General features: G+C 41.8%; 1 protein-coding gene and 1 long non-coding RNA gene across 2 annotated transcripts; one reads left to right on the forward strand and one right to left on the reverse strand.

The window, feature by feature from the left end:
* The first annotated feature begins 4,412 nt into the window (after window positions 1–4,412).
* On the forward strand, window positions 4,413–77,048 carry LOC125710245 (NALCN channel auxiliary factor 1-like). Its single transcript, XM_048979789.1, has 3 exons — window positions 4,413–6,362; window positions 71,755–71,926; window positions 72,649–77,048. Exons 1-3 carry the CDS (start codon window positions 5,643–5,645, stop codon window positions 72,939–72,941), a joined length of 1,185 nt encoding a protein of 394 aa, XP_048835746.1. The 5' UTR covers window positions 4,413–5,642; the 3' UTR covers window positions 72,942–77,048.
* LOC125710255 (uncharacterized) lies at window positions 7,690–13,272 on the reverse strand. Its single transcript, XR_007382946.1, has 3 exons — window positions 13,086–13,272; window positions 9,173–9,247; window positions 7,690–9,080 (listed from the first exon to the last, which is right to left on the reverse strand). It is a non-coding gene; the product is annotated as an uncharacterized LOC125710255 (long non-coding RNA).
* Window positions 77,049–123,686: the final 46,638 nt, after the last annotated feature.

A 123,686-nucleotide genomic window follows, 5' to 3' on the forward strand; every position in this document is an offset into this window, starting at 1 on the left:
AATTACGATTATACAAAATTTCTCAGGCTTTCTTAGTGACATGGCTGCCAGCAGACAGCATATCCAACAGGTCAATAGCCAAAAAGTCTGGCGATTATAAAACGGCAGTCTGGCAAACCGGGGCACATATGTTGTTGATTAACCACCTTTTTAAGTGTCATCGCTGAGGTTGCCCCGTGCTGTGCCCGTATGCCATCAATCGTGGCGGGGGGGGCGGGGTTAAACGGTGTACGGCCAGCCGCCCTCCACCCCGTCTCCTCCATATGGCTGCCCCAGCAAAGCACTGACTGGTAACGGTCAGGCCAAGGGGCAAGGAGAAAGGTGAGTTCAAGAGGTAGAGCTGATCTGCGGAAGGCAGAGGCAGCTGATGTAACCTCCATGGACAATGATCTGCCTTCACTCCTTAGTGTCCTTGACGGTTAAGAACAGGTGATAGACCGGGGGTGTGAAAGTGCCCTATTCAATGTGCACAGATCACCACATTCACACCTTCCCTGTTCCTCCTGTTGATGGCAGATACGAGCCGCATCTGATAGATGCCATAAAACACAAGGGCCTTGCAGGAGCTCAGACAGCTACAACCAGCTTGTGAACCGTCTGACTGCATGCATTGTTAATTACACCTGGGCTAAATCAAATTACACTATTTTTATATATTCATCTTAACAGCTTTTTATGTATGATACCGTTTCATGGTTCTTTGTGCTTTAAAATGTTTAGATTGAATATCAGCAGTTGGCTAAAGTACAAATCTTTTGTTAAAAAGGCGAAATGAGTTTAATGTGGCTTTTTAGTTATATGCCCATATCAGTTATAGTTACTATATTTATTTTTTCCATGCTGCACATTCAATGCTGTAAACAATTATTATACATTTCCTCCAATACAACTCATGCCCATTTGTACGACTGTATATATTTTAAACTTTGGTCCATGTCTTCACCGAGGTCTCAGTGTGTCGTGGTTAAATTGTCAGATTGGCACTATGTAAATGATGAAATTTACGTTTTATTTGTTGTGTTTTTCTCGCACAAGGACCAACAAGATTCCATTCGGATCTTCGCATGTGAATTGTACTTACATCCTAGTACATTGTCCATGGATCGTACGGCTGACGATGACATTAAAGATACTTTGACTTTGACTCTGATATGCCACCACAGTAGATCTTCTGATAGCACAGATGCCTAACAAACAACGTTGTGGGCTTGAATCCATCGGTCAGATCTGTCATTCTTTTCTATTCTCGTGCCTCCATAAGGATCAGCTTTGGATACACTTCTTCGGTTCTGTTTCCCTGCTAACGTTAATTCTGCAATTAATGGGTGGATAGATGGTTATTTTTAGGTGTATTTAAAAAAAAAAAAAACAATCTCCTATGAGTCATTAAATCCACTAATCTGAGGACATATAATAGGATAAAGAAAGAAATATGTGTGTAATGTGTTATTTTTGTTATTGTCACAGAGGTCAGGTTTGAAAAAAGCACTGAATAAAACTTAGAGAATTACTGAATGACTAATACGGTAATTACCCTGCCCAGCTTCTGGGAAGGACAAAAGCTACTTCACGCAGGCTACGCTGACTCGGAATCACCTGTCTACATACAGTAAGCTTTTCTTAAACCAGGAGGTCTCAAATGAAAACAGACCAGTGCTAGAGACCCCCCTACCACCGATGTGTGATCACGTAACTAAAAAGCACCAAGGTGAAATTGTTTAATATTTCTTCGTGTGTGTGTGTGTGTGTGGGGGGAGGGGGGGTGAGCTTCAGAAATTTTCAAATTCTGTAAGTGGTAATATTGACAACAAATTCCATTGCCCATCAGATTGTACAACTAATGAATTACTCAGAACACATGTGCAATACTACCTATTTTTATCGATAGCAGTCTATCCGTTTATATTTTTATGTGCAATATATTACTGTAAAATTTGAACGTTTCACTACAGTACTGTACTCATGTTTATATTTGCCTACTTATTTAATATCACCTCCATATGCTACCTATTTTTATTTAGACATTGTTGTCTGTTTTTGTCTTTTTGTGTGGTTGTCTACTGCGCAGCGTGTAACTACAATGTATTATTTCATAATAAGTATATTCTATTTCTGCAGGAATTTCTGCAGTGTGCCACAAGTGTCCCTGTAGAAGTCACGGTCCCTTGAAAATGCTGCTCTAGGGACACTTGGTATCACAGACACCCATCTGAAAACCACTAGACTGGACAACAAATCACGTGTTTCATATGAATACTCATAAATGCTGAAAGACATTATGGAATTACTCTTGGTTTAATTGCAAACTATGGCGGCCAGTGTTTTCCAGACTCATTCACACTTGGCTTTGGCCTTTGCGCTGCCAAATACAAACTCTGTTTTGTTTAAAAGACCCATATGAAACACAGCAAATCATCAAGCCTTTCGTTAACAAGGGTGATATTCAGCGTTGAAGGAAGCTGACTGTAACACTGTTCTCCATTGGAGGAGACGTTTTGACTGATAATTGTCTCGTCATGAAATTGAAGATACCTCCCAGATATCCATACATCTTCCAGAATCCCTTGTCTGGTACTGGGTCAAGTTTAGCCTGAAGTCTATCTCCAGGGCATGAGACAGGGGACCTGTAAACAGGTACCCACATTCACACAATTTAGACACACCAATCCACACATCTTGGCCTACAGGTGGAACATCAGAGGAAACCTGCATGAATACAGTAGGACTGTGTAAACTCCGCACACACACAGAAAGGATTTGAAACCCCCACCTTAGACAAGCCTAGGGGTGGCCAATCTTATCCAGAAAGGACCATCGTGTGGGTTTTCTCTGCAACTCCCTATTACCTGTAAATTACTAATTAGAGGACTGATTGGCTGAAGAGTCCTCACATCTGGGTGTGATCAGCTGACCTTAAGGTTCATTAAAAACATTGCAATCAGACACTCTGCTATGCTATCACATGTGCTGCGTAGAAATTTCTAATCATAATGCTTTGCAAGCACAATATAATGAAGTGTGCAACACTACTATAAAATGCTCCACTATCATCACAGCTTCTATCACTACCGCCACTATTACCATCATTGCTTGTATTGCCCTCATACTAAATTATAATAGTTTTTCACTTGCATTGGTCCTGTTTTCAATACTAATCCTGAAAATATTGTACATTTTAAACCTTTGGTTTATGTTTTCCCTGTGATCCTGAATAGGACACGCAGGTACAGGAAATGGATGGATGGATGGATCTGTTTATGTCGTTACAGGTGTGTGCATGGTATATTTTGCAGTATCAATGAGATGAGATTTTATGAGCAATCAACCCCCCCCCCCCCCCCACAAAGACACTATAATTCTCAACATTACATATGAGCTTTTACTGTTTAAAAATAGAATGAAATAAAACAGTGCACACAAATGGCTTATGGCTTGGGTAGTATTTTTTTTAACACATACCCACTATATTTGAACCTACTATGATTGAACACCTGTCAGTTTTAAGCATGTTGTTTTACTGTAACCCGTGGTAGGTTAATCTGCCCTATCGTATTGTGGTAAGAAGAGTATCTACGCATGGAAGAGCTGTTTACCATCGACAGGTTTGCCATTTGACTGAAATTTAATCACATGCAAAATGATTAAGTTTAAGCAAAGTCAGGAATGTATAATGACGAAACGGTAGGTGTATGCTTTAGCTTTATTGATAATGCTTATTGTGGAACGACGTTTAATGTTCTGGTGTAATTGCTTCAAATCCATCTAACTGGCGACACCATGTGTTGTATTTCAAACAAGTAAAAAAAAACGACATTATTGTCAGTTTAAAGACCATCGTTGTCATGCAGATGCAATAACACCAGATACATAATAAGTTATAGGAGTTTATTTGCCAATGTTGACTGCCACTGCAGCATGCAGTACTGTTTCAAAAAAAAATCCCACATTGAGATAACAGAGATTTATTTTGTTTGTAATCATGTTGCAAAACATTTGTAATACATCGCATGAGAACACTTGACATTAAATCATATTTAGACTAAAAACGTTTTATTATTCATTTCAACAAAAATAAACAGACATTCATTTTGTACCCAAACCTTTCATATTCGCAAGTATTATGACAGCTGAATATACTATAAATGTGGTAATTCTTTAAATAAAATTACCTGTAACACCAATACACTGAATCGAACTGTATTATATTAAAACGTTGAGTCATTCCTAGCAACACATCCTCCGAAAACGGCCGAATTATGGTGAATCAGTGGGAATTGAACGCTGCATAATTTCACATAAATCCAGGACAAAGGGTCGCTCGTAAGAGAGACACACAATAAATAAATAAATAAATGATACGCATATCTCCAGAAAACAAACCTAAACCTCACGTTTCCTTGCCTGCCAGCAGAGGTAAGACGGTGCTGCTCTGGAAGTCTTGCCTGTATAATTTAGGCGCTTCAATTCTAATCTCGTCACCTCTACAGTGTCCTTCTGCATACAAACACACTACCGGCTCAAATATAAAAAGGCAGCGGAGACGTGCTACTGCACTCGATCCCACCGAGCAATTCATCGCTTTTGTTTTTTGATTTTTTCCCCCTCGGTGCAGTGTTAGTTAATCTATCCAATCGCTATCCTTTAATTATAAGAGTTGCATAAAGTAATTGCACTGCGGAACCGTGGCGCCATTGACTGTATTCAGTTACTTAAGAACATTAATCAAGTGGAAAACCATTTTTAATGGACATCGCACAATTTTCTTTTGAAACGAGACAAGGAATTGACACGTTGTTGCAACATGTCGCATTTACCTGAATGTTATTTCAGAGGATAGAAAACGGAATTGTTTCTTTGACATCTGGATTGGAGCCAGGGCCATATGTTTAGGTATAATGCCTTCCTTATCTGATCTGAAAACCTTTAAATTCGTGCCCGATGGCAAAAGTCCGTGGGTACTTTGTCACCAGAGCAATTAACAGGTATGTTGTTGCGCCGATCTAACAGGTATCTTCCGGATTAGGATGGCCAGCGTAAGCTAATGTATCCATTGGTGTGTATCAATATGTATCAACCATCCGTAAGCAGATCTGCAACTGCGCCAGGATGGAGCGTCCTCAACGCTGGAGATGACGCAAATGACCCAGCTCCACCAAAAAAGTGTTTCAAGACGAACATGGCGGCAACTTAACACAGGAACCAAGATGACTGTTGCTGTCGAAGAACAGATCCAAGGCGCTCTGCCCGAAAACGTAAAGGAGAACATTTTTTCTGAAGCTGTAGGACCTTATTTTCTTACAACATAAAGCCGGAATCGGCGGGTGGAGGCAGACCACAGCTGGTCCACGGGAAAGGGAGAGAGATCAGCCTAGGAGAGACGCAGGGAGAAAGGCATGCTGTCACTGGGAACTGTGTTTTTCTCCGGAGAGCCATGCAGAAAGGGGATGTGACAATGCATGGCTTAATCCTTTTCAATGCACTAACTTGTCGGGAATAGCAGAGCATCGCCGAGCGAAGCCGGGACCTCTTCTATTGAATCGTTTAAGAGGAAGATAAGACGAGGCAAACCCCCCAAAGTCAATGAATATTGTGGCAAAGAAGCCCTCACGGTGGAGTCGGCCAGTGCTGCGCTTTTCCAAAATATGACCAGAGGTGCTTGGATGTGTCGACAGCAAGATGACGGTTTAAAAATCTGGCTTGCTCCCCGAGTGAACGAAAAGCCATTTACAGATCCAGAAAGGGCCCAGAAATGGCGACTGTCCTTAGCATCTCTCCTTTTTTTAACGGTTCTGCTCTCTGACCACTTGTGGTTCTGCGCCGAGGCGAAATTAACACGGACTCGGGACAAGCTGGACAAGTTAGCATTCGCGGACATGGGCGATTACCCAGCAGAAAAGCATATGTATTCACCCAGCCTCCATTTCCCACACGGCAGCCTCAGAAAAAGCGAAAATGTTATTTTTATAGGAAATTCTACTGGACGTTTCTGGCGGCCAGAAACTTGCCACCCCGACAGCTTATCAAAAAACTGCTTTACTTTTGATGACGCTGAACCTTTGTGCAGGAGTCTGTCTGACACCAAGGGGACGCAGTCGGTAGATTTAAATTTAAGCGATTTATACCTTTCTTTTTGTAACTCCTATTCCCTTCTGGATTTGTTTTACGGGTTATCTAGTCTGGACAATTTGAACTGCAGCCTTGACACGGTTACGGATGGCGATGTAGCAGGATGCAGCCAGTGCGTCCAGGCGTACCAGCGCTACGACCAGCATGCTCAGGAGAAATACGAAGAATTCGAGGTCCTGATTCAGAAATATGAGACGGATGCATATTCAGTGAGGACATGCATGGAGGAATGCAAGGTATGGGAAAGTGTCCCCTTCCTCGCACCCCCTGGTCTAGATCCTCCCTTGCGAGATCCAAGACACAGGATCCCCTAATCGTCATGGTTACTAGAAATCTGTAATAAGCACAATGCGGCAAACGCCTAAGTATTTGTGAAATAACTCGTGATGCTTTTAAGGACTTTTTTGGTAGTGCGCCCCGTGGAGTTTATTTAGGTAGGATTTGCTGATTCCTCACCATGGTACGCGTTGTCGGTGCTCATCAGTAAAAAGTAACCTTAACAGTGTATTATATACACCACTTATATAATTAACTTATTCTATTGTATAGCATCTTAAATAAGGTGGATATCAACGTGTGCCTCATGGATGTAACAAGGACTTCTTTATTTTGCCATGTACATATACGATCCCGAATTAATGTGGCAGGTTTTCGCTTTGTCAGGCAGAGACCTGGGGAACAGTTCGAAAGAGATCTAAGTGCCACAAGCATAAGGAAATCAGTTGGAATTTTTTACGCATCCAACCGCATAGTAATAACGAGTTAATGTATCAGATTATAGCATACGCAGCTGGCTGCGATCTATCCCGGTCCATGCGGCGTGGAAACTCCTTCAGGTGTTTCAGGACGGCTGCAGAGTGATAGGTGTAGTCCGCCGCTTTATAGTCACATGATCGGTCAAGGCAATGATTTTAGTGATTCTTCTTTTCTACTTATCATCACTATTAATATCGTCATCATTATTAACATTCTCAATGGCACTGATGTTTTAATGTTTATTGTATATTATTCTGCCATATAGAAAAATAATAATAAAAAGCGGTGAAGGCCGGGGTCGTATTGAAAGCTGCGACAGGTAGGTTGAATTTTGGGAGATTGTGAATAGCTACTTTTCCCCACATTCGTTCAATACAGCTTTTGGGATGTAAAGTCGATCGTCGTTAAGTGTTCGCGCCCCGATATTGTCTCGCATTAAGCATACAGTTGCCAAAAGCTCTTATCCTTTCATCTTTGTGGACTCATTCACATAAAAATACGTGGGCTGCTCTACCAAGCACGCACTGTTTGGGATACATTAACCGTGTGCGTCTGTTATTTGTTTGTGTGCGGTGGGTGGTAAAGCCGCAGAGACGAGCCTCCGCAATGGAGAATCCTGCGCTGTCCGTGGTGCTGGGGCCAGAGCACACACAGGGATGGGAGAGCAGCACATTCACCGTCCCTGTGCATTGTCTTTATTCAAAAACACCGTAGCCCGTTCAGAGACCGAGTATTCACTTCCATTTTTATCAGCATCCCAAGGTATAAACCTTAAACAGAAACACTGCACTTATCCAAATAGAAACAATTGGTTATGCTTTTAAAAGTTGCATCGGAAAGTGCTACATTCCACCTCTGTTTTCCACCTCAGTCTCCAAAATACGAAGTACATCTTGTGGTTCTTGCCTGTGGGCTATAAAATACATAACACAGACTCTGCCTTCTCAGACACATTAGTGACGGCGCATAGTCAAATATAGGGGCACCTGTTTCATACAGACTGAGGATTTGCATGTGATGTTACAGACAGCTCTTTAATTTGGCAGCAAACTAGCGTGGCCAGTTAAATAAGCCAGTTCAATAATTATAAAAAAATGCAGGGCACATTGTGAAAGATTTCTTGTGAAGAAATTTTAGAAAGAAATTATATATACTGCAGCATGAACTGAAGGGTTTAGTGTTCAAATCCCAGAAGTGAATAGTAACCTCTTGAATAATACATACTGTGTATTATGTGGACATCTACACCGGATGAAGAATGTTCTCGTGATGTGGTGTTTCTTCCAGGTGTGAACACTGCGTTCTTAGCACTGCTGTGTGAGGATAAGGTGCATTGTATGCGTTTTCGTTGTTATGAAGGCGCATCAGTCCTGCTGGTAACGCAAGGTCCCATTGGTCTTAGAGGCTGAGCAGGCCAACACCTCATGGACATTGTTGTCGCATTGGTGTCAAACAAATCTTTCAGTGTTGTCTTTGTCAAAGATGTTGGTGGCTACTTTAGGAGTCAAGTAGTTTCATTGTTAAGGACCTGGGTTCATAAGCTAAGCATGGCAAGTTCAGACAGTGAAGGGACACTTTGTCAACAAAGTACTTAACCTAAAGTACCCAGCTCTATAAAAGTGTTCTGATGTATCCCGTATATTTGCCTACAGAGCCCATCATCATGTTGTGTAAATAAAAGTCTTTATTTGTTCCCATTGACTGTGCTACTGTTGAAACAAGTGTCATTTTGAGGCAATTAAATCTATTTGCATTCAGTGACCCACACGGGAGTTTTGTGGAGAGTTTCAGGGTGAGGGCACAGTAACTTTGTGGTTGAGGCCAAAGTCTTAGGGATGATTTCCTCATTTTCACATAACAGTGCTTTTGAAATCCCATTAAATTATAGGTGGTCAGGAAATTCGAGTAGGGGTTATTTAGCACTCTCTCAACCTAAGAGAAGTCCACCTCACTACCCCCCACCCCCAAAAAATATAAATAACAGCAGTTGCTACTGAAATCCAGTGGATTTTTTTTTTCTTTGCTAGCAAAACAGTTCTTGGTAACGTGTAGTGGAGTGGGTGGCTTCAACTGGGACAACATGCAGCTGCCTCAATTACTTTGTAGGAGGGTCTCTGTCCATAGTTCAATTGCCAGTTGTGCTCTTCTCACCGTCCATCTCTTCAGTCAGACATCTACTTTCTGGAATGGGCCTAGACCTGCCGCAGATCACGAAAGTCATCCATTTTTAACCAGTCTATTCACGGGCTCCGCTGCAGGAAGAACAGGAAGCGGTGCCAAAAATACTCACTTGCTAGATGGATTTCCAATTCATCTCAGTGATTTCACCCTGCTAGGCTCCTTCTTAAGGATCATGAAAGAGACCCTGGAAAGACATGAAGTGACAATGCTCTGCGGGGTTTGGGGAACAATTCTATTTGAGGTCACCATAGTCCTTCTGAGAACCTGGACTGACAGCTGGCTCAGTGAAGAATTCTGAAATAGAAGCCTCAGGCAATAACAGCGGCCAGATCCACTGGTCATCGTTGGCAGTTGTTTGCCCTGGTTCAAGAAAATTAATCAAAGAATATCCCCACAGAAGAGGTGATCACAGTTGCTGCTACACAGCCAGATCCTAGTTTAGGTAAACTGATTGGGGCAGAAAGGGTTAGCAAATCAAGTGCCTTTAATGGTATAGGCACGACAATGTAGATGTAGTTCTGTAGCCTGAACACCTTTTTAAAATGTGTCACCTTAATTATAAGGGTTATTATGGTTGTTTCATACAACTCAGTAGCTATGGCTCTTGTAGAATGATCTTTGGTATTTCAATGGGGTCATTTGGACTGATGCCTGGCTACCATCACCTTCCAATTTCTGGAAAAAAAATATTAACTACGTAGATTCCTTTTCTGTCCCCTCCCTTCTTCACCCGACAGTCTTGCAAATTATGTACACTAGCGGTGACAATAAGATGCTGTTTGGAAAGGCAGTAAACTTTGTCCACAATTCACACTTGGGACAATGGAAACCATGCGAAAGGTTCTTAAATGCACTCTGAAGGCCTCTGTGACCTGGGGACAAGGTTCCGTCCCTCAGATGTGCCATAGAAGTGTTCAGCATGGTTAGTTCATTATGTTTGTTTGGTGTTTGTCTCTAACAAAAAGAAGAACGAAATTGGCAGAATGGTAGTCGTCTCTTTATAAATTTATAATGCAGCTTATTCCAGGATTAAACATGCTAAGTATTTTGACTAGACTTCACTTTCATTTTGGATTCCTTACCATTTAACTGCACAAAATAGCACAACGTCTACTAAAAAAACATTTTCATAGTATTGTATTTGCAGTGGGGTGGCATGGTGGTGCAGTGGTTAGCACTGTTGCCTCACACCTCTGGGACCCGGGTTCAAGTCTCCGCCTGGGTCACATGTGTGTGGAGTTTGCATGTTCTCCCCATGTCATCGTGGGGTTTCCTCCGGGTACTCCGGTTTTCCCCCACAGTCCAAAAATATGCTGAGGCTAATTGGAGTTACTAAATTGCCCGTAGGTGTGCATGTGTGAGTGAATGGTGTGTGAGTGTGCCCTGTGATGGGCTGGCCCCCCATCCTGGGTTGTTCCCTGCCTTGTGCTCATTGCTTAGGCCCCAGACCCCCCGCGACCCAGTAGGATAAGTGGTTTGGAAAATGAATGGATGGATGGATGGATGGATTCTAAACAGTGCTAACCACTGCATCACCATGCCGCCCCTGGTTTTTCCACACATATTTCAAAATTGATTATAGGATCCAATGTTGTTTTAGTGATGGTAACTATTATGTAATATTTTGTCTGAAAGCTTGTTGAGAAGTACTGGCTTAATTTGACATTTGGCAAGGCTGAGATATTTATCTATACCAATTTGTATGGTGAAATACATAACAACAAATATGTTTTAGGATTAGACATTGTAAATATACATTGTTTTACGATTTTTTTTATTTACACTCCATTATCTATGCTTGACATAGTTTTAACAAACATTACTAACAAGCAGTGTTTGTAAACATAAAAGCTGCTGATATTGTTCATCTTAATTTTACCATTTACCACAGCAAAGTGTCAACAGTATCCTGGAGTGTAATATCAACAGTGGATTAGAAAGTAATTAGAGAAATTGGTCAGGTAGATTTGCCATCCCTCTAGGGTGCCTTTCCTAACTTGCCTGTGTGCGGGTAACATCTGGTCTTAGAAGTGCTGTTTTTATTTGGTTGTCTTTCAGTTGTACTCTGGAGGAAGTTGCCAATCTTTTTTTTCTTTTTCCACTTGCGATGCCACGTGCTGCAGCTACACCTGCGCGGAGGGCCCTGCTCGCGCGTGTGTGTCACCCCCCATGTGCCCTGTCTGAGTTCCCTGTGACACACAGGCAAATTCAATTAGCGGGCTGTTGATTTTGCCTGCGCAAATCTCGGGGAGAAGGCGGGGGGTGGGGGTGGCTGGGTTTGCCGCGTGGTGGGCAGGTTTGTGTGGAGGGGTGACGTGCTGTCGTATTAAATGACAGTGTTTGTTTCTCGCACAGCCGCGAGATAAGGGAGCGCCCTTCCTGCCGACGATGGCCGTCCCACCTGGCAAATGGATTACAATATGAGACGGGATTAAGAAAGCGGCGTGCAATTCTGCGGCCGGGACGACGGGGTGGCAGGGAGAAAGCAGGCAGCTAAATCCTGCCAACCACCACAGACGGATTAAAATAATAATAATAATAATAATAAAGCGCAGCGATGAAACACTTCACAGCCTCGGTGAAGTACCATTTAAATTATAGCTTGTTGGTCGGCTCCGTGACACATCAAACGTTATGAACGGGAATTATTTTCTTTGTTGACAAAGATCTGCGGTTTTTTGAGGACTCACAGCAACGTGTAACTGACCTGTCCAGTTACACGTTGCTCGACCTCTCGGTCCGGTCCCATCATACTTGTATCTAAACCTATAACTGTTCAGGCCGTGAGAATCCCACCTTTAGCATTGGGGGCGGGGGGGGGGGGGGTGTACCGTACAGATACAGACGTTTCACCATTAGCTGGAACGTTTGCGAGTCATGCGGCCGACCTGAAGAGCAGATGCTCTGGGTTTAAATCCCGGGTGGTGTATTACATTTGTGTCCTTTATTTCATGTCATTCCAAGCTAAGGTCAGGAGCCAAGCAGATAAACGGTGTTATATAAAGCGAGCCAGGCAATGTGACCTACCCATGCCAACCGGCGCCTACGTCAGCGTTTTGGCGGGGAGTCTGCTGGAAATCCGCGTGGCTGTTTCAGAGACTGCGTGTCCCCCCCCCCCCCCGCACTTTCCTAAATGGCAGCTGTTAGTTGCACTCTGATGCATTGTTATGCACAAAGCGAGCGCCGCCGCACCGCTAGCAGAACAGAGGCTGCCTTTTCATATGCGATGCTCAAGTTTCCTCCTGCCTCCACTGCACAAGCCTTCGCAGGGGAGAGCACTTTTCCAGAGCGCCAGCATTTGCATATTAATTTACATTTTCCTTTAGCAGCTGGCGTTCCCCTTGTCCCCCTATTTTAAAAGCTGCTTGGGTTGATACATAATTGCTTTTATTGCGGTCGCATACCCCCTTCTCTCTCTCTCTCTCTTTTTACTTTTGCCAATAAAAATGAAGCCCTCATTCTATAGCTTTGTAAGGGACACTGTCACAGTTTGGCATCTTAAATACGATTACAGTATTATGTTCTATAATTATGTATAAAATGGCATGATGGGGGAGCTCCTCTCTCACCTATGGGACACATCATCACCACGGCGACTAAGAGCTTTGAAAAAGGAGTGCTCTGGGGCTCACCTGTTTCACGAGGGGTCGCATTATCAGATGTGCAGTAATGGCAGATAGTGAGTAATTATGCGATTCTGTGAATGGAACGGTGAAATTAGAGGGAGGGCTGGGGTGAGGTTCTGTGCGCTGTGTTGGGAAGCAAAGCTGAAGGAGGAAAGCATCGATCTGCCCTTCTATATTCCCCACCACTCCTCCGCCGATCGGCCAGTCTCGCGAGCGGTAACCCCGTCATCCTTCCTCGATGTGCAAGCTTGGCGTAATCACGTGCACGCGTTAACACACGCGCGTGCGCGCACACACACACACACACACACACACACACCAGGGCGCGCGCACAGCTGCTTGCTGAAATTTGTGCGCGTTGAGTCAGATTTGACAGCCGGTGCCTTTATTTCTCACCTCCGAATAGGAGCGCCGTGAAACGAGCGGCGTGCTCCCGATTCCCAATCCGTGTGAGAGCTTGGGGAGCCCAAGTCTGTGGTTCTTCTGCGGCTTTGCACCGACTTTTGCACCGGAGAATCTAAGGTTCTGGTTGTTTTCCGAAACAAATCCGTTTGGTCTTCTCTCCTGCGCTCAAATGATTTCCTCTAGGACTCCCCAACTAAGAAACGTTCCAAGATGATAATTAGTTCCGGGTCCCAGCTGGTTTATGTGCCCGAACAATACAAATATTAGGATTTATAAGCATGTCTAGACTAGACGACGTGGCAGAAGAATCCTTGTTGGCTGATCATCAGCTGTCAGACTTTGCTAAGGAACACCAGTCAGAGAGCAGGGAATAGACAGGAGCACCCAGCTTGTGCCCAGTCCCTAACATACATGTGATTTAAAAAATGAGAGAGGAGATTAATAAACTTAATTATAGGTTATATTATGCCTCTTGATCTGCACTTACAGTGTCATCTCTCAAGCGAGTAGGGTTTTGACCACCATGTCCAAGGTGCACCATGATGGATGCCCTTACTCTTCAAACTGTGTAAATGAAGTTATTAACAATCAAAATTAAGGCAATTATTTTAGTTTTATATGTTTTGGGTTATCCATAGGCATTTATAATACTCAGCTATCTCCCAACCTGTAACAATAAAAGATGGTTGAGAACCACTCATGCATGGGAATAAAATGTTGTGACATTCTGATAACATTTTGGCCATTATCAAGGGAGTTTAGTAAAAGACGTGTGTGTGTGTGCATGTGTGTGTGTGTGTGCATATGTAAGTATAGATTCTTAGTTTTTCTTAAATTGCATGAAGTATTTCACAATTTCATTATGCTTTTAAACTTTGGTGGAATACTCTAAAATTACCATTGCCCAGAAAACGGTTTAATGGTGAACTTGAACTCCAGCACTAGCTACCGTGAAACAGAGGGAGAGAGAGAGAGAGAACCTCCTCACAGGCTCAAGATGGCCGCCCTAATGCTCTGCACTATTTATTTATTTTTTTGCAAAACAGAATTCTGTTGTCCGCTCTCAGCCATGATCACTTCCTGTCTGAATACAGTAAGAGTGAAAATGTCAGGACGTGTCACAGGGCTTATTTTATGACAGGCAGCTTGTTAAATCTGTGAAGTGCAAGTATAAAGATCTTTAAAACATTGTTTTTTGGATCCTGTCTCGTAACTAAGTTACACAATTGTGTTTATGTAAGCTCTCGGTGTCAGGGGAGCAGTATTTGAGGTAAGTAAACAAGATATTCATTAGACAGATCTACTGTTACTAAGGCTACGTATTATTGCAATACATATTACACAGCATTCTTGCTGGTTTTTTTATTTTTTTCAGACATAGGCCATCTTCTGAAAGGACAAAAGGGTTTATAGCAACAGTCTTTAAAGCGACCTCTTGAGTACTGGTCAATACGGCGAAACAAGGAATTGATTACATAGGACTGAAAAAATGACCGGGGTTCCTCTCCTTACGCCCTGACTCGCCTGATTCCAATAAAGACACGAATGTTGACTTTCGCGAGACTGACGTCTCAATCACGGGATTCACATCGTCACCGAAGGACACGGGGGCGCAGTGACCAAAAACGGGGTGAGTCGGCTGCGAGCGTAATTTCAACAAGGCCCGGGGAATAATTGTGCTGTTAGAGAGCAAATGCTATTTTCAAACACCGTAAACGGCTGACCTTTAAATTACCCCATTCGCTTTTTCCAGGCAAGCATACCAGCAGTACTGCTACATCTATATTACACTGAATGTCTCTTCTGCTGGCATCTATAGGAACATTTGTACAAGGCACATTAGCATCAGGGAGCACTGTATTTTACTATAAAGTGAAGGAAAAATCATTACTGGGTAAATCTTCTCTCCCTGGCCCCTGACAACAGCTTTATTTATTACCATAGGCACTACTCCATTGACTACAGTCTCTCCGTCTTTCTCTCTTCCATTCTTTGTCTTTATTGGCATTACCAAAACGAACAGAGGAGTGTAAAACATATACAACTGCTGATTATGAAATGGTGCTTACAAAGAAAAAGAGCAAAAATATAGAGGATTATGCATAAACGTGTGAAGATAATACATTGCGACGTTCTAAGGTGTGCCAGATATTCCTGGAAGGTGTACAGTGTCTCAGACAGACTTGGGGCTGTATTTTGCCGTCCTCTTCTTTTTTGCTTCTCTGCTATGTCACAACACTGTCGTGTTGTCTGTCTGCTGGCTTATATAACAGGTTTTACAGCTACAGTGATCCTCACCAGAGATGTGGGCACCCATTGATTCTGAGCATGGCACTTAAATGAAAAAAAAAAAAGAGAAAAAAAATCGTCTCCTTGCATCAGTGCACAGAACACAGTGCGTTCCCATTGCTGGTAGCAAAGCAGGCTTAATTATTATTCATAGTATGGTTCCTCTGCTGGTCTTGTTGAAGTCACATGGTCTGCTGTGAGGTTTATCCATACAGCAGGATTCCAGGCTCTGCATCCAGCGTGCTTCACCCTCAGCAGCTGTGAATGTGCTCTGTCTTCGCACGGAGTGCTTGATACATCACCTGTGTGATCAGATCGTTGAGGTGCTTTTTCATTCAATATGTTTTGTTATCCAGACAAGTACCTGTAGATTACTTTGGTTCCCCCTGCCCAGCCCCCACCCCATCTTTGTTTTCGCCTTCCCTTCTAGGGGGTTGAGGATATGTAGGATATGCCAGACCTTTGTCCCCGTGAACCCTAACCTCATCTAGATGTCCCTCTTCCATGTTCCTTTGACCTCACTGGCTGGGAAGATACTGGCGTGTTATAACGCCCAACGGCACAGGAAAGAGCTTGACGTTGGGGGGGCGGGGGGAGGCACAACTTAATAATTTATAAGGCAAAGGTTTATTTAGAGGGAGGACGAATGAAGCGAAATTAAATTCTGGGGGGTACATGTCCCCCTGATCCCCCTCGTTTCCCTCTTACTCCTTGTCCAAAGACTGTCTCTCCTCAGTTCTTCTGAGATTTTAGGAAGCCCTGCTTTTCTATAGCAGCCCCCACTGACCACTTTAGGAACATCTGCAGTTGTTTGGTAGCTGCATATTAGTAATAGATCTAAGAGGTGTTTTGAATATTAGTTATAATATAGTTAAAAATATAAAATACTATATAAAATAGTATTTTATTTGTTTATTTTTTTAAATGCGATGTTCCCAAAAGCCAGAGTTTAGCACAGGGGGAGGATAGTTGATTTGGGTGATATTCACACACAGAGCAGGGGCGGTGTACCCAGGACTAGCTTTCAGAGAGCACCTCATGATTTTCATGGAACCCCATCAGGTGGATGTGTGAGGCTGGGCCTGCATGCTCTGCGAGCGCATGCATAATGCGCAGGACCACGGCGGGCTAATACAACCCGCCGTAAGGATGCGGTTTGCGGGACGCACGCGGGTCCGTTTGGCGCGGACGACGGCTCCTCTGCTAAGCTCCACAGAAATCCTCGCTGAGGGATTTTTACCTAATTAACACCATGAAAACACAGTGTCTGCCCTTGCGTGATTTCTCTCGGCGGCAGGCTGCCAGGCACAGTGATGTAACGGGATGATTCAGAGTGATCTAGCCCCCCCCCCCCCTCCAGGTCTTTTGGCTTGTTCATTAGCAAGTGCATTTGTTGCTCACTCTGAAATGTGTCGTGTCAGAACTGTCAAGAGACAGCAGCGATCAAGCACACACACCCAAACCGAAAAAAATAAATAAATCACACACACTCACCTGTCTATATTAAACACCAGAAACCATTGAATTGATTACATACAGTATTTGACAGCAATTTTAACTCACTCCTTACTTGGCTTGGTATTAGGTGTTTAACAGATTGTTAATCGTACAGTTGTAATGTGACCATTGCCTCTTACAGAGTTCAGGTCTTGCTGTGGTTTTTAAAGTCATCTAACTGTATTACTAGAGCTGTGTAGTAGGAGGACATTACCATTAAAGAGCAACTGTTAGCCTTTGGCTTCTCAACAGCCCCCATTACACGCTGATTGCATTTGTGCCGGCGAGTTAGCAAACAAAAGAGAAAAGGTGGGGGTTTGGTGGTTGGGGGAGGGAGGGGGCAGCACATGTACTTAAACTAGTCCCACAGAATTAAATCATCTGGGAGGCAGGAAATGCAGCCAGTTCTGCACTGTGGGGTGTGGAGAGGCGAATCAATAGCATTCCTCATGAAGGATCGCTCTCAATAAGGGCTGGCTTGTGAACGGGGATGGCGGGATTGAGCGCCTTTGATTCCTGATAAAAGGCAGCCGCAGCGGTCCATACCATTCATCGATCTCAAGAGAGGGGGTTTGGTTTGTCCCGTGCCACATCAATGGGCCACATCCTTAAAATGGTTGGTGAAGATTTGACGCCACGTGACTAATGCTGACCCTTAAATAATGCACCTTTAAGAAGAGATTCAGGGGATGCACCGGAGGAAACCAAATGAGACGGCGGGGCAAATGAGCTGACTAAGCATAGCAAAGCTAGGGCTAGCGTCATTGTAATTCTCACAGGTGTCCCCCTGAACTTTTGGCCAAAATAGCCTCTTCTGACTCAAATGCAGAATCTGCTGATCAGCACTCAAAATTGTATAATAAAACATAATAAATATGTTTATGTAGTTGCATTCCACATTAGTGACTTAGCTGGCTAACACTAGCTGGCTAACATTAGCTAGCTCTCCTATTCCAGCTAAGTAGCCTAATGAATATAGCAGATAAACCGTTATACCTATATACAATGGCAAAGGGAGCAGTTTGATATTCGGGGAAGGGCTCATATAAAGGCAAAAATCTGTTTATAAGGGGGATCGAATGAAGCCAGATTAAATATTGGGGGGTACACATCCCCCAGTTTCTAAGCCCCTGCTTATAATATACTAATGTGATGAGGTCTTATGTGTAGAAAATATGTATAATATGCTCGGTTTACCATGAATAGTTCGCAAACTGTGTAGTGAACAGTGATGAACATGGCTGTAAATGCACCGGAATATCTTGACAGTCGCTCTAGAGAGCCTAATTGCATGGAAAATGATGCATTAAATGAAAGCGTGTAAGGCGTGGTGTTGGTCATTAGATATTTAGCAGTTTGTGGTAAGATATTACAGGCTAATTCAAATTATGTTAACTTGTTACGGTGTCGGCTACTTGGGGCAAGAAAATAATGTTACTAACCAGTAACAGATTTCAAATTAAAATTCCGTTCCAGGTCAATTAAAGCAATTATGTTTTCAATTTTATTTTGTTTCATCGTTAGGTATCGTTAGTTTACAGTTTGTATTAATGCTGCTAATTTCACTGCTACTGGAATCACGTGGACCGTTGCCAGAGCTGCTGTGGAGCCTCTGATATTTTGCCAGGCTGTTGCTGGTCGGGGCGACCTGGTCATATGGGGGGGGGGGGGGGGGGGGGCTGGGAACGAGTGACACCTCAGGTCGCGTGCATTACGATAATATATTCGGAGCACCACTCACTGCAAGGGTAGCTTGCCGCACCCCCACTCACAACAATATTCATTAGCCATCATCCACAGCCTTAGAAATGACTCACTGCACCCCCCCCCCCCCCCCCCCCCCCCCAAATCCAGCATCCTGTGGAGATTCTGCTCTTCCTCTCTAGTACACGCAGGGGGGGTTTAAGTAAACTGACATGCGCGGCCACCAACCCCTCGCAGTCACACCCACACACTCACGAGCCAGGGTTTGCAGAAGAAAGCCACACCTATCCATACCACTCAGATGAAGACTGAAAAATACGATGAAATAGCAAGCCAGTAGTTTATTTCAGCCCCAAGCGCCACATCAGAGGTGATGGTGGAGGTAATCAATCTTCTTGAATTGTGGCAGAGTTGCCCTTTAAGTGGGTCCATGCCACAAATTTTAAGATAGTCCGTAACACCATTGACATGTAAAATTAAGGCATACATGTAACAACTGACATTTATAGTGTATGTAATAAATACAGAAAAATTTTGTCTTTAATACATATTAAACAACAGATGCACAAAACTGAAGAAATATACAAATAACATGTTGAAAATGATGGTTCCTGTTAAGTGCTACATAAATGCACGAGATGTTAAGCCAGTTAATATGAATACATTTTCAGGATATATTTCTTAAATTGTAATTGTCTTTGTCATATTTTCTGCTTGGTCAGGGTGGCAGGGAAAATGACTACACTCCTCTTGAGTTAAGTGGAAGTAGCCACGAGACTAACGTTTTACAGAGCAAATCGTTTTAATATGCTAAACATCAGGCAGCTGTCCTCCCAGTCAACAGATCACATCCATCACTGTGTTTAGCTGCTGTGGACTCTCAGACTCTCAGCACACCAGTCCACCGTGCTAACTGGTTTTACCACAGCTGAGCTCCAATATTCAGCATAAGCACAGGAGAGTTGAAAATACTGCATTTATTGCCTTGTGCCTAGTCCTTCTTAAAAATCTCTTCTTTTCCAGTGCGGTTTACAGTATTCATTACATGCAACACAGTTCAGAACAGGTCACTCGTCTTTGGGGGGAGGGTAGAAGAGAGAAACATCGGGGAAACAAAATCAGAAATATGGTAAGAGATCAGAGCCGTTTAAATATAATGACTATTGTTAAGTTCGACTAAAGCACTGCTACAGATCAAGGGTGCCCATTGTCGGCAGCTGGCATAATCAACCTGATTATGTTTGAGCTCCCCCCTCCCTGGGATAAAAATGGTACAGTCCTTCACTGTACTAACCCTCAATACACAGGTGGAACAAATCTTTATTTAAGCAATTATTATTGTCTTCTCAGGGACCAGTCTGGCACAGTTTTATCATTGTTCTTTACTCGCTAATAATACTCACCAACACAAAATTAACAACAGATGCACAAAACTGAAGAAATATACAAATAACATGTTGAAAATGATGGTTGTTGTTTTTGAACATTTGTGGGGTTTCGGATTACCGCAGTGGCATTTTCGCCTCCATACTGTAATGGGTGTGAAAAGAGGTGAAAGAGAGGGGGAGGAGGGTGGTGGATGAGGAAGGCACGCCGGGCGGGCGGAGTGACTGGGTCAGGCTCCCTTTTCACGGGGACTTGTGAAAGCCGTCGGCAGGGCCTCCATCATGGTCCGCTTATTCGAGGCGGGCGTCACAGGACATGACAATGAAATGGGTGAGGCGCAGAAAGGTGCTATGAAGCAAATTCATCTAGCATGTCGCTCGCGTCCTCGCTAATCATTTAATAACCGCCGCATGTGAGGACAACCCTGTAGAGAGATGCTCCATCCAGGAAGGGTTTGCTGGGATGGTACAGAGGGAATCGTAGCACGGTGACATTTTCGTGCCCAGAGGAGCTAAAAGACACTAATGAATTAGCTGAATTATTGCCATCGCATCTTCTGTAAGATGTGCGCGGGGAGTGTTATGGCACCGAGGCAGGGTGAGCCTGGAATCGTAACAAGGAAGCTCTCAAACGCGCCTATTCATATATTCGGTATCCAGAGCTGTCCTGAAAATATGAAGAGATCCAAGACCACATAAGCCGAACAGTGTTTGGGAACATTGTTAAAAATGGTCACTAAATCAGTAAGACTAAGATATATTTATAATGTCTTAATTTATTTCAAAAGTTGCTGGGGAAGTTAGGGGGTGAATAGCAACATGTCACATGATGCTGACATGTAGCATTGTTAGCGTTTGAGGAATTTATACTTGCTTATAAGTCGACTAAACAAATACACGTGGGTGAATGAGCAGGGAATTATTAGGGCTTTGAGGTTTAACAAACTAGGGCAGAAGAAGAAGCATAAAACCAGCAATTTTGAGTTTAGCTGGAGAAGAAAACAAGTGGGGAGACCGAGACAGTGGCTGGGTCTGGAAAGGGAGTCAGAAGGTTCGGTGGGTACTTCAGTTACCAAACACCTCCATGGTGGGAGGTCTCAGTGCAATGTCGACTCTGTGCGGTGAGTTGGCATGTTCTCCCCATGTCATGTGAGCTTCCTCGGGATGCTCCGGTTTCCTCCTGCCACCAAAAGACATGTGGCCTGGCATTTCTGAATTTCCAGAAGCCTGTGTGTATTTGCCCTGCAATGTACTGGCATCCCTAACAGGGTGTGCCCCAGCCTCGTGCCATGTGCAGCCTGGGATTGATTCCAAGCCTGCTTGTATTCCTGACCAGGATGAGCGGTTGGATGATGGACGGGCTTTGCAGAACTTCACGGTTCCCGAAAATCGAAGTAGCCGAGCAATTGATTCATTCTAATTAAGCTGCATAAAAACGAGCTCACCAAATGAACTTAATTGAGAAAAATAACACACACTTCGTATTTGCAGAGATGTACACAAAATACTCTTATGAAGGTCCTGTGCTTTGTAACTGTTGGTAATTGCAACATGTCAGTTGGTAGTTATTATTTAAAAAAAAAAAAACATAGCTACATTAATTAAGAGTTCAGTTAGAATGAAAGATCAATACATGGTCTGGTTGCCTAGGACCCAGTACACTCATGGAATCAGAGTGGAAAGATTCAAGTCTCACTCCTATCTCTTGCTTTGATGTCATCTCACCGGACTGTCAGCGATATCCACTGAAATGCTTTGGTCTCCGGTGACTAATATTCTAATTTGTACATTATTAAAATTTCAACACCTTGTGTTTGACAAAAGTCCAGCAAAGGAGAACTGGCTGTGCAGATTGGTTGGAGCGCCGGTGGTCACGCATGCTCAGGACATTTGGTCTCTAAGCCAGCAGTGCCGTCTTCTCTTCCAGCGATGTAGCTATGTGAGGAAATCCAGCATCCTCTGTAGGTACCCTTCTTTTGGGTGAAGCTCAAACAGCTTCTCTGCCAGCTAGGAAACGTGAGGGTGGGAAACTGGATCGTCTCCTGTTCTATTCCTGTAATGTAATGAACTGGACAAATGTACAGCAGTATTTCACAGTGGTTTTAAGGAGTGAGGAAATGTACTTATCCCCAGTGCTTTAATAATTTATTCACTTATTACAAGGGTGTAGTGAATATGACTGTAATTTTTTTACCTGACATAGCGGCTTCTGAGTGCAAAGAGTTCCATGTATGCGTGTGGGTTTGTATCTTATATTCTGGTTGAAGTCAGTGGAACAGCTAAGCCGGTATCCCACTTTAGAGATATTGAATTTAGGGATGCAGATGAGGGGCATCCCAGAGGGCAGGGGTGCAAAATTTGATGGTAAAATTTGGGGTGAGGTTACAGCAGTAAAACTTCTTGCTGGCTAATTTTACCACCGCTGAAAGCGGAATGACAGACTTCCGGGACGTTGCGCATCATTTGCGGGTGTGAGGGAACTGCTGTCAGCTTGCGGGAGACTCTTGGAACTTCTGGGAGAGGTGTGATGCCTGACCCATGCATTTTGTACCTGAAATGCCTAACGCTTTTTTCACTCCTCAAGGTGGCCTATCATTTTGTGAGTTCCTGAATATACTTTCTTTTTTTCTTTACATTTTTTCAGGCAAAGTAGGTTTTCTGTTTCACTGAATTACTTTCTGAAGCATAGCTGTGGGCCAGGACAATTCTAGGATGTTTTTAGGTGGGGGCATAAGTGAGGCCATAATTCATACAGAGGGGGCAAGTTTATCATTAGCTACTGATATGTTTTGATTTGGTGAGTGACAGAGGAGAGGGCACTGTGGGGGCCAATCAACTTTCAGCTGGGCCCAATGCTCCTGTGGCCCCGCCCCATGTATGCTCCTTGGTGGAAGAGTCTAGACAATCATTTTGGATGGAGTAGAGAGGGCCCGTATATCAACTTTGAATGGTAGGTGTAGCTGATGGTGAATGGAGCACACTGGTAATAAAAATCCAAGCCATAGTTTTGACTGGGAAGCACCGGCTGGAGAGAATGGTCGATAGAGTTGAAAATTATTCAGCCTTGTTTATACTCATAAAAGAACATAAGTCGAGAGCAGAAAGCCAGGCAAAGTTCCCTGAAGGAGATGTGAGTCCTCCTTTGGAGTGCAAAATGGAGTTACAAGGGACCCAGGTGTAGGATATCAGTTCAAAGCATTTCATATGAAAGTGGTTAGAGTGTCACATGACAGCTGAGGTTTTGAAGTGTGTTGTCAGGTCATCGGGATAGAGCACTGTTTGCCCTGACAGGAGCAGGGCCTTTCTGCCCTGTGGTCTGGGGAACCATCGCTTCTTTTTCTCAGCTGAACAGTTCAACTGAAGGTAAGAAATCCGTGCAGAACCAACGTGTGTGGATTTGAGTGTGGATACGGTAAGGACATGTCCCTGCCAGTATTGTGGGAATTCCATATGTGTTTAGGGGGCTGGGGGGTTCGAGACTGATTTGGACCCTCCAATGTTACAACCAAGCCCAAGTCCTTGTGCAGAACATGCAGAAAGTGCCTTCAAAATACACACATGTTCATTCTGCATAATGCTTCCAAGCTTTGGTGGTCTTGTGGCGAGTTCAACACCTACGGCTGGATCCTAAATCTGGCCAACTTGACTCCAGTAGATGTCTGGTATCGCCAAGTTCAACTCAACGGGGTCACCTGTTGCCTGATAGCAGGGGTGCCCCCCCCCTCCCCCCGCCATATCTGTCAGAATAAAGTCTTCATGTAGAGCACAGCGCTCTCCTTGAGCCATATCCCCCTCATCCTCTCCCTCTGTCCATCCACTGTACTGCGCTCCATGGCTCATGTTTACCGACAGGTTCTGTGCTGGCTGTCAATATGCCACAGCACCTGGAGACGTAGAAGCTGCCATTTACTTAGCTATGAAAGGGACTGAAGCAGGCACAGGCATTTTGCAGCTACTCCCACTGTAAAGAGCACCTCTATATTTTTAAAAATGGCCAGATGCATTCATCAGATCTGGACCGATTGAAATGCATTTAGTCCATAAAATGTAGTCCATAAAGCTTAACCCCCCAGTGTTAAAACTCTTTTAACATTGTATGGTTTATTATTAAACCTGCATTTTAACTCCTGTGTTTTTTTGCCTCTTTATTGATTTTCCTTTTGCTATTGAAATCTAAGGGATGGTAGAGAGCGAAGTTCTACAACCCCAGGTTACAGGAGTGAGTGGGCGTGTTGATTGCGTGTAACTGACGCCAACTTTACAGCCGGCTCGAGTGCGTCTCTCAGGAAGGCCAATACAGAGGCCTCTGAGTCTCCAGGAACCCTGTTAGCAGTTAATTCACAATTCAAAAGCCATCTTAATACTGTTGAAGTGAGTAATAATTACCCAGCAGAGGGGTCTCTCTCACGTCTCTCTCGGAAAAAACCTTTCCCAGGGCTTTTGGGCCACTCTCTCTCCATCCCGACAGTCCAGAATGTCAGAAGACCTTATCGGCTACGCTACCGCGCCACGCGGAATATCAATTCAAGCAATTTAAATGCTCCTTTGTGCACATTTTGTGGCCCATTAAGCTGCTGTGAAAGTGGTGGTGGTGGGGGGGGGGGGGTTCCGACCATCAAGGTGCACGTGGAATAGTCACGATTGTGCACTTACAGCATGAGGACTGTAACATCATGCTGTCACAGAGAATAACTCAAAGACTTATTTATTGATTTGCCATTATTTCATGTTTGTTAAGCTTAGGATGCCGTCTCGCATTTGAAGCAGCAGTGCATTCTGGGTGGAGAGAACAATTCCCTGTGTTCTGGTGCCCTGCCATTGGTCGGTTTCCTTCTGATAAACAAAATTTGAAAGACCTGTAGCAGGTATTTGATGTTCTTGACTGTTTGGTTCCAGCATGCAAGGAGCTGAGAGGACTGTCTGGGGGGGCGTGGGGGGTCCCCGAGGCCTGGGTTGAAACACTGATTTAGGAGATTGGCCTGATTCCCAGAACTGTACTTCTCACTGATATTTTTTTTTTTATTTTTAAATATATTGTCGTATCAGTGATAACAACGACAAAGGCCAGAGCTTAAGATCAGCGACAGCTTCAAGAATTTTGGACGGAACTCAATACTGGTATAAACATCTTAATTGCCAGGAAAATGGAATTTAATGAACTTCTGTCAGTGTGAAAAATGATGGGTTTTCAGCCGTTCTTAGCACAATTCAAAGAGCCTGCAACTTCTGTAAGGATGAATAGTGAACATCAAAGTAGAGATTTCAATATTTAATGAACTAATTAACTTATGTATGGTTTTTCAGTGATTTCAGACCACAGCTAGCGGCTGCAGCCATTACTGGAGTTCACTGAATGATGCCTTTTCCTGACTGGAGCGTTACAGAGTAGCGCTCAGAGAGCTAGTTTGGCGGTGAGGTTTTCAGCATGGTTTCCATTACGTTTGCACCTCGGGGCGAGTTGGAGGGATTGATTGTGTTTTGAGCAGACGTGTGAAGTGGTGGCGAAGAGGGGAGCCTTTCAGAATGAGGGCTGCAGGCCAAAACGCTGCTTAGGAGTTTATGTATCCTTTTGGGAATCTATGGGTAATCTGAATTTCACCTGGCCTATCCACACATTAAAAGAATTTTGAGATTGAAAAATAATATGAAATAAAATAAACCTCCAACACCCAGATCCTTCCCTCAGCCATGAGTTGTAGAACTTTGGATTTTTTTTTTGGTAGAATTGACTTCTGGGGTTTCGACACGTTTCATAAATTTCTGGACGTTTCGGATTCTAAGGTAGTGTACCTGCTGCTTGAGGAATGGACGGTGTGGAAGAAAAGGAAGTGAGCTGTGAAGGATCTGCACAGGGTTCATTCATGTGAGTCATCGACACCTGAAGTGAGTAGCAGTGTAGATGTTGTGTTCAATTCTGCCTTTTCCATAAGACTGGCCCACACGAAATGGAACTTTCTGATCTGTGGATGACTGCCCTGCTTGACTGCATCTGCATCCTCACTTCTCTGGGGAAACAACCAAATACGACTTTCTGAGTTGTGTGGTGCTGTGCGCAGGACGTTCTGCTGAAAGATGCATGGCTCGTGTTTCTCTGAGGGACCAAGGAGTGAAAGAGTGGTGGGACCTGCAGCAGCAGTGGCGTGCTGGAAGCTTAAGGATGTAGTGTGCAGCAGCGTGTCTTGTGTTTCGGATAAGCAGTTTTACAGTAATAGATAAATCACCACAAGGAAGCATTATTAATAATGCAGTATAAAAGACAAGTCCTTGGAAAGTATAACATTATCCCAAGCCATGGAAATTACGATTCATATGCATTACAGTACAAAAGAACAGAGCCTACCAAGAACCGTTTATAAATTTACATCAGTGTTATGCTTTAAAATATCTCATATAATGCGAATCTATGTCGGGATGGATATCAGGTGCGTTGATGCACGGTTGGTTGAAGTTTATCACCCTGCAGATGCGGTTCAGAGCCTCAGAATCAGGTAACAGCTTCCGGCCATGAATAATTTAATTTAGTGTCTGCAGCTGTTCCCTTTGTCGCTCATTTGTGTTGACTTTTTAAACGTACAGTATTGTAATGTGTCTCGTGAACCGTTGAATCGTTTTCCAGTGTTCTTGTTGTTTTGATGTTTTTCTTTATTTTATTTTTTTTAGTCAAGCTTTCTGGCAGAATTTTGTATTTGATGTGATTCCATTCAGTATTCCAAGAAGTAGCTTTTTTCTATTTTCCAGTGTGAAATTAAACCAATGAATGCTTGCACTGGTAATGTTACTGGGTCATGCTTTGTACTGTAAACATCTCTTCGACTCAACGGCAGCAAATCCTTTTAAAATAGTTTATTTTCTCCAAACCATGCTCCTGATAAACCGACTGTCATATTATTTTAAGTTTTTGACACTTTGATGAAGGTCACATGATCTGTGAAGAGGATGGAGATATCCTAATTATTCAGGGATTTTGACGCTCGGAGCCAAGTGTTGCTGGACTTTTTCAAAACCTTCTCCATGTCCTCCACCACCACAAACCTGCCGCATGATTTTAGCTGATACTAAAAGGTGGCATACTTTTTACTTAACGTTACTTAATTTGCACAGGGGGCTCCTGGATTGGCTCATCCCTGCTTTCAGTCATGGCATTCATCTGAAATATTAGCCCTTGAACTGTGAGTCAAGGGGTTTCACAGTTCTTGCGTCATACTGCTTTTTTTTACCCCGTTTTTTCTGTTTAAGAAAAGCCTTTTATGATTCAGAGTGGGCTCAGCAGTGGTTGATATTCCTATTGTCTGTAGCAACTGCTTTCACTTACCTTAAATAAAGTATTTTACACTTACCTGACACTGAAAAAAGAAGCACCAGTGATAAGCTTTGCATTTTCATCACCCACTGAAATCACTCCAAAAAAAATTTGCATGAGCAAACAAGCAATATTTATCTTTGGCAACAGAGGAGTACTTGAAACCTGTGGTACTTTGCATTAATACCCGCTCGTCGACTTAGTACTTGAGAATTTTGCCATGTAACGGGTGGCATCCCACCTGCCTTAGAAACGTGTCCGTCCGCCTCCTGTACGCTGGCAGACGAGTAAAACAAGCCCCGCCTGCCTGTCAGAGACACAAAAGAAATCGAGGCTTACGTTACGGCTGACCCAGCTCCTGTTATCATGTCGCGTAACTGCCAGCGCCGACCTGCGTGCCCAGTCGCACACCTGCATCCCATGGCCAAAGCGAGAGACTCTCATGCCTCTCATGTCATCTGTTAGCTTGGCCGGCATCTGTCTAGCCTACAAATAATAAAAGCTAATGAAATTAAAGATAATCACAGAAAAATTATAACACTTTCGTTGTTGGTCTTATAGAAATCATTAAATAGTTGAAGCGTGCAGATAATTACTGAACTGTTGATTGTTCATTTTACCATTAAGCAAGTCAACAGTTTAATGGTTTGCCTTCACATGAACGTGAGAGTTATGTTCACTTGCAAATGATGCTCTGTAAGTTAATACAGCATCAGTCATCTCATTTTTTTTTAATTTTAGCTACAGATTGTAAGTTAATGATTTATCACTAATATAAGTAATTACACTAATTACAGAAGTTAACTGTTAGTAACTATTGGTGGCTTACCATTTAATATTCAAGTATTCTTAACAAAAATACACTTGGTGTTATTTTATTGAATTCACCATCTATCCATCCATCCATCCATCCATCCATTTTCCAAACCGCTTATCCTACTGGGTCGCGGGGGGTCCGGAGCCTATCCCGGAAGCAATGGGCACGAGGCAGGGAACAACCCAGGATGGGGGGCCAGCCCATCGCAGGGCACACTCACACACCATTCACTCACACATACACACCTACGGGCAATTTAGTAACTCCAATTAGCCTCTGCATGTTTTTGGACTGTGGGGGGAAACCGGAGTACCGAGAGGAAACCCCACGATGACATGGGGAGAACATGCAAACTCCGCACACATGTGACCCAGGCAGAGACTCGAACCCGGGTCCCAGAGGTGTGAGGCAATAGGGCTAACCAATGCACCACCATGGCGCCCCCTCACCAATAACATGTCATAGACTATTTTTTTATACAAAATAGTCAGCAGGGTTTACAGGCAGTTTGCAGGTATGCTGCTGTAGGTCCACTGACACCGACCTTAAACTTCGTTAAAGCGTTGGATAAGGAAGATGAAGCTTTTCAGTACCTAGTCAGTGAATTTCCAGAAATCAGTGATGCCAAATTAAAGGCTGGATTTTTTGATGGACCACAGATAAGAAGGTTGCTGAAGGACAGTGTTTTTGCAGCCAAAATGATGACAGTGGAGAGGCAAACCTGGGAAGAATTTCCTAAAGTCGTTGATGGATTTCTCGGAAACAAGAAGTCATCTGACTATGAGGTTCACGTCAAGGATGTGATATGTCGCTTTCAAGATCTTGGATGTAGAATGAGTGTCAAGATGCATTTGCTAGACTCGCACCTTGATTAATTTCCTGAAAATTTGGGTGAGTATAGTGAGGAGCAAGGTGAGAGATTTCACCAAGATATTAATGAAAAGGAGCGAAGATACCAAGGACGTTGGAATGTAAATATGATAGCTGATTATGGTTGGAGTATGTGCAGTACGGGCAAAATCCTGATGCTTCATACAAAAGAAAATCATACCGGAAACAGTTTCGCAGTGCTAAGTGACCAGCAAAGATGATGAAATGTTTCTTTAATGTAACATTTGCTATAACTTATCTTGAAATTTTATTGTAAATTGAGACAAAACCAGACGTGTGGCGGCAATTCGGGAACCATATTCTGAAACTACATGAAAAACTGTAGAGCATGCACTTGTTTTTGTTAAATCAAAAAAAAATTAGTTAATTACAAGTTAATTACAAACAAGTCATACATGAGCAGCACAAGCAATTAGTTACCCTCTCACCATCAAACTCTTGAAAAGAATATATATAAAATATATATTTTATATATATATATATATATATATATATATATATATATATATATATATATATATATATATGTGTGTACAGCATTAATAGCACAACCACAGATGTCGGTCGTACAAGTGTTCATTAGTTAGAGATTGTGTAACCCTCTATTAAAACTGCACTGATTGTAAAACTGCACTCATAAGGACTTGAATATTCAAGCCAGGCTTGAAGCCAGGAATAAATTTTGAAGAGGGGTTCAGCACATTTTGAGGAGGGTTCAGACTTGTTATCTTACTGTTGGTGACTTGCCAGGTCGGTAACAAACAATTTTTTAATTTTTTTTTTTTTGGGGGGGGGGGGGGGGGGATCATCATTGCCTACCGCTTTTCCTGATAAAAATTTTGCTTTGTGGCGACACAGCGGGTGATTACATCATGTAGGGCACTTGCAGCGGCCTGTGAGCGTGTGCAGGACAGAGCCGCGATTGCCTTCCCTTCTGGCCCCATGTCCTCCGAAGGCTCCCAGGTTGATAAGGGGATGGGGAGCACCAGGGCAGCCAGCTCAGTTTGCCTCAGGAACTGCGACCCCAGTGAGGCCGGCTGCCGTCCTGGATCCTCGCTACCAGAATCTCTCCTCTCCTTTCTCTGTCCTTCCCATGCCGCCGATGCCACTGCGAGCGGGTATGTACGGCTACGGCTAATCTCATTGTTTTATAACAGCACTTCAGTGTATTCTATTGCCTTGTGCAAGAGGATGGCAAGTGAATGAACGCTGTGATGATTTTTTTAATTGGTGTATAAATATACTTTATGTTAGTATACAAAAGATGGACAACACATGTAAACTTATTGCTGAAGTAAATTCCTTACTTCTTACATATAATCCCCGTTAAAATATGTGAAAGTAGTCAGATATAAATATGGCTTCGTTACTGTGTTCCTAAAATACTACAGCCATTTTTGATCTTTCAAAATAAGAGTTGAGCCTACGCTCATATGGCACATTTCCTGTGTTGCTGCGGGTAACCCAGGCCAGTGAATGCTTTGAAAACGAGGCTTGTAGTGCCTCTCCATGTTCTCCTGAAAGCACGTGAGATTGGGGGTTTGTGAGACGGGCTTGCACAGTCACCCAAAGGGTTTCACATATTTCTTGGGTCATTTCCTGTTTCCCCGGCACACTCGGTCTCAGACTGAACTCTCCTGGTAATGGTTGATGCAAAGCAGAAAAAGTAGCACTTGGCTAACAGGCATTGGGGGCCTTTTCGTGTCATTTGTTGGCAACGTGACTAAAATGCTAAGGTAATGCCCAGCAAACGAGGCATGCACAGACTGAATACACTAAAAATGCAGCCGTTTTTGTGTTCTCTGTTGTATCTCTGAGGAAAACCCCTAGTTTAATGTTATTAGTGCCATTGTGTCTGATTCAGTGAGAGCTAGCTTCTCCATGACAGCTGAAAATAAAATTTACAGAAAAGACCAGGCCTACATTTGGAAAAAACAAACGAAAAATAAGTGTGGGGATTTTGAATGGGGAATATATTTTTGCAGTGTAAGTGATTTGTAAGAACACTGATTTCCTGTAAATGTGCTGGCATGGACAACAAACAGCTATTGAAGTTTGCAAACTCTTTTAGAAGCTGCTTCAGTTTTTACCAAAACTCCATGGGTCTGTTATTTTTAACGTCCACCACAATGGAAGATTATGCAATGACATGCACACGGAATGGCTAAGCAGGATGATGGAACTAGTTTTGGTCCACGCAAAGGGCATATTTATCATTTAGACAAATATCAGCTATATTTAGACCAGACAGACCAAAACCTTAAAACCTTGTGGTACATATATGCATATACCTGCAAATGATCATCTTATCCAATTTTATGAAAATGTTTTGTTACATTAACTGACAATATTTTCTATTTGTGCAGCGTTTCCTAGAAACATTATTTCAACTAATTAGAACAGCGGTTGTTTAGGAAATGCCTCCAGTGGTAGTGAAAGCTATTTGCATGTTTCAGTAATCTTATTTTTTTTTTTAATTATTTGTTTTGATTTTGCCGTCACCTTCCAAAAGCATAATTAGAACAGGATTTAAAAATCAATGGTCTAGAAAATGATTCGAATGCTTTGAGGTAATCACGTGGGTGTAAGGCTCACCTGTTGGGATACACTTTCAGGATTCCCACATGCTGGTGGTTATTGTGTGAACCGTCTCCTCGGGCGTTTGTTAGTACTAATGTTTTGGACATCTACGGTATATTTGTGGGTAAACAGGTTCTGTGCTATAGACAAACCAGTCGCAGTATCACAGATGTGAGATAAACTGAAACAGAGTGATCCTGTTTTCACAGGCGAACAGTTGCTCTGGTGGTGCTTGTTTGTTATTTGAAACTAATATAACTCATATTTTGGCTGAGTTGCTGCACACCTGCGCATCTCAAGCTGTGGGATTCATGATGGGGACTTGCGGGGTGCATCATGTGATGCCGTGACTCAAGCGAGCAATTTGGATGGGTATGAACTGCCCCGATCGGGTGGCACATGTTCTGTCGGTAAGACATCTTAGGGAGCAGCAGTTGCAGGTGGTACATGACAAGGTAGCTTGGTGGGATGATCTGTATCATGGGGTTGGATTGTGGCGCGTTTTAATAGACTCCGGACAGACTACACCTGTTGCTGTGCTACAGCAGGTGGGCTGGGTGCTGGAGAGATAATAGCACGTCCCTAACAGCTTGAAGAGCTGGCGCCAAGCCTCCTTTAAAGTCGTCCATTGTGCTGGTTCATCTAAGCCGCTATGGATCTGTCGAATTTACAGGTTTCCCTCTCTACTAATGAACCGCCATTACCAAGGAGAAATGAAAGAATTGCGCTTGCGATATGACCTGAAAGGACATTTAAAGTGCTGCTAGGTGCCGTGAGACTGAGCTTCTCCTTGCAGTCAGAATGAATTTGCTACGACTGTTTAGAGGTGAATATGATTTAAATTTGTAGGATCACACTGCTCTTCTGGAAAAAATGTGCCAGTAAGACCCTGAGCGGAAAGGAAGGATACAATCATCTGTCCATCTGAAATCTTGATGGAGTCTTGTGGATTTGGGCCTAGACCTTGATGGTCGTCTATTTGCTATAGTTGTAATGAACCATGAATCACTACATTGAAGAAAAAAAAATAAATAAATAAAGAAAAAAAAAAATATATATATATATATATATATATATATATATATAAAGCGCCAAAAGTCTCATATGTTACTTATGTTATTACTTATGGTTGAGGTTAGGGCTGGGTAGGGGTTAAGGTCATCATGTTGGGGTTAGAGTTTTCCCCATAGCAATGAATGGAGAATCCCCACAAAGATATACAGTAAAACCTCGGATTGCGAGCATAATTCATTTTGGAAACATGCTCGTAATCCAAAGCACTCGTATATCAAAGCGAATTTTCCCATTAGAAATAATGGAAACTCAGATGATTTGTTCCACAACCCAGAACTATTCATATAAAAATGATTAATACAAAATATGAAGTAAAAATACATAAGACAAATTAACCCGCACTTTACCTTTGAAAAGAATCGTGGATGGTTTGAGGGAGACGAGAGAGAGGAGAAGAGGAGGGTTATTTTGTAGGACGACTTTCACTATAACTAACGGAATCACTGCTATCTGTTGGCTCACTCGCGGAAATGTGGACATTGCATTGTTTTTAAACAGATTCATCGTTTCCACTGCTATGGCCTTTTTCGGGAGATGCTTTTCTGCTAAATTTTGACTATACGAGTGAGGCACACCGACTGAGACTGAGCATGGGAGACACTTACCCACAATCCCGCAGCGAGAGAGAGAAGAACCATCGGCTGAGTTGTGATTACATGATGCTAGGCAGACAAAGATTATACATAATACTCCTATTGCAAGATCTCGCTCGTTTATCAAGTTAAAATTTATTTAAAAAATTCGCAAACCAAGTTACTCTCAATCCGAGGTTTTACTGTAATTACAAATCTGTGTGTGTGTGTGTATTATTTTTTTTTATTTGGGTCCCTAACCCCCACCAATCCAATTATCCCGCCCACCAATCCAGAGTCCCCCTGTCACGCAGGACCCCTTAGAATCAGAGATGGTGGTCTCTTCCTTGTTGTGTATATGTGCTCTGACTTTCCTGACAAATAACTAAAGTATGTTTCCCTATTTTTTTTTGGGACTGGGGGCTACACTCATAAAGTCAGTGTAGAACAGAAATATGGACAGTAACATTACCTGCCATATTTCCTCATAAAACATGGAAACATCAGACTAACAATCTGTAATCTATTTCTTTCTTTTTCAAAACAAACTTCTTGTTTTCTGATACCCAGCAACACACAAAATTACCAGAAAACACCTCAGTCGGATATTTGCCACTGTGGTCTTTTACAAAGTTCGGCAGAGGTATAATTGTTTTGTTTCAACCAGCCAGTTGAGTGTCTATACTGAAATGGTTGGTTGAAACAAAATCGTCTGAATTGGTCTGAATTTTTACTTTCTGGACTTCGACTATCTACCTCTAAAGGTCAGAGAATCAAGTGATCAAGCCAAAGTGAAATGAAAACAGTACAGAAAAATAATTTTTAGAACACGTTTTTTTGTCATACCGTGGGCTTAAAAAAGTGACCATGCCAGGCTATAATAAATTAGCATAAATCTTCCTGGAAAAGCAGGCGTCCCTGATGGAACTTCATGTACATCACACCAGGTGAAATTAGCATTCATAAACAAGTCATTTTATTTGGATGCTGAGTGGATTCATATCAGCATTAATGTCATGTAACCGCTAGTGGTGTTGCACTCCCTCTGTAGTTTATCCATTACTTGTGTACTGTGTTCTGCATTCACCATAGAGCTACCACCATTCCAAGGAAATGATCTGGCGAGTCACTTAGCCTATAAGGTTGCAGCGACATAGGTATTGATTTTTGCTCAGTGTAACAACGATGTAGATCCTCTGGATGTGACCCTGAAGTGTCCGCAGCATTGCTCTGTAATCTGTGGGGAGAAGGACAAAAGTTTCAGGTCTCTCAGTCGGGCAAAAGCCAAAGGATATTTCGGAAATCATTTTCCACTGGGACTGAAGCACTGATAGTTCAATCTATTTTCGGACAGAGAAATTCTGCTTTTCTTAATTTCACAGTCCGTACCGCAGCGTTGCTTCCGTAAGGGACTCTACCATCTCGTTATTTTAAATCCTGCTAAACAGCAATGGCGTCAGTGCAGTTTACTAAGATGCCGTTTAAAAAAGTCAATATCTCACATTTCTTGATTCTTCTCAACCCCCCTGTACATTCCCTCTGATCCCTTTAACCTCCCACCTTTGATAGCTACTACATTAAAGAGCTTTTTTTTTTGGTAACCATGGTAATGCAGCCTCCTCATCCCAAGCCGGCCATCCCTGTTCTTTAGCAGGTACATCTATGACTGCCTCTTCTGGATTCATTACGTTTCCCATTTACTGTTGACTGATGATACACAAACGGGGAGGGGGGGGGGGGGGGTCAAAGCAATCTTAGGGCGAAAAAAAAGGGAATTGGCACCAGCAAAGAACATTTATGATTATGCTTTAATAGGTTGTTGGCTTACTTGGCATCACTGGAGCTGCAAAAAGAAAAGCCATCAAGTCCACCACAGAGGCTGCAGAGAGAGCCTCCAGGTGGATTTGGATGAAGAGGTCTGAAACGTGGGCCAATGCTGCTGGGACACAAGTTGGGGCCTGATCAGCCCTGGCTGGGTCGCCTGAAGGAGGGTGTCTGATGTTGCGAGACCCGAAACACCCAAAGATCTCAGGAAACATCACTGATGATGTGTCCCAGGGCATCTACGGATGTATCTATTCACCTTTTTAACTGGCGTGACCAGTGACTCCCAGGAAGAGACTGGGTGACAACCAAGTAAGATTGGTGACAACTGGAGAGACAGTGACAGCACGGAAAGACGGCAGTTGGGGCAGGAAGGGTTAGCAGCCCAACCTGCATCTCCTGTGAGGGAGAACCCAAAATAAGCTACAGATCAACCCACAGATAAACACCCCCAGGGGAGCCCGAGAGGGGGGGAGGATGAGCACCCCATTAGGACGGACCTAATGACGACAACTTCTGAAAACGGAATATCGACGACGAGCAGATGCTTTTGCGGCAAGGTCTGCAAGAACGCCCGAGGCCTAAAGATCCATCAGAGCCGGATGAAATGCTTGGAGCAGGAGAGCGCAGCACAACGCACAGGAATAACGCCTGGTGAGACGCAGGAGGAGCCCGGCCCGGAGACAACCCACAGTGCCCAGAACCTCCAAGTGCCCAGCACTCCAACTCCCAGCAGAGTAGTCCAGAATCATCGTATTAAGTGGCCTCAAGCGAAGCAGCATGGGCTGTGGCAGCAGTTTGATGATGATACATCTAGAATTGTCAACTCAACAGCAAAGGGAGGCGTAGAAAGCCGACTGAAGTACCTGACCACCATTATAACAAGTTTTGGGGCCGAAAGGTTTGGCATCGAGCAGGCCAAGTCCAGTAAGCCCACTTACATCAACAACCGGAGGGCAGACAAAGTCCACCATTTACGAAAAGAACTGCGTACACTGGCAAAGCAGTTCAAGGTAGCAGATGAAGAGGAAAAGCCACCTCTCGCGGAGCTTCGACACACTATCCGGAAGCAGCTTAAGACCCTGCGCAGAGCTGAATGGCATAGGAGACGGAGGGTGGAGAGAGCCAGGAAGCGAAGTTCCTTCATAGCCAACCCCTTTCGTTTTGCTAAGCAGTTGTTGGGACAGAAACGAAGCGGACGTCTCGAGTGTTCCCAGGAAGAGGTGGACAACTTTCTGCACAACACCCTCAGCGACCCAGTCAGAGAGCAAGGACTTGGACCACAGACAGCCCTTAGGGTCATGCCAACCCCTACAGTGGAGTTTAACACCTCAGAACCCACTTGGAAGGAAGTCCAGGAGGTGGTAACAGCAGCCAGAGCCAGCTCCACTCCAGGCCCCAGTCAAGTACCCTACAAGGTGTACAAGCGCTGTCCAAACCTCCTCAGAATTCTATGGAAGTTGCTGCGAGTGATTTGGCGGAGGGGAACCATTGCAGACCAATGGAGACAGGCGGAGGGTGTCTGGATACCAAAGGAGGAGAACTCAACCAGGCTGGAGCAGTTCCGATCCATTTCACTTCTCAGTGTGGAGGGGAAGGTCTTCTTCAGTATCCTTTCCAGAAGGATGACAGACTTCCTCTTGAAGAACAAGTACATCGACACCTCAGTACAGAAAGGTGGCATTCCTGGAGTTCCTGGCTGCCTAGAACACACCGGAGTAATTACCCAGCTGATCAGGGAGGCACGAGAAGGGAAGGGGGACCTGGCAGTGCTGTGGCTGGACCTAGCTAACGCATATGGGTCAATTCCCCACAAGCTGGTGGAAACCACTCTGGACCGTCATTATATACCCGATAAGATCAAGGACCTCATCCTGAACTACTATGGGAACTTCAGGTTGAGAGTGACATCAGGGAGCATAACATCCAATTGGTATCGGCTCGAGAAAGGGATTATAACTGGTTGTACAATCTCAGTTATCCTGTTTGCCCTTGCCATGAATATGTTGGTGAAGGCAGCTGAGATGGAGTGTAGAGGCCCCCTGTCCAAGTCTGGAATTCGTCAGCCCCCCATTCGAGCCTTCATGGATGACCTGACAGTTACCACTACGTCAGTGCCTGGATGCCGGTGGATCCTTCAAGGCCTGGAAAAGCTCATTTGTTGGGCTAGGATGAGCTTTAAACCAATCAAATCTAGGTCCATGGTCCTGAAGAGAGGGAAAGTGGTGGATAAGTTTCGCTTCTGTGTGGACGGTGTAACGATACCAACGATCACTGAGAAACCAGTCGTAAGCCTAGGCAAGGTTTTCGACTGCAGCCTCAGAGACACAGCATCGGTCCGAATTACCATTAAGAAGCTTGAAGCCTGGTTGTCCACAGTAGATAAATCTGGCCTTCCTGGCAGGTTCAAGGCATGGTTATACCAACATGGCATTCTGCCCCGCATCCTCTGGCCGCTGTTAGTGTACGAGGTGACTATGTCCACTGTTGAGACCCTGGAGAGAAAGATCAGTTCTTTCCTCCGAAGATGGCTGGGCCTGCCACGCAGTCTAACTAGTGCAGCATTATACAGCAGAAGCAACAAACTCCAGCTTCCTTTCAGCAGCCTGGAGGAGGAATTTAGAGTTTCTCGTACAAGAGAGGCACTTGTTTATCGAGAATCCAGCGACTCCAGAGTTGCTTCAGCAGGCATTGTGGTGAAGACTGGCAGGAAGTTCAGAGCTCAAGAGGGGCTAGAACTGGCAGAATCTCGTCTAAGGCACAGGGCTTTGGTGGGCACGGTGGCCGTTGGACGAGCAGGGCTGGGGTCATTCCCACAGCCACGGTTCCACCGGGCCCAGGGAAAGGACAGACGCCACCTTGTCCTGGAGGAGGTACGGGCAGGTGTTGAGGAGGTGAGGACCAGCAGGATGGTGAGCATGCAGCAGCAAGGAGCATCAGCAAGATGGGAAGGAGCGCTGGGGAGGAAGCTGACCTGGAATGACATCTGGAAGGCAGAGCCACAGCGTATCAAGTTCATGGTCCAAGCTGTGTACGATGTGCTACCAAGCCCTGCTAACTTATACGTCTGGGGGAAGTGCGACCTTTCAACGTGTCCCCAATGCCCAGGAAGGGGCACATTGGAGCACATCCTTAGCAGCTGCCCAGCAGCCCTTGGAGGTGGACGCTACCGCTGGCGCCATGACCAGGTGCTGAAGACAGTAGCTGAGACCATAGCTACTGCAGTGGCTAACAATATACACACCCGAAGCCGGAGGGTAGTACCCTTTGTGAAAGCTGGAGAGAAGCCACGACCACAGCCAATTCCAACATCCAGCCTACTTTCATCGGCATCAGACTGGGAACTGCGAGTTGACTTGGGCAAGCAGCTCAAGTTTCCAGAGTATGTTACATCAACCTCATTGAGACCAGATGTAGTGCTGACTTCTGTCTCTTCTAAGCAAGTCCTCTTATTAGAATTAACAGTCCCTTGGGAGGACCGCATGGAAGAAGCCAACGAACGGAAGCGGCTTAAATACCAAGAGCTCATAGAGGAATGTCGGAGAAGAGGCTGGAAAGCCCGCTGCGAGCCAATAGAGGTGGGATGTCGAGGCTTTGCGGCTCGCTCCCTATGTAAAGTCTACACCTTACTTGGCATCACTGGAGCTGCAAAAAGAAAAGCCATCAAGTCCACCACAGAGGCTGCAGAGAGAGCCTCCAGGTGGATTTGGATGAAGAGGTCTGAAACGTGGGCCAATGCTGCTGGGACACAAGTTGGGGCCTGATCAGCCCTGGCTGGGTCGCCTGAAGGAGGGTGTCTGATGTTGCGAGACCCGAAACACCCAAAGATCTCAGGAAACATCACTGATGATGTGTCCCAGGGCATCTACGGATGTATCTATTCACCTTGGGATGCCGAAGTTAGGGCTCATTGATGAACCTGCGAAACTATCAACTCCACTAGAGCCTTGCCCACAAGACAGGCAGCCTGTTAGCGCTGCATGCTAACGTGTCGGCTCGTCACATTTACGTCACTCTCCCCATTCTCTGTTCCCATATTTTGTCAGTAACGCAAGCAGAGGCAGCAAGACAGTAGGCTGTTGTTTTTCACATTAGGATAATCACAGCTGAGCGCACGCTACGTGCCAAGGACACAGGAATTGCCCCCCATGCAACATGTGGTGGTCTACGATATCTATTGTATTAATCTAATGAACGATTCAAGGCTCCATTCACACGAAGCCTCTCATTATCAGCATGATGAAGGCCTGGGGAGACCAGGAGCCAGCAAGGCACCAGAACTTCCGGACATGACCAATAGAATATATGCGTAGCATATGCTCATCTGTATACGAAAGGTTATCATTTTAGTTCCTCTCTTGAATGCTGCAAACAAATGCCCTGTTTCCAACAGGGCTGGTGGACTGTAACATATTTACAGTGTCGAAATACAAGTCAACATCCGGCCGTTTTCCCTGGGGGGCATGTTGGAAACAATAAAGTGGAAATGAGCTGCTTTCAGTGAATGAGTTACTGGTAGAGCTCCAAATGAGTGAGGGGTGAACTTGGTCCTCAGATTGTTTGCAGGGAAATATATGTAATGTTACGCTAATTTTTTTTTTTTCTGCTGCTGTTTTCACTTATGTTCCTGTCATTCACTGACACATGCGATGTTTAAATAATGAGATTAATTGATCTTATTGATTTTATATACAAGCATAATGACACAATGTCTTTAAAATGCTGCATTTTATTGATTACTTAGGAGTGCCATATTTCACTACAACCATAGTGTTGAGGTACCATGCATATGCATCATAAACAATATATATATATATATATATATATATATATATATATATATATATATATATATATATATCAATTATGTATCCAAACCAGCTATCTGAATTGCATCCAGGTTTGTGATGATGCATATCTCTCAGACTTTAAAGAGCTCCTGCTCTTCATGCCCTTAAAGACGCTACAGTGGTATGTTGTTAAAAACGATTAGCCTGCGGCATTTGTTTATATTGAGTGCGCACAGAATGCAATGCTAATTCCCTGTTCATGGACAGCAGGACACACAGGTATCAGCTGCCGAGGCGAGTTCTGATTGTGTTTGGTCAGCTCTAAACGCATGCGATAAACGATGCTTGCAGCGTGCGCGCGGCTGTAAATGCATGAGGTAAACGCGATGCTTTCAGCGTGCGCGCGGCTCTAATGCATGAGGTAAACGCGATGCTTCCAGCGTGCGCGCGGCTCTAATGCATGCGGTAAACGCGATGCTTTCAGCGTACGCGCGGCTCTAATGCATGCGGTAAACGAGATGCTTTCAGCGCGCGCGGTTACCGCCAACAATGTATTTAAAAATACAGCTCCGCTGTCCCTTTCCATTCCCAGGGTGCCAATTATTTCTCTATTCCCCGTAGACACCCCCGCTTATCCCTCAGACGCCCCCCGGAGCAGGAGGGGCAACACGCATGTGCACTAAAAAGGCAGATGTGTGCAGGGCTCTCAAATCTCACGCATTGACCGTGAGACACACGCATTTCAACCAGCTCGCACGCCACAGCTTGTGTTTCTCTCCCTGAGAAGTAAGGGATAACGTTATATAGATTTAAGGGACGAAGCGCAGGCATACGGAGTGGAGTTTTCCGTCGAGTTCATTTCGGTTCCGAGTTATACAGAGTTAATAGCCCACCTACCAGCCAATCATAAAATAACATTTGTTGTTTCCGGGTAAAATTCCAAAATAAATTACATGTGATCCCGCTGCAAGCACGCTATTACATGGATGTGCGCACAGATGGAGTGCAGAACAGATGTAAGTTAGCAAGATGGGATGAATGCGGTAGGCAGGGATCTCAAGTCATTGACCGCGAGACACGCTGCGCCCCTAATGTAATCTCACTCCAAACTTTTGATGACAAGCCTTGTGTGTTATAGCCAGCTGCTAAGTGCTGTTTCAATAATATAACGGCTGCTTTTAAAACGATGAGGCCACATTCTGCAATTTCATACGATGTTCCTTGTGTCTACTGAGGTACAAATATGCATCATAGAATGCTTAATAAATTATTTTAAGAAGTAAGGAAATTAGTATTTTCATGTGTAATTTCCTGCAGCATGTTGCTTGTGGCAATTTCGTCCAATTTCCGGTGACCGTTTCGCTGTCATCTACATGAATCTTTACCTTACCATACCGCATATTCATTGCCAGCTGAGAGAGACCTTTGATATAAGCACTGGAATATATAAATTACTTTTTAAAATTCAGCAATATCTCTTTAAAAGTACAGTGCAGTATGGAATAAACTAAGAATGCATGCAGATACTATTATCTACACTTCAGTACTACTATATTCAACAGAAACGCATATAATAAATGCTTTGCAGGAACTGGAAAATGCCATTTAAAATAATTTTCATTTTAATTATTAACAATGATGCTTTAATAGGAATTGATTAAACTTTTTTATTTCTTCTTTTACAAAATAATAATGGTATTAATCCTTTTCATATCTAAAGGTAAAGAATGACTGACATACGTAAGTTCACCTGCACGCCATACATGGACAGAGAAGTCTGTCATAGATGTATAGACAGGGCTGTCACTGTGTCACTTATATAGGTGTGGGTTTTCAAAACACTGTCCGTCTGATATTTGTCAGCATGATCTTTAGCTGCGGTTGTTCTGGAGCTGACGCTGGCAGCATCGTAGCCCCTCCATCCCCCCTTTTTCGTAAGGTCGCTGTTGACAGGGCCCTTTGAAAAATCACCACCCGCTGCCGGTTTCAAGGTTGAAACCGGGTCGCCTCCCCGCTCGCTCACCCCGGCTGTTTATGCATTCTCCACGGCGCGGGGGGGGAGGGCATTCACTTTTCTGCCTTGCCGCCTGCTCAATTGTATATTCTGTTTGAGAAAGGACCCCCCCCCCACACACACACATACACACACACACACATAGCCCTGGCAGGAAGAGTGGCAGCTTTTCTCATTATCTTCCTCCGGCCATTTGTACGGGAGAAACGGCGAACCACGCGAGTCCCCTTTAAAAACACCGGGTCTCCATCATGGCCACGGCACAAAGAAAGCTATGCTGTCTGAGGCGGTATAGAGTCACTTCCACATTTATATACCTTTACAGTAAAAGGGCTGCCAAGACAAACCAGGGCCTGACTGCTGATATTAATAGCACCTCATCCGAAACTTATAAAACTGCTTTCTCTTTTACTCAATTCATTTGTTCAACCACTGAATAAATTAACAAGTACGATGGTTATTAAAGTAATTTTAGTGACTGATTGTTCATTCTTCTGTTTTGCTTTCGATGAGAAAACTGAGCGGCATCGGCACATCCTCCGTTATTTTCCTGGGTTCGGCCTTTAAGGTGTTTTTTTTTAATACCAAAACACGGCACTCATAATTAGCAGGTTCCATCTGTGTGGGGCTATCTTTATTAGAGAGCTTACTGCTGCGTTTTCAAAAGTCTGCGGGTCGGTCATCGCAAATGTTTGCACGCGAGGTAGCAGGCAGAATGTGTGTGGAAGTACACAGGCCATCTGTCTCACTGTTATAAGACAATTACAGCCATTTGGAAAGAATACAGGTTAGAGGTCTGAGGCGGTTCTTGTAGCTGCCAAAACAAACTTGGAATCTATTCAATGGTGTTTATCTATGTGCTGGTTCAGATGGCTGACAAAGGATTTAATATAATGGTTTGATATGTATTTTTTTTAACAAAAAGCACATTCTTATGTGTCATATTTATTAATAAAACATTTATTAGGAATCACAGTAAAACAAACCTTTTAGTTAAATGGAGCTTTTTCTTTTTGTTACTGAGCAACATGTACACACACGTAGATGCATCTTATCACTGATGACTTTTCAGCTGTAATTATTGCATCAGGCTCTGTTTCGTAGCTCGGATAAGGCGGCCAGTTGTCACAGAGACTAGGAGGCAGCTTCAAAGACACACATCATTCTGCCGTAATTATCGCCTGATGAATTATAAACACCAATATCCGTAAGCTGCTTTCCTGACGTCCGGTGTCCGTGGGTGTTTAGTACCGGTTCCGTACAAGGCGATCTGCTTTATTAGGATTGCACAGTAAAGCAAAAAGGCATGAAACGCTGTTTTATTCTAGGTAGTCAATATGTTATGATACATTAAATATCTACATTTGCTCGCAGAAAAAAAGTCGTTGTGTACAATATTGGATATAATGTCCACTGAATTAAAAAAAAAAGTTATTTATTATGGTTTTTTTAAATGTTTATATAATATTTTAATCATGTTAATAATGAAATAACTTACTGTATTATACATTATATATAAATATTGAAAAGAATGGCCATTTCTGTGGATGTTTATCATGTACTATAAAATTTCTTCTCAAAAATATCTGACCAAAAGATTTAGATATATGTAAGTAGCAGATAATCCTGGATGTATGCATGGACTCCTGTAAGAATGGCTTCCACTGGGTAACAACAAACCTTCCCAAGAGGCAAAACTTAACGACTTAGTGTGCGGAGGTGGGTGCTTGATATTTTGGGAGGTAGGCAGGGGCTTGTGCCCTCTGGTCATTATCCTCAGTCCTTTTCCAGATTGTCTTATGTTCTTACCTCAGCTCGCTTTCTGCTTGGGTTGTCTAGAATAAATCCATGCAAAGCCGCTATCATGAATTACAGTTATGACATTGATTGTTCGGGTATTAATAAAAATGTGCCCAGTATTGGTACCATAAGTTTGTATGATACATTGGATTATAGCAACATTATTGCAACATAAATTTGTAATATTACAATTCTGTACTACTACTACTGCCACTGCTAATAGTATACATGCATGCATGCATCCATGCAGTTTCTCTTCCTGCCTGTCCTATGCTGAGTCAGCTGGGTGTGGAGGTTTGGGCACAAGGGAATAGCCCCAGATGGGGCAGCAATCTGCTACTTCTACTATGAATAATAATAATATTAATAATGATAATAATAATAGTGAAAGTATTAAGTGCATTTTGAATTTAAGCTAGAGCTTTTGACCTGCATCACAAGTGCATCACATATGTAAGTATATGAAGCACATTTATCTGCAGCCAGTCAGATCTTTATAATGAACACAATTCTGTTACATGGCTGGACAAAGCAGTCAGCACCCAAAGCTCTACGTCACACCTTATCCTAGCTTTGCCCAGCCACATCAAAATGAAATCCCTGCTGCACTGGGGCTTCTGGCCGTCTGTACTCAGGCTGAAAGATGCTTCCCGGGGAGAAGCTGTCCGAGACCCACCGAATGTCACCGAGTGCTTTTATATGTCTCTCTGAAATATTGACCAATTGGAGTGGAGGACAGAAAAAAACAAGTGGCTTGGCAGTGTGATCGCTGTTTGGCATCTAGCGGAGGGGGGACGGCTATTTTCAAATCTGACAATTTGATATAAGATGTGGTGAGAGAACCTTATTCCCGCGTAAGAATCGCTGCTGCAGTATATTTAGGGGATCGGTCAGGCTATTCCTCTTCGGGATTAAATATTAAATAGGAACGTAACCATCTTTCATTGCTCACAGATAATATTTTTAGGCTTTTTTAGTTAGTCGGAAGACTTTCCTGCATTGGAATGAAGGGTAATCGCTTTCCCTGCCTCCTGTCTGCTCATTATTTCATGTATTTTCACACTACAGCTTGTCTGAACTGGGCGGGCAGTTGACGGAGCAGTCGAACATTCGAGAGTGTGTGAATGGTGTTTGTGGGAATTACAATTAAAGGACTCTCACTGTGCAAAGCATAGCACCGAAGGCAAATTAAGGTCTCATTTTACAAGGGCTCCCTTCAAAAATGTAGAATTGCTAAGATTTACAGAGGACATGGAGAAAGATGTGTTATCTATTATAATTACTTTAATTTAACTTTGACCTTTGATTTTATCTATTCTGCTTGCATTTTTACATGACAGGAATCCTGTATCCCTCGTCATATAATAGGCTCAAACTATGTTGTTTCTTCCTGGTTCGATTGTGCGGTTTTCCCTCCATCTCTCTCTTGCTTTCCATCACTCTGAAAAGGGGAAAGACCTGAAATAGAATTCCGGTCCTCTTTCCTAAATTCCCCGGTTTATATGGCTTCTGTCCTAATAATGCAAAATAATTTACTCTTCCTTTCTGACTATGTCACATTTATCCGTAAAGAAAAAATAAGGGGGGGGGGAGGGGGGGGAGGATTCACCCAAAAATGAATTAGCTTGTAAATAAATTTAGCACATAACATAAATTGCATGAACATTAAATAGAGAACTGTCCCTGGACTTCTGATAAATCTGACTTCATCGAAAGACATTGAAGCACATTTAAATGCATTTATATGTGTCATTCTTTGGGGAACTGCGCTGCCCGATAGGTCTCAGTATCCAGACCCGGTGTTGGGATACTGTGCTGCCCAGTAGGTCTCAGGATCCAGACCCAGTGTTGGGATACTGTGCTGCCCAATAGGTCTCAGGATCCCGACCCGGTGCTGGGATACTGTGCTGCCCAGTAGGTCTCAGGATCCAGACCCGGTGTTGGGATACTGTGCTGCCCAGTAGGTCTCAGGATCCAGACCCAGTGTTGGGATATTGTGCTGCCCAGTAGGTCTCAGGATCCAGACCCGGTGTTGGAATACTGTGCATTCCAGTACTTTCTTAGTTAATATGTGCTGCATCTTTGCTTCAGTGTGATAAACATTAAAGCCTCTGAGTCTCTGCCACCTTCTGTGGTCAAGATTAAACAATTGAAATTATAAAACTTAAAATCTTAAAGATAAAAACCCCATAGGTACTGTAGCTGTACAGGATTTTCAATATTGCAATGCAAAGCCATTATATGAGCTCCAGGTCCTTTACTTTTAATGAGACTGCATAATTTAGATGACATACTAAATTATTCTGAGCCTGGCAGCTCTAATGTCACACTGGTCCCTACTACCCCCACCCTGTTCACCAGGTAACTGCCCCAGGGGAGCATGAGTGCCGACCCGTATCCCCCCCGCCGGACCCTCACGTGAAGCTGAGGGTATGTGGGGAAGCGCCGGTCTTACTGGTTACCGGCCCGCCCCCCTCGCTGAGCAGCGTGCAGGCCGTGGACTAGGCCATGGACCGACTGATAAACGCAGAGCGTTTGTGAGACATTTAACCTGTTCATGGTGGGAAAAAAATAGCATCGTGAGCATAGTGTGCAGGGAATGTAAGTCACCCAGACAGGCGCATCTGCTTCACAAATGGATCCGGCGCTCGGTCCTGGTGTTGTGCTGTAGCGGTAATTGAGTTAGCATATGGAGCACATTATTTGAAAATATTAGCCTCAGTGCTAGCGCAGAGCAGCAGGCAGCGTAGCGGTTAGATAAATGTGATTGAGAATGGAAAGCTGGCAGCGCCAGATATAAGGACTCGCCTCGCCGTGGTTCCCCTTTTGTAGTGTGCTTTGCCTGGGACTACTTCTGTAAACATGCACGACTTAGTGAGAAGCAGGGAGACTTCAGATATGAGAGGCAGCCAGTCAAATCGTGTACTTAATGGCACAATGTATGAATCTCAGCCCAAAAAAAACAAATGTAATAATTATGTGGAAATGGTCAAATAATTTATTACTTTTTTATTGTAGTGTTATTGAGCTTTGGTGGTACAAGGAACTTTGAAGCCTAAAAAAAGCTAATTTCGATAAAAGAATTTATAGAAGTGAACTAACGCAGTATGGGACACAACATCCAAGATGAGATGTATTTTTTAATTCGTACCCGAGATTACAATGTGATGCGCACTTTTTGCAAGTTATCGATCACATAAGCACTACAGACACTTTTTTACGATATTATATTGTGGGAGGTTTTAAATGAATTTAGCTTGATGGCAAACTTCAGCCTTTTCCTTAACTGTTAGCACAATATAACACACACATCTGCAGATGCACAAAATGTCCTCCATGCACCACAAGAATATAGAGTCACGATTTGTTAACCCACTTTGGTGGGGAGAGCAGGTGTTTTCAGTTAGCCGATATCCTGGCCTGACCCGTTCAGTCTGACGGATGTGATGGGAGACGCAGTTTCCTGGAAAACATGGGAGCTGGAATTCAAACCGTAGCCTTTGGTTAACACCGAGAACACAGGAATCAGACAAGGCAGCTGTGCTGATATAACCTTTTTGTGGTGCATCTGGGTAGCACACAAAGTTAAAGCATTTCAACAAAATCTAATCACTGAGATAGTGTTCTGCACTAGTGCTATAATGGTTTTGTTGGTTTTCGGTACAATCCAGAATTAGCACTCTGGAACATAGTTCAATCATATTAGTACAAAGGGTATGACCACATTTTGTAATAAACTAAAATTATCAGTAAATTATCAACGTACAGAAATAATTACCTTTTTTTTGTCATATTCAGAGAATTATACCGTAACGCTTATGGAATTGTGAAATATTTTACCGAACACCTGAGAAGAGTGTAAGTACAGCACAGTCTTGGTTTTCCAAAGACACTCCGACATAGTCTTGATATCTGGTTAGGAATTAAAAAAGTAAGATGATATGAATGAAAAATGTTACATAACAGCCGTAGGGAAACAGCCAAAACGCCGGAAGAGAAGACGCTGAAAAAATGTTAGCTTCTGTTCTCTATAAAAGGGGGAACGGTTTTAAAAACACTCTGAAATAACACCAAGACAAACACATGGGCGAGAAGCTTCGCCTCACGTCTAATTCTACGTCTCCCGTCCACATGCGTCAGTGCGCCCTGTTCACAGCAAGGCAGGGAAAGTCAAAATTAGAAGGATCGTATTTATCTTTCAGCCACTTATCTGGGGCAGGAATGCCAGTCCATTGCAGGGCGCACACACCATGGCCGATATTTAGAAATAGCTGCTAGTGTTTGGCTTGCAGGGAGACTGCAGGACATCGAGAAAATCTGCAAAACACGGGGAGAACATGCCAACGCCACTATTTGAACTCCCAAAGCTAGAGGTGTGAAGCAGCAGAGCTAGTCGGTGTAAAAAGAAAAAAAAAATTAATTAAAAGTGGATGGTGGTGCAGTGGTTAGCACTGTTACCTCACACCTCTGGGACCTGGGTTTGAGTCTCCGCCTGGGTTACATGTGTGTGGAGTTTGCATGTTCTCCCCAAGTTGTTATGGGATTTCTCTGGGTACTCTGGTCCCCCCCCCACAGTCCAAAATGATGCTGATTTTAATTCGAGTTCCTAAATTGCCCATAGGTATGAGTGAATAGTGTATGAGTGTGCCCTGTGATGAGCTGCCCCCCTGTCCTCGGTTGTTCCATGCCTGTAGCTTCTGGGATAGACTCCAGGAAGGAAGGAAATTCTTTTGTGGTTTCCTTCTCTGAGATGAATGATGGAAACCCAGTGAAATAGGGTCAATGTGTCTTGCTGCTTGGATCTGCAGAGAAACAGTCGTCTTTATCAGGGTGAATCTCCTCCGGGAACAGTGGTCTGCCCCCTGTCTTTTTAATTGCAAAACCCAAACTTAGAGCAAGGCACATGAGGTGGCTTAGACATTTAACGAAGTTCTAAAGAAGAAATGAACAGCTGAAATAAAGTCTCCTAAAATGTCAAAGTTGTTTCAGTTGACAGTGGCTTGACATTCGATAAGCTATAAACAAGACATTTTTAAGGGTTTAGCTAAAAGTGGGAATTAAATCGTAATATTGCAACTACCACAGAGTTGTGAGTTACTTGGCTTTAGTTCCAGGAATTCTGAACACAGCTTGCCTGGAAGAGGTCTGGAATAATCATGTTACGCTTCAGGGCTATTTGTGTTAATTGAGGTGAAATTGTTTAGTTTACACTAATCTTCTAAAGCAGTGTTGTGTTTCTAATTACTGGGTCCGTGTACATGGCGGACGTCTAACCTGTCCATTGATTAATTAGGTTTCAAAACCCGGATATTGGTTTGGGGTTGATGTTGTTTGTAAATCTCTCTTTAAATTTCTAAAGCCGAAGCAGCAGAAGAAATATTTATGCTTTTACTCATTCGAGCGTTCCAGAAAACGTTAGACTGCCAAACACAAGCACCAGCATTCACAGGAATCCAAGCACACCAAATGGTGTAGCCGTACTAATCCAGCTCCACTTCAGATCACGGGTGAAACTATCACCTCTGCAGACGGGGGATCCTCAACATCCCAAACATGGGAAACATCGGAGGGGTTTTCGGTCAGGAAATTATTAACCATTATTGAACAATTTCAAGAAACATTCAAATAAATGAGATGTGCTGTGTAGGTTTATTTGTGAAACATGCTTTACATTTCACATAATCAACTTTAATATACAAAATGGGAAATGTATTTTGCAATAGTCTGTCAATTTGACAATTATAACGATCTCACAAAAACTTCAAGATCTTTCTTGCTGGGAGATCCTGTGTATATATTGGGGTTTGTATCTCTGGTCTCCATGCGAGGCAAGAGAAATAGCCAGTCTGTCATAAATCCTTTAGAGATTTTGCCATGAAAGCTAGTATCACGATAATGGCTACTATGTGCTGACTCGATAGTTTTCTTAATTTTTCTGAAGGTTCTTTAGTTAATTGTGCTTCACATATGACTTTCCCAGAGTCCTGTCTAAGAATAGCTGTTGGATGATGGATAGATGGATGCATTATAGGGTATAGAGGTGATGGGCAGGTGCACTCGCCCCTTACTTTGACTGCAACAGGTAGAACAAAAGACCTCTCTGAATTTATGGGGCAGGGGCGAATATTGGGGCACGTTTGGGTATCAGTTTAAGGAAAATGGCAGTCTAAGATGCGGACAGTTTCATCGTGTGTAGAGTTGAGCAAAGAGGGACATTAAGGTCAGATGGAGGGTTTGAACTACTTATACCTAAAAATACTGTGAAGGAATGAGGTATATGATAGAATCTCCACCGTGTTTTGACCAAGTGGATGAGAACATGTGTGGTGCCTGTCAAACACACCATCCTACAGGGAAGGGTTAGGGTGGCTTTTTCTCTGGGGGGGTTCACCCTCCGAGCATAAGGTATGTGAGTCTAACCCCACAAAAACAATTGCTGATACAGATAAAGCCATTCTAAGCCATATTGTTAATCTTATAGTGAAGACTTTCAATCCTGGCATGACAACCGGCACTGGTGGTCAACGAACAGTTTGGTGAGCATGAGAACAATCTAAATAATTTGCTATGGCTATTTTCAGTCATTTTTTCACCTCTCATATGTCCCTCCGATTGGACACTTACTGTACGGAGCCGTCAGGAACTGCACCTGAGAGACCATTTTCAACCATCGGCAAAGCAGCAAATGATGGAATTTCCTGTGGAAGATTGATTTTGTTATTTACACCAAGACCACCAAGGAGCTGTTTGTGTCTCTCTTATTTTGATCATTACCTGTAGTTCCTAGTTCAGCGGTACTACCAGGATTGTCCAGAAGGTTTGAGGAATCTAAATAAAAAGACAGTGGCTGATGGGTAAGAAGAGACATAAAATTGAATTATGAGCCCACTGGGTTTGTTATTGTGGCATCACTGCCTCCTTTCACTGCAGTTTGTTGGCTGTGAATCTTTTAGGATCCCATCCCCAGTGCTTCACGTTCCCCATGTTGCATGGGTTTGCTACAGGTCCTCGGGTTTCCTCACACATTCCAAAGTCGTGCGGTTAGCTGGTGTCTCTATGGCTGTTTCTCAATACTAAGAACGCAGATAGAATGTAGAAGATCATATTGTTTTTATTAGCAAGGATGCATCCTCGATATTTGGGGGGGGGGGTGGGGTGGGAAGAACAACATTTTGGGATTTTTACCGTCCGCCCTCTTCGTTTCTTGAGTATTGAAACTGGTCTTCAGCAATGGAAGATGACGTCAAACGGGAATTCGAGAACACAAGTACGGTCAAGTAAGCATATTGATAAAAACCCTGATTTGCCCATTGCTTGTGTATGTGTCTGCAATGGGCTGGCTCTCCAACCCACAGCGCATCCCGGCCTCGAGTCCCCACCATATGGGATAGGCTCTAGGCCCCCTTTTGAGTCTGACCAAGATAAATGGTTGTAATGTGGCGTTATTCAAAAGTCTTTATGATAACATAGACAGTGAAGGATATTCATGATTGCATGTGCACGATCTGTGTCAAAAATTAAACGTTTTATCCATAATAATCACTTACAGTAGTAACAAGCAGCATATTTTCTGTAAACAGAGAATGCCTAGAAATATGTTAATGGGATGCAAATTGACAGTCACGTTGCATTAGAGGATGATTTATTCAATATTTAGGACAGCAGAAATTTATTACACACATTTATATTAATTAAATGCATTTCTGCTGTATTAGTAGTTTATGATACTTGTAAGAGATAATGTACTTTATCAGATAATAACTTAACCCTAAACAGAGATGTTACAATGCTATACTTGAATTCCAATCCAATATTCCATTAATTTGTTAGACAATATAATACTAATGGAATTAGGAAATGATTTTGGTTATAAAGCAGCCATGGACATATATTATTTTTCGTGATCCAGCACTAACAATTTAGAAGTTTAACCAGAATATGCATAATGTTGCATAGGACATTCCCAAAATAGGGCAAATTTTAGAATGCAAATACGCACAAATATAACAATTTTCAACCCAAGGCAACATAAAGGTGAGAAAGCAGGTCGAGTCCCTTGAACAACTGAGTTAAAAGGCCTTGTTTAAGAACCCAACAGTCAAGCCAGCTATGGGATTTGAACCAACAACCTTCTGATTGTAGGCACAGTGTACTAATCTGTTGAGCCAAGCACCCTTAACACCCATGCAGCAGTTTCTCTTAGGGTTAGGTCTTGTGTATGCCTGAACAGTAAAAGATTTAAAGGAAGACACTGCATCAGGGTGAGCCTTGCCTGTACGCCATTAAAGGCACCATGGGCGGAATTGGGGAGTGGAGACCTGAAAGGCCATGATAACAAGAAACCAAGATGGAGGGGTCAAAGCCTTCTGAGAACAAGGGCAAACAAGCAGCAGCAAGGGGGACTAAAGGAAAAACAGACACTTCCAGTTAAGACAACGAGCCCCCTCATGACTGCTGGAGATCCCTTTCGCTAGACTCCTGTTAGCTCTGCCTGTTACCCTAACCAGCTCCTGTTAGCTCTGCCTGTTAACCTAACCAGCTCCCGTTAGCTCTGCCTGTTACCCTAACCAGCTCCTGTTAGCTCTGCCTGTTACCCTAACCGGCTCCTGTTAGCTCTGCCTGTTAACCTAACCAGCTCCTGTTAGCTCTGCCTGTTAACCTAACCAGCTCCCGTTAGCTCTGCCTGTTAACCTAACCAGCTCCCGTTAGCTCTGCCTGTTACCCTAACCAGCTACCGTTAGCTCTGCCTGTTTCCCTAACCGGCTACCGTTAGCTCTGCCTGTTACCCTAACCAGCTACCGTTAGCTCTGCCTGTTACCCTAACCAGCTACCGTTAGCTCTGCCTGTTACCCTAACCGGCTCCCGTTAGCTCTGCCTGTTACCCTAACCGGCTCCCGTTAGCTCTGCCTGTTACCCTAACCGGCTCCCGTTAGCTCTGCCTGTTACCCTAACCGGCTCCCGTTAGCTCTGCCTGTTACCCTAACCGGCTCCCGTTAGCTCTGCCTGTTACCCTAACCAGCTCCCGTTGCCTGTAACAGACCTGATAGCAAGCTATTCACCACATCTCACCACATAATACATATTTTTTAGTACTTACTCAATTTTTTTTTTTTTTGTTGTAAAACCTAAAAATGTGTTGTAGGGGTTGCTTTAGGAACAACAATGATGTGTGCTGTCTGTTACTGCTGTGAAACAGCCAGGCTTTCACTGAATGCCTCTCTTTCCCTCATCTCAAAAGAAGGGACATGCTGTGTCTTACAGACTTAGAGGAACGTTTGCAGACAGAAATGCAACGAGAAGTGATGCAAAAAGGACATTAGGTATCAGCTATTACCCAAAACAAATACACGTAGGGGACACAATCTAGTGGGTACTCCTAAAGTTTACTGCTACTACTACTACTACTACTACTAATAATAATAATCCATCCATCCATCCATCCATTTTCTTAACCGCTTATCCTACTGGGTCGCGGGGGGTCCGGAGCCTATCCTGGAAGCAATGGGCACGAGGCAGGGAACAACCCAGGATGGGGGGCCAGCCCATCGCAGGGCACACTCACACACCATTCATTCACACATGCACTCCTACGGGCAATTTTGTAACTCCAATTAGCTTCAGCATGTTTTTGGACTGGGGGGAAAACGGAGTACCCGGAGGAAACCCCACGACGGCATGGGGAGAACATGCAAACTCCACACACATGTGACCCAGGCGGAGATTTGAACCCGGGTCCCAGAGGTGTGAGGCAACAGTGCTAACTACTGCACCACCATGCCGCCCACTACTAATAATGATAATAGTAATAATAATAATGATAGTTGTAGTACCAGTGGAGTGCATTAACTGTGCAGCTAATGGTCTGTTCCATCCTATGCAACATCAGTCTGTAGCAATTGGTAGATGTCAGATTTACGTTAATTGCTTATTCCTGGAAGTTTTAACAAAGTAGCTTTTGGATGAAATATGGGAGGAATTTAAATGCCACATTTAAACGTGCCTTTATGTGCTGTGTGACATGACTGCGAAAACATGGTGTAGTATTTAAGCTCGTCATGAGCTCCATGCCCACTGAGGTTGGCTGTTCAACGCACAGACTGTTAAACAGGGTGCAAATACAGATCTGTGAAAATGGGTACAGTCAGACATATTAGAAAAGACGTTCAGTGTGGGACTGGAGGAACTGGCAAATGGGAAAACACAGATCTTCACTTGTAAGTGAATGGCGGAAATCAGGAACACGGAGGATTGTGACTTTGCAGTATAACTCTTGCAAAGCCCCTATTCATAAAAGAAGAAAAGCAGACTTACTGTTTCTTTGCACAATATTCAGGAAAGGGTGAAACATCATGTACAATGTATCCCTGCGTGTTTTTTTGTAGTTGCACTGGGACAAACAGAATAAGGACAACACCACTAACCTCAATTTTTACATCTGAGTTCTATCTGCATTTTTTTTCCTGAAAAGGCATTTCAGAACATTAACCTGTTTTATACTGAAGACGAAAAGCAGTACAATCGCAGTGCAGGACAATCATCACCTCTGTGTGGTTAATGGCTTGTAAAGCGCCTTTATTCTTGAAGCTCAGGTAGGAGAAAGCGAATATTTTACTGAAACTCAAGCGGGGAGAAGACAGATGCAATGCACATCGACATAGCAGAAGCAAGTGGAATCATTGCTCCCTTTCCTTCTTTTTTTGTGGAGGGTAAACAAAAGTCACTTCCTCGAGATTAAGAAAAAACCTTTGACCCGCCACTACCAGAATTCAATCCAACCGAAAAATTGATAATCGTAGCCATTTTTTTTAATAGTTTGGTAAACAAACAGATCTGATTTGGGTCATCGCTGCCCCATGTAAATCTATCTTTGGAATTTAAGTAACTATAAATGCACAGCTTATAGCAAGACTAGGATATGGTGGAGTAGGATAGGGTGTAAAATAAGTAAGGTAAAATAGATTAACTTCACCATGATCATGAGACTGATCAGTTACTGCTTTTGCTTGTTATTGTGGCTAAAGGTGGTGATGTAAAGACACCTTATCAAAATAAATGACATCCATCCATCCATGCATCCATCCATCCATTCATCTCCAAAAGTACTGCATTACGGACCAAGGAGATTCCAGCTGAGTACTCTGTGAATGTGAGCCTTTTATGCTGAACTGGTTGGTTGAAATAAACCCTTGGCCTGGTTTTGTACTTTCTGGATCTGAACTTTCCATCTCTGTCTGTAATGGATCACTTTTGTGAGTAATTTCACAAACACTGTCCATCTATCCACCCATTTTCTATACCCACTTGTCCTAAGCTGGGTCGTGGGGGATCCGGAGCCTATCCCGCAAGCTACAGGCACAGGGAACAACCTAGGATGGGGCACCATCCCATCACAGGGCATTCAAAATAATAGTATCAAATTTCCAGGTCCTTATACATCTCTAATCTTTCTCTGCTGTGGTTGGTTCCCATTACCATTGGAAGCATTGAATGTTAGCTGAAAGGTTCCTAGTATTGTTCCTGTATGTGAACATGGAAATGATTGGTTGGGGAGAGGGGCCTGCCTTTGATGCACTTACGCAGAAGTGTGCGGACAGAGCCGCTACATGTGTAGCTGCCACCTCGATGGACGCGCCGTCCAATAAAGCTGATTAAAGCTGATCTAAATGCAGAGTTTATCATTGCGACTCTGAGCTCAGGATGCATGCTAATGTGTCCATTAAGGTGTAAATGAGGACATTGTAATCCGGAGCTGGTCCTCGTCTCACGCCGCCACTTCAGAGCATAGCGTGCGCGCCCCTAGGGTTTTGCACAAGGGCCTGCTCCGCGTTCCCATAAGCTCTTCAGCGTCTTTCTTTCGGTGCGACAATGCGATTAGGGAAGCAGGTGGTTGCGGGCAATGATAACCTGACAAGCCTCTTGCAGCTGTCTAGCTCTTTGACGGCGCCATAAGCGAAAGAGGAAATATTAAGAGGGCCGGGTGCTTCTCGAAAAGAAGTAGGCGCATGGTCGTCAGTGGAGAAGAGGGAAGTCTGTCTCACGCTAGCATCCCCTGTCATTGTAACGTGACAGGAAATCGCATCTCTTGGAAGGCATGATGTGGCCGGTGGCTTGTACTGGGACTAGATGTATATGCAGCCTTGATCAGTAAAAAAAAAAAAAAAAAAAGGCAATGTTTTTGGTCTTTTCTGTCAAATTCTTCCAAAGTGGGCTGAATTTGTACAGAGGCAAGAGACTTGAGGAGAACGTCTGAGAGCCGCTGGTCATTTATGATTGTAAACAGAGCAGCCGAGGGCACCGCTGAACTGAGCACTGAGGCTGCATAATTTAGGACAGCTCGTCTGCATGCTGATCAGCGGTGCCATGTGATCAGCGGTGCCATGTGATCAGCGGTGCCATGTGCAGCCGGGAAGACAAACTGTCTTAGCCGTTGTGTCCTCAGCCTTTGTGCATCCCCCACAAAGAAGCCGCTGCTTCTCCTGCCTCTGCAAGGTCATTTTCCTGCCTTTATTTTCATGTAGCTGCCTCACCGGCCACAAAAAATCTGAAATGCCAATAAGTCACCCTAGACAAGGGAGCCTACGAAGTGTATAAATAATGTGTTGCATCACCTTGTTTTGCTTTTTTTTTTTTGGCATCATAGTCAACTCTGACAAAGACGAGAAACTAAAGGTGGGCTCCCATCGCAATCTACAGTACAATGTTGTGAAGGATTTCAGGTCTATTATAGTGTTTTCTGGCAGATTTAGAGCTGGGAGTCATCTTCTGTAGCTCTGCAGGGAAATTCTGGTGACTTCAAATATGCCTCAACTTTTCCAATGACACGTTTTCCCACAGTAAACAAAAGAATCTACTTCATTTCTCATAACAACTTTGTTGGCCTGAGTTTAATCAAATCTGAAATATGACTTTAAAGAAGCAAGAATATGTTTGTCACAATAAGGAACGTGTCCTCAATAAGCTCTTAAATGGATGCATGCACTGAAGTAGGCGTAAATGGATGTGCAGTTGATGTGAATTGAAATACTGTCGTGAAAGGGATTTCATTATCAGTATCCTTCTCTTCTACAGAATTATTCATCTGATAATTAAACTGAAAGTCCCAAAGATGTTTAATCCAAAAACTGCTCCACACATTCTGTGCCATGTTAATTTTTTTTTCTTTTTAAGCATTAAGTATGAAGTATTCAGCCAGGACATTTTACTTAAATGGCAAGATACGACGCTGAAAACGCAGGCTGACTTGAAGGCACTTTTTGGAAGCTCTTCAGTGTTCTGGATCTTTCCTGTGAGAGTTCATCAGCCATGACATATGATTCGCGTATCCACAGTGGTTCTGCAATGCTTCTCGAGCCATTTATCAGTCCTGATAGCACAGAATAATATCAAAATGTGGAGGAGTCATTATATATCATTCATCATATATCTCCCAGTTCTTTTTTCTCCTCATTAATTTAATCTTTTTTGTCAGGTATAGACTGTACATATGCAAAACTTCCATCCATCCATCCATTTTCCAAACCGCTTATCCTACTGGGTCGCGGGGGGTCCGGAGCTTATCCCGGAAGCAATGGGCACGAGGCAGGGAACAACCCTAGATAGGGGGCCAGCCCATCGCAGGGCACACTCATGCACCATTCACTCACACATGCACACCTATGGGCAATTTAGTAACTCCAACTAGCCTTAGCATATTTTTGGACTGTGGGGGGAAACCGGAGTACCCGGAGGAAACCCCACGACGACATGGGGAGAACATGCAAACTCCGCACACATGTGACCCAGGCGGAGACTCGAACCCAGGTCCCAGAGGTGTGAGGCGACAGTGCTAACCACTGTTGGTTATTCTGTGATTTCATTTGTATGTGAAATATGCATAGCTATTTGTCTGAGATATTTAATTCTATTATTAAATATTTTATTTATACCTGGATTAATACGTTAGTATATTTTTCCAGAATGTTTTATGACACTTTTTGTGCATGGCCAATAAATATATTTGCAGTAGGGACATATTTTTTTTATTAATTATGCCTTAATTCTGTATCCCTGTACACTTATCTTTGTAGCTTCAAAGGAGCCACTTTGATTCCTCAGAACAGAACAGCATAGAATTTCAGCTTCCAGGATAATCTCCTAATGATTTATTCCTGATTCTTTTTTCACATTAAAGTCAAAAATCCCAAGTGTGATGAGCAGGTTGCACAAACTGATAAGCAACTGACAGATTTTGCTACAGATACAAAAGATCAGTAAGAGTATCATGGATGACTTATGCAACTGTGCTTGAATCATCCAGCAGTGACTGAACAAAAGCTACAGTGAAATGTTATTAAAATCGAGAAAATAAATCAGCACCTCTGTTTCAAAGGCCTTAATGGTCTTTTGAATTTCCCTCAGCTGTAGGTGGTGGAACTGGGAGGGTGTGACCTGTAGGCTGTTTATCACAAACCATTACATTTTTTTATTGACATACATTTCTGTGCTTTTTGTTCTTCAATGTGACTCCTCGTTGGGTGAAAACGACCAGGGTGGACACAGGAAGTACACTGATCTGTTTATTTACGCAATGACAAAAAGAAGCCTTTGGAATGTGTTAGGTTTGAAGATCTTGCCATGGAGGTGTAGCAGTGATTGTTTATTTGTTGTTATTTTGAGCATATTTTGTTGCTTTACATTAAAATGTTTACTCGTTGGTTAGCAGAGGTGGACATTTCAGGTCCAGAAAGTAAAAATCCAAATCATGATTCTGTTTCAACCAACAAGTTGAGTACTCTGTGATTATGACTCTTTATACTCAACTGGTTGGTTGAAACGTCCAACTCTGTTGGTTAGACAGCTTGCTGGTCTTGCCCTGTCCTGTCCCCTCCCCACACCAACCCCCTCTAATTCTCTGTGCTTCTTCAAATACTGTTAAGTCTCGAGCAGCCCGAGGTGCCACATGGTAGAGGTTAACCACCCAATAATGCCCCCCGCCACTTTCAGTTTCTGCTTCCTTTACTTGTGGTGTTGGACAGAGTGATGGTGTGTCAGAGTATGATCCAGTCAGTTTGAAGAAATGCGTTATTTTAAACATAGTGATGTCATCCATTCATCTTCGGTAGCCATTTGTCCTACTCAGGGTCACAGGGGTTCAGAATATATCCCAGAGGCTATGGGTGCAAGGCAGGACCCCAGCCCCTCGCAGCAGGCGCACACACACCACACACACATTTTTTTTAACCTCATCATGCTTTTGTACTGTGGGGGTAAACCAGAGTACCCAGTGGAAACTGCATGAGGAGACAGAGAGAACAGGCAAAGTGCACCCACAAGGAGCCGAGGTTGGAGACGTAAACCCTTTGGTCCCTGCTGTGCCATAGCTGTGCCATTTAACACAGCACATAATGGAATAATAAGTTGTGCTCTCTGGGAATAGAAGGATTAATTCATCTATCTGGTCATCTTCTACACCACTTATCTAGTCCAGGGTCGAGGTGATCCTGCAGTTCGTACCAAACGTCAAGACAGAAGACGCCTTGGAGATGATGCCGATTCATTGTAGGGGAGTGTAATTATTGTATGGGATTTCACTATATCTCTTGTGCTTTTCTATGCATTAACCTGAAAACATTTTCAAATAATGAATTCACAATCAATGAAAAACTATTTCACTATCAACCGGCACTTTATAAATCAAAGGTTTTATGTTTTCATTTTTTAGCATAGATATGGATGTATATTGTCTAGGTACATTAAAATACAAATACTGTAATCTGAAGCCCTGGAAGTATCATGTTGTTCCCTGTATTGCAGTGAATATAACATAAACATGCTCAGTGTGTTACGTGCCATTTCAGGGCATAGTTTTTTAAGGTCAGCGTAAGAAAACCAAGTGTTTGTAAATGTCACTGAGCTGTTTGAAGTGCTGACACTCACTGCGTAAGCAAGAGGAGTCGGAATAGACAGTATAGCTGTAATATTACACCAGAGTAAGTATTTAACCAGCAGAAAGCTAAGCATGAAACAGCCTCCTTTACAAATGCTAAATTGTAATACTGTTGTGAATTGTATGTAAAATCACATGTACTTTGTTCTTGGCAGAAGAGCTGCAAAATCACTTTTTAACAAAACACGAGTAAGATATGTCCGTTGAAGTTAATGTTTTCCAGGAAATATTTTCAATATCTTTGTCACCCACATAGCTTCCTGACAGTCTCAGAACACACACACACACACACACACACACACACACACACACACACATATATAACCAAGCCAGTTTTAATATGAAAAAATAAAATGACGAATTCTTTACGTGCTTTTACATTTATATGTTTAAGCATTTATACAGTTTTGAATTATAATTTAATACAAACCAGATTAATTAGTAAGCCAAAGATTCTACTCTGTAAAGTAAAAATACAGAATAAAAATCCAATTAAATATATGTATGTTCTAGACTGTATTTTTAATTTCTCAGGAGAAATACAGAATATTTCAATCTTAACTCAGAAAACACATGGCACAGGCTGGGGAGAGAAGAGGAGCTTATCGGGGAGGGGATCTATCAGGGTAACAGGGACAGGGCAGGGACACGTGGGGGCAGCGGACAAAACCCAAGTCAGACATGCGGGGCAGGAAAAACATCAAAAACATGGGGGGGTGATAGACTCATTTTATTCCTACAATGGGAAGGAGTGTCTAGATTATGTCTATGATCACAGTCACATGATACACGTTACTTTAACAATAACCATCACAAAATGAAAAAAGAAACATCTGCTACATTAGGAATAACTGAGATTTTTTTAACTGATATACATGATGAATGGAAAAGGCAGAGACGCAGTACAGTGACCTCAGCCATGTAGTACCTATGGTGTAGATAAAATGGGGCTTATCCAGGATCCCGCAGAGGTATATTTATTACACTCTAATGAGTCTCCCGCGTGATTCTTCAGATTATTTTCCTTTGAGAGAATGTGAGAGATGTGAGTTAAAATAGTAGGTTTCATGTTTGTTTTTGCTGACCTAATTTTTATGTAGGAGACATCCTGAGGTCTTCCAGACACTCTGCAGGTGCCACTGCCGATGTTACCACTATGACAATTATTATTATTACTATTATTATTATTATTATTATTATTATTATTGTTGTTGTTATCAGTTGTTGTTGTTGTAGTAGTAATATACATCCACGTCTACATCCAATTATGAAATTTCCTTGAGAAAGTTATTTAAAATTAAATGAGAAACATACTGTTATGAAAGCTTGCCTCCTCTACTGGGAAACTGGCAACGGGGTAAACATTCAGAATGGGAAGTTAAAAAGGTGCTGGGCGGATTTACTCTGGTTCCCAAACCAGATGAAATACTGTCCTGCTCAAAAACTCTCAGTCCTAATGACCTAATGGGCCATAAGGGATGTTGGGCAATTTGGAACTATTTCCAAACGGGCAACCAGGCTGATACATAATGCAAATACAGTACTGTGTAAATGTCTTAGGCTGTCAAAGAAAATTAAGTATAAATGATCTTCATGCTGGTGTAAAATGATGATGTTATGTCTGTCAAAGAGTATCAGCTTAGCCATTTCAGAACATCTCCTAATGTCGCCCCAATATTTGTAGCAACTGTCCAATATACCAATGTATTTTTTTGACTCAACCATAAGCTCACCTCGTTTGGCTAATAAATACCTCATTGAATTTTTAAATTAATTAATTAAGAGAGCCGGCGGAAAAAATTTGTGAGTACATGGAATATCTGAAGTGAACCTGAGGAGAGGTTTGGGAACTGAAGCGGTGTTTATCCAGCCATCCAGCACGATATCAGTAACTTTCTGGAGAACTGAAGAAATCCCTGTTAGTTTTTATTATTAATCTTAATTTGCAAGTGTTCTAATGTTAAAATTTATTTTACATATGCAGTTCCAGTCTAGAAAGAGGGAGTTTGTACTCTTCTCTACATTTTAGAATAATTATAAAGACACCAAAACTATAACATATAATGCACTAACAAAAAAGTATTAAACAAAATAATTGGTTGAGAGGTGGGGGGCAGCTCTGTGGGTTGGAACTCAGAAGGTTTCCAATTAAAATCCCCTAGTTGTTGAAGTGATCCCAGCATTGGGCTCTTGAGCAAGGCCCTTAACCCTATTTGCTCCAGGGACCGACTGATCCGACTTCCTTGTCTAGGTCAGTTCCATGAGGTGGCCTCCTGGGACCCTTTTCCAGCTGTCTGGAAGGAGGTCTATAAGCTGAGCATAACTGGCCGTTCTTCCTTCACTCTCTGGTCAAACACCGGCCAAAGTCATCTCTGTTGTCGTTTGGTCATGTGATGCGACACTATCTCTCCCCTTTGTAAGTGGCTTGGCGTGTCCAGTCTTTTGAGTGGTACTGTACTTAATACCAGATAAATAGCTTTAAACATTTCCTTTGACTACCTAAGGGTTTTGCACTGTATGTTTAATACATTCGGGTATAAGTTCCTCACAGGGCCCATGCATGCTCAATAGGCAACTTAGAGACAGTCATGAGCCAAAGTGCATGTCTCTGGAGGACAGGGGAAACCCAACATGGCACAGGGAGAGCATGCAAGCTCCATAGGTAGAATATAAATGGGATTTTAACCTCCAGTCTGCAGGTGTGTGGTATCAGTCCTACCAACTGAGACACCATGTTGCCCTGTACTATGATGTAATATAATAAATAATATAATTTTAATTATTAATTTAAAATAATGTAAAACATTGTATTATAAATGTGAGGAGATTAAAATAATGGCCACAAATCATTCCCAAAATTCCCTAAAATCTTAATTGCAAATATAGCTGGAATTTATGACTGTGCAGTCATTGATGATAGTCAGAAGGTGTCTGATTAGTTTTGAGACATTAATTAAATATGCTTAATTAAGCTTGAGAATTATGGCGAGTGGTATGACTTCTTGAAGCAGAAGCTGAAAGCTTGGGAAAGGTTATGTACCTGGTTACTTTGGGAGAAAATTCCTCAAGATTTTTTTTATTTGGATTTGAAGATTACAAATGTAATTAACTTGCAAAATTGGGAATAATCACAAGTCATTAGCATATGATTATTATAAGATATTTACTCTTTCTGAGGAAATACTTGTAGTTTATACTTTTCCTTATCAGCGATTTATTTCCTTGTTTATGAGTCTTCACCATCATTTCCCTGCAGATCATTTACACCCAACAAGTGCAGTAACTGTGTTTAGATGAATGTACCCCATATTACGGTGAACGTTATTATTTTGTGGTATGTGGCACCCCTGAATGATTTATACCACCCAGATGTTTACCTGACAGTCTCTGATTAAAGACTTCTTAAAAATCTTTTATGTTCTCCATTGAAGCAACTTTCAAACCTTCTAGGTGATTCAGAACTCTATAAATATGTTTCTTAAGATGGGAAAACACACAGACACACACACACACACACACACACACACACACACACACACACACATATCCAAGCCTGTTTTAATGGCTTTTATATATGTATACACACACACACAGGTAACTAAAAAATTAAGAAACCACAGCACAATCTTTTGATTCACTCATTTCTCAATTTGTGGGTGTGTGTCTGTAAATAATATATATTTTCTGGAAACTGCAGCCTGGTTCTTCCCTGTTTCTCATTATTGAAGGGCTTCTTCCTTGCTTTAAGGGACCTCAGTCCTGCTTCTAGGAGCCTGATACAAACTATCCCAGCAGTGCACCTCACACCTGCACATAATGCTTCCTGTTCCTTTTGAAGGTCACTTGATGTCATCCTATGATACGAGTACATGAGAAAATGTTGGGAAAGTTTAACGGTCATCTCTGGCATCTCTTTATCTGGCTGGTTTCTCATCTTTCCCAGTGCCCACTGCTGGCTTAGAAATTTTGAACCAGGAAGAATCCTGCTGCTCAGTGTAGCCTTCTAACAGACCTAGGATTAAACCAAGATTTAAAAATGTAGGTTTGTTTAAAAATATAGAGTGGTGTCTTAATTTTCTCCATGGCTATGTGTGTGTGTGTGTGTGTGTGTGTGTGTATATATATATATATATATATATCCATCGATCCATCCATCCGTCCATTTTCCAAACCACTTATCCTACTGGGTTGCGGGGGGTCCAGAGCCTACCCCGGAAGCAATGAGCACGAGGCAGGGAACAACCCTGGATAGGGGGCCAGCCCATCGCAGGGTGACACTCACACACCATTCACTCTCACACACGCACACCTACAGGCAATTTAGCAACTCCAATTAGCCTCAGAATGTTTTTTTTGGACTGTGGGGGGAAACCCCACGACGACATGGGGAGAACATGCAAACTCCACACACATGTGACCCAGGCGGAGACTCAAACCCGGGTCCCAGAGGTGTGAGGCGACAGTGCTAACCACTGCACCAACCATGCCACCCCCTATATGTATATATAGTGCAACTGACATTTCGTATTAAAAGTGCTATAATAAAGTCATTCTTCAAAGAGTCAGTTTTGTTATTACCTTGAAATAATTATGTAATTAAGCTGTTATTCAAACTCACTTTAAATAGATATTCCTTCTTTGTGTTATTTTCATATTAGTTTAACATTCTGTTTTTGGAACATGCATTGTCATGCTAAGACATTGTCTGATGAATAGGTTTGATTGGGCCGCTCATGAACATGGGAGACCTTCTGCATTGGAAGCCAGTTTCATTCAAATGCATCCTTCTGTTGTGAACCTCTGCTCATCGAAACGTGTGTAGCAATAAAATTAGATCAGTTTGCGGTTGGTTACATTGGACCTGCGCATTTTCGCTTGCTGGGATTTCTGACGTTGTTTTCCTGATTTACTTTCTAGATGTAGATGTTTCCCAAATTTCGGAAGCACAGAACATTAGGAGGAGAAAAAAGAGACAGTGGTTTCATGCCACTGCTGTTGCTCTTTCTGTCGCCCCTCGAAACTCGGTGCCATACTGGGGATGGTGCAGCGGTGAGGAGGATGTCAGGACAGTCCTCTGGGGAACCAGCATAGCGGCAGCGGTGTTCATTCAGAGGACACCAGACTCTCAGTCGTCTGCTGTCCAGCCTGCGATCCCCAGGAAAGAGTTTAATGATGTCTGTGGAATGTAAAACAGTTCTGATTCTGCCAATATGTGAATGAATTGTTGGGTAGATGTAACACTGTGAGGCTGATATTAGGAAACTGGACATCGTGAAGCAGACTGTATGCTGTATGTATATAAAGTATCACTATTATCTGGGGGAACACCTCGCTGGCTCAGAAGGTAGTTCCTTTGCCTCGTCCCTCCTAGGTTAGGGGTTTCACTCTTTCTTCGTCTTTGCACATTCTCTCTATTTTACTGCGACTTTCCTACCGCAATCTGAAGCCATGTGGCTATGCTAATTAGCATCGCTAACATACCTATGATGGTTGTATGTGCCCTATGATGGACCGGCATCCCCTTTCAAGGTGTACCCCAGCCTTGTGCCCTGTGTCTGGGATAGGCTCCAGGTTCCCCCGCGACCCTGACCAAGATGGATGGTTGGAAGATGGATGGATCTAGGAATTCTGGCAGTAACCACATTGACTCGTGAGGCATGTCAGGTCAGGGATGGAGCTTTCTGTGGATTCCTGGCTGTGTCCTGATGTCCTTTGTGCTGCTGTGATCTCGCACCATCTCCTTGCCCCATTGTTCTGTGAACATGGCCAGTCATATGTTTTACTTCATGTCTTGTGTTTACCATTTTAGCCATATAAATTATTTGTGAGCTAAACTTAATAGCTATGAATTGTTTATGAAATAACAATATGATGTTTGACGTTATTAATATGTTCTTGTCGAATGTCAGGATATTTTATTCAGCATTATGTTCAGGGTAGATTGGAGGACATTTTTAAAGAGAAACCAGCCTTTTCCCTTTGACTTTTGTTCCTGTGCAGGGTTTATAGTGATAAATCGTCTGTTGTTCTGCCGGAATTCTCTTGTATTTCAAGTGAAACTGATCTGGGGTTTATTATGTTAACTTACGTGTCAGATACTACAGTAGGACTGGGGTTTGAATCTTTTACCTATTCTGTGTGTGTCAGGTTTGTATGTTTTCTCTATCCTCTGGACACTCTGCTCTCCTCCTTCAGATCAAATTCATTTGTTTAGCCAAATTGGCATCATTAGATTACAGATAGTATGTGTGTGTGTGTGTGTGTGTGTCTTTGTTTATATACATGGACTGGTGTGATCTCCAGGGTGTATCCCTGCTGTGTGCCCAGTGCTGCAGGGTGCTGAAAACAGGCTGAAAGTTAGAACAATTCCAAGGAACCCCGAGTGACAAGGGCCCTAAAAATACGGCACATGCAACACAATACGCTGGACTGGATAAGGGGTTGGGAGATGGACAGAAGGTACTGCAGTGCAGGTATAGCAGGTACTGCAGCACTGGCAAAACTCCTGTTGGTGAACATGATAAAGGAAAGCACTGTGGCACATGTGGAGGTGGCTGAGGCAGCACCTGGAGGGGGGGTAGGGGGGGGAGTGGAGCTGCTGCAAGTCCGTCAGTGACATCGTGTGGAGTCAGCAGGGCTGCGAGTGAAACACTAGTGAACATCAATGACAAAATCTCCAACCAAGCAGCAGAGACATTAATACTAATGCAGGGAACCCTTAAGAGGCCTTCTTTAAATTAAGTTGTGAGCTTAATTATAGTAAAATCGTGCAGTCCACAAGGGGAGACGGTGTACTGGCGGATCATTTAGCACCAAAAGTGAAAAACTAGTGCAACACAGGTTCTAACAAGGTTCTATAATTTTCAGTACTTTTGATCATTTTCTGCATACCTATGAATCCTTCAGGAAAACAGTTTCATCCAACAGTGTTAACATATCGGTCAGTCGTTTGCAGATAGTCCCTTTAATCAGCCTAGCAGGTAAAGGTGGGTGTACGGTTTGGCATCTGACCATCCATTGTCTACAACAGCACACGGGTTGTGCTTTCGGTGACATTAGCCCCACATCCATTTGTAAATTGCAGAATTAAAATACAACGAACACTCACCCAGTCATTGTGACCGGGCTTTCAAGTACAGTATAATCAAGGGTTTCACATTATAATTAATATCAAGGGTTTCATTTGGAAATACCCCTGATTCAGATCCACTCAATATGCCGGTGCGCTGAACGGCTGGACGGGGCGTGTTGCAGTTTGAGCCGGAACACAGATGGAGGATTCTCCGATTCCCCCATTTCCGGGGCCACTAGGAAGGTCAGGCTCTCGTACAAATGAGGCTCTCGTGATGTAACCACAGACGTCCACCATTCACAGACCCTATTCGGTTATTGGTGCCCATTCATCCATCTAACTTCCAACCGATCGCCCAGTCGAGGTAAGCGTGAGCCTGGAGTCTGTCCCAGGAAAGGCATGGCAGCAAGGCAGGGGAACACCTTGGATGCCCGTCCATCGCAGGGCACACACACGTCACCGGTTTTGGGAGGAAACTCTGCACGCATAGAATGGGATGGGATTTGAATCCTCAAGCCAGGATGAGACAGTGATACTCACCATGAGGCTGTGACGTCATTATAAAATAGAAATTCTGCCTCTTAGGTCCATACCACACACCTGTAAGTTTCTCTCCAAGACCCGTTGTCCATTTTATCTCAAGTATTGAAATCCATTTTGCCTCTTAATGTGTGATGTATGATGTACCAAGATAAAATTCCCATTCAAGCCCGACCTCTCTGTGTCACAGGATTCCCTTCCTGACCAGTGCACGTCATTCACAAACTTACAGTATGACCGTCAAAGCATGGACCATTCTTAATCAACCAGCCATTTAGAGCCCCTCTAATGAGGTTCCCCACCAAACACCGGGCCAGCATGTGGCTCCCCGGGTATGACACTGTACCTATGGTCTTAACGTCACTGGTTCAGATCCCATTGTCAGCTGAGTGATTTCACTATGGTGCCCTGAAGCAAGGCCCCCATTTCCTTCTGGGACTGCCTGACCCTGCTTTCTCTAAAAACACATGTTGCTAAAACATCCGTTAAATATAAAGTAATTGTTTCTAGCCTCCTGAACGACATGTTTGCATGGATGTAAGTTGCTGCTGAACACTGGCTTATTTGCTCCAGTGAATCGTGTGACTAAAGGTGACTAAAATCAACACATTCACGGAGCCGACACGCCACACTCTTTCAAAGCATGACATTCTTTCCAGCTGTGAAACTGGGATGGTCACATGACACCCAGGGCAACGGAGCACGGAAGCATCGCGTACAAAAAACCTCACATAAAAAATATGTTTTTGAGTAATTCATTGAACGTCAAGAAACACATCTATAACGGTTTTCTTGTACATTCTGGTACATAATTATATGTTTTTAAAGCTCTTTTCTGTGCTGTGTATTTTCTTTTATTGGATTCTTTTTTTATATAAATGCCAAACCCAGTGCTGACAACTGCAGTGTAGTCGCATTATAGGATCAAAAAATTGAAACTCTGGTACCATCTACTGGTCAATCTGCCAGCACTGCCATTCAGTTAATGTACATCCACAGACGACGGTCTCGCAGTGTAACACTGCCACTGAGGCTTCTTGTTTGTCTTATAAAGACTTTTGTTCTCTTTTCTTTGACTCCTATTTAAACTCTCATTTAAATTCCTTTCCAGAAGTCACCTTGCTAAGCTGTTCTATACTCGGCAAGCACTACCTCATCCGCTGGCGGTCCTGGGCAGAGTCCGTCTCAGCTGGTTGTGTTTGAAAGTGCAAAGCTTTGCCTTGTATTCACCAGTGTACCTCCGCGGAGGTTAACGTGTTTGCGAGAGGCTGTGCTCGTCTTTGTTTGGGGACAACGAAGCGCGCACTTGTGTCGCCTGCCAAATTTCTGTCCGGCCTCTTCCTGTAGAGGTCATTGTCTGAGTGCTGACAGAGATAGGAACATGGGCTCCTAGCACTTTAGAAATACTGTAATATTCCACCATCCTGGCTATGAAATTGCATTGTTATGGCAACAAATCAATTAAAAAGCCCATTATTATGAATGTTTTGGCTGATCTTAAGAAGACATGCCGCTTATGTAAGCTCTCCAGAAAGCCTCACATACGGATTACTGTAAAATACAGTCTTTATTGGTTGTAGAAGGCAGTCTAATGAATGTGATAGATGGCTTATGGAGGTGTCCTGATGATCACGTGTGGAGCTCTTGCAGTTCGTGTTTGCGTGTAGGGTTACCACACGTTGCGGTTTCCCCAGACACGTCCTCCGTTTGGGCCCCTGTGTGGGCGATTTTTCAGAAATCGGCGGTTTGTCCGGGTTTAGTGCTGCAACCCACATGACCCAATAGTGCAAGTTACAGTGGAGTAGCAACTGAAGGAAAAGGCAACGATTTTCAATATACAGTGACCACTCAGCGTCGTGGCACAATGTTTCCCAGGCTTGTGAGCACGAGCTCTTTACAAATGAAACAATATGCATCCCTACATGAAGTCACCTTCCAGAAAGTTCTTAAACATCTTACATAGTGACATTCAGTGAGCGACAGGGCATCCTCATTTCGGCTCACCGAATATGGTGACCCTATTTGTGTGCGCAGGCCTGGAGGAAATGCGTCTCTCTCTAGCTTAGGGCGCCTGTGTTCGGGATTAAAATCTTGTGGGTAGCAGAGTAATCACATCAGTATTTGTTTCAAAATTATAAGCAAATTTTCGATTAGTCGACAAAGTCAAATTGCGAATTACGTTTCCATTAACGGATGCAAAGTGAATAATACTTGCCGTTTACAGACACATTCTGCAAGATTAAGGTCCATGTATTATACTTCAACATGAAGCAGGTTTTCTACAAGTCAGTAGCTCTTGAAGAACTAATTATCATTTTATCTGCTAATTCGCAATTTTTTTTCCATTGTTTGTGTTTTGAAAATTACTTATTTTTTGAATCTATCACAAAAGCCGCCTCAATCAAACATAAAAAAAATCAAGATATTTAATGTTTCTCCAAAATTTTACTGTTTCCATTAAGGATTTTCCAGTTTACATCTTCGAATTGCCCAGAATTCGATGTAAAAGCCACTTCCCCTGGGCCACTGAGTCATGGCTGATCCTCACTTGCACTTTGTTTTAGACAATAAATAATTTCATCTGCACTTATGGCATCATGCTTTAATGCATGCCAGTGATTGTGTGTCCTGTCTCTCATTGCCTTGCACCAAGGCGTTCGGTAGATTGAGTTTGACGATGTATCTACTTGGCCAGTTTGATCCTTTCTGGTGTGGCAGCAATTTGTCAACAAAATATAAAACTCTCTATTCATGCAAGAAAACAGCTCACCTTAGAAATGGAACTGAAGGATATCGCACTGTGTTGGAACAACTGACTCTTGGATTACTGCCAGCCCCACTGCAAATGCAACCTATGTCGCTGTGAAATAAGCTTAGACAATGTTGTAATAGCTTGCTGCACACAACAAGATCTATGCTTTAGTCGTTAGCAAATGAGTCAAGTTTGACAGGTGAACAAAGGAGCATCACAAGTTTTTGTTTTGTGGTCTAATTGGGAAATCATTTCATCCATCTGTCAGTCCGTCTGTCCGTCCGTCCGTCCGTCCATCCATCCATCCATCCATCCATCCATCCATCATTTTATCCAGTACAGGGTTGCAGCTCAAAGTTATCAGTGGTTGAGTTTACAGAATCAAGCAACTTTTTACAATGACATACAGAGTTAATTTAAATGTACAGTCATAGAGGGCAGCTTTTAGGGTGGGGGTGAATCCTGCCTGGGGCATTTGGAGTTTGTGTGTTCCCCAGAATCCCCAGCTTTCTCCTGCAGTTAAGTGATTACATGCATTTATGTCTCTGTACTGAGTTTTGTATGTGAGCGAATGCTCCCTGTGATGGACTGCCATTCCATACTGTCCCCTGCCTCTTGCTCAAATCTCAAACCATTCCATGTTCACAGTGACAGTGATTATAGAGGATGAATGGATACTGTACATCGGACATGAAATATATAAGTTTAATCCCTTTTTAAAAAATAGTTTATATACAGACACTCCTCTACTTATGAACTTTCAACTTACGAACTTTCAGACATACAAGCGTCTGTAATTGTATACCGATTACCATTATGTCTTTCAAATAAAAGAGAATCCATTAAGAAGACTCTGAACTGTACCAAAGACTCCCAACAGAAACAGTTATGTAGTAAGTTTAAAAATGTGTTAACTGGAAGTTAATTTACAGAGATTACATATACATTTTGCTGTTAAAAAAGACAGGAATTTTGATATTAATGCATAACTTACACTGAGATACATGGCACATTTTTGTTGTCGTGTTTGTATTAGGCTTTTAGGATTTTAAGATTAGGCTGTGTCATAAAAGGTTCCATCTGTAACTGTGTGTAGTTTCAATGTACAATAATGTTGTTTTGGTGCTTTTTTTAAGAAGCAGATCTGGATGCATTTAGATAAAATGCAAGAGTATAAAAAGATCTGTTTATCATGGAGGAATCGCTTGTGTTGAATTTCAAATACGATATCGATGTTTTTCCATTTATAGCAATTTTCCAAAACATTTCTGCATGGTGCACAAAGTGTCTGGGGGTTGCACTGTCACCTCACGGTCCTGGGGAAGCTCATGTAGCGTCTGCTCTGCAAGGGGGATGTTTTCACAGCCCCCCATTATTCCCCTGGACACCCAGGTATACTCAGCACTCAAGCATGTCTAGGGGACCGCTGTCTCTAAATTGTCGTTATCGTCTGAATGCAAGGGCGGCCTGCAAAGAACTGCGTGCACTCTGTTTCGCACTCTGAAGACCCTGCTTCACTATTGTAAACAGATAGACAGTTACTGAAAATGAAAGGATATTTTTTCCTCTGGCCTAAAAATGATCCTTTTTTTTTTTTTTTGTTGAACTTGAAACACATCAAATACTCACAATAGAAACCCTGCAGAGTAAATGACAAGGCTCGGACAGTGCTGAGTCTTAGCTGACAGTCAGGTGTTCCTTTTCCCTTGCATCACGAGATATTAAATGTTGTGATTAGCGACACGGGGATTGTAGATATCAGAGGTACAGTGAATATCGCTATTTAACTTCATGACAACCTGAATTGTCACACATTACATCTTGTCTCTTACAGATGGTCTACAAATCCTGGCTTTGCTCCCAGTACTTCCAGACGACACAGATGCATTGCATTAACAAGATCCCATGCAAGCAATATTGCCTGGAGGTTCAAAAGAGGTGTCCATTTATATTGCCAGACAATGACGATCTCATTCACGGAGGAAGCCCAAGTTTTATATGTACAGGTTTGTTTGGTTGCCTTATGCTCACAGACACATGACGATCCTGCAGTTCATGCTACTGAACAACGCACTGTCCATATGTTGGCTAATGGAAAGTAAGCTGATTTCATGACATTGCTTAGCCATAATTGTAGCAGTTTGAAACAAGTGACACCCTATGGTCAAAAATGGTATGACAGTTCGATTCCTGTTAGACCAACAATGTAGTTTGTGTAGAAAGTGGGCAGTTAAGTGACATGGCCTCACAGTATAAATCATTTTATTGGTGTTGTTTGCTCGAGTTAATTCCATTAATTCACTTGAATTATGTCCTAGGAAAATAATAGTGCAACTCAGTAAAGTTATATTATAGGGTGTACAATGTGCAATTACAACACTAATTTTAGTTATCTGTAATTCCTCTGCGCTTGTACATGGGTATTTAACGCCATGAGTCACCCTCAGTAAAGGCCTTTTGCTTCAGAACTACAAGCAGATCTTTATGTTATCAGTCTGGTTCACTTTCTCTCTCAAGGTCTATTCTGCATGATAAGCAGATTTATATGTTTCATAAAAACGTTCCGAGTTCTAACAGCTATGCAGCCATGTTCTGTTTCTAATGACAGCAGCTTCTGTAGTGAATCCTTTCATTCAGCATGGATTCCAGCTACGATCTCTTAAATCATGACTACATGTATATATGTTTTATATATATATATATATATAGTATTATTTTTACTTTGCAGGGCTTTTAGAAAATCATCTGTCCAACTCCAAGGCAGAGTGCTGCGACGTCCGATGGGATTTTAAACCCAATAACCGTTCCGAAGGGACGGTAAAAAGGACTCATCCCTCGTGCTACCACAAGACTTCAGTCACCACCTCGGCGGCATCCAGACTCTGTAACACTAGGCTGAAACTCTGCATGCTGGTCCTGGTGCTTTTACACACCATCTCCACGTTGACTGCAGCACAGAACTCCATGGGCCTTGACTTCTGGGCCGTCACCACGGTGGAAGAAGGTTCCGGCGAGGAGTGACGGAAAAGTGCTCCAGCTCGGGTAAACTTGCCAGGCCTCACGCGCGTATTCTCTTCTTTTTTCTTTTTTTTTTTGCAATTCTGGCGGCCGCAGAAAGAACCACAGATGGAGAATGGCATCTGCCGAAGTCTCCCTGACTATGGAGCGGGATTTGCGACTGGGAGTGGAGATGGTGGAGCGGAAATAAAAGAAAAAAAATGACAAGAACAAGACAACAGCACAGCCATCGCTGTGACTAATCCTTCTCTGAGACTGAGTTCTCTCACACGATTTTATACATTATGCTTAACTTTTTGGATTTTTTTTTTTTTGCCTAGATTACAACAGGATTTTCTTTGTCTTCAGATATATTTTTTTGTTAATGAGTAACTTAGAAGAAAGGGGATGATTATGGGGAACATGGGTTGTTAGCCAAACATGAAGCGAAAGCGATCTTGTCCAGCTGGTAACTCTCTGTGCATTTTCTCTTATCTCATTTGTAAAACTACACATGGATGCTGCTGCTTCATTTTAATGTTGTGGTAAAATTGGGGGTTTATTGTTAGTATGTCCAATGCAGAGACAAACAGTCACACAGAGACACCCATTGAACCCAGCGTTCAACCAACCATAGCCTGACTTGAGTCAGTATAAGCCCTAAGCATACATAATCCTGGTGTTGCCCGTTGACACGGAGATCATGCAGATCCCCCTTTATGTTACGGTACTTTTCATAACACTGGCTGAGTTTTGCAGCCTTGTCTTACCTGGAAACGAAACAGATCAGACATAATGTGCTTTGTGAGTGTCTTGTGCTCCTCTGGAAGTCTTAGAGGTGTTGGTCAGGCTAAATAATTGGGTGTTGATAAAAATATAAACATAGGCTCTTAGTCAACATGTCTCCTGTCCTCGTGTGCTTGGTTAGAAGATGTTCTGAGTGCCTCACAGACAACATCCTTAGTCTGGGTTTCACCGACCGATACAGGGTGACACAGAAAATGCTACCAAAAAAACAGAATAACAATTACTAAGCATTATACTGAACATTGGGGATTTTATAACAACAGACACCTCAGATTGGACAACTGAAAGGGTCTCATTATATATTAATGTGCCACAGAAAGGCCTTGTGGAGAAGCCCTTGATGTTAGCTGTGATCTTCAAGGTTTGCGGGTCGCAGTCCTGTTGCCATATGGCATCTGCTGTGTTTATTCCATGCAGCGTTCTTGGCCAAGTCAGCTTACGTGATTGAAATTTTGACTTCCTGGTTTGTTCTGGTGGTTCCACCTCAGAGGTTCTTAACATAGGGTTCTGGTTTTTGCTGCTAATGTTTTACCATGTATGAAAATGAAGACAGATGAGTGAGGTGGAGAGAGGCAGCTTTTTGCAAAACGTTTTTGGTTGCTGGTAAGTTGTTGCTGTGATGATAATAATGGATTGCAGCATTAAGGTGGATTGAACCCTGCCTGACTTTTCCTTCTGTGTGAGTCACGCACTTTCCCACATGGACTACATGAACAGTCCTACTTCAGTGGCGTTGACGATGCAAGGAAATGGAGACATTTTGATGGAGAGGCCAATGCGTCAAAATGTAATTCGGGTTGCACAATGTGACCAAGAATTACCACTACTTATTCAAAAAAAAAAAACATAACTACCCCTTCTGTATTTCATCTTCTTATTTTGAGCATCTTGCATTGAGCAAAGGGCTTTTATGATGTTTACATACCAGAAGAGAACATGAGAAAACACCTACAGGTTACCATAAACTCACAAATAAAGACACGCTCTTACACTTGTGCCCATACGCATGTACAAAGGCCTTGGTCCCTCAGCTAGAATGACATATTAAGAATGAGCCTCAGAAGATCTGACACTTCTCTCATGTTTTGCTTTACAAGAAGTAAGAAGAATGCAGTTTGAAAGGCATTCAGCTATGCCTGGAGGTTAGATATAAGGGCTGTATTTTTTCCTGTTTGTTTCAAACAGTCTTTGGTGGTGTGAGGTTACAGGTGCTTGCAGGGCACATAACAGAGAGGAACAATCAACAAAGTTAGCGCATTAGCACGCACGAAACCTTAGTATGATGTGGTCACTGCGCATGGAATCGCATTTAAACCAGCATCATGGATCTCAGAACATGGAATTTCTACTTTTTAATAGTTAAGCATTACTGCTACAAGTGTAAAATTGCTAAACTGATATATAATAAAGTCTAAAAATAAAAGGAAATCTGAAACGCTAAATGAACATTCCTGCCCTTATAAATATTATTTAGCCAGCATTTATGAATGCAATGTCAAAAGTCATTTTTTTAAACTGTACATCGGAGTAAAGAAAGTTTAACATATACTCTGGCGCTTTTAACTGACTATGTGTTTTGTAAATAAAATGAGAGGTGATTTTTGCCAAGGAAGCAATACCATGTGGTCATTCCTCTGTAGCAAAAAGCCCCCATTTAGGTTCCTGTTTGTCTGATAAACCTGCCTACTCAGTTCACTCCTCTCCGTTTTCATCTATATATTTGTTTTTAATCTACCTCTCTCCAACAAAGGACGGCGACTCAGCACGTGTCCCGGCTACTCACATCGACCAGACGGAAAACAATAGCACAGATCGCGATTACCCCAATGCTCGTTAAAACTATTGTGTCACACACTGCACCTCAGCCCCGCAGATCGCACGGTTTTTGATATGATAGAGATGTGGTGGGGCGGAATAGTTTTTTCTTTATTTTTACCAGTCAGCTGGTGGAAGCGCCAGAGCTCGAGGTGATTCATTTGTCTCAGTGCGTCGCTCTCAAAGCAGAGTGACGGAAGCTGGCTACAGCAGTATTTTACACAGGACTGAGATTCTTAAGCTATGCAAATGAAAGCTTGGTCATCATCATTGCCCGTTTAACAGTAATGAAACTGCTATAGAACACATAATAGTCGGTAACTTGTTTTCCGTAAGTGTGGGAGGGTGACTTAATAAAAATTGAGAAATTAAGGATACTGAATACAGCATGATGGACGATGTAGACTATGGGTATTTCCTGTTAAATTCACGTTCAGGGTATGAATAAGTAAAAAAAAAATCACCAAAGGCCCTACGGGATTTTTATTAAGCTGGGGGCATAAGATGGGCCATAATTCATAAAGAGGAACCAACCTAATCATTAGCCAATGATATGTTTAGAATTGGTGAATGACAGGAGAGGGGGCACCCCAGGAGCGAATCATCTTTCAGTTTGGCCCACTGATCCGTGACCCTGCCCCTGTATGAGCCCTTGTACAGGAGAAATACTGGTTCTGAGATCAAGGGACATGGGACCTATTGATGATTTAAGAGAGATCAACAAAAAGTATATTCCCATGCACATTCCTTGGGATTAAGGGAGAGCTGCACGATATTACGATTCTGCTGAAATTAACCCTGTTGTTTACACTGCAAGCATGAAAGAAACGACATAGTTTATGGTTCTGATTTCATTTGTATGTATGTTTCGATCTCCTTGTTTTGTGTGTGCTTTAAATATTTGCCTTGATTTATTGAACCTTGTGAAAGCCATTGCAGAAGCCCAGCTGAAAGACGTCCCCCCCCACCTCGCACAACTTCTTTACATTAAGCAGGCATTTAGCAGAATCCGAGACACTGCACTAACTATGCAAATGTCTCTGTAAAGTTCACTGTAGCCAAGCCAACGCAAAACAGTCCGGAATGCAATTTGCCGACAACCTTTTCTCGGCCTGAAGTGGAAGTTTTCATTTAAGTTTATACATAGTGTATATTGGGTGGGTCACACTCGTTTTATCCAGTACACAGCTTTCATGAATGAATGTAAAAATGAATGCCTACTTAATGCAAAGTGCTACCAAAAAGTAAAACAAAAATACAATCAAAAAATATCATGTTCGCGGAAATGTGTATTTTTTTAATATTCATTGACAGTAGGGACAGTCGTTTCGTGTTGTCATTTGGGTAAGCGATTTTTGGATTTTATTTTATTTTTTAACTGTTATTTTATAAATCCTGTTGATCTATGCACTGCAGTCTTTTCTGTTTTAGATATGCTACAAGATCGCTACCTAACTTTTTTTTTTCTTTTCTCTTTGGTCACTTTCATTTCGTTTATTTTTATGACGCTGGAAAAATCATCGTTTGGATTTCAGTTTAATTGTGTTGGATGATGTGTTATATCAGCAGTAGGAATTTCCTTAGAGTTTTAGCCTTTCAAAAAAGTGTGGGGGTGGGGTGGGGGGGGGAGGTGGTTAAAAACGTAAGGCATATAAAGATATTATTATTACTATATTACTGGTGATATGTAACATGATAGACTCTTTAGTTCAGTAACTATGTTTAATTTTTTACAAACGACTTTGATGAGATAATTTATAAACAATTCCAGTCATGATCTTTTAAAAAGTATGAAATACAGCTACACTTATCAAAATAATGTTCTAATAAAAAATAAACATATATGAATTTACACTTTCTGTGGTTCTTTCTTTTAATGGTGGTCGTTGTATTGCCGTGTCTCTGGAGCAGTTGATCCTTCATGTGTTTTAAGATCATTTGAAAAAACAAAACAAACATGTATGAACACAAGACATGAAAATGGCACGAAGCACAAAACCAGGTCCATACGTGCTGAGTTTGCATGTTCACCCTGCAGCCCAGACGCAGGATGTTAAGGTAATTTGATTGCGTTTATTGGCCCCTCGGTGTGGTTTAATAGCTGAGTCTCCCAATCCTTGCGTCACAATCATGTCATTGCCACTAGAGGGCGCTAGAAGGCTGTCGACGGTCCCTTATGAATTTCATCGTCACTGATCAGGCTTGGTTGGGGGTTACAAGGCCAGGCAGTCCATCGCAGGGTTCATACATACATACATACATAGACAAAGCCCATATCATACAGTCAATTTATGAGACATTAATCAGCCGAATTGCATGTCTTTGGAAGAAATGATAGAGGGAAAACATGTCAACTCCATGTACTTAATCTTATTATCTGAGGCACCCATTGGTTTAATTCCACATACATAATTATTTTGATCCTGAAGTCTCTTCCTAGGACATAAAATTAGAACCTTTTATCAGCTTGTAATTACTCATATCAGTCTTTAAAATGTAATCACTCACATCAGGTTCTAAGATTGTGTTCCAAGGGAATGCTAGACCATGCAGTCTCCGCTGCCCCCTGCAGTTATGCTGGTAATGGATCAGCACTACAGGTACCTCATATCACAGATGTTCAGCTGATGATGAATTCAGTGCCATATTTGTGGAACCATTCCCAGAAATGTTAGCCTGGGGCATAAGGCAGTATTTACATTAATTTATTTAGCAGATGCTTTTATCAAAATTGACATGGAATTCAAAAGAGGGGTCAGCCAAACCCTGGAACAATCAGGGTTAAGGGCCTTGTTCAAGGGCTTAACGCTGAAATGACTCATTTTCAACAACTGACTGTTTTTCAAGTGTGTTTCCTTTTGCATAATAAATCATGAAAGAAAGAAAGAAAGAAAGAAAGAAGTTATATACATATATATAAAACTTGACATTGGGTTTCATTCACCAGTGTCGTTTTTCTCAGATTATGTTCTTCAGACCGTTCCAGGAAGTTCCTAAGAAAAATCTACGTCAGATTGATAACGTGGCCTTAAACCAAAGAACTGTTCGCGAATGTGTTCTTATAATTAAAACGCATGTCAGTCCCAGTCGTCCCTAATTAGCGTAGGTAAACACCCCGACTAATATGCATAAAAGGGCACGAGACTGTAGGGCCGGGGCAACACGTAGGGCCCCCCCCCGCCCCAAATCTGGAAATATTTGGAAAAAAAAGGAAAGCGATACTTTTGAGTTTCGCCAATCCCCTTCATAATGGCGCCTGGTGATTTGACGCATTTCCAAGAGCACGTGCCTAAGCTTTCATTATGTATGAACGAGGCAAAATAGCTACGCTAGGGCGAAACATAAACCCAACTACCTAGCAGTCCTATGTCTGACAAAATCATCATCATGTAATAATGTAGATGAGTAAATTTAATTAGTTAGTAGAGTTTAGCTATGAAATGGGTTTTTTAATCTATATTATTTAGTATAAATATAAATATTTAAAATTCTTTCTCATTTCGAATCTTTTCACAATCTGAATGTTTTCATGTGTGCCCATTGCGATGTCCAGGGGCCTGTACTACGAAGCGGGGTTACTGGCTTATTGGGGTAATTTGTCGGATTTAAGGTACCACAGTTTAAATGGATATCATTTTCGTTCACTTACGTTTTGCTCAGACTACGTAGATTATATTCTGAAAGAATGTAAAAATGAATATAACGTAGATTATATTCTTACCAAAGAACAAATCCCAAATACGAAACCATTAATGCATGTCAGAATCTCCATGAAAACTGCGGTAAGTACACTTTAAGAAGAAATCTCTTCTTAAGGACGGCTGGTGAATGAGGCTCATTGTTTTAAAATATTTGGAAAGAGTTATGCTTTATTTCTCTTAAACAGATTACTGAAACGGCAAATTAAAATCCCTAATACGTTGGGCTTAAATCAACATCTTCTGCTACTAGTTTATCACCTTCTTTTCATTTCACTTGGGTCCCAAAAGCAGCGTTTATTTGCATTTACATTTATTATTTGTTGCCTAAAGTCATGTCTTAAGGGTTAAAACAAAATCATTCAATGTCCCTCCCACCTGCATCCCCTCGGGCGACACATTTACGCATTACACTTTTGTTTCCTACGTAAATAACCATGCGTCGAAGTGAAAATGTAACATTTATTTAACAGCGAAGTAAAATATATTTAACAGCGTAGCCTTCAGTGTTGTCATTGTCAGGTCTTTGTAATGCGGTATAGCACCTTTCTGACTCACACACCTGTTGGTACATCTATTTTCACTGTTGTGTTTCCCTAACAATTACCACTGATATCGCTCTACATGGGCTAACCATCCCTGACATTTCCATGGCTTAGCAAACGTATGGTTACCTATGTAACATAATTTACTGTGAATAACTAATGCTGGAAGCATTCTTCATGGCTTTATTAACCCTGACATAATTCACACGGATAATATAATGCTGACACCGTTCTCTGTGACTGTACATTGCCACCTTGTGGTGTTTTCTGGTAAACACGCCCTCGTTTACGTGTCAAAGTTGGAAATAAGATTGGACAGTACCATTACTGCCAAGTATAGCGATAAAATTGGCCTCAATTTTCTGTCTCAAGTAAGATATGTAATGCATGTATAAATAGCTAAAGTGAGTACCGGACCTGCTGAATTGAGTACCAGGAATTACTGCAGGTGAACGATCAGATATAATGATCATCACTCGGATTTCTCATTATATGACTTGGCAACAAATAGCAGATGATGGACAGTAATCAGTAATGAATACGGAAAGACATACTGTGAGTTTATTTTTGGAGAAATTCATTCAGCAGTCACAAATCCAATATCACAGGCTTTCTGAAGACTGCCAGTTATCCTTCATGCAAATGACTGAAGTTCACAGTGATACAGAGCTAATGTAATCACTGAGCAAATTTATGCATTATGGGTGCAGTGCATGGGTCCAAACTGGATGTGAGTGAACAGCAGAAAAGGCTAGGAAGTCCGTTTTTAGATAAGAATTCAGAAGCCATCTGATCACTTAAAATATCTTATGGTCAGCAGACCCATACAGTAATCATATCATGGATGAAAAATCAAAGACCCATTAAATCAAAGCCATCTTCTAAATAAGCTGCTACTGTTTTTCAGCTGCCCTGGCTGATGAATTATTTTGGAGTCAGTTCATTTGAGAAAAATGTTGATTTTTTTTTCTTCTTTCTGCAAGGCTGAGCTCTGTAAGCTCTGATGCAGGAGTCGCAGCTTATGATGTCACCTCAGGAAGACTGAGGCTCTCCAACCTAATCATGCACACAGGAAGAAGGACAACTATTCCTGGTGGCAGATATTTTTGTTTAAATGCTGCTTTTCCCAAGCGCAGAAATTACTATTAATCTGCCGTCCACTTGCTATGTGACTCTTTCACTGTCAGATGCGTTTCTACTCTAAAACTAAAGGAAGCAACACGATTTGCGATACATGGGCCATAACACCATAATGCATTGATTTTATTGCACTTATTAGCGTCTGCATCCCAGGTCTTTTAGCTGATAATAGAAAATTTAGGGAAAGAATTTATCGGGATGCAAAGTAGAGCTGGAGGCCGAGTGCTGACCCTGAATATTGGATGAGAGGATAAACTCAGCAGGCTTGGTTAATAAAGCTGTATACCTGACCCTCACATGCCCCCTACAGGATGATGCCAAGGAGACCATGGGTGTCAGCAGAAAGGGCATGACATGCAATGGGGTATAACAGAGGATACAAACACATCTCGGGCTGATGCAATAAATCCCCAAGTTCGACTCAAGAAATCAAAAATTAGTTTTCAACTTTGTCATAGATGACATCAAAGTTGTAGTTCTGTTATTCATTATCATTGTGTTTTTCATTAAAGACTTGTTCATTTTTGTCCAAAATATGCTCCATACACTACTATCCATCCATCCATCCATCCATCCATCCATCCATCCATTTTCTGTCACTCATCTGTGTTCCGCTTGCAGGGGCAGCAGTCTGAGCAGGGATGCCCACACCTCTCTCTCCCCAGCGACCTCCACCAACTGCTCCAGAGGGTTACTCAGGTGTTCCCTGACCAGCCAAGAAATGTAATCTCTCCAGCGTGTCCTGGTTCTGCCTCAGGGTCTCCTCCTGGTTAGTACCTGAAGGACGGATGCGTCCGAGAAGCATCAAACCACCCATGCTGACACCCTATCTCTAAGGTTGAGCTGAGACAACCTGCAAAGGAAACTCATTTCCATCACTAGCATCCACGACCTCACTCTTTCAGTACCTACCCTAGAGCTCATGACCAGAGGTGATGGTAGGAATGTAGATTGACCTGTAAATCGAAAGTTTCACATTCCGACTGAGCTCTTTCTTTTCCAGGAAATACCAGCACAAAGTCCACATCACAACTGATACTACACTGATCCACCTGTCATTTAAACCTGTCACTTAAACCTGTCACTTAAACTCCTCCACTTGAGGCTGTGACTCATCTCCAACCTTGGCAGAGCAATCCACCCTTTTCCGTTTGAGAACCATGCCCTTAGACTTAGAGCTGCTGATCCTCATCCCGGCCATTTCACACTCGGCTGCAAACCACACCAGCATATGCTGGAGGTCACAGCTCGATGCAGCCAACAAGATCATCTTTGGATCTTCAGATCACCTGTGAAATTAAAAATGCCACCCTGAGGTCACCAAAGTAGACATATTCCACCCTCCCACTGCACCTACAAATTCTGTCCATAAAAGCTGTGAACATAATCAGCGATAAAGGGGTAAGCGGAGTCCAACACCCACCAGGAACAAGTTAACGTTCATCTGTTAACATTGCTCTTATGAATTTATGTAGCATTATTAAAACTATTTGGTGGCAGGACTGGCACTCCAGTCACTGGAAAAACCTTCGCGCTGTTCCATTCCATTCGAACTGCAGTGGTGCCGCAGTATCACCCACTGCACGGTTGTGTGGTGGGTGTGGTCACACACTGTATCAGCGCCTGCTCCTCACTTTTCTATTAAAATGAAATGGTCCCCTGTTAGACCAATCACAGGGCTGCATAACCAGCCCAGCTAAGCTCAGAGCGAAGTCATGAAGGGGACCAAGAACATCAGCGATGGAAGGCTCTCTGCCCTGAGGAGCCTGCGCACTGGGGACAGTGGATAAACTCATCAACAGCACTAGATTCACTGTATTGCAAATGCACTGTGGGCAACAAATACAATACTCTGATTATATTTATCCAGACGTTGGCCTCATGCAGCTTCTCAGATCAACCTTGATGGGAAAATGAAGATAGCAAATGCAGCATAACCTCCGAAACACCGAGAACACAAACAGAGGTGGCTTTGTGTACAGGATGGAGTTTGCTTGCGACCTGACAGACAGGCACTGATCACAGAGCACAAGGCAAATTCCCACTCCAGGACCATTTGCCTGCGCCAGGATAAGTACTGGCCATTTGTGGCCAGATCAAAACACGGAATACGTAATCTGATACAATCTGGTATTTGCATGCGTTTATATTTATGCTTGTCATTACCAAATCTCACCAGCAGAGGGCACTGCGATTGTTTAATTAAAAAGAAGCCGCTATGCAGAAATGTCACGCAAAGCCTGCATTATTACATACACTCCAAATGGAATTTGTCCAGAAATGTTGCTCCAGCACATACATGAAGCTGGACCTGTCAGACAGAGACACTGTTCTTTGATGATAAAAGGATATAGTGAGTCTGAGGGCTTGTTTTGCTCTTGTTTTGCTCCCCCACCCTTCATAAAAGCTGGAGTCACCCAGCATCTTAACGACTATCATTCGTATCATTGTTCTTTATGGTTCATTTCAGTCCATTTGTAGTCTAAATCGGACACTGGGTATTACCACTGACACCATCACTACTGACAGCATGAACAAAGCCACAGATGATGATGACACAAGCAAAATTATAAGAAGAACAATAATTCCACCTATTTTCTACGGTGGAATATCCAGTGTAGAGTCTCAGAAATCCTGGACCTATCCTGGATAGTACAGACTGCCGGTCCATCAGAGGGCACGCACACGCACACACACACACACACACACACACACACACACACACACATGCACATGCACACTGCATGCTTTTTTAATGCTATTACTATTAGAAGAAAAGAATCAGACACTGATGATCTAAGATCTAAGGACTGAAAAATTCAAAATGTGTTCTTTGCTTTTTATGAAATGAATTGCAACATTTTATTCATGGTACTGATTTTAAAAAAAATATTTACACATGTACAAGATTGTTTTAGGCAAAGTGATATACTGTAGACCCCAGTTGCACAGTATGGAGCCAGAGTTCAGGGCAGAAAGGCCATACTAGCTCAATTTTGCAGAATTACTTAATTCCGCTGCATGATGTGCTGTCTGTGTGTTACTCATTTGTTGGTTGTTTATTAGTACTGGCTACGGCTGAACAGGTAAGGATACAAATGTAGCTTTTGCAAACAGCCAATAAAATATAAATCTTCAATGATGAAGTTCCAACTCGAAGAAATTAAAATAATCAAGAACCCGGGGCTTGTCCCCACAACGACATGGGGAGAACATGCAAACTCCGCACACATGTGACCCAGGCAGAGACTCGAACCCGGGTCCCAGAGGTGTGAGGCAACAGTGCTAACCACTGCACCACCATGCTGCCCACTTAAAATATACATATACATAGCAAAAGATCTTCACTGACTTCTGTTGAATAGCATTTTTGTGTCAGGAAGAATATGTTAGATTGTGCTAACCTTAAACAAGGCTCTCCAACTGAGGAAGACCATAATCAGGTTACCCACGGCAGCTGTGCTTTGATGACGGCAATTATGAGAGCAGCACTGTACAGCATTTACAGCTCCCCTCTTGGGAAGTATTTACTATTCAGTTCTATTTTCTTCACCTTTCCTCTAAGGAAAACAGTTGCAAATGGAAGCATTATTTTGTTTTCAGGTAATGTTTAGATTTTTTTTTAAGTATCGGTTTGCAATTTTGCAACTTTAGCTTGCAGCTTACATTTTTTAGACAAATTAAATTGCAATGCGGTTTATCATCTCTCAGACTCCTTGGAGAGGTTCTCTGCTTTGCTAAGGCACTGACAATGTCCACTGAGTTTTCTTTCCTTTCTCATCAGTGTTCAGTGGACCAATAAAGACCTTTGACAAAGACAAAGCTTAGTTCAGTCCAAGATGGAATGTGTAACCCTCAGCGGTCCTGGACAAAGCAATGTCAGGACAATTATTAATAAGAATGTTATAACAGGAGTCACACAGAATGACTGAATTTGTGTGTGTGTGTGTGTGCGTGTGTATACGCCCCATTTAGTTGCCTGTACTCTATTCACTTTTTTTAGAGGATACTACTGTCATCTCCTGCTCCTTCCCGGAGAATGATCACTACAGCATCACATCGTTGACAGTCGATCAGAATCTGAATCTCTGTAATATTTCACACCAACAAGCAGACACATCTAGGCAGACATGTTACAGGTGACAATTCCTCTATTGAAAAAGCATAGCTTTATGGGTACGTGTGTATGTGCGAAGGAAAGATGGGTAGAAATTAGGAATCCATCCTTTTCATGTGCAGCAAACACTGACTGCTGTCTGTAAGCAGAGACTATTTCGAAGCTTAGTGACTTGCTCAGACCAGTCTTTCCAATCTGTCACACTGTTACTGGGACTGTTACTGTCACACTGTTACTGGGACTTCAGCGTAAGTAATGCCTCAGTGTGGCACCATGCAACAAAAGCAGCTTAAGTCTCCCTGTCTTTATATTTGATATTTTACCAGTAAAGTGGTCCTTGGTACATTCTCAGACACACTATATGCTATTGATTCTGCTCCTGTTACAACACTCACTGAAGCATCAGATCATTTATTTGAAGCTATTCCTCTTGAACAGGATAGCCCTGTGCACTTAATTCTATTTCAGCACTGCTTAAAACACGGCCTGTTATGTAAGGGCGGATTTTGAGAAAGTTAACCCCTAACCCAAACTTTATTATGAAACATTTCATCATACCGGTATGAATTTTTAAAATATCTGAGTATTTTACATGCAGTGCAGTAATATGTGTGTTTATTATGCAGTATGATGATTTGTTCATCTCCCTCTAAATGAATAAATATGTATATATTAATAACCCATGAACATGGCCAATGCAAGCAGTTTTAAATAAATATTTAAATAGATAAATAACCTGGAATCCTGTACTGTATTTCTCTCTGTTCTAGTTTTCTATTTTTTCTTTTTTCTTTTTTTTCTTTTTTTCTTTTTTTCTTTTTCTTTTTTTCCTATTTTTTCTTTTTCTTTTTAATTGGTTGGATCACAAAATATCTGTCAGCATTCTTTGCGAAAACTAAGACTTTGGAGTAGAAGAAGAAGAAAATACAATCAAACTAAGATTTTGGTAGAAGAAAATACACTTCAGATTTCAGCAGTTTATTCAAGTAGATTTAGTTTTAGCTATTTAAGTTAAGTGATTCTGGTGTTACTGGCTAAGGTCTAGCATGGGACCATAATGTTCCATCCACTATTCCAGCTGTTATGTTTGTCAGAATAGATCTTGCATCTTGCATATGTATTATCCATCCATCCATTTTCCAAACCGCTTATCCTACTGGGTCGCGGGGGGTCCGGAGCCTATCCCGGAAGCAATGGGCACGAGGCAGGGAACTACCCAGGATGGGGGGCCAGCCCATCGCAGGGCACACTCACACACCATTCACTCTCACATGCATTCCTACGGGCAATTTAGCAAGTCCAATTAGCCTCAGCATGTTTTTGGACTGTGGGGGGAAACCGGAGTACCCGGAGGAAACCCCACGACGACATGGGGAGAACATGCAAACTCCACACACGTAACCTAGGCAGAGACTGGAACCCGGGTCCCAGAGGTGTGAGGCAATAGTGCTAACCACTGCACCACCATGCCGCCCCCACATGTATTATATAACTAAGAAATTGCACTGATGCAAAGAGAGAGTGATTAAAAGGGAAATCTGCCTTGGCTGAGCATATACTGTCCAAAAAAAGGCAGTGGATATTAAATTAGGATAAGGTATGATAAGGTAACACAAAAGCCTTTCAAAATCCTTACTTACCCAGTATTCTCAGTAGAATAGACGGGGTAATTGATTTCAGAGGCAGCCTCTGCAACTACAATCACCTGGCAGTATAAGATCAGATGGGAGACAAGAAAATAATAATATTTTACTAATAAAAATTCTTTGTATAACAATATTATAAAATATACAACAAAAATGTTTTTCCCTCAGATGTTGAGAGGCAATTGGAAGTCAATAATAAATAATGTCATATTTTAGAAGTGCTTTTATATGATTGTATAATTTTTTTTTTAAATGTGCTGGGCCTGCAGTTTTATGAAAAAACTTTTTTTAAAATCACGACCAGACTCGGGGCATTGAGTTAAAATGAATTTTATTGCAAAATCAGGTCCCATCCAGCCCACAATAGGGGATATAAAAATTTCATTCGGTATGTAAGTTGAAGCACTAATCCCTCCGGTGCACTAGGGGAACTAGAATTCTGTTACTCTGGCAACCCCAATGAACAGAGGGAAAAGACAGCACACCAGCTGAAAGGAAAGGCTGGTTTCCAGTAGTCTGCTCAGCTCTAAGCCAACAAAAATTCTGTTTGTGGAATGTAATTCCCTTTACTATTCTGTAAATACTTGGTTATTGAAATTTTGTTCTATTTGAGTGTAGATTGTCTTTTCAATGCTTACATATGCAGTGTTTTGTAGCTGTTTATGTTAATCCTATCATGCACTCTAGAATGCTAATGTAATCAAGCAGGTTGATTATGTACATTTGCAGGAAGGACCTTTTTCCCTGTTTGAATGAGAACATTTCTTCAATACACGGAAGAATGTGCTGTGGGGTCATCAAAGGCCTGAGATGGACGAATATTCATCAACTTCTCTACCTCGTCAATACAAACACTTTTGTATTGTTATGTATTGTTATGTTTTTTTTTCCCTTAATGCATTACGTCTTTGTAATGTATCATTCTCCTATATTGTGTACATTCATTCGATTGACAAGAAAGGTGCAAACAACCAAAGTGAACCATACCACCCATGATGCCAGAATTTCTGCTCATTTGCCCATCTGTGCAGGTATAACTACCCGGGGCTCCTCTGAGTGGATGGGAGGATCTGCAATAGTCTGTGAAAAAGGGAAGGATTCAAGTGAGAGTGGTTGCTTGGAACAGGGGGAACCAAAACCCAGACAAGAAGTAGAAAGAAATAATCAAGTGACAAACCTATAAACAGGAACATGAACAGACCTGGTATCTAATAAATGGACACAAAACAAGAGCGTAGAGTCCTGCATTCTGGGAGCAAGAAGACCGATGATGCAGCAGGGATTCCATCCTATATATCATCACTGTCTTATGAAAAACACGCATCTCCAGAAATCCATTATTTCAGGGGCGTGAAAAAAAAACACATTTTCTCAGAAACTGCTTAGAAAAAAAAAATATACCACAACATAATGAGACACCCTTAGTGCCACATACAGAAATGTATCTTTACACAGCTGTCAGTGAATGGTTTGAAGTTTTAAATGGACTTAAGTGGATTGTTGTCAGCGAAGCAAACATGTCAATTTCAACATGACACAAATTAATCTCGCTTTATATTCACAATTAACAAAGATGTTAGTTAGTTATCTAGCTATCAGCATTGTTCAAATTTGCGATGTAAAGTAATCCATACAAACGACTATCTGGGAAACAAACGCTAACTATTACAACCACAAGTACTAGTTAAATAGAAGATTTCATAAAAAAAATCTGTTCATTGGTCAATTAGACGTCAAACCCTATCAGAAGGGCAGAAGAGAATGTTCGTATTTCATCTATAGTTAAAGTCATAATCATCAAGAAGTGCACAACTGTGATCCGACGATGTACTACACATGTGAAAGCACATTGGATGTGCATTATTTACTGTTGTTTCCGATCTTTCTGTAATTCAATAAAGTGCTTGACGCAGGGGGCATGTAAGGTTGGGACCCTGACGTAATGATTGCCACATCATTATCATTGGCCGATCCATTATGTGGAATTAAAAGAGGCACAGGAGATTGGTAACTTCATATTAACAGAAATATAAGATATACGGTATTTTGCTAAATTTACATAATGGTTGTCTTATCATTTCAGTTTACATTGAATGATATCAGTACATTATCTTTTTGTACCAGAAGGAAAATTGCTCAGACTTCACAAGATTGATGTCTGAATAGAATCAGGATCTGTTTAGTTTATGAAATTTCACAAAGCAAGTCAACGAGGCAAGCACATCACAGGTGATTATTCACTAAGAAACAAAACCCAGCTCTGAATACCCTTTTTAAGCCAGTCAACTTCCAGTGTGAGATCATGCATAATTAGCTATAAAACTGGACTACCATGAATAATTAACACAAATGGACTATTAATAGTTCCTAATACATGTCCTAATTCCAGATTTTCTTAGTAATGTATCAAAAACTCAATTTCCGTTTGTTGTTTTAGTTTAGCTAGACAAAAGATGATATCATTTTGTAATTGCCAGTATTCAAAAAATTGTTCGCTTTGTTATACAAATCAATTATAACCTGACTTTCAGGCAAATAATTTATTTTCCAATCAAACTCAGCTTCCACTCTTTGTGACGCAGTGGTTATTAATGTTACTTAATGATGTAAATTTTAGGTTTTACTGGGAACAGAAGCAGGGAAAACATCGCAGTCGAATTCATGTGTTCAGAATGAGCCTTAGGGCCTTGCACAGTTATTGACGTTTGGATGTATAATTATTTATGTAATTTCTGCTGAAGACTGCAAAAATATGGGCTCTTGCCTATAGTAACTATTAAGAATTCAATAAAACAATATGTGCCCAGGAGTTTACCTATATTAAGGTATCAAAACAGCTAGCTTTGGAATAATTTACATTACCACTGGATCTATATTCATATACTGTATTTTCAGTGTGTTATGAAACAGATGTGTTATGCATTCAGTTTAAAATGAAATACGGTATACAGTACAACACATTCACTGCCAAAAATAATGTTAGGCTTCTTCTGCAATAATAGGTATCTTCTTTCAAATAGTATATTTGATTTCTTGTGCTGGCAGTGAGACATTAAATTTAGTCGGGCAGAATTTCCTTTTAAGCGATACACAACTTCAGTGCACTGACCTTTCTCTATTAAGTGAGTGTTTTGATGTCTCCATTAAAAAGCCAATATTGATAAAATACCATCTTCACCCAATTACAACACATTTGTATTATTATAGATCACAGGTCACTAGATTTCCTGTCCTTGGTGGAGGAACAACCAGCCTCTCCATCGCTGCACAGCCCCTTACCGTGTTAAAGAGTACCCCCCCCCCCCACCTCTTCACGGTGTCCTTTAGCCAAGATCCACTATGGAGGTCTTGCTCCCAGCTGTGTTTCCAGATACCATTAAGCATCATGTCGATGAACTCTGCTATTTTATATGCGCTCAATGTGCTTTTTAAGCCTGAGTGTTGAATTTTTAAGTGAAAGTTTAATACATGTCAATGAAATATAAATGTACATGATGAGATGAATAGGGTAATAAGCTGCAGTATATGCACTTCAGTTATTATACAGCATTTTCTAATTAGGGAAACCATCGTTTGATTAGCTAAACATAACAGCAAAAGCCAATTAAACAACATTCGTGAGAATGCAATTTTATGTTTATGTAATGGCTGCAGACCTTGAGACTTCATGACTGTATAAGTAACATCTATCCAAGCATCTTGTCCTGAGGGCCCCAAAACCTTTCTCAGGCAGTCCAGCACACAAGATTCCTGTGGATATTATTATTATTATTATTATTTTACTTTGATGTACATCTTTGTCAGCATAATCCATTGGTGATCAATTGACATTGACGTCTACCGTTCCAAAAACAGCAGCATTATAGCAGGTGTGGCCCAACAGGGGATGAAACCCGCATCCATGGCAGCACATGGACCGTACAGGTTTCCTGAAATGGTCTCACAAACAGAAGTCCTGCCTCCACTTCAGAAAGTGACTCAACATCAGAGCAGATTAGCCCTGCCGTTAAGCTCTTCTGCTAAACATCACACTAACCAAACAAATCCCAAATTAACCCATTAAGAAATAACAAAATTATCCTGGCATGGATACGCATCCCTTTCTTCTGGCCATATTCTAATCTACTTATAGCTTAACATCACACTCCTGAGTACTCATCTGAGACTTTCTGCTTGCAAACTCAACAGCAGAAGGACGTTTGGGAAATAAGTACCATCTGACAAAATGTCCCCCTGTGAACAAGCAGGGACACACAGCAGAATATCAGCTGTCACTCAGCAGTTATCCCTCTGTAATCAGCGTTTGACCTTTCACACCACTGCTAACTCATTAGTGAAAGCCATGATTTCCCCTTGATTCCCTTTCAAATCCCATAATTGTCTTTTACTGCATCACCCTATAAATCTATAATGGAGTACCTTAGCCTTGGCCATTAGTAAAACTGGCATGGATTGTGTTTCTGTGTTGTTTGTGATAATGCTCCAGGGGCTGAAAGTACAGCAAATGGACGTGATTCAGTGGAATAAGAATTTATTTACAAGACGTTATGGAGTTTTTCTTAGCCCAGAGCATCTCTACAGGACACTGACACGCAGGGATGAAAATGCTGCACTGTATATACCAGCCAGTACACCTGAATATTTCATTCTGACTCTTTCTCATGCCAGGCGTGTTAAACCAGCCCTTGGTTGAGGTCCCTCCTAAGGGTTAATAAATCAATGAAATTTTAATTACATCAAACAGAAACAGAAATAGAAAGGCTCATTGTCAAGGCATTGCGGTACAATGAGATTAAGGTGCATTTTCCTGATTAGTGGTAATAAACAGGGGATTAAACAGACTAAAAATAAGCACAAAATATAAAGTATAAAAGTGCATTTTCAGATATGTTTTGAGTAAAGGAATATTCACTAATATATGTATCCACTTTGATATACATATAACACATTTGCCCATTTATCCTACAAACACACTCCGACAGGCGGACATGCCTTCATAGATACAGACAACCTTAAGCTTTACAAACAAGCGAAGCCAGCATAATGTCCTAATTCCCATTATTGCATTATTAGTCAGTCAGAATGTGGATAAATAAAGAACAGTAAGCAAACAAAACAATACAATGTAATTAAAGCACATAAGGGTAAGGGTAATGATATTTAAAAACAGCTACAAAAAACTACTAACTTCTCACTGGAAGTTTACTAATTAGATTACTATTATTGCAGGTAATTTGTCATGCCCTGCATCCCTTCCTCATGTGCCTCTAACGAGCCACACCTATTACTGGTTTAATCTTATCTCTCATTACAGCCCTCGTGTGGATCACCCCAGGTGCCTCTCGTCTGCTCCCTCGTCAGTGATGTATAAAGTGCCTCCTGGTCTCAAGCTCCCCAGTCCAGTCATTGATGTTGCTCCCCAGCTTGTGCTCCCCAGCTTGTGCTCCCCAGCTTGTGCTCCCCAGCTTGTGCTCCCCAGCTTGTGCTCCCCAGCTTGTGCTCCCCAGCTTGTGCTCCCCAGCTTGTGCTCCCCAGCTTGTGCTCCCCAGCTTGTGCTCCCCAGCTTGTGCTCCCCAGCTTGTGCTCCCCAGCTTGTGCTCCCCAGCTTGTGCTCTGCCAATCTGCCCTACCCTGTTTTGACCCCCTTGTGGTCTGTTTCCTTTTGCCCTACCTGTTTCATTTAATAAAGCCCCTTTTGGATTTTCCCCATGACTGCCTTCACCTCTGTCCTTGCCTTTGATGTGACACATTTTCTGCAAAGCAGTTGATTCCATCTTCCATTTGCTTACCCTGGTCGGCATCATAAGTTGTACTGGGCTAGAATGTTAAAGGGAAACCAGCCAATGACAGGGAATATACCCCCCCCCACTACATGTATTATAACCCCAGACCCAGAGGTGGGAAGAAACAGTGCTACCCCCCCCCCCTACATGTTTCCTTAACACAGTATTTGTGGAATCTGTGAAAGTCGTCATGTAGTTCCTGCTCAGTCCTGCATTCATTGTACCTGGGCATTCATTGGAAGCTCAGCCTAGCTGCACCTTTGCTTGCTTGACTCCACAACAGATGTATGTTTATAATGTGCTTTTTGACTGGTATTTCACTTTGGACAAAAGTGGCTGCTAAATAAATTAAAAGTAAATGCACAGTTATCAGATCCATATTAAATACTGCAGCATTTTGTCAGGGTACGCTCCTGTCTCACTCTGTGTCCCTTCCCCGTTTGGCCAGCAGGCGATGCTGCTCATCCCATCCATCATTTTGTCTTTGTGTCTTTGTGTTTTCCCCTGTTTGCTGTTTGCCTCATGGCTCAACACATTGAGCATCTGGTTGTCTGTGAACCCTTCTGTCCGGTGTTCAGAATCTGCTTCCTCTGTTTTTTGTATTTTGTTCCTTAGTGTTTCATTGTACGAATTTTCTTGTTCCTGTGTCTTGTGAATTGTATTTAGTTGTGGCTTCATGTTTTGTGCCATGTGCTTGTGTTTTTACCTGTCTAATTTCCCAGTGTTACAGTACACTCTCTTTCCCTGTTCCTTGCTTAGTTTTTAGTTTCCCTGTTCAGTTCCCTGAGTTTATTAGTTTCACCTGTTGCCCGTTCTTGTTCCTGCCCTTGTGTGTCTTCCTGATTGCTCGTTGTCCTGCACCTTCCCCTATTGGTTAATTGTCTGTCTCTCTCCTGCTGTCTCATTACCCAGTTCAGTTTTAGTATTTAAGTCCCTGCCTGAGTTCTGTCCCTTTGTGGTTCATTGTTGTATGTTTGTTGCCTACTTGCCTGAGTCCCCCTTTGTAAATTTAGTCTTTGTTTATCCCCCTTTAGTTTTTTTCACCCTACAGTATGTGATCCTTTAGGTTTTTTTTGTGGTGTTCTTAGTGTTTTCTGTTTTAGTATATCCCTATTTGTCCTGTGAGCCGCCAGTAGGTCGTCCATTTCTGTTCCAACGGATCCGTGACACATTCTTTCTTTGTTGTGCTACTGTTGCGATACTCCTAAGAAAATCATCCCAAAAATGAACTGTGTAACTCTAACAACATTTTAAGATACACTTCTCTGAATACTGGAAAAAAATATATAGGATAGGATTATGGTCCATTCTCATGTTTTCAATATTTTAGTGATGATTACAACCTAGGCCGCATGCTCTGCGAGAATTATGAATGTTGACAAGCCTTTGGATGAAATCTGCATAGAGCTGCTGCAAACTCGGCCATCTGTTTTCTTTACTAGAGTGTCACGGTGACTTTTGTGTGACGCCCGTACGGCGTTTTTAGGAAGAGCCAAGAAACTAACGATAAAGTGGCGTAATTTTAGCATGACCGTCACAGCTACATTTGCACACAAGTACGAAGAACCTGGCCGAAGTTTTTTGCATATTTTGATGGTTTGTCTGAGGCACTGGATGTCTTGGCAGTCAATTTTTCAGGATGCATTAATATTTATGCTTCTGCAGTGGTCTTTGAAGATAAGAGCCAATATCATTTAATTGCCGATATTATTTATCAAATGCTGGCTCCATCTGTTATTGGTCATAAAACTGCAATATGGGAATATTACAAGTTTTTTCGCTTTATTTTTCCTTTGAATTTCATGAAAATTTTCCTACTAGGATAATGGTCTAGAATAAATCGATAAAATTGCTATAACTAAACCCATTTCTCCACATTCTGCTCTGTAATATCTCCCCAGAAATGGTTCAGAATTTGACCCAGCTGGACAAGCATTTTTGTTAAGTTTATAAACCCTGAATGTGAGATATGCACAAAGGTCAGAAAAACTAGGTAATGTTTGCAAAAAAACAGGGGTGAATTAAATGTAAAATTCATAGTACCAATATCTGTCACTTAGCTCTCACTGAATGGTTTGGTTAATTTTATATATAATTTTATTTATAATCTGTTAACCTGTTCCATTTGATTTGTCTTTTCTATACTTGTAAATGAACTTCCATAATAAAATAGTACATAAGGTCAAACGACGCTTCAGAAAGGACCATTATCCTTGTGTCGAATAATATGAAACACTTTTTAAAATTTATGTTATTAAAGTATGATGTGAGGACCATCGAAACAAAGCCTGTCCACAGCAGCTGAGCTCGTTCAGTTGTCTGTGCGTCTGCTGAAAGTCCATATTAACTGCAGCACTTTCTAGCCAGTTTGCATAAATACAACAATTGGTCTCACTGATGAACTATGTTGTATTTTTCTCTGTGTACGAAATACTTTAAATCTCTGTAGTCCCATAGAGCTTACTGCTACGCAGTACCCATTTTAAGTTTAAGAATGCATACCTCAGGAAATCTTTAAAAACAATTCCCAGGTCTTGAACTGATGAACTTTTTTTTTTTTTTTTTTTAATTTCATGAATTTTGTCTCTTGGGGTGACTGAAAGAGAGGGAAGGTAAAGAAGAGATACAAGGCATCAACCCTGTACTTCAGTATTAGATGCAGCAGATCTCTGTCATATCTGCTTCAGCCGAAGCTGAGAGCATCACACATCAACCACAAAAGGCGTGTCTTAGACCAGTGGCCTGTGCTACGAAGCGGGGTTACTGGCTTATCGGGGTAACTTGTCCGATTTAAAGTACCACAGTTTAAATGGACTTCATATTCGTTCACTGACATTTTCCCCAGATTACCTTTAATCCGACAAGTTACCCCGCTTAGCAGTACAGGCCCCAGTTTATCTGTGCTCTAAGCTGTGCCAGTTCCTCGTGTGTTTCCATGCCCTCTGCCAATAATTACAGTGTGTGTGTGCCCTACCGTCCAACGTGCGACCCCCCAACATTTCCCTGCTGTTTTGTGGGGGTGGTATCAGGAACACATCACTTTAGTTCACCTGACACACATGAATGAAAAGACTAAGAAATGCATCAAGCAATAAACTTCACAGTAGTCATTTTCCTTTTTCTCCATGTGGTCTAAGAATTAGCCGGAAAAGTAATAAAGAACCCCAGCATCACTGAAGAGGACATGGAAAAGGCTTCCGGGGAAAGGAAAAGGAACACATATGTGCCCTTATTGTGCATTATCTACTTCAAAATCCCACTTGACAGGAGCTTGCCTGAGTCCGACTCAACCCCTGTCCCTTCATTCCTCCACCATCTGGTCATCACCCTCTTCATCCACCATCTCTAACGGAAGATGACTGAAAGAGAACGAAATGTAGCCTCTGTATCAACGCTGTTTCCAGCCTCTCCTGCCTTAGTGTCTACACCCCCTTTTGATAAATAATGCTGCAGTCCGAGAGATATGACATGCAAAGAACATACGGAAGACACACATCAGTGCTGGAGTACTGCTAGCCCAATCCTCCTGTGTATGCGGCACACACAGAAATCTTCATAATGAAGCCAAAGCATCTTCCATCCCTGGAAGGAAGGTACAGTCATGCCCCCAGGAAGCTGACTACAAGTGCTTCTCACTTTATGATGGTCAGAATTACGATATTTCGACTTTATGATGATGCAATAACGATGCACTTTCAGTAGTCATGAAACTTTAAATTTTGATCACAGGCTAGCGATATGTACTGTACAACACCTTCTAATAATGCAAGGCGATCCACCCAACACGCTTACTGTCTCCATAGTGATCTTGAGTGTAAACATGTCATACGGTGTTTAGCAAGGTATCGTTCAGTTTTTTTTCTGTGTGTAACCCAACAGTAATGAACATTTAACGATAACTTGTATTCAATTATTTATTTACTTATACAGTAACAGTAGGTATTTGTTTACTTTATCATATTCGACTTAGGATATTTTAAATTTATGATGGGTTCATTAGAATGTAAGTTGAGAAGCATCTGTCTTGTCATACCAGCAGTTAATGTTCTAATGCTCGTGATGCCAAATCGCACACCTTCCACAGTCTGCTGCCTGTTTTGTAGTCTTTTGTTGTCTTACCTCCCCACTGTTTGCTCAAACCCATCTGTTCCCTCCTGTTCCCAATTCCTCCTCCCATCTCCATGTTCTGTGCTTCTACTTACCATCCCTAGACATCTTGGTATGACAGACACTCACCTGAATGCTGTGTTCGAATAGTCAGTTACTGTGTCGCTTGGGTTGCACTGCACCCACTGCCCAACACCATCTCACTGCAGCATAAAAAACACTGTATTCTCTGAATGCACATGACAATAAAACCTGAAACCTGGTCTAAATAAATAGCAAGTATGAGCGCAACAAAATCACTGGAGGAGATTCAATCTAGCAATTTCCATTTGATTGCTGCAGGAGAAGTTCACGTTTATTTTGGCATTAGATGAATTTCAAAACTACAGAATTCAGGCTGCAGTGTATGTGTGTGTGTGTGTGTGTGTGTGTATGTGTGCATGTGGGTGGGTGAGCTGGGGCGGAGTATGAAGGAGCGGCAATGCTCTCCGCTCTCAGGCGGTCTGTAATTAGTCTGAGGGAGATTTTTCTTCCTCAGCAGACAGTACAAGTCTTTCCATTTTGTGCTCTATTGCTCAGTGGCATTCAGCCTTGACTCACTGTGCAAAGATATCCGCAGGCCCCCACATTATCCTAATAATACGATCTGCCCATGCAGTCTCCAAGGGACATCAAAGTCCTGATTTTTCCATGTTCTGATATTTTCTTGGTAAGTCCTGGTTCATCACTGGCAGCGCTGATAACTATTTATTAAACGCTTCATTGTTTTTTCCCCAACACAAGATGGCGCCCCCTTAACTCTGTCCTGCTCTAAGTCTCTCCTGAGATCCCTTCCTTCCCCTCTCAGTTCCCTTGTGCCCCCTCACACTAACCTTCTCCTTATTTCCTTATTATCCTAACTACCACTTGCCCTTGGCTCCCTCCCATTGTTCTAGGAGTCACCTGTACTGTTAGCATTCTCCTTCAGGCAGCTTGAACACCATCAGAACTGGGCTTCACAAATGAACACACACACACACGCACACACACACACACAAACACACTCACAGGTTTGTAATTATAATATTGGGGACTCTCCATTCATTTATATGGGGAAAACTCTAGCCCCAACATGATGACCTTAACCCCTACCCAGCCCTAACCTTACCCATAAGAAACCGTAATTTTATCCTTGTGGAGACCAATTAAGTGGCCCCTTCAACGTCACAACGACAGGTTTTTATCACATTATAGGGACATTACACACGCACACACACCTCTGTGTGTGTGTGTGTGTGTATGAGAGAGAAAGAGAGTGAGAGAGAGAGAGAGAGAGAGAGAGAGAACAGGCAATAGAATCCATCACTGCTAACAGGACAGAGGGATACCGGGTCAGTGAGTAATGTTGTGGCCTAACACCTCTAAAAATTATAGGTTTGGTTCTTACATTTCCTCAGTGTGTAGAGTTTGAAGGTTCTCCCAGTGTTTAAGAGGGTTTTCTAAAAAATAATACATTTAAACATACAAGTGAAGCAAATGACAGATTGCAGGTCAGGTCAGGTTGGGGAGCATGCACTGGTACTGTATAGAGCATTGCCGCATCCAGCACATGATAAAACACCCCCGGATCTCGGTTGGTGACCCCCCCCCCCCCCCACCCCCACCCCAGATCAATACGCAGTCTGGTCCCACCCTCTGACCATCTGTCTGCCACAGCCAGGTGTTACATGAGTTCCCCCTTGGCCTGGTCCAGCTGCTCGTGTCCTCAGCGAGGAGGAGCCTGCGAGCCGGATCACCCTCCGGGAAATGCGGCACATGACCATAGTGCCGTAACTGACGCTCCCTCAGTAATGCCCCTCATTTGGGACTCCCTGAGCAACCACTTGTTCAAGATAAAGTCAAACCAGTGGTACCTAAGGATTCTTCGAAGAGACACAGTACCAAAGGAGTCCAGTCTTTGTCTGGGGTCACTGGATAGCGTCCATGTCTCGTAGCCATAGAGAAAGACAGGGAACATCAGGACATTAAAGACTTGGTCCTTCATCCACTTTAAAAGATATCAGGAGTGCCACACACACCCCCTTCCAGCAGCCTCATAACCCCCTGTGCTCTGCCCATCCATCTACTGACTTCCTATAGGAAGTAATTCAGAACCATGAATTTCGCTGCTGAGGTGAGTGAACCTCTCAGCGCGGGTGACATTCTCCCCACGGACAAACACACTGCTGATGGCCGTGCCCAAGAGGTCATTAAAGACCTGGATGGTTGTTTTTATCCAGAACACTTGCAAGTCCAGACACTCAGACTCCTCACTTAGTCTCCCGAGAGCCCCGATCAGAGCCTCCTTTGACTCCACAAAGATCTCAGCATCGTCGGCAAAGTCAAGACGAGTAAATCTTTCCTCACGAACAGATGCCCCACATACTCTGGACCCAGTCTATGCAAGGACTGAACAGAGTAGCAGCAGGAACACATAGCTGACGTACCCCAGAATGCACTGGGAAGTAGACAATAAACATATGAAAAAATAATAACAAGCGTGGTCAAAAAAACCAGATAAGCTATTGTTAAGACCTCTTCAGAATAATGCACTAATTCTTCTCCAGCAAAAATCTTTTCTTTAAGATCATACCTAAGATACCTTTTATATAAACATTTTATCGCACATGCTGATATTAATCGTGGAAAATTTGGAGAAAATCTATCATAATCCATCTTAAGCTCTATGTTTGTAAATCAAAAAAGGATATGTTTAACAGAACAAATCCTAAAAGGCTCCAAATGGCTTGTTTCATACTACAGTTAGTGAGGGTGCAGTAGTGTATTAAGGCCTAAGGAAGGTTTCCTGGCTGAGCACTAGATTACTTACTTGAGAAGACATATTACGAAATGTGGGGCTACACTTAACTGCACCTTTATAATGCATTCATTATGTGTTCATAATGCATTCATAGAACATTCACAAGCAGAATGTAAATATACCATAACATGCTAACATTCCTTAACAGCTTTAATATATATTAATAACAAAGATTACAGTACATGGTATAATGTTTGTTATTAATGCTTATTAGCGCTGTTATGTTAGGACGTTAAGGTATACTTACGTGATGCTTATGAAGGTGCTATGAATGTTCTATGAATGCATTATAAAGGCATTATGAAGGTGCAGCTAATATAAAGCATTACCAAATGTGTGTGTAGGGGTAGATGCTTCAGGGTGCAGTTAGATAGCTGTATAAAGTCAGTTCCTTCTGCCAAAGAGGTAGAGTGCGGCTGAGAGCAGTAGGCCAGATTTTGCTCATATATTTATGTGATACTCAGCTCACTGAGCCGTTCATGCCAAATAAAATCCCCTCTTCCATTTTCCGAAAGCCTGTGTCTCATGCGTCTGTTTGAAATCCGTCTGGAGAATTTAAGATTTTCACACACACCAAAGCATAAAAATGCATACAAAAGCATAAAGAATTGGTTTTAAAAGATAAATGAAAGCCTTTAATTCATCTTTTCTTTGGCGAAGTTTACTCTTCATGATCCCTGCAGAAAACAACTGGCTATAACATATGGTTATAAAATGGGACTTTTAACTCTCTATCCATTCCATGGCCATCTTTATCTTTTTAGGTAATTACTTTTCCTCTTCACAGATTGTCTGTATTTATTTATTTTCTTCATCTTGGGGCTCTGTGTTCAGGGATGCTTAATTCAATTTGGGCTGGCTCTGGTCTCCAGTCACAGTAGCGACTCCAGTCAATCAGCAGCATAAATCTGAGAAAGTGCTGGATTCCTATGAAAAGTTGATAAAACAGGGTGTGCAAACCCTGGGAATTTTCTCTGTTAGAGAATGCTGTACATGGAATTTTCTACGCCTTGGTCTGCATCGATGTGTTCCAAGACTTGATTGGGATCGGCCAAATAACGCGAGAGGTTTAGCAACAATGAAATTTCAATAACATACCATGTCAGCTGAATATCTAGATTAAAAAGCAAGAAAATTTGCAAAACATACATTTATAACAACTGTGGACTGATTAAAAAAAAAAAAAGTCTACAAACTCCAAAGCAGAGTGATGTCGCTGTTGGACCCTTGATGAAAGTCCCTTAACCCTGAACTGTGTCACGGACTCTTTGACCCTGATTTCTCAAAAATGCTTTGGATAAAAACATCTGCTAAACAGATACATGCTAATGCTGTCGAGTTCATTTCTGTAATGTGATTAATAGATGGAATGATTTACCTGAGATAATGGTCTCAGAAAAGCGAAAGAGACTCAGGAATTAATATGAGCTGAAGCCAGGGAAATGTTTGAGAACGTGCGTCATTCTCCAAACCTTAATGAACTGTAACAGGTTTCTATGGTAAAATGCTGTGCCGGATCTGATACTTTGGTATGCCGCTGAATAATGTCATAGGCTGAATTTTTATATATATAGAACACAGCCAGAGAATGTGGGAGAGGAAAATTACAAGTGTGAGTCATTCTATAAATTGTTCTCTATGAAAGTAAAATGAATGAAAATGAAATATATAAAAAAAAACAAGGAACAAATACGCTCATGAGATCTGTTGTTTTATTTCTGACCCTCGAACCAATCTGTCTGGTCATTATGTCTGCCCTTTTAACATCTACCAACAACTCCAGAAGGGGCCTTATCACTGAAATCCAGCTTAGTACTGAGTAACACACAGCGCTGACCACAGCTGCCCAAGGCAGAAACCATAAAATAACTTCTTAAATTGTATCCTAAATTCTTATGCTTTATGGTATTAATTGGCTGGTTTAATGGTGAGTATTGAAAAGTAACCAGAATGAGGGTTTGAGATGTTACTGCTAGGAAAGTGGCTGTTATAAGGAGACTCCAGTTCGCAGCCATGCATAGCTGCTCAGCCGGTGCTGGATTTCAGAGATGTTACAGCTATCTGAAGAATGATAGGGCGGGAGAAATGACATCAATAAAAAGGAACAAAAAACGAGAAAAACTCCATGGTATTAAGAATAAATAAACAAAACTGCCTGCATATTATAAATGTGAATATTTTTGTCCTATATAATATCTTTAATAAAAAAACATTTTCTTCAGACCAGACTAATTTCCTCCAGTGGACCAGATCCAATAAGCTGCCTTTCTTTACTGCCGCAGACTTTCAGTTCACACTGTGTCCTGATATTATCCAGTGTATCGGCACTGGGACTTTAGTCACACTGCTGCTGCTGTTTTATAATTTCTGTTCTCTTCACCAAAAATTATCCACGGAAATTTAAATCTTTAATATCTAACATGCAAAGGACATAGATGTAATAGCTGTTATCAGCCACAGTTATCAGGTGCTGCTACTCTAATAGCTGCCTGTTAGAGATAAAAAGAGACAAAATGACAGTGCGGATGGAAAAAGCTGCAATCGGGCTTCTAGAGACCAAAATTAACTAATCGTAGAACCAATGGAGTTTATTAATAGATCCAGATTAACAGTTAACAGTTAAAAGACAGCTTCACCTGCAAAGTAGGTAATAGATAAATCCCAATAAAACTCATTGTCCGTCCATCCATCCATCCATCCATCCATCCATCCATCCATCCATCCATCCATCCATCTACTGTACCAAACTAACATATATAGTGCAGCTGGCAGTGTCTGACTGATACAATCAGTCCATGCAGATGAGACTGTACAGTCCACTGCAATAAGTCAGTAAGCTATCAGTTGTGGTGAACATTCTTTATTGTCCATTACATGCGACTCGCATGTGACTTGGTCAACTTCCATGAAGACCTCTGTTACACAGGCATCACACATTAAAATAAAACACACAATTCGACAGCATGATTATTTTTTGTCCCATCTTTGTCCCTTGGTCATTTTGTGTTCTTTGACCTATTAATCTCTGACTTTGGAGCATTTAAAGTACATTAATAAAGCAAAAGAAGAATGCAATATGTGCAATAGTCTTTGTCTCACCTCTGTTATGTGACCGATCCCAGCCAAAATAAGTCCTTATTGTGGGTTTTATTTGCAGTGCTGAATCTGAAGAAAATGACTGTATGTATGTATATATGTATGCATGTACATATAAATTGTACAGACTGTCGTATTATGAAGTGTCAGTTTTACAGTCAATTACTGGAAATGTTAAATTCCAAGGTGCGTAGTATAACAGAACTATGCACAATGTGTAACTGAAATAAAGATCTATAATGACATTTCACCAATCGCTGACACAAAATGACCAACTATCAAGTGAATCAATCATCTAGGAAGGACCTTTAGGTACAAATAGAATAAGGTCTGTTACCATGTCAAGAACATTTGCCTTATGAAATTCAGGTCTGCAAGTCTCTGATAATTTTAACAAGGTCTGACAAAACTGTCAGTAATTTCACAAAACTTCTCACAATTGAAAATGATCTGCCACACTGTGATAATTCCTGCACTGTTAAATTTTCATTGAATCCATAAATTAATAAGAATGACAGTCAGAAAAAAATGCACATTTATTCATGAAATTGTCCTTTGTAATATTTTGCCCTATCATGTTCTAATGTGGGAATAATGAAATTGCTTAATAATAATTGAATGAACGGGGATGTTCTATGACAAATAATAATTCAATTTTAATGACACATTTGTAACAATGTTTCAAAGCAGCTTTAGAATACTAGGTGGAGTGGGCAGTGCAGCCTCTGCTCTCTATTATTGCACATACATGCACACACATGTTCTCCCATGGTTCAGCTGCGTTATCTACATACAGTCCATTTTCCTGTCAATGTCCAAATGCACTTGACTTAGACGACCTGCATTTTCTCACATTTCCCAGTAATGGACTGGCACCCTACATAGGGCATACACTTCCGCTAGGCATCTGAAATGGAAGGAGTGCTGTTAAAATGGTTATATTCCACAAAATCCAGCATAATCAGATACATAAAGAAAGAACTGCAACCTCATCGATACAAAACCTTGACAATTTATCCCGTTTTTACTCTCTAAACAATACTCATTTCCACCTGGCACTAACCATGTATTCATACACCACACTAAGCCATAGAAGGTCCACAATGAAACCCCTGTATTCCCACATCATACAGACTCGAATCTAAACATTTACAGTATATATTTATGATTTATGAGATTATATTTGCAGTGCCTGCAAATTTTTGAATTAGATGAGACTAAAAATTGAGAAATTCCAATAGGTGCGAGTAGCGTTTTTCTCATATGAAGGATGATATCAAGACTGTGTCAGCATTTACACATCAAATTACGACATGTCTGTGTAGCCCAGAATGTCCTGAAAACAAAACCATATAGCTTATATAGCTAACTCATGTATATAATATAATAAGCTTAAAATCAATGGGATAGGAAAACGCTCAAAAATGGAGAGGATTGAAAGGGTTCAACATGGATGAAATACTAAGACTGTCCTAAACAGCTGGAAGCTAACAGCTGGAAAACAAAGTAACACAATATATACTCACACACACACACACACACACACACACACACACACACACACACACACACACACACACACACATACACACATATATATGTAGACATTTTCTCCTTTATATCCACATGTAAGCATTTTTCTATTTAAAATTACCCAACTATAACCAGAAAGAGTAATAGTTTATAATCCACTGTCTTTTGCTTAGATAGTAGTAATAGACCATTTGCATGGAACTCTACATTTCCTACATGAAGAATATGAAAATTATACTTGTATTCTAAAGTGATTATGAATTTTAATTTAACAAAACCAAATACCAAATCCAAATTTTAGTTCCCTGTGACATTTTTATATCAAACCAGTAAAAGTCATAATTAATTATTTTAATCATGGTTTAGTTGTATGTCAGAATTTATTTTTAAGGAAAAAAAATTTTAAAATTGAAATATGTTGCTAGTTTAACTACACAGTCCATGTGTTCTGGATGTTAAAACCTGTGAAACGGAATCACCCTTAATATGACACTACTGCATTACAGTTGACCGCAGTTTATGAATAATTAAAATAACCACCACACTGAAATAACTGGCTGGATACAAACTGCACACTGAAGCAATGGTTGCTCAGTTTGTGTGTCTGAAGGGCAGCTGTGTAAATTAAAGCTAAACACCACATCAAAGAATACAGAGTGAAATACATGCATGAATTACAAACAGGGTACATAACAATGCCCAGCTGTTCGGATGTCCCAGTGTGCACAGGTGGAACAAATATGTGGAAGTGAAAGCTGTATAAAACCACAAAGATGCTGAATGGAAAAGGTCAAGTTTTGAAGCTGTCAAAACAAACAAAATCAACAATTTCCTTGAAGGAGAGAAATCACATTTTTTCGAAGGAACTGCATAGTTCAATGGCTGAGTGAAGGTGAACCAGTCAGTCATATCAAGTGCTCTGCACAACAGTGGCCTGTATGGCAGGGGGAGCAGGAGAGAAGCCTTTGGGGGGAAAGAACCATGTGCATTTGCCAAAATAAAAAAATACAACATGATAGTGACCCAAGTGCATTGTGGGAAAATAATAACAGGCCAGTATAGAGATTTCTACCGAAACTCAAAGAAATATGTGCGTTGCGACTCTTGTGCTGCCTACATTTGAAAAACATAACTACTGTATTAACATGACATGGGGCTAGTTACATCACCAGGGCCCTCTTTTAGAAAGGCCTTTCAGATAATTCAGATAAATACATGGTAATTCAGCAGATTCATTCTGCTCAAATCCTGTAAGAAGCACCGGAGAACAGAAGATCGGGACAGATATAAGGCAAAGTAACATCGGAGTAGCTCAGGGACTGAAGCACCTGGAGCAATTCTGCCTGGAAGAATCGGCCACACTCACTGAACAGGCTGCATATCTACTACATACTTACTCAAAGATTCAAACTGAAGGTGTGTGTCTGCAAAATATTAAAATCTCGGGACTGAATGCTTATGCAAATGGAAATGTCAGTTTTAAGTATTTTTCACTTTTAGATTTAACATGAAACTTTTGAGTTCAAGGTTTTCAAGGTTATTGAAACAAAATGAAAGTTTAGTTTTAATTTATTCCAGGAAGTGCCAAACAGTCACTGTGTTATACATTTCTTTTTAAGGTGCACATTTATGTACAAATTTACCTTTAAATCTGAAGGACATTCTTGCAAGCCGAACTTAGTAAATGGTCATTTTTTGATTGAACCGAAATTTAACTTTATTTATGTAACTTTCAAATCAAGCAGGACAGTTCTAGAAAGGCCAAACGCTTAAAGGGGTAATCTCCATCAAAGGGGTCCAGTCTTCATGAAAAATTCCATCCATCAGACTAACATCAAAGTCTAAAAATAAAGGCAATCATCTCATCCAATTTCCTACCAACCCCAATTTCAATTCAATCTCTCTCTGTTCCATATAGTATTGTCCTTTTTTTGCATGTTATAACTAAAAATAATACGATTTAAAACAATAATACAAAACCTAATAACTGAAATAATAAAAATTGTTATTTGGTACATTTTTCCTTTAATTAATTGGATCCTCACTATATACTGTTTTTCTCCATTGGCAGAGCAAGAGGAGACATCAGATCAAAATAGCGGAAACATCCATCCATCTTCTACTGCTTACCTAGTACTGAGTAACAGAAAGCCCAATCCTACTCAAGCAGCACTGTCATGGAAAAAAATCAGACCCACACTGAACCAATAAGTGTCAGTCATACAAATCACAGAATGACAGAGCTATGCACAGAGGGGAGGCCTCAAAGAAACTTTTCTTGCAGACACGGGAGAACCGGAGGAAACCCCACGACGACATGGGGAGAACATGTTAAGTCCACAAACACTGCCATAGATGGGATCTGAACTCCTGAAGGTGTAAGACTATAGCCCTACCTGCTATAGCTTCATGTCACTGGTAAACATCCATCCATCCATCCAGTTTCCAAACCGCTTATCCTACTGGGTAGCGGGGGGTCCGGAGCCTATCCCGGAAGCAATGGGCATGAGGCAGGGAACAACCCAGGATGGGGGGCCAGCCCATCACAGGGCACACTCACACACCAGTCACTCACATGGGCAATTTAGCAACTCCAATCAGCCTCAGCATGTTTTTGGACTGAGTACCCGGAGGAAACCCCACGACGACATGGGGAGAACATGCAAACTCCATACACATGTGACCTAGGTGGAGACTCTAACCCGGGTGAGGTGTGAGGCAACAGTGCTAACCACTGCACCACCATGCCGCCCTACTGGTAAACATTTCAGTCTTTAAAACAACGGTTTACTTAAAAGTCAAATCAGTCACATTTCACTTGAGGGGACAAGAATAATGTAGCAGTACACGCTTACTTAATGCATTAACTAAGCAGTAAGTAGGTGTTTGTTACATACTGATCCAAGGCTTATTCATCATTAATACATCATGACAGCTCATGCATTCCATTCAGGCACTATATCAGTTAACAGATAACTAATTAGTTAATAATGGTAAGACTACTTGAGGGCAAGAATTATTTATTAACTCATTTATTACTCAAGAATAAATCAGGAACTACGGGTTTCCCCATGAAATAATGAATTGTCATGATTGATTAATGATGACTGAAGATGGAGTCAGTACAGGTACTTAAACACTTGGTTACTGGTTAATTAATGCATTATTCATGTCCCCTCAAGTATAGCGTCACGGTCAAATTTATAGCTGAATGAAAAGGAGATAAACTCCAAAGGATTGTGATACTACAAACTGCTCTTTCTCAGTGACAATAGCTGGCTGTGACCCAAATTACAGCCACTTCAAAAGGAACAGTTCAGCATAGTTTACCAGTGGAGCTCAGTTAACTGTGCACAAGTGGTGCTCTATGCATCATACTGTATATATCAGACTCATTTTACACCACTGTAATAAAGGCCAGGCTCTTGTTTACAGTTTATACTGCCCATAGCATGAATAATACCATCTTCCTGCCTTTATCCATTGCCTCAACTCACCCCTTTTCTTCCTAAGGAAATCCCCATGAATGATCTTTCCATGACCCTGATGGCTCAAACCTGACCTTCTTGGATATGGTTAGCAAACCTTCATTGGGTTTGGCCCTTTTGGATTTATAATAAAACATGGCCGGCAAAGGGATAGAAGGACTGCTCAATTTTCCTGGAGGCATTGAGGGCTTGATCACAGTCATGATCACTGTGTCCTATCCTAACATTTGAGGCTTGATGCTATGAACAACATTAGTACTGTATTAGAGAGATTGTGCTCTCATATGAGAGGAGAGCCAACAATGACTAAAGGCATACTCACACTTGGTCTGGTCGCCTCTTCCTGTGCCCGAACATTGATGTCATGTCTGTGTTCCATCCTCGGGTGCAATTAGCAATCCCACTGGATGTGTAATTTTTGATGCCTTGGGACAATAAATAACATGCAGTATAATATGAACTTCACTCAGGTCTGCGGTGGGAAACCAACAGAAATGTGAGCAGAATGATCTGTCTTTGAGTGAGCATCCTCAATGAAGCCTGTTTCGTTTTGCTTACGCTGCAGAGACCTAGTTGAACATTTTATTTCCCGTTGATGCCTATATTTATGTAGGATATGGACCACTTGAAAACCTTATTTTTCCCAGAGTGACTGAATCTCCTTTGACAGAATTGAAGTTGATAATTTTGCTGTAGTTTGTAACAATGTAGGACAGTGTGAAGCATCCAACGGGACTAGATGTTTTTTTACATCAGATAATTAGATTAAAACCGAGAGCACTGTGTCCGAAGGATGAAATTCCAACTCTATATCCTGCCTGTCCTCGTCTTGCACCTATGTTAGCTGAGTGTGACCATTCCAGTCTTTCAGTTAAGTGGAGTATAAGGCATTGATGTATCTCATCACAAAGTAAACTCAAGGACGTTATCATCAGAAGATCAAATGGAACGCAGGCGCAAAGCACCCTGAACGGAACCATCCTACCCATACTGGCAGGTTTTCTGCATAACAGTCCCTGAGTTCTTCAGGCAGCACAATACAGGAAACAGGTAAGTGGTGGGACTTGGGGATCAATGGGAGGTTCCGGAACATGGTGTGCTGGAGAGGTACAGATGGCTGATTAAACCAGGGGAAACAAGAACCAGGTACTGAGAGACACAAACCAAACAAATGGATTACACAAAACAAAACGGCAAAGCTTTACATGAGACAGACTGTTCGGGAGTCGAAAAATCTTGCCGCTCGGTATATATTGATTCTAGGACATCCAGTTTTAATTGCACCCCGAGGAACATACTGTGCAAAAAGGGCTGATTATGTGTAATTTCTATGAAGGGTCTGGTTAAGTTCATTGTGTTGGTTTAGGTCTTACTGTCATATCTTCATATTTCAAACGCTTATCTTGAATAGGGTCACACGGAGGTCTGCAGCCTATCCCAGGAGGCTAAGGGCCCAGGGCATAGCTACAGCCTGGATGCACGGCAGGGCACTTCACAATCCAGGCAATTTAGGGACACAAATTAAGATGCCTGCATGTCTTTAAAGAAGAGAACTACAACAGAGAACCTGCAAGCTTCACACACAGAACCAGCCTACCCACTAAACCACCATGCCTATTTATTCTGGTCAGGGGTAAATATAGCTACATGTGAAAGACTCTCTTAACAAAGGTTTTAGTTACTTGACATTTTATATACAAAGACACATTTGACCACTACCTAGTGTTTGTGTACAATACAGCTGCAGCAGTAATAGCCAGGTGTGACAAGCCCCGTTGTGTGAACATTACAGCTGTCTAGATGCAGAGTCAGCTCTGTGGTTGAAACAACTTCAGGCCGCCCTTTCAGCTGAGTTGTGTGACATTACTGACTGCTTGATAAATTACCTCCACTCCAGGGATCAGTATATTGTTACTGAAACATTATTAAAAGACAAAACAATAACATTGATGGCCCCTTAAGGAACTTACAGGCTGGGAATCTCTGACCATATGAGGCAATGTGCCATTGCAATCACCGTCCATCAAAAATAGTGCCAAGCGAGTTTAATAACATGCAGCAATGTCATACTCATGTGATTATCTCTTCAAATTAACATAAGTTGTCATTGTGTGCTTGATATTGCATAAATGAAGGTCATTCTTTTCCTGACAACATGACTTGACATGTGGTGAGAGAGAACAAATGTAGAAATTATGAATTGGATTTTCTTCCCAAGAATAGAAACGTGTCACAGTGGCCATGAAATCCTGCTTTTCCCCCTCCAAAGAGCTGAAGACATACACTATATGACTACTTGAGGAATTACCCACTACAGTCGAAATACTTTTGTCCTTGTAGTGTAGCTGGCATTTGTGTCTCCATCAAAGATAGCTACACACAACGAAAGTGTAATATAATTAAAAGTAATAGATATTTAAATTTATAGGAGGAAATGTGTATAAACCTTGGATATACACTATATGGATACAAATATTGGGAAGCACAAGGAACAGGAGAAACATAAAGAATTAACACTGAACGGGATGGCCAGCGACACCTGCTGGCCAAACGAGGAACTGACATACAGAAGGGGGCAGGACAGGAAGCAATCCTGCCACCTACAGCAACTTTTTATTATATCCCAATCTCAATCCATAATCATCAATTCCCATTCCCAAATTGATTTTATATACCTGTAACAATGGGTCTGAATGAAACACCTGAATTTAATGATTAAGAGGTACGTGCCAATACTTTTGCCCATGTAGTGTACTTTATATTTCCAAGACATATTTACTGGTCTGTTATCTTTAATGGTAATACAGTTAAATGCCAGAAGTATTATGAGCTGTTTGTTCAACTGGTGTGTTTAATGTAGTATTTTGGTCCCACTTACTTTCCTGACATGAACGATGTTTTGCATTGCAAAGACTTAGCGTTGCACCTGCCTCTAGAACAGCCTGAGATTAAACGCATTTCACTGTGACTGTTGACTACAGCACACATTACATATTCATCCATCTTAACGATGCAAAGAATGACAGTTAAGGGATGAAGAAAGTTATAGCATCAATGATGTGTGTAATTACTCATGTCAAATTTATCCAAAGCTACATGCATATATTAAATTTCACTTTTTCTTACTGATGTGCCTGAATATATTACAGGAGCTAAGAACCTTTTTTTTTTTTTTTGAAAAGTTGGGGGAAAAAAACATCCAGTACTTTTGTAGAAGCATCCAATTACAACAACCAGCTTCCATACAAAAGTATTCATTTGTTTTGAAAGACTCTGTGACAGCTGCATGTAATTCTTATGGTAAAACCAGGTAAAAGAAAAGGGTAAAGTCTGAAAAGTCTCCTGTCACTACACATGGGGAGTAGCTCAGCGGTAGGCAGTGGTTGCTTCTTGAGCCTCAGTAAAAAGAAACCAGTTTCAGTCTACAATATATATGAAGACGATAAACTTAATACCCCAGGTGCTCAGCTCTACACTAAGGCAGGAAAGCGATATTCTCTGCTGACATCAGTGAACATCATTGCGTGTTATTGGTTAAAGGCACTATAACATTTGCATATAATAGCTTTGTAATCAGCAAGCAACACTGGTACATCTATATGCAAAGTATGACAGAGTCATCCATACAATGAAATGCTTGTGGTTGAGGCTCAAATAATCACAGATGCAATCACATGTGTGAGATGAAGGTAAACAAGTAAAATAGCATAAGAAAGATAGTTACAAATAAGAAGATTTATATGCTTTTCTATAATTTAAATGTATGGTGCAGATGCGTAATTCCATACCAGTTTTGGGGGTTAGCACCTTCTTTTTTGCACTGAGTGAATTTCCTTTGTCTTTGTAAATGATCATATAGCACTCAGGCTTCTAACACTGTTTACTTGGTAATACTTAAAGTGCAGGTTTCATTTACACGAACCCGCATACAGCACAAATTGGGACCTGCAATGTTCGCATCCATTCCCTTCATTAGGACAGCGGATGCTTGCACATTTCAGACGGCCCTGGGGAGGCAGCAGAGAAAATTACATTTTGTCCTCCACATGTGAGAGTGGAGAGGAAAGCCCGAAATAGCTCTGTCGAAATAGCTCTGCTGAACGGCCGCACAGGAACAAGGAAGCACCAACCAGGAAGAACGAACCAAATTACCTGATAATCTCTCTCACCCACAAGTGTCACCGTTTCTGATTATCTTGTTAGTATTATTTTGCTCTTATGGGAAAAAAAGCCAGTCCAAGCTCATATAGAAGATAATGCCATTGCAGTGGGCAAGGATATAAAAACTGTGTTAGGGGCTTGAAGCCTATCCTCAATCTGTGTGTGGAGTGTGTACGTTCTCTCACTGATATGAAGGCTTGCAGGGTGTGCACTAGGTTTCTCCCACATTCCAAAGACATAACCTTAGGGGAACTCTTAGATGAATTACCTTCTGAGGGACTGCCAGCACATCCAGGGCTTCCCCCTGGGATATTCCCTTACAAGGATAGTCTTCGGGGTCAAGCTTGTCCCTGGGCTGGAAGAGTGAACATGCAAGGTAAATAAATAATGGATGCCAATTTCTTATCCAAGGTGTACTCCCTGTCTTTTACCATATTCTGGTTCCATACCATGACCTTACAATCGATAAGTAATTAAAAGTAATTCCATCCATTCATTCATCCATCCATCCATCTAGTCTAAGTAGGGATGCCCAGATCTCCCTCTCACCAGCCACCTCCTTCAGCTCCACCGGTGGACATTTCAGGTCCAGAAAGTAAAAGTGCAGACCAGGATTTTGTTTCAACCAAACAATTGAGTCCTCTGTGACTGTGACTCTTGATTCGCTCAAATGGTTGGTTGAAACAAAACTGGATTTTTACTTTTTGGAACTGAAATTTCCACCTCTGGCTGAGAGATACAGTATAATCTTTTCAATGTGTCCTGGGTCTGCTCTGATGCCTCCTCCCAGTTGGAAATGCCTGAAACAAAATACATGTAGACTGGTAGGGCTTGGTTTTGGGTCTACCAGGTCTATCCAGCATCTTCCCCCGCTATCGGATCCAACTCGTCACCATGAGGTGATCAAGTGACAACTCAGCTCCTCTCTTCACCTGAGTGTAAAAAACATGCGGACACAGATGCGACATCATGATTACAAAATCAATTATCAGACTACGGCTTGTAATGTTCTGTTGCCAAGTGCACTTATGCACATTCTTATGTTCTTATGATGTTCTTATCTTCGAACATGATGTTCTACGGACAAACTGTGATTAGCAGAGAAGTCCTATAAGTGATCTTTGCTCGGATTCCGATCAGGCAAGCTGTTCCTCCCAATCATACACTTCCGGGTTTCACTCTCATTACACACATGAGCATCAAAGTCTCCCCACAGAACAATAAAGTCCCTGGGTGGGTGGGGGGGGGGCTTCCAGCATCCCTTTCAATGTCTCCAAGAAAGCTGGATACTCTGAACTGCTATTCATCCTCCACACATAGACAACAGTCACAGCCTGTCCCCCAACTGGAAGTCGAAGGGAGGTCACCCTCTTATTCACCGGGGTGAACTCCAACATACTGGCATCAACCCAGAGCTATAAGGGGCTATAAGTAGACCCACCTCTGCTCAGTGCATCTCACCATGGGCAACTGTAGAGTGGAACCGAGTCCAGCCCCTCTCTAGGAGTTTGATATCTCTCAAGCTATTTCTTTGGGCTACGCACAGCTGGGCCCCATGGGTGGAGGTGTGACCACTAGGCATTTGCCTGTGAGCTGCCCCTCCCCCAGGCCTGGCTCCAGTAACATAGCCCCTTGTATTTTCCATCATGGTGGTTTTCTTACTTAGTGTGGTCGCTCAAGTAGGTCCAATTTGCCAAGGGAGACCCCAGCAGGAACGATTGCCCCTAACAACACAGCTCCTAAGATCATAGAGGCACACAAACCCATCGACCACGATAAGCGGTGATTCATGGAAGGGAATGGAGGTAATTCAATGTAATAAATTGTAACTAATTTGTTTAGTTATTTAAATAACCTGTAATAATCAGATGTCTGTGTGTCAGTGGAAAACATTATTTCCATCCACAGATATTGCAGTCCTTCGTTGTTTGGTAGCAAACATTATCATGGAAAATTCTGCCTGCAGAAAGAAATTTGGTTTGGCAAGTTTTTCTGATACCGTAACAACAGGCTGCGTTCTTTCAGACACATTTCATATACGGCAATAACACCCACACAGGCTGGCGGCAAAAAATTAACATCAGGGGACGCCATTTATTGGCACAGTTATTGTGAAGTGTTGGGAAAATACAAATATAACCTGTCAAAGATGCCATAATAATGAAACGAATCACAATTTATTAAGTGTAGTCATGTAGGATCAGCAAACAGTTTCCACAGTTAAAGAAAAAAAAATCAAAGGCTGTAATTTATAATAAAGAAGATGAGTGAAAATTTAAATTCATAATAAGCATGGCCATAATGAATGCGTAGGCCCAGAAACCTTCCTCTGAGTAATTGGATGGAAGACAGCATAAGACGATTCAGTTGTCATAAAAAGCTAAATTATTCATGGAAATATATAAAGCACACATTTAATTAATAATTTACCTACAAGACAGTCTGAATGGAATACTCAATAACAACTGGCAGTGGCTGAAATATGTCAGCTGATCCATGTGTTTTCTTTCAGAAAAGTCAAATGTCAAATTTCAGAAGGATAAGACCAGATGTTTCAGTGGTAAAGAGAAAGGAAAGTGAAAAGAAAGTTACACATTTTCATTAAAAAAGTAAATCCAGGGGGCTGTACAGCAATGTCTTCATTAGGCACACATAAAGCTATATAAATTTATTTGAATATATAGATTTCTAATCAAATGGACAAAACTTATATGTAAACAGTGGGAGGGGGGATTTTGTTTTTGCTAATGTTCTACTACAGAACTGTTCTAACAGTCAAAACAACAACTTGAAGGGTCATATTTGTAAGTCACCCAGCAGAAGGCATAGCAACGGCAAGAATTAAACTGACCATTTGCCTCTCTGGGGTGATCTTACACCAGCATACGTCCCAGGTAATTAAATCCAGCTGACCCTGATCACCATTATCATTTGCATTCCCAGGGTCATTGTCTTCGTTAGGGCTTTAAACATTTCAGAAAATGGCTATTATAGAATCAGGCAAAAAGGAGCTTAATGAGCCCATGACCTATCATCAGCTATTCAGATAAGCTTTTGATCTCTTCATATGCTTTGGAAAACATTCAAAAACCAGCAACACAAACAGATTATACTGTATATATTATATGTTCAAGACACACACTCATTTCCATTCAAATGAGAGTGTCATACAAGTTACTATTAAAGAGAATCTAACAAACAAGCAAACAAACAAAACAGGCAATCGTTTGCAATCACAGGTATGAACATAAATGTGTTGTAGGAATAATGTACCCACTAAAATGCACATTACTTAATGTCTTCCTTACAAAGTCAATAAACGTCCATTGACCACCTCCATGAACAATGTTTTTATTTGCTCTGCTATTTTTCAACATAATTCACCTTTTGGCAAAACTTCTGTCCTAATAGAATCACTACAGCAATTTAACCTGTTAAGAGGACTGGTATAATTATAAAGGCATCCATCACCTTTACCATGTTTCTGCTCAGAACCTGTGCTCAGAACCTATGAAACCACTGACAGAATAAATTGAGGATATTGAAGAAGTTGGTGGCTGAAAACAGAAAAAATAATGACATCTTTTTGCTAACATTGTAGTTCTGTTTCGCATTATTATTACTATATTACCTTCTCTAACAAAAGTAAAGGATTTTATCCGAAGAACATATAATGAGGTTACCAATAGAGTAATAATAAAATCAAATTTAATATATCTTTCAGATGTATCTGCCCAATAATAATTTTCAAAGAATGGGATATCATTATTGCAAATAATTATTATCCTCTGCGATGGGCTGGCCCCCCATCCTGGGTTGTTCCCTGCCTCGTGCCCATTGATTCCGGGATAGGCTCCGGACCCCCCGCGACCCAATAGGATAAGCGGTTTGGAAAATGGATGGATGGATGGATGGATGGATGGGATATTATTATTGCAAATAATTATTATCCTCTGCGATGGGCTGGCCCCCCATCCTGGGTTGTTCCCTGCCTCGTTCCCATTGCTTCCGGGATAGGCTCCGGACCCCCCGCGACCCAATAGGATAAGCGGTTTGGAAAATGGATGGATGGATGGATTATTATCCTAATCTGTATATAGGTTGGTAAAGGATGCTAGAAAATAGCTTAGTTATAAATCACCATTTCATAATTTGAATGCAACAATCTAGATGTAAAGTGATGCACTTGTGGCTAATTTTTAAAAGAAGATTTGACTATCATCCACGGGACTCAAACACGTGATGTTCGAAATGTCAGACATGGGTTCAGAACCCAGTCCCACATCTATACATCATCTCATTTACCAAAGAGTACTTCACCCAACATTAAATGTGTAACTTATGCACCTTTTTAATATGCATCAATTTCTAACACAGAGACAACACAAAACAGCCTTTATGTCAAGTGTCTGATGTATGCAATTTGAATATTAATTGTAAACTGTTTTTCTAGTCATGAACAACCGTTTGCCTTTTTACTCATAAATTCATCATTTCAATTTAAAACAAAACAAAGCTCAATTAACTACTTCACATGAAGTAAACTTGATATGTTATTTTACTGGCATGCCATTGCATATACCAATGCAAATGTTAAATGGCATTCAACAACGATAAACAACTCAAATAAATAAAAATAAATAACAGATTTTTTTAAAAGGACAGATTTATGAAGAGCTGTTCCGGGGCTGATCCATTAACCGGGCATTCATAAGGGAAGGCAAGGGAAGGTGATTCAAAGTGTTTTAGTGTATTTTAATTCGCCTTTCAGGTTCCCACCTTTTCTGAAAACAGGACAGAAGAGAACGTCATTAGCGTTTCAGGCTAGCATTACCCAGCATTACTGGGGCTCGCCTCTCGCTTTTTAAAAATGGACTGAGAGCAACTTGAAAGCATGTCAGCGGAATAAATGGCCTGTTTCCCTGCCTGAGCCCCTCACAGCACTATCAACATGCATCAGAAAGCACACTGGAATTATTGAAAGGCTATAGCAGCAGGACTGCGATGCCCACTCCATTACTGATGCAACATCGGAGCAACTCGGAACACCAGAAATGAGACCGTGCATTAAATCCACCCCCCGACACACACACACACACCCCTTTCGGCTCCCGCAAGGGTTTCCATGGCACAAAATCCCAAACAAATGGCAACTGATCCAAAACGACTGTTTTTCACAGGACAATTAAAAAAAAAAAAATGTTCTCCTGGCTTTTCTGAAGCTCTCTTCTTGTAAATATACAACCATAAATATACCCCATGAATGCTGAAGTAAATAACACGCGGTACATGCCGGAAACTACTCAGTGGGAAAGACATTTAATTTCTTCCAGTTTCTGAAAGTACCCCAAGCCATAAAAAACAGATTTAACACTATCAATAAGCTCAATTGAAAGAGTAACCAAAGACAAATTAGAATGAAATGAGCCGCATCTCCCTAAGGACAATGAGAATTTCTTCCTTCATCTTCTTCCAGGGCTTCCTTTACCTCCCTTTTTGTGTAGTTTCAGCCTTGGTCCTGATAATACAATTCCAGAGGACTGGTATAAAAATAATAAATTATTTTTAGAGATGCACCGATCATATCGGCCAACTATCGGTATCAGCCAATACAGTAACAATTGATCGTCAGCCTATGGTTAAAAATGAGCTGATGTTTACCGATGATAATTCCAATGCATCAGTAAATCGAAAGATTCTAAAATAAAAAAGTGCTTGTAACACAGGTACAGTGTTTTGCAACATCATTACTCTCATCACAGCCCGCAATGGGCCCATTTAGGTTTGGTGGGTTCTGGGCCTAGTCCATACTTCCAGACAAAAGCCCAGATGGGCCCCGCAAGGACACATTTGCTGGGTCCTTTTTAAAACCATAGTAGTACCATAGTCACCATGAAGTGCTATGGATAAACCATGGTAGTACTATGGGTAGTACCAAAGTACCATGAGGTACCATAGTAAACTATGGTTACTGCATGAAAACCATAGGAAACCACAGTGAATTTCCATAAGGGAGTGCAGACAGTGTGAAATCAAATATATTCCTCAGAAAATGACAGAGTTTATCACACTTGATAATCTTCTCCATTATGTTAAATGTTTTAAATACATAAGATGTATGCAGTTATAAAATATAGTGCTCTGGGACTATTGTTGTATACCAAAGTTTGTGGGGTGTTTTTTTTTACCAAAAATAATACTTTTTCATGTTTGTGGAATGTCATTTATTTACTTTTATTCATTTGGGTGAAGTTGTTGAATCTTTTTGTTGAAATGGACCCCGTTAATGTTGCAGAATAGTGAAGCGTTCATGTCTGTTGTGTATCTGTTGCGCTGCGTAATTTCGCCCACAGAGGGCAGTGTCACTTGTGACACTCGAGAGCGTCGCTCGCGGTAAAAACAAAAAGGAGATTAGAGGTGGAAGAAAGGGGCGAGAATGTGGCGCTAAACGCAACCTAGTTTATGTATTGCAGTGGTTAATTATTTTTCAGTCAGTTTCAGTCAATTTAAAATGGAAACTTCGGTTCAGACATTCGTTCATTTTTTTCCACCTACGAAAACCTCCCAAACAATCAATATCGGTATCGGTTTTCTAAATAATCGGGTATCGGTATCAGGCAGAAATTTAGGTTTCAGTGCATCATCCATCCATCCATTTTCCAAACCACTTATCCTACTGGGTCGCGGGGGGTCCGGAGCCTATCCCGGAAGCAATGGGCACGAGGCAGGGAACAACCCAGGATGGGGGGCCAGCCCATCGCAGGGCACACTCACACACCATTCATGCACACATGCATACCTACGGGCAATTTAGTAACTCCAATTAGCCTCAGTATGTCTTTGGACTGTGGGGGGAAACCGGAGTACCCGGAGGAAACCCCACCACGACATGGGGAGAACATGCAAACTCCGCACACATGTGACCCAGGTGGAGACTCGAACCGGGTCCAAGAGTTGTGAGGCAACAGTGCTAACCACTGCATCACCATGCCGCCCCCAGTGCATCGTTAGTTATTTTAATAAGCAAATACTGTGAATGTCAGTCGTGTATTTAGCAATGGCTTAACAAAACCTCCCAGTTACCATTAATGACAACTAACAGCAGTCCATCCATTATCTGTAATCATTTATCCTATTCAGGATTGCAGAGGGTCCAGAGCCTGTACCAGGGGCTACAGGTGCAAGGCAGGGAACAACCCAGGATGTGGCACCAACCCACCACAGGGCACACCAACATACGAGTCACTCACACACACACACGTCGGGTAAACATATCTTTATGGGGACTGCTCATTCACTTCAATGGGAAAAATGCTAACGCTAACTATGACAACCTTAACCCCCACCCTGCCCTAACCATAACCATAAGTAACCAAACAAAATATGAGACTTTTGCCCTTTTTAGTTTTTGATTGCATTCACAGATCTTTGTGGGAACCTCAAAAACAATCCCCACAATGTCAAAATAACACGTTTTATCACATTGTGGGGAACATCTAGTCCCGACAATGTAATATAAACACAATTCACACATAGTTAAACTTGCCATGTCTTTGAACTGTGGGGAGAAATACCAGAGGAAACCCCATGATGACACAAGGAGAACATGCAAACGTCACATGCATGGAACTATGTTGAGTGTTAACCCTGGGTCCCAGAGGTGTGAGGCAGCAGTGTAACCACTGCGCAGTACGCTCACAATAATAGGGATAATAAACAATAATGATGATGACCCTGACAATAATGATAATGTTATAAAGTTATAACATTATCTGTTATAAAGCTTCTTTTTGGCATTTACCATTGCAATGACAATATTATTAATGAAAACACATCACCCTTGACAACAAGTAAAAAAATGATAAATGGGGGAATGACAACTTAATGAGGTTGGGTTATCCTTTTCAATAACCAATCAGAGCGCCAAACCCTGGCCACCTGACTGACTTCACTCACAGTATTCTTTCCAGGATACAGTATTTCCTGCAACCTCGTACACATGAAGCAGAAATTAATTACTTAAAACATAATAGGAAATATCTTAATAAAATAGGTACAGCTGTCAAGAATAATGTTAACAAATCGCACATGATTTTTTTCCCCCAGATAGATACAAATACGTGACAGTTTTCAAAGATTAAGATGTGATCATGTTGAGGATGACCTGCCAATGTGTCACTTGGCAATACCTGGCAGATATATTTTAGACAAAGAAATCCTGTGAGTAAATGAGCTTTTGAGTGGAGGTCTTGCTACACCGTTGCTCTTTTCTTGAATCTCTCTGGTTTGCACCAATAACTTGAACTTTACTTCTCAAAAATACTTGGATCTGATGTGCTAATTAAAGAGCTTCCTGGAGCATTTTTATTCAGAATTTTAGGGGCAGGCTTGAGCTGTCATGTGGGAAATGAACTTGGGTACAAAGTGACATGAAAGAAAGCACCCAATTACCTGTGGGGGAGGAACTGAAAGGTAGAGGCCGCGCTGCTACAAAATCAACCAATTAGTGAGCACTTCAGCTCTTCCATATGACAGTAAATGCTCTCCAGTAGAGTCCATTTAGGTCTATGTGTGAGACAGCAAGGTTTCATTTTCTTGTCTAACCCTAGTTCTTGAGTGTTCTCACTTCATATTTAATACTTGTCTCTTGAAAAAAAAAAAATCTCATTATATGTGATCAAAAGAAATAATGACATCAAACTCTAAAAAATTAAGCTGCATTAATCATTTTGCTCTTGCTGTAATGCAAATGAGTACAATGCTATATAAAAAACTTCTGAGAAGCAATGTTTTTCTTGTATGAGTTTTATTATATAACATTAATTTTATATATATATGAAATATTACCCAGCATATTTCAATTAATCTTTCCACAATTATTTTTCGTTTCAATTTTATGGTGTTTTAATGCTGCACTTAGAAGAACTGCAGACAAAATAAAACTCAAGGGAGCACAAACTTTGCAGTTTTCCAGAATGATAAAGCAGCTGTTTATTAACAATAATTATGCAGTACATGTAGGACAGAAGACAAAATGTTGATGTTGAAGCACATCATGCCTGAGCATAAAATGGATGATGGATTAATCAAGCTTCTATGCACTTCATGGACAGAAGCAGGATTACTTTATTTTTGTGTTTAAATTTTCATAGATAATGCACATTTTTTTCCTGTTTTATTTAATCTATATAGCATTACTGTTCAGTGTTCAGAAAAAACGAATAATACCTGAACCCCGAAAATTAAGGACTAATCAGAATTATATAAATTGGCAGAAGTGGGACATTCCCTGATTGTAATAAAACTGATATTCGCAGAAGATGGTAAACTCTACCGCAATATATGCACATACATCTCTCATAATATGCAGCATCTCTCACCTCTAACTCCCCATAGACTGATCTTTCAGACATTTTGACCTCCTGTATGTAAGATTGTCATCAGCCTGTTTAAAACGTAAATCCACTGTGGTCTTTTGTCTGGGGGCATGCATCTTCTGCTGTTACTTAGTCATTTCATGAGAAAATGACTTTCATATATTAAGAGAATTAACTGGGTGGCACGGATACTACTTTGAGAAACTCAGCTTTCTCGATTTCGAGGGCTTTATTCTAAATTTAAGTATTAATTCATTTAGAGAGTAATTTATATAAAGCATAAAGCTTGTGTTTCTGTTGTGAAGATTGCTACAGGAGTCATAGAATAGAGTTTCAAAACTCTAAAGATGAGCTCCGGATAATTCAAAGTTTATTGGAGAATATATCAGAATGGCGTCGTATTTGAATGTTAACTAGAATGTGAACTCGATGAGCAGCATAGGAGCAGCAAATAACAGAAGGAATAACAGAGTAAAGACCTGAAATGGGGGAGATTTCTGGCTTGAAACACGGTGATGCATCACAGGTCCCTCAAGACTGCCGGACTTCATATGCTGTTTACGTGAACTTCACCATCCTAAAATGTGATACAGTATTGATAACATCTACACAATATAGTAAAATCTAATAAAATATAATAAAATCCCTGATATCTAGTGATATCTATTGTATATCTATGTTTCCCAGAAAGAGGATAATATTTTGAATTAACTGGATAGTTCATAGAGGGAAATATATTTCCCTAGCAGATATTGAGTGTAGGGGCAGCATGGTGATGCAGTGGTTAGCACTGTTGCCTCACACCTCTGGGACCCGGGTTCGAGTCTCTGCCTGGGTCACATGTGTGTGGAATTTGCATGCTCTCCCCATGTCGTCATGGGATTTCCTCTGGGTACTCCGGTTTCCCCCCACAGTCCAAAAACATGCTGAAGCTAATTGGAGTTGCTAAATTGCCCATAGGTGTGCATGCGTGAGTGAATGGTGTGTGAGTGTGCCCTGCGATGGGCTGGTCCCCCATCCTGGGTTGTTCCCTGCCTCGTGCCCATTGCTTCCGGGATAGGCTCCGGACCCCCCGTGACTCAGTATGATAAGCGGTTTGGAAAATGGATGGATGGATGTATAACTGTACTGCTATCCTGTACCTTAAATGGCTCAGTAAAAGTGGACATTCGACAGTGTTCTTAATGTGCCTTTTGTCGTATGTGGATGCGTAATAGCACGTAAAAATATTTGCAGTATGTCTTGAGTAATAGTAAAAGTAATAGTAAAAGTGCAGGGCTAGTCTACATTTCTATAATTTAGCAACAGAAAATGTGCAGAATACACCTGTTTGGGCATGTTCCTTCTCTTGGAAATGATGAATAATGCATGCTTTTGATTAGCATGTATTAAAACGCATGGTTATCTATATGTAATAATGTAATTATTGTGCGTAGCATGGTGGTACATTTGCACTGTAGCTACACACATCCACGGTTGGGATTTCTGTTCCTCGTTCCCCGGTTTTCTTTTAATGTAAGTATCCTTATTCATTTTCAAGATGCTTTCCGGAAAAATATAACGTCTACAACTTGTCAAACATGTCACAAGATACCCTGTTTTCCAGCTTGACAGACTAATGTCAAGGTGAATGAAGCATCACTTTCTCACTTGTCACACAAAAGATATGGGGTTTGTGACAGCTTTCCTGTTGTGTTTAAGTGTAGACAGGGTAAGAGAAGCGTCCTGTACGTCATTCCAGCAGAAAATCCAGCGAGTGGCTGGCAGAGAACCTTCCAGGTGTCACCAATTCGATATCATGTCTTCAACTGGTCACCTGGAACAGCTTCAGAATTGTGGGAACAAAACGATCTACAGTGAAGGAACCGCTGACCAGAGGAATTTGTATCTCTGCCCTGTGGGATGGGATTTCCTGTTAGCTGATTTGGTAGAGTGATGTTAGAACACAGAGCTGGGTTGTTGGTCAGTTCAAAATTAACTCAATAAATTAAAGAAATTTAATGAAATAAAGTCTCTTCTGATCCTCTCTGTTTATACGTGTACAGCTGTTTGCATGCAAACAAGAGACCACCAATTTCTGTCAATTCTTCTATATTCGATGTTTTTGTACCTGGAGAATTGGATAATTTGTGCGGGGAATAAGTTACATTATGTAGACCAAATTCTCTGCTTAGCATGCAGGACACTTAAGAGCCATAGCGTACAAACGCGATTATTTTCTATGATATTGACTACCACGAGCATTTTCCACTGGGAGAGACAAAGTGGCAGGAGGGTGGATGTAAAATATGGAAAAATATGGAAACTGTGCAATTAACTTCTTGCTGGAGTAAATTAATGTTTTGCAGAGGTTTTAAGTGTATTTTGAAGTAGTTTCTTTGTTGGTTCTGGCTGGTAATGCAGTAGAACTAGTGATATCATAATGAAACCATGGTTACCAGGTTCGGACTGGTACACATTCCCACAAATGACTATTGCCTTATATCTACTTGTTCAACCAAATAATATATCCAGTAATTTTGTGTCACGGGGCACATGGATATCTGTAAATTCCATTACCATTAATTTGCATTTATAACATTGAAATATCAATCGGTGTTTGATTAACTGACACATT

This window comes from Brienomyrus brachyistius, chromosome 16, assembly GCF_023856365.1.
Source record: "Brienomyrus brachyistius isolate T26 chromosome 16, BBRACH_0.4, whole genome shotgun sequence".
Classification (NCBI taxonomy): Eukaryota; Metazoa; Chordata; class Actinopteri; order Osteoglossiformes; family Mormyridae; genus Brienomyrus; species Brienomyrus brachyistius.

Excerpts from the sequence above, each read along its gene's own strand:
- LOC125710245 (XM_048979789.1), top strand. The coding sequence starts at position 5,643 with ATGACCAGAGGTGCTTGGATGTGTCGACAGCAAGATGACGGTTTAAAA. Across the intron at positions 6,363-71,754 it reads CATGCATGGAGGAATGCAAG|ATGGTCTACAAATCCTGGCT; the intron begins GTATGGGAAAGT and ends TGTCTCTTACAG. Across the intron at positions 71,927-72,648 it reads CCCAAGTTTTATATGTACAG|GGCTTTTAGAAAATCATCTG; the intron begins GTTTGTTTGGTT and ends TTTACTTTGCAG.